The sequence below is a fragment of the Ictidomys tridecemlineatus genome, chromosome 6 (assembly GCF_052094955.1).
Source record: "Ictidomys tridecemlineatus isolate mIctTri1 chromosome 6, mIctTri1.hap1, whole genome shotgun sequence".
Taxonomy (NCBI): domain Eukaryota; kingdom Metazoa; phylum Chordata; class Mammalia; order Rodentia; family Sciuridae; genus Ictidomys; species Ictidomys tridecemlineatus.
In genome coordinates, this window is record NC_135482.1 from 46,290,362 (window position 1) to 46,434,540 (window position 144,179).

At 36.1% G+C, this 144,179-nt stretch overlaps 4 protein-coding genes, 3 long non-coding RNA genes and 1 other non-coding gene across 14 annotated transcripts in view; 2 read left to right on the forward strand and 6 right to left on the reverse strand.

Annotated features, from left to right (window-relative positions):
• Window positions 1–892: 892 nt before the first annotated feature.
• Slc35e3 (solute carrier family 35 member E3) lies at window positions 893–26,602 on the reverse strand. Of its 3 annotated transcripts, none has more exons than XM_078053178.1 (5): window positions 26,030–26,601; window positions 25,028–25,138; window positions 20,984–21,142; window positions 13,712–13,794; window positions 893–971 (listed from the first exon to the last, which is right to left on the reverse strand). In XM_078053178.1, exons 1-5 carry the CDS (start codon window positions 26,429–26,431, stop codon window positions 908–910), a joined length of 819 nt encoding a protein of 272 aa, XP_077909304.1. In that variant the 5' UTR covers window positions 26,432–26,601; the 3' UTR covers window positions 893–907. The 3 variants fall into 3 exon arrangements, with proteins under 3 accessions (XP_077909304.1, XP_005328780.1, XP_077909305.1); XM_005328723.5 differs by lacking the exon at window positions 893–971 and adding an exon at window positions 7,845–10,318; XM_078053179.1 differs by lacking the exon at window positions 893–971 and having other exon boundaries at window positions 13,712–20,369; window positions 26,030–26,602.
• Window positions 11,309–13,705, reverse strand: LOC144378617 (uncharacterized). Its single transcript, XR_013440483.1, has 2 exons — window positions 13,485–13,705; window positions 11,309–12,846 (listed from the first exon to the last, which is right to left on the reverse strand). It is a non-coding gene; the product is annotated as an uncharacterized LOC144378617 (long non-coding RNA).
• Window positions 26,603–26,766: 164 nt separating the features above from the next.
• LOC144378618 (uncharacterized) lies at window positions 26,767–62,267 on the forward strand. The gene is made up of 3 exons (XR_013440484.1): window positions 26,767–26,952; window positions 53,068–53,139; window positions 61,751–62,267. It is a non-coding gene; the product is annotated as an uncharacterized LOC144378618 (long non-coding RNA).
• Nup107 (nucleoporin 107) lies at window positions 34,072–76,833 on the reverse strand. The gene is made up of 28 exons (XM_005328722.5): window positions 76,715–76,833; window positions 75,056–75,147; window positions 74,485–74,571; window positions 73,777–73,892; window positions 71,753–71,897; window positions 69,491–69,594; window positions 68,218–68,345; window positions 67,487–67,535; window positions 62,687–62,758; window positions 62,190–62,278; window positions 59,375–59,453; window positions 56,559–56,672; window positions 55,086–55,176; window positions 54,859–54,935; window positions 52,550–52,609; window positions 51,770–51,915; window positions 51,618–51,666; window positions 48,748–48,817; window positions 48,344–48,462; window positions 46,830–46,868; window positions 46,066–46,216; window positions 45,303–45,415; window positions 43,729–43,831; window positions 42,957–43,117; window positions 41,818–41,943; window positions 41,148–41,261; window positions 34,914–35,081; window positions 34,072–34,527 (listed from the first exon to the last, which is right to left on the reverse strand). Exons 1-28 carry the CDS (start codon window positions 76,720–76,722, stop codon window positions 34,420–34,422), a joined length of 2,778 nt encoding a protein of 925 aa, XP_005328779.1. The 5' UTR covers window positions 76,723–76,833; the 3' UTR covers window positions 34,072–34,419.
• On the reverse strand, window positions 42,440–42,529 carry LOC120888789 (small nucleolar RNA SNORD105). The gene has a single exon (XR_005732475.1). It is a non-coding gene; the product is annotated as a small nucleolar RNA SNORD105 (small nucleolar RNA).
• Window positions 76,834–78,564: 1,731 nt separating the features above from the next.
• Window positions 78,565–79,610, reverse strand: LOC101969883 (glycerol-3-phosphate dehydrogenase, mitochondrial). The gene has a single exon (XM_005328759.5). It carries the CDS (start codon window positions 79,479–79,481, stop codon window positions 78,783–78,785), a length of 699 nt encoding a protein of 232 aa, XP_005328816.1. The 5' UTR covers window positions 79,482–79,610; the 3' UTR covers window positions 78,565–78,782.
• An 18,961-nt stretch (window positions 79,611–98,571) lies between these two features.
• On the reverse strand, window positions 98,572–142,960 carry Rap1b (RAP1B, member of RAS oncogene family). 5 transcript variants are annotated; one of them, XM_078053182.1, is made up of 9 exons: window positions 142,762–142,960; window positions 108,838–109,016; window positions 108,379–108,461; window positions 107,324–107,392; window positions 106,195–106,251; window positions 104,904–105,044; window positions 102,973–103,116; window positions 102,353–102,469; window positions 98,572–99,893 (listed from the first exon to the last, which is right to left on the reverse strand). In XM_078053182.1, exons 3-8 carry the CDS (start codon window positions 108,433–108,435, stop codon window positions 102,383–102,385), a joined length of 555 nt encoding a protein of 184 aa, XP_077909308.1. In that variant the 5' UTR covers window positions 108,436–108,461; window positions 108,838–109,016; window positions 142,762–142,960; the 3' UTR covers window positions 98,572–99,893; window positions 102,353–102,382. The 5 variants fall into 5 exon arrangements, with proteins under 5 accessions (XP_077909308.1, XP_077909310.1, XP_077909309.1 ...); XM_078053184.1 differs by lacking the exon at window positions 108,838–109,016 and adding an exon at window positions 116,783–116,816; XM_078053183.1 differs by having other exon boundaries at window positions 142,753–142,960.
• LOC144378619 (uncharacterized) overlaps window positions 142,075–144,179 on the forward strand; it is a 9,476-nt gene continuing 7,371 nt past the window's right edge. The window contains exon 1 of the long non-coding RNA XR_013440487.1: window positions 142,075–142,256. This is a non-coding gene — a long non-coding RNA (uncharacterized LOC144378619). The remainder of the gene's footprint in view (window positions 142,257–144,179) is intronic.

Genomic DNA, 144,179 nt, shown 5'->3' on the forward strand with positions numbered 1-144,179 from the left:
AGTCACATGGGTGCACTGTTGTGAAAGGAGTGGATATAAGTTGTTGCTTATGGCTTCCTTAGTCAAATCTCTTGAATTTCAGGATATTATTGAGCTTTTGTGGGGTATGAGTACTAATACTGGATGTCCTCATAATGTTCTTTAAGATTTAAGAAGGGGGCTGGGGATATAGCTCAGTTGGTAGAGAGCTTGCCTCACATGTACAAGGCCCCTGGGTTCAATCCCCAGCACCACCAAGAAAAAAAAAAAAAAACGATTTAAGAAGAAGCCTGGGGGCTGGGGATGTGGCTCAAACGGTAGTGCGCTCGCCTGGCATGCATGCGGCCCGGGTTCGATCCTCAGCACCACATACAAACAAAGATGTTGTGTCCGCCGAAAACTAAAAAAATAAATATTAAAAAATTCTCTCTCTCTCTCTCCCCCCCTCTCTCACTCTCTCTTAAAAAGAAGAAGAAGAAGAAGAAGAAGAAGAAGAAGAAGCAGCAGCAGCCTGGTGCAGGGGTATAAGCCTATAGTCCCAGCAACTTGGGAGGCTGAGGCAGAAGGATTGAAAATTTGAGGTCAGCCTGGGCCACTTAGTGAGACAGTATCTCAAAATAAAAAATAAAAAAAAAATCTGAAGAAGTAGCTCAATGGTAAAGTTACCCCTGGGCCCTGGGTTCAATACCCAGTACCACACACACACACACAAAAAAAAAAAAAAATTCAAAAGAATGATCTCATATTTGGCTGAAGAGTTCTCCATTCACTCACTCCATGATAATAGTTTCTCACCCATGTCCATAGTCCTGTGATATGTGGGTATTCTAGAAGAACCTGGTCCCATTGTATGAGAGCCAGCCATAAGATACCATGAGACTAAAGAAAGACTCAGACAGACCCTTGTACAGAATGTACAGAATGCAATTTATTGGGGACTCACTGACAGAAGCATGGTCAAGGGTGGCAGTAAGACCAGTGGATCCTGCAATCTGGGTCAGAGAGTCAGGACAAAAGTGACTTTTATCCAAGCTGAAATTTAACTGGTTTATCTTAAGTTAACATCAAAGGCCTCAGGCACATTCCTGGTGCTGAAGGCATGAGGGTCCAGTCATAAAGTTCCACATACCACTGTGATGGTTTTGTTTATTTGAAGTATTCTGAGAAACTATGTGGGAGAAAAACAGGCCCAGGTTACTCAGGAGGAATCATGGCTGTCACAACTCCAGATGGCTGTGGTCAGGTCAAATTGGATCCCTACGGTGGGCACTGGGAGGCCTTCTAGTGCAGCTTTATCCTCCTGTGATTTTATGGAAGTCCCGGAATGTTATTAGAGTGGGGTTCTCCTCATGTTGAATATATGCAGAACTTCTATACTGAGGACCTCTTCCAAGACTTAAGTATGACCTTTCAGTCATTGTTGGTAGTGCTTTCTTGGTCTACCACTCAACCTGAAGCAAAACTAGGGAACTACCAGAGTGAGGTGGTGACTGAATAGGTGCAAGGCAATTGCTGGGAAAAGGGGAGTACTGGGTAATTCAGGATGACCCAAATCAGGGAGTACAAAGATGGTGGAGGATAAGTAAGCCACCTCCCACTTGGTTGGAAAGTTTCTCCTGGTTGGAACCCATCTGTTTACCCAAAGCCAGCAATAGTGCCAGGTTTAGATTATACCTCTGAGTCAGTGTCCACCAGACTGGTCTCTCTCCTATCCATCCCATCACCCAGAGTCTGATGCTCTATGAAATGTGAGAATGGCTGGGGTCAGGCTAGCCACTACTCTTGCTTTTAACCAGCTACATTTAGTTGTTGCTTCCTGGGTTCTCCAGTCGACCAGACCAGAGCAAGTCCTCCATGATCACCCTTTTATACCCCCAGGTGTTCATTGGCATGCCTGCAGCTGTAAGTAATGAAACACTAAAGTGCCTTAAACACTAAGTGCCTTAACTAAATAGGTTTTACTTTTCATCTAGAATAAGAATTTAGATGGGCATCAGATGGCACTGTTTTAATAGTCCAGCATGGTAAAACTGCTAATTAGGTTCTCTTCACCTCTCCTTCACCTCAATCAGCAAAATTCAAATCAGGAAAGAGGCAGGAATGGGCAGTGCCAGTCACATTCACTCCTTTATTCAGGAAAGTTTCCCCAGAAATCCTCACCAGATAATATTCCAATAATGTTCCACTTGTGAGATGTCACATGACCACCCTTAATTATGAAGCAACAATGTAAAATTATAATTTAGCATTTCTAGTCTCTAGAATGAACAAAGAATGGGGATGTGGAGCTGGGGCTGTAGCTCAGTGTAGAGCACTTGCCTTGCACATGTGAGGCGCTGGGTTCGAACTTCAGCACCACATAAAAATAAACAAATAGGGGCTGAGGTTGTAGCTCAGTGGTAGAGCACTCACCTAGCACTTGTGAGGATCCGCAGCATCACATAAAAATAAACTACAAAGTAAAGGTATTGTGTCCATCTACAACTAAAGTAAATAAATAAATAAAAGAATAAAATAAAGGCATTCTGTCCATCTACAACTACAAAAAATAAAAAATAAAAAAAAATAGGGATATACATTTGGCTGGGAAACTGTCTTATGATAACTGTGTTTTTTGGTATTCCTAAGTTGTATGAAATAATTTGATTCTAACAGGCTAATGAGTTCCTTCATAATTCTCTAACAATTTCAACTCAAGGGGTTGGTCTTTCTTTCAAACTCCAGGCAGAGAAAAGCTTGGAGAACCTGATCATTCCTATAGGAAGGCCTAGTAGTGGAGATTCCAGTAGATCTCCTTCTATTAGGGCCCACATATTCCTCTTGCACAAACTGATTTTAAACTGAGAAAAGAGGAACTGAGAAAACAGGAAACTGACCTGGGGGTGAGCAAGACAAACAGGAAAAGGGAAATGAAGACATATGGTTGATACAGATCGTTTGATTTTATTTCATTTTTTTAAAAATTTTTTTTTTATTTTTCAGATTTCGGCAGACACAACATCTTTGTTGGTATGTGGTGCTGAGGATCGAACCCCGGCCGCACACATGCCAGGCGAGCGCGCTACCACTTGAGCCACATCCCCAGCCCCAGATCGTTTGATTTTAAAAGGAAACTTTTTTTCTTTCTTTAGAAATCCATAGTTTGGGGCTAGAAGTGTGGCTCAGGCGTTAGCGCGCTCGTCTGGCATGTGTGTGGCCCGGGTTCGATCCTCAGCACCACATACAAACAAAGATGTTGTGTCTGCCAATAACTAAAAAATAAATATTAAAATTAAAAAAAAAAAAAAAAGAAATCCATAGTTGTCCCACTTCCTGACTTCCACGTCCTGGTCCTGACCGGTTTTCCTTTTCTACACCCTCTGCCATGAGGTTCCATTTCACTTCAGGCCCAGAGGAATGGAGTCAGTCATCCATTGACTAAGACCTCTGAAACGCTCTCAAACTTTCCTCCTCTAAAATTATTCTTGTCAGATCTCTTGGTCACAGCAGTGTAAAAACTTACTAAAACAAAAATTGTTACTGAGAAGTGGAGTCATTGCTGTGATTAACCTGACCATGTGATTCAGAATCTTTTGGAGCTGGTTTGCCAGAGGAAGAATTTTGAAGTGTTTAGAAATACAAGTTGGAAAAACTTTATAATATTGTAAGCAGAGATTAATAGGTGATTCTGGGCGTTCAAAAAGACCAGAATGCCAATAGGACTATGGACCGAAAAGAGTGGGCTCATGAGGTTTCAGAGGGCAAGGAAGACTCTATTGGAAGTTTGACTAGAGGTCATTCATATTATGTGCTGGCAAAGAAGTTGTCTACATTTTGCTCATATCCTGAGACTTTTGGGGAGGCTAAATTTGAAGATGATGGATTAATTCAGCAGAAGAAATTTCAAGACAGCATAGCATTCAAGCAGTGGCATGGATATTACTGGCAGCTTTTAGCTAAGTTTACTGTGGTAATCAGGAGCAGAAAGCAGATTGAAAGATTTGAAAAACTTAGTTTGGCTATAAAAGTGTGAGTAAAACTAATGTTAAGGAGGTTATAGTTGTTAAAGACATTATAGCCCCTAAAGAAATGATAAATTCTTTACCCAAAGACAAGAGGAAAGATGGCTAGAGGCAATCTCAGGAATTGGCAATCAATCTCATGTTAAAGGGTATAAAATTTTTCAAAGTAAAAATTCCTTTGAGAAGAGAACAGTGGGATCTCTGCTTGCCTCGAGGGGGTGGGGTTCAGCGGTGGTGTGGTCCCTAGAGATAGTTTGGCTACTGCTTGAGATGGTGACACACTGACCTTAGTGGCAACCACATGGTACTGTTTCTGCAGGTATGCAGGATACTAGTCAGTCATGGAGGTTTCCACCCAGATTTCAAAGGAAGGTGCCGCAGTCTGGCTGGGCACAAAATAAAGAGCCACCATGAGGCACTTGAGGTTCAAAATAGGAACTCCTTTATTATCTGTGATCGCCACCCATTCAGCCCTTCCAGGAACCACCAACCAGAAATCCCTCCTCTGGTACTCCCCCAACCAAGCCAACTCTCCAAAGTAGCCAAGAACTCCAAAGTAGTGGGCGCCAGAGGTGGACAGCAGGGGTCTAATATACAATTGAATACACAGCTTAACATAACCATCATCATCTCAATGGCTCCCTGGCGTCACCTCTCAACCACTCCCTTCAGGCAAAAATGCCATGCGTCATTCCTACTCAGCTGTGGCTCTCAGCAGGAAGGCCTGGAAAGACAGGCAAAGTGTAGCAGAATGCCTGAGGGCTGCCCATAAGAGGGCAAGGTGTGAAGATGTGAGAAGGAAGCCAAAGCCACAGTAGAGACCCCAAGATTCAACAGACGAATGGATAAAAAAAAAAATGTGGCATTTATACACAATGGAGTATTACTCTGCATTAAAAAATGACAAAATTATAGAATTTGGAGGGAAATGGATGGCATTAGAGCAGATTATGCTAAGTGAAGCTAACCAATCCCTAAAAAACAAATGCCAAATGTCTTCTTTGATATAAGGGGAGTAACTAAGAACAGAGTAGGGATGAAGAGCATGAGAAGAAGATTAACATTAAACAGGGATGAGAGGTGGGAGGGAAAGGGAGAGAGAAGGGAAATTGCATGGAAATGGAAGGAGACCCTCAGGGTTATACAAAATTACATACAAGAGGAAGTGAGGGGAAAGGGAAAAATAATACAAGTGGGAGAAATGAATTACAGTAGAGGGGGTAGAGAGAGAAGAGGGGAGGGGAGGGGAGGGGGGATAGTAGAGGATAGGAAAGGCAGCAGAATACAACAGACACTAGTATGGCAATATGTAAATCAATGGAAGTGTAACTGATGTGATTCTGCAATCTGTATGCGGGGTAAAAATGGGAGTTCATAACCCACTTGAATCAAAGTGTGAAATATGATATATCAAGAACTATGTAATGTTTTGAACAACCAACAATAAAAAAAAAAAGAAAAAAAAAAGATAAATCAAGGTTTAAAAAAAAAAAAAGAGAGGCCAGTTTTATGGGATGTCTACTGAGGAAAGCTTCAGGAATCAAGTAGAAACGAGCAAAGAGAGAGGCCATTTGGGCTGCAACCAGCATGCCCATACGGACAGAGCTTTACAAACCCTTCGGAGAGAACATCATGATGCATGTGCCCCAGATGCTGAATGTGGAACTATAGTTGCTCAGCTGAGTTTTGGTCTTGTTTTGGTCCCATCTCTTCTATGCCTCTATTTTTTCTTTATGCAATAGAAAAGTTTACTCGGTGCCTTTATATATTGAATACATGTAAATCACTTTTGATTTTCATAGGGGAAAATATTTAAGTTTGCCTTGAGTCTCAGATGAGATTTTGGACTTGGACTTTTGGGCAATCCTGGAACTGGTAAAACTACGAGAACTTTTTAAAATGGAGTAAATGTGTTTGTGCATTTTGAGATGGGCATGAGCATCTGGCAGTCAGGGGCAGAATGTTACGGTTTAGATATTAAATGTTCCCCAAAAGCTAATGTGTGAAACAATGCAAAAAAGTTGAGAGGTAAAATGATTAAGTTCTAATAATTTAAAACTATTCAGTGCATTAATCCACTGATAATTTATTAACTGGGCATTAACTGTAGGTAGGTGGGGAGTGGCTGAAGAAGGTAGGTCACTGGGATGTGCCTTTGGGATTTATATTATGTCCCTGGTGAATGGAGCTCGCTCTCTTTGCTTTCTTTTTGCTGTATCCTGAGCTGCTTTCCTCCATCATGCCCTTCTGCCATGATGTTTTGCCTAACCTCAAGCCAAAAGCAATGGAGTTGGCCATTTATGAACTGAGATCTCTGAAACTATGAGCCCCAAATAAATTATCCTCCTCTAAAAAGAAAAACAAATCCACAGTGCTAGCTGATTAAATAAATATGCATATTTGTTCTTGTGGAATGCATAGTATTTATGAGATATTTTTATTTAAATAGAAAAATGTAGATCAGTATGGTTTGGTTGATGTGTTGTTTTTTCTTTTTTAGTATTTATTTTTTAGTTTAAAGTGAAAACAATATCTTTATTTTACATTTATGGGTGCTAAGGATGAAACCCAGTGCCTCATGCATGGTAGGCGAGCACTCTACCACTGAGCCACAATCCCAGCCCCTGATGTGCTGTTTTCTAATTTAAAATAGCACAGCAAAAATATTCTCCAAATACCCATAAATAATCCATCAAGTAATAATTTCATATGAACTATAAAGCAACTTTGAAAAATCAAAAGAAATCATGTCTTCTAAAGAAATTAAATGACAAGTCACATTATTTTACATACTTTGTTTCTGTCACATACTTTCTTAAAATACAATCTATGAATAAAAAATGCACATAAAAATAGGTATTAAAAGATTCAAACAAAATTTTTCTAATTAATGTAATCTGCTCTTAAATAAACAATGGGAAATGGTAATTTCTTGCATATTCATCTACCCACCAACTATTTATTTATGGAATGAATGTGGGGTGCTTGATCAATGCTGTTCCTTTGAAATAAATTTTAAGGCTTCCATAATATAAATACTGTAAGATTTGAAAAGTACCTTAAGAACTGAAACAAGAAAGGACTAGGGATGCTGGGGTACATTTCAGTGGTAGAATGCTTACTGCTAAGCTGGGCTTGAAGCCCTGGGTTTGATCCCCACCACCACCATGAAAAACATTTTTTGTCTAAAAAGAAATGAAACATGTGAGAGTTTGCTTACACAAAGAAAGATTTGTCCTTCATGTTATTTTATAAGGGAGGTGAAATTTGACTTCACTGGCATCTGCACATCTGGAGGTTGAACAGACTGGCATTGCCCTATGTGTACAGGGATGTTAATCTTCAACTGACTCTAAAATCCAAGACAAATGTGAAAACGAGAGGCGTTCCTTATTTTTAACAGGTGAAACTTGAAGTTTAGGCATTTAACACAGGGTAAAAATTAAGTTCAGTAACACTGGTAACAAAAGGATAGCGGGCTGCAGCCAGGTACAGTGGTGTACGCCTGTAATCCCAGCAGTTTGGGAGGCTGAGACAGGAGGATTGCAAGTTCAAAGCCAGCCTCAACAAAAGTAAGGCACTTAGCAACTCAGTGAGACCCTGTCTCTAAATAAAATACAGAATAGGGCTGGGGATATTGCTCAGTGGTTGAGTGCCCCTGAGTTCAATCCCAGGTACCAAAAAAAAAAAAAGTATACACACACACACACATACACAAACATATATATATATATATATTAGCAGGCTTCCTCTTGTGTCTTTGGTCTGTCTCTGTGGTTGGCCTCTATCATTTAGAGCATTTTTCCCAGGATTTTTTTCAATATGACAATCATCTTCAGGGCAAACACGTATATCAGACTCTAGTTCTAGTGGTACATATTTTATTCATTTATATACACGTATCCTTCACCTTTCGTGCTCTTTGTCACTGCATTCCTACCAACACCATTTATTACAACCTCACACATTTACTCTGTTCCCAGTTTATTTGTAGATAAAAAACTTGTACATGGCACATATCAAAATTCAGTTGTTCTTAGTGCACAGAAATTAAATATTCCTCACCGTAATAAAATACTTTTCTTCATCTTTTGGAATATAATTTATGTTCATTTAAACCCACAATGAGAACACTTCTTAGACAAATATAATACCCAAGGTTCATGTGGTAATGATTGAAGTGCTCTGTACTTCTTAGCACAATAAAATATATCTGTAAAATGAGGAAAGCCAAAAAATATTTAAGACAAAAACAGAACACCACATATTCTAATCATACAACAGATCAACAGAAACTTTTCAAAATAGGTTTTTGGTGAGGTTTTTTATTCTGAATGGACCAGAAAAAATAATCCAAAAAATCTGTATTTTTTTGTTGTAGTAAAAACATTAACATAAAATTTATCATCTTACTGAAGGTATACTGTACATATGTATTCTTTGTCTTTAAGTTACCTTCTCACAGAAAATTTATAAATAATGTTTAGAAAAAGAATTATTTTTTATAAGAAGAATGATCTATCTCAATTTATTGTGAGATCATCGACAACTGCTTTTAATGCTCAAATGTCAAGACATTGGAAGGCAGGAATACACTTCATAATTAAGTATGTGGTACTATATTTGTTCAAGTGGAAATCATATATTTCCCCAATACCTGAATTTTAAAAAGTATTCCTTTAGAAAAAAGAACTAAATATTAACTATTTTTCTTTAAAATGTTTCCTCATATTTTTACTAGTTTGTGCCTAGTATTTAAACAGCATTTATCCTCACTTGCTGCATAAAAATGAAACTTGGTCATATTAGAGGCAGGACATAATTCACTCCAAATTTTCAATGAACAAAGTTCCATGGCTGCTGCTTATGTAGGAGATAGGGAGTGAGGTGGTGTTATGAAATTACCAATATGAAATAAATGCTCAATGAGGCCTCGGTAGCAGTTATCAGGAAAACTACTCAGTTTTGTGATTTTTTTTTTCCTGTGTGTGTGTGTGTGTGTGTGTGGATTGAACCCAGGGCTTTCTGCAGACTACAGGGAGCCTATGATCTTTTATTTGAGCCATTTAAATATGGGTTTTATTATTATTTTTTAAGTTCTCTTTAGTTATAGATGGACACAATATTTCTATAAAAATTATTCATTTTTATGTGGTGTTGAGGATCAAACCCAGTGTCTCACACATGCGAGGCAAGTGCTTGACCACCAAGCTAAAGCCCCAGTCCTACTATTAATTTTTTTAACTCCACAATAATTTCTAGAGTTTACTGAAAGTTCAAAAACTAGAGAAGATAAGTTTCCTTAATGTATGCCCTTTTTTCTTTTTATTTTTTTTAAAGATACAGTCTCCCAATGTTGTCATAGCTGGCCTCAAATTCCTGTGCTCAAATGACCCTCATGCTATAGCCTCTTGAGCAGCCATGCCTATAGGCACATATTTCTGGCCTGAAAATACATGACTTCTTTTATCAGTTTTCTACTAGAAAAGAAGTACTTTTATAACTTGATTTGGTTTTATTGTCATTTTCTCCATTATATTTTGCTTTCTATAAACACTTCATTTCCAGAAATGAAGTAATTAAAATGTTGCACTAAGTCAATTAAAACAGAAATGCTAGATTTAAGTTCTAATTTGAGGACTGGGCTGGGGATGTAGCTCAGTGGTGCAGCACTTGTCTAGCAAGTATGAGGCACTGAGTTTGATCCCCAGAACCCCTTAAGCCCTCTGACCAAAATTACAATAAATCTCACATTGGGAAAACATCTACTAGCAAGTAGAGGAGTCCCATGTGTCCTTCCTCAGAAGAACATGAACACTGAAAAGCTACAGAAGGTCTGCAGTGCTAGAATACAAATTCCTTTGTCATTATTACAGAAATTTTATTTTCATCTATTTGGTATAACCAAACCATTCTATATATTCCACATAATCATCTTTGAAAAGAAGCATAAGCCATTTTGGTTTTAGAAAATTAAGTTCAAAAGAAAGGTACTAAAAATAGTCATACCAATGAATAAAATTTGTATTGCTTTTTGTAAACCACTCCATGAATTTTGCACTGTAATTCTTTTTTTCTTTTTTGAAAGTAACTTCCACACTTTGAGTGTTCTTTGTCTTCTTGGGGGCGATTTTCTTTTCTCCACAAAATCTTAAGGACGTTGTACCAGTTTACTTTTACTTCCCTCCTGTTCACTGAGTTTAAAGTGGGTATAGGCAAGAATGCCAAATAATGTACATAAAATGCCAAGACCCTGATTAATTGATAGTGGATCTTTAAATAAAACATATCCTCCACATAATGTAATGCAGAATTTGAAGTGTCCAAACATGTTATAGCTGAGGTTTTTGGATAAGGATAAAAAGGAGTAATAAGCTAGATATTAGGCACATACACACAACAAAGGCGTCCGGTGGCTGGAAACAACGCCAGGAAACCCGGACTAAACAGCAGCACTTATCTAAGGAACTTTAGTGAAGGGCTGGGTCAGTTCTAGTTTCTTCAGGTAGGTTTTAGCAACTTAAAAATGACAAGATGGTGACACTGTGCTCTTCTGAGCAGGTCCTAAGCAACACACACACACACACACACACACACACACACACACACACAGAAGACTTTCTCATCTGTTCCTGTTGACCTTTTCAAAGAGCAAAGGGCTAAAATACAAAGTTAGGAATGAAATTTAGAACATGGTACAGAGAGGATCTTTGGTACAACATTTTACAGTTATGTTGCATAGTGGTATTTCTAATAAACTTTCCCTGGCAAATGAGGTGAGATGTGGAAGGTGCCAAGGAGCCAACTCCTTGTAAACACTTTCAGTATGCTTAAGGCTAGGAGGAAAAAGGGCGGGAGGGAGTGATACTATATGCCAACCATGCCACACTAGGCATTTTACGTTAACACCTATTGCGCACATTTCCCTTCACCGCACTCCCACTCCCCATTTTACAATTGCAGAGGTGCAGGGACTTTAAGTAACTTGCTTCAGATCAAAGAGCTTAAGTGGCAGAGTCAGCATCCAAACACAGATGAATCTCTTTAACTCCAAGTCTATGCTCTGATCTAGTATACTGCCAGTAACTCATAGTGGAATTAAGGTTTTTCCAAGTCATTCATATAAAATCCATGTGCTGGCTCCAACGCTTTAGTTTTAAATTTCTTTACTCCCCCAGCCTCTCTTAACCAGTTCATGATATGTTAAAAATATTTATAAAGGGAAGGCAAACTTAAACTCTTCAATGTTGCTCTTTATAAATTGGAAGAGACAGAGAGGGAGAAAAAGCACAAGCACACAGTCTATCTCTGGTATTTCTAATTCTTCCTTTCCTCTATCAATCCTCCACTCTGCTGCAGTCAGGCTTTGCACCCACTACCCAGAATGCCCCTGCCAGTGTCCTCCACCTCAGTAAGCCCACTGATCCATTATTAGCCTTCTGTGTACTTGACCTGTCAGTGACAACTGAACCAGTAGTTTACTCTTGTCCTTTGCCACTCTCCTTCCTTCCACCTAGTTCCTCTCATTAAACACTGAAGTGCCCTGGGATTCAATCTCTGGACATGTTTTTCTACTTGTTTGCTTAGTAGTCTCAACCAGGCACCTATGCACCCCAACTATGTGAAATACCCCTGGCTGAGACTTTTTCCTTGAACCCTCAGTTTATCCAAAATTAAGCACGTGACCATTTTCCTCATCTCAAGCATCCTCTGAGCTGTCCTGTCTCAGCCACCTTTATATCAGCCAAAACCATGTAAGTCAACCTTGTTTCCTCATTCTCCACATCCAACTGGTCAGCAAAACACACTGGCTCTACTTGGAAATACATCCCAAATCCAATCATTCCCACCATTCCACTGCTACCACCCTAGTAAGAAACTACAATTATTTCTAAATTAGAATACTGCAGTAGCCTCCTGTCAGTTTCCCTTCTCTCCTAGCTCTTTCAGTCCAGTGGTTCTTAACCAGGATGATTGTGCCACATGAGCCATGTCTGAAGACATTTTTGGTTGCCACAACTGAGGGCTGGGTGTACTACTGGCAGAGACTTGGCATGCTGCTAAACATCCTGCAACATACAAGACAGGCTTCCACAACAAAGCACTGTCCAGCCCACAATGTCAACAACCCTGATGTCATCTTCTCACTTCAAACTCCGTCGGCTTCCCAGCTCATTCAGAGTAATAGTCCTTATGTGGAGGCCCCATTCAGTCTGGTTCCGTTACCTCTCAGCCCACCATATCCCCTCCTCTGCACATGCTGCTCCATGCAGGTATCCCTGTTTCTCGGGCCTCTTACCTGCTATTGCTTCTGCCTGGAATGTTCTTCTCTCCCAGTCTGCATGGAGCAATCTCATTTCCTTCAGTTCTTTACTCAATCACCTTCCTGTAGAGGCCTTTTGACTACCCTTCCTAAAACTTCAACCCTGTCCCCAACATTTCACATCCACTTTCCTGCTTTCTTTTTTTTCTCCTTGGTACTTAACACTACCCAACACTGTGTATGCATATTTAAAAACTTTATAGTCTGTATATAGTCTGTATTCCTCACTAGAATTTAAGCCTGAGGAGGCAAAGATTTTCATCTGTTTGGTTCACTACTGTATCCCCAGTGGCTGGCATATAGTAGACCTTTGGTATGTAAGTATTTATTAAGTCAATGAGTGGTTTATAGTGGGTATTCAATAAATATTTGTTGAATGAAGGAATGTCTTTAATTAGGACACATTCTTGGGTACCTTGATTTGGCAACATGATCCACATGTCCACATCCGACTAGACTGTAGGAGTTCAAATCTGGACATCACACTTCTCATCTGTGTGGCCTTAAATGAGTTATTTAACCTCTCTGTGCCTACTCCCTTGTCTGTAAAATAAAATGATAGAATGCACTTTAAAGAGCTGCTGTGAGAATTAAATGGACCAATATACACAAAATGTATCCAATAGTATCTGGTATAAATTTATTTATTAAGGATTGTTTTTTTAAAAAAAGTGTAATTATTGTTATTTATTGATAGCAAATTTGCTATTTATTTTATTCTGTTGATATCTCAGTATTTATTCATTTGTATAAATCAGTATATTCTGATAAAACAATACTAAACTACCTCTATGATCTGGATTTGCATTTGCCTAAGTGGGGCAGAATGAAATACAAATACAAGAGAAACAGAATGACAAGCTGCATGGTGAAAATGGGCAGCTGAATTTGACCTTCAACAAATGACTTCATTTTTAAAATAAATTTTCAAAATAAAAATTTTAAATATTGAAAACAGTAGACACACCCATACAAAATAAGTACAAAGACACACTGCCAAATCAGCTGCCAGGAGTCTGAAATTAACATCTTTTGTTACATGGGTTAACCACACCTCTATTTTATTACTGAAAACTAATTGAAACTCAAGCCTCCACCCTGTTATTCATTCAACAAATATTTAAGTCCACTATCTGCAAGGAATGGTACTCTAAGTTAATTTTTGTAAGATAAACAGTCACCAATTATTATTCATGCTACAGCAAGTGAACTCATTTCCTCAGTTCTTATTTCTTTAAAGTTCTAAAGACTCTAGTGGGGGAAATAAACAGAAAAAGATTAAAAATAACCAATACTACTCAATTTAGGACATGCATATATAGTTAGTATAAGACTCAAATAAGGTAGTGAATGTGAATTTTGGAAACATAAAAGACTACGCATTTGTAAGTTATTGTTGAAAGGATACGTGACTGGTGAAGTGTTCCCAATGATCCAATAAATGGATAAGTTCACCATGAAAGCTATTACTCCAGATAGCAGCACCATAAGCTACAAATGAATCAAAAAAATCATTAGTGTGAAGCACTGCACTATAATCAAGTAAAAATACATTTCATTAGGCATTTTAAAAACTCAAGTATCAGGCTGGGAGAGAGCTCAGTGGTGGAGCACTTGCCTAGCATGCACAAGGCCCAGGTTCAATCCCCAGCACCAAAACAACAAACACCCCTCAAATATCAACCATTAAAAACAAAGATTAGAAAATGAGAATCAATTTGGGAGACCACAAAAATTGAGAGTAGCCAAACACAGAGCCTATAATTCCAGCGACTTGGAAGGCTAAAGCAGGAGGATTGCAGGTTCAAGCCAACGTCAATAACTTAGTCATGTTCTAGGCAATTCAGCAAGACACTGTTTCAAAATAAAAAATGAAAAGGGCACCAGGTACAGTGGTGCACGGGAGGCTGAGACAGGAGGATCATGAGTTCAAAGCCAGCCTCAGCAACATCAAGGTACTAAGCAACTCACTGAGACCCTGTCTCTAAATAAAATACAAAATGGGTCTGGGGATGTGGCTTAGTAGATGAGTGCCCCTGAGTTCAATCCCTGGTACCAAAAAAAAAAAAAGAAAGAAAGAAAGAAAAGGACTGGGGATGTGGTTTCAGTGGTAAAGTGATCCTGGCTCAAATTCCAAGTACCCAAAAATTTTATAAAATAAAAAAATTAAGAGTATAAGAGCACAATGAATGAATAGTATTCAAAAATATAACTGCCCACAAGAATCAACAGAAAAGTCTGTAATAAAGCCTGTCTCTGAATATGAATTTTAGGTTCATTTTTCTTATCCATCTAAGGAAGAAATATTTTGTAATAATTTTTTTTTGAAATAGTCTTGCTGTGTTGCCCAAACACCTGGATTCAAAGAATCCTCCTGGCTAGGTGTGGTGGCTCATGCCTGTAATCCCAGTGGCTTGGGAGGCTGAGGCAGGAGGATTGTGAGTTAAAAGCCAGCCTCAGCAATTTAGTGAGGTCCTAAACAACTTAGCGAGACCCTGTCTCAGAATAAAATATAAAAAGGGCTGAAGATGTAGCTCAGTAATTAAGCACCCATGGGTTCAATTCTTGGTACCAAAAACAAAAACTACTCCTGCCTCAGCTTCCCTAGCAGCTGGGACTATAGTCACATAGTCACACACCACCATGTCCAGGTGTAATAAATTCTTATTATAAAAATTATACATATGTATAGTAGAAAAATCAGGAAAAAAAAGGATAAGAAATTCTTACAATCTCAACTACCACACCTATAAATATTTTGGCATCTACCTTCTAGGTTTTTTTCTATTGAATTGCTCATTTTTAGTCTTCTTTTTTTTTTTTTAAACCTTAATTTATTTTCTTTTTGTTATCTAGCTCCTTTGTTCCCATGAACTTCTTCTTTTTTTTTTAAAGAGAGAATGAGAGAGAGAGAGAGAGAGAGAGAGAGAGAGAGAGAGAGAGAGAGAGAACTTTTAATATTTATTTTTTAGTTCTCGGCAGACACAACATCTTTGTTGGTATGTGGTGCTGAGGATCGAACCCGGGCCGCACGCATGCCAAGCAAGCACGCTACCACTTGAGCCACATCCCCAGCCCTCAATTTAAGTCTTATTCAAATAAAGATAATAAATATTTATTGGACATCAATAAAACTGGTTCAACCCTCCTGAAAAACATAATATATACAAAGTTCCTGCCCTCAAAGAGCTTGGAAACTAGAAGAGATGATATCAAAGTTTATGTTTATATGATACTTACGTAAACAGAATTGTTCTAAATATTTTACATGTATTAAATCATTTAATCCTCATAAACAACCATAAAATAGGCATGAAAAAAATATTATCCCTATTTACAGATGAGAGAGCAGAGTGCAGAAGTAATCATCCTAAGATCACAGAGCTAGTAAAGGGCAGCACTGAGATTTAAACGCAGGCAGACTGGTTCTAGAGTCCTGGCTTTTAACCCATTCTGCCATGATACCTCTTAATCACAGAATAATAGTGCAATAGAAGACTTGCAGCTCATGAGATGAAAAACAAGTCTTGAGTTCTAACTCACTAGCAGGCAAACAGACAATAAATCCTACATAAATTTCAAGGCAGGAGAGGTCCTTCTGGAATGGGACAGACAGAGAAGTCTTTGGATCTTAAAAGTATGTATAGATTAAAGAAAGAGAGGGTAGGGTTCAAGCACAGGGACAGCATAGGTCAAAGTGTAAGTATAGAGTATGCTTACAGGACAGGGAAGAAACCACCTTGGATGAGGATAGGGGACAAATGGGCTGTACCACAGTATACATATACAGTGCTTTGTTCAAACTTACCCTACTTTATTTTATGTTTTTGGTGGTGCTGGGGATTGAACGCAGGGCCTCGTGCATTTGAGGCAAGTACCCTATCAGCTGGGCTATATCCTCAGCTCCCCACTTTATTTATTTTTTATTATTTTTTTAATATTTATTTTTAGGGGCTGGGGAGGTGGCTCAAGCAGTAGCGCGCTCGCTTAGCATGCGTGCGGCCCGGGTTCGATCCTCAGCAGCACCATATACCAACAAAGATGTTGTGTCCGCCGAGAACTAAGAAAAAATAAATAAATGTTAAAATTCTGTCTCTCTCTCTCTGTCCCTCTCTCTCACTCTCTCTTTAAAAAAAAAAAAAAAAAAATATTTATTTTTAGTTGTAGTTGAACATAATATCTTTATTTTTATGTGGTGCTGCGGATCAAACCCAGGGCCTTGCATGGGCTAGGTGAGTGCTCTATTGCTGAGCCACAATCCCAGCACTCCCACTTTATTTTATTTTTTTTTTAAAGAGAGAGAATTTTAATATTTATTTTTTAGTTTTCGTCGGACATAACATCTTTGTTTGTATGTGGTGCTGAGGATGGAACCCAGGCCACACGCATGCCAGGCGAGCACACTACCGCTTGAGACACATCCCCAGCCCCCACTTTATTTTAAAAAGCATAAAATCAGGACTGGGGTTGTGGCTCAGTGACAGAGCACTTGCCTCACACATATGAGGCACTGAGTTCGATCCTCAGCACCACAAAAAGATAAATAAACAAAATAAAGATATTGTGTCCATGTATAACTAAAAAAAAAAATTTAAAGACGACATAAAATCATTTTCTATCTTTGAATTCAGATAAAATATTAGCTATGATTTAAATTATTAAGAAGCCTAAGTTCCAAGGGAAATGCTGTATATGAAGATACTTTCTGTCCCATATAAATTTTATCACTTTTAAAATCAGTATAGTTGTAAGAGGACCAGGAGTTGAATTTGTGTCCTATTTAGGTAAACACAGTAATACCTCATTTGATTTGATTTGTGATGTCTGCTAAAAAGTAAGAAAACGTGCATAAAATGCATCACTGTTAATTTTACTGGGTTCACAGAATGTCACATACCTATTTCTTGATGACTTGGCACACTGATTAAAAAGACCATTACATGTTTTACTTTGAATCAATGATGCCCCCTAGAGATATCAAGGAACCAAGGTGATTTTTCCTTACATTACATAGCCTCAGCTTGCTGTACTCTTAGTTTCTTTGTACATTTTATGGACTTCCTGCTGTTTTCCTCTTTCAAAACCTGTCAGAGGTCTACCACGAAAAACCTCTCTTCTAGTTTCAAGTGTCCAAGCTGCAATATTTGAAGACCAATTAATCCAAATGGTAGGACTTTTGCAAAATAAAAGGAATATTATTTGAGATGGTCCAATGATTTCTACTTTAGGAACAAGTATATACGCCAAAGTATAAATTTGACAATAGCAAAGCTATGAACCAACATAGGTGCCTTTCAAAAGATGAAGGGATAAAGAAAATGTTACGTACACACACACACAGGAATATTACTCAATCATAAGAAGAATGAAATTATGGCATTTGCTGGAAAAATTGATACAACTAGAGACAATTGTGCTAAATGAAATAAGCCAGTTCCAAAAAACCAAAGGCTCAATGTTTTCTCTGATATGTGGATGCTAACACATAAGGGGGGTTCAAGTGGGAAAAGAAGTTCATTGGATTAGACAAAGGGGAATGAAGGGAAGGGAGAAGGGATAGGAATAGGAAAGACGGTAGATGAATTGGTCATAACTTTCCTATGTTCACATATGAACACACTACCAGTGAAACTCCACATCATGTAAAACAATAAGAATGGGATCCTAATTAGAATAAGTCATACTCCATGTGTGTACAATATGTCAGAATACACTCTGTATGTATTCTGTATGTGAATGTGTATAACATATAATATATAATATTGTATGTGTATCTAAAAAGAACAATAACAAAAAATATACGAATTTGAAACAATTATTGGTCTCAGGGGCAGCACAGTAGAGTACTCAAAAATATGGTGATTGTGTGATGACTGCATATAGTCCCAGTTATGTGGGAGGCTGAAGCAGGAGCACTGCTTGAGCCCAGAAGTTGACAGCCTGGGCAACAGCAGACCCCAACCCCCAAAAAAAGGAAAAAAGGAGGGCGGGGAGGGATTCTGAGAGTGTAGCTCAGGGGTATAGCACTTGCTTGGTTGGGTTTAATCCCCAGAATTGTGAGTGGGGAGGAGGTGAAAAATAAGGACTTTGGAGTCAAGATGCATGGATTCAAATTCTGCCTCCACTAATTAACTGTGGGATTTCAGGTCAGTTACATAATAACTCTTTTGTCTCTAGTTTCCCGGAGTAAAAATAGTTAATACTAGTATTAACCTCACAAAGTTATGAAGCGTAAATAAGTTAACATTTGCAAAGTGCTTGAATAATGCCTGGAAAGGATGAAGGGTTAGTAAGTATTTGGTTAAGTTAACACCACCAACAAAAAAGACATTCCTACTGACTGTTTCAAAGGTTAAAGCTGTTAGAAGTGAAAGTTCCCGATAAGTAAGGTATTATGGACTGTTTGTTTCCTCCCAAACTTTGCATAATGAAATCTAAATTGTGATAGAATTAGGAAGTGACTAAGTCACCTCATTGATCCTCACAAAGGGGATTAATGCTCTTTGGAGAAGAGACAAAAGAGAGTTTGCTTCTCCTCTCTTTCCCTCTGGTGAGGATATAAGGAAAGACTGCCCTCTGTAAACAGAGGGCCTTATTATCAAGAACCCAACTGAACTGGTTGGTACTCTAACCCTCAGACTTCCAGGCTCCAGAACTGTGAGAAAAAAATGTTTGTTGGTTAAGCTACACAGTCCATGATATTTTGGTAATAGCAGCCTGAACTAAGACAATGGTGATTATATTTTCTAACTTAAATGTCCTCAAAGTACATACACTTTTGATCTACCAATTCTCCTCCTAAGACTTTATTCCATAGAGGGGAAATAAAAAGTATCAGGACACACAACGCATGTATAAGAATGTTTATTAAAATGTTGTTCATAGTGGTCAAGGACTAGGAAAAAAAATTGAATACCTAAAGGGATTATTTATACAGACACTAAAAAGTATAATTTGGAGAGATTTTCATGGTATTGTTAAGAAAAGCATGTGCAGGGGCTGGAGGTGTAGCTCATGCTTCAACTAGTTCAATCTCTGAAACCTGTATGATCCCACGTTTGTCAAAAACACAATCTGTGTGTATTATTATTATTTTTTTTAAAAAGAGAGAGTGAGAGAGGAGAGAGAAAGAGAGAGAGAGAATTTTTAATATTTATTTCTTAGTTCTCGGCGGACACAACATCTTTGTTGGTATGTGGTGCTGAGGATCGAACCCAGGACCTCACGCAAGCCAGGCAAGTGCTCTACCTCTGAGCCACAACTCCAGCCCCTGTACTGTATCTCTAAATGGGTATATGTAACAAGGAGAAAGATATTATAGAACACTAGGGGTACACATGGGGAATAGGATGCTGAAGTGTACATGGATAGGAGGGTCAGGGAAAAGAAATTCAGGATAAAAACAGCATATGATATGATTCTATTAGATAAAATCACACACACACACACACACACACACGCATGTGTAAATTAAGAGAGACAGACCGACAGATACAGAGAGACAGAGAGACAGACCTGTGAAATGGTCACTGTCAAAATGGTAACTAAATATCTTAGTGTGGCAGGACGTCAGGGAGCTTCCACTTTCTCCATATTTTTTTTTTGTAAGTTCAAAATCCACAACATAATCATGTACTTTTTACATATATGAAAAAATCTTTTTTTTTTTAAGAGAGAGTGAGAGAGGAGAGAGAGAGAGAGAGAGAGAGAGAGAGAGAGAGAGAGAGAGAGAGAGAATTTTTAATATTTATTTTTTAGTTTTTTAGTTCTTGGCGGACACAACATCTTTGTTGGTATGTGGTGCTGGGGATCGAACCCGGGCCGCACGCATGCCAGGTGAGTGCGCTACCGCTTGAGCCACATCCCCAGCCCCTATGAAAAAATCTTGGGGGGTGCTGGGGTTGTGGCTCAGTAGTAGAGTGCTTGCCTGGCACGAGTGAGGCACATTAAAAAAAAATAATATGGGCTGGGGATGTGGCTCAAGTGGTAGCGCGCTCACCTGGCATGTGTGCGGCCTGGGTTCGATCCTCAGCACCACATACAAACAAAGATGTGTCCGCCGATAACTAAAAAATAAATATTAAAAATTCTCTCTCTTCTCTCTCTCTCTCTCCCCCCCTTTAAAAAAAATAATATATATATATATATATATATTTTTTTTTTTAGTACTGAGGATTAAACCTAGGAGTGCTCTACCACTGAACTACATCACTAGCTCTTTTTTTTGAAACAGGGTCTCACTTAGTTGCCCAGGATGGCCTTGAACTTGCAATCCTCCTGCCTAAGCCTCCCGAGTTGCTGGGAATACAGGTGAGTAACACCATAATCAGCTAAGTACATACTATTTATATAAAAAGAAAGCCAATAAAATTAAATGCCCAAATTATTTGTTGGCTATAATCTGGCATGGTCAGAACAGTAACCAGGCATAAGATCTGTACTGTAGTTCTGGTTTTGCCATTGACTGGCTACTGGACCCTGGAAGGTCCCTTTACCTTTTCTGCCTCAATTCTGTTGTCTGGAAAATAATCCTTACCTTGCCTTCCTTAAAAAAGGGTAATTATGAAGATTAAACATGAGAATGGATTTGAGATAGTGCTCTGAAACTAAAAAAAATATATTAAAAACGAAGATATTATTATTACACTGTTTCTTAGGCACTGAAACAGCTAGAACTTACCAAAGCAGAAGGTGACCAGGGACCAAATATTCCTCCCTCTCCAAACACTGGCTCAAAGAAGGGCACAACAACCAGCAACATGGCAGATGACATTGGAGCCTGGTAGTACAGCAGCTGCATTGAATTTACTTGTAATTCATGCTGTTTGGCTCCTACCCACTGAAAATTAGGAGATAAACAGGTCAGGCACAAGAGAAAACCATCACTTAATCAACGATGCAACTCTAGCCACACAGACAGAAACATGGGGTACGGGCTGGGGGAGAGGAAATTCCTAATTACTCTACAAGATTTCTAAGATCAGTAGGATATCTGAATGCTCTTTAATTACCACAGATGAAAAGAGTTCTACAAATTCATTTTCTGATAAACTATTTTCCTCTCCATTCTTTACAAGGAAGAAAAACCCTTTCTATCTTCCTGATCCTATTAAATAGGGAGAAGTAAATGGATATAGGAAACCATATAAATCAGAGATTTTTTTCTAAGGCAGGAGTAGAAATTTAGGGGATAAACAGGAATACAGATGCAATGACAGACCTCATTTCCTCCTAAAAATGGCCCAAATAAAAAATTTTAAAAGGAAGATGGGGCACAGGGCAGTTCAGAGACTAGGAGATTAACCCTGGTTATTCCAGTTGGCTGCCAAAGTGTGTGGTCTTTTCAGTCACTTCAAAAAATTCAATCAATGGCAGAAGAAAGTTTCCTCTCTTTGGATGTCTTTTCTGTGGTAGTATCACCCCTGCCCCATTTGACCCAGGTACACTGGATAATCACAAACCCCAAAATACTGTCATTCAGTAGAAATAACACCTCAAAACCTCAAATCCCAACAGGCCTCAAAACGCTTCACAAATAGGACTAAAAAGGAGGCTTTGAAGAATGCTTAGTAAAACTGAATAAGATCTGGCAAGAACAGCAAGGCTTCTGAATGACTTCTACAAGCTTTTCTCCTGTAGGTCTGGGTATCTTGTTACATAACTTCTCAGTCTATAGAAATTCAGCAAGACAAAAAAAAAAAAAGAGCAGGAAATTTGAGCCATATTCCTGCTAGTTTTAACTAAGAGTCATCTGTGAATATGAAGGACAAAGAATTGATTCTTCTGCTGCCAGCTACTGGGGGCACAGCAGTGAGCAAACATGGAGGGATGAAGAGAATGCAACTTTCCTTTCCCAGCCTCACTAGGCTCACATCCAGCCTCCACCTCTGCCACAGGACTGCCTGGAATGGAGGGCCTTGCTGTCCCTCACTGCAGTGCAGCCTGGCTTCTGTCCACAACCCCTCTAATGGCCTCCCAAAGGGCACCATCTCCTTTGACTGCCTCATCCAAAGGATACCCTGGACTAATCTTTTTTCCTATCTGCTGACGTCTTTAGCTCTGACCTCCTTCCTCTCACCTCCCACTCCTCCCATTCACCCCACAGTGCTGGCGTGGAACCCAGGGCCTCACACATGATTGGTAAGTGCTCTACCACACCCAGAGCAAGAGTTACACTCCCGGCTTTCCTTGAGTATTTTTACCCTAGCACCTTCCACAACTTTCTAGCCATTTTTACTTAGCCTGCAAGAATTTCTTTAAAATCAAGTTGCTTCCTTCCTTCCTTCCACCAAGGAGCTCCTCTTGTGTCACCTCAATAATAAATGCCATCATCTCCCCCAAGGATCATACTCCTTACTTTCCTCACTTTCACATTTAATCAGACCCCACTGGTTCTTCCTCCCAAAGGTCTCTGGAGTATCTTTCAGCTTCCCATTGCCTAGTCCAGGCCATTCCTGCCTTCCCCTAGAAGCATGGATAGGTTCCTAACTGCTGTCACCCTTTCTCACTTCCCTTAAGTACCCTTCATTGCCACCAGTGATTTTTCTTAAACAAAGGGCATGATCAAGCCACTCCCCTACCTAAACTCCTTTATGTGGTGCCTGCAGAATGAAGACACTTTTTTAGCATGACAGGAGACTGCCATCTGGTATCACCCACTGCTTGGCTTCTTCTTTCCACAGTATACTTACAGTCTAACCTCACTAAACAAATCAGGTTCTCCAAAGGGCTCTGTATTTTCACACATACTTCAAGGAAAGACCTGTTATATTTCACTGCTGAGCAAACTCCTGTGCATCCTTCAATTTAAATTGTTAACTTTCCCTCAGGTCTTGCCTCATCACCCTGGATGGAGGGCTGCCATTTCTTCCTTGGTCTTCTTCAGGACTTGGCTCACACGCTGAAGTGACCAGCTGTCTACACATGTTTCTACAATGATGGATTATAGCTGATGCTCATCTCTGTATCCTTAAGGATGAACATAAAGCAGAAAAGATGTCTGCTGAGTGAATGAGTGAGTCAACTATTTTGTACAACTGAAGTTTACAGCTCATCACTCTTCTTTCAACTCCTTTTAATTACCCCAGCAGCAGAAGAAGAAATAACTTAGAACACACTGGGATACAATGGGCAGATACAGATTTCTTTAAAAGGGATTTTTTTTTAAAAAAAATCTTTATATTCCATTATATTACTTCTATTATTTACTGATAATAGAACATTTGCACATTTACAACCCCTCTTGGTCAATCTCATCTCAAATATCTACCTTAGAGATATAGAACCCTTGATTCTAATCTACAGTAGCTTTGAAACTTCTGTGAACAAAAATGGTCATACTGACATAATGAGTACTCTGTATTGAAATTATGTGTAAGTACAAGAAATTCTAATATTCAAGATACAACTTCTTGCTATTTTAGTGAATATTTAATCCATACATGTTGTTAAATGCAAAAAATGCATTTAATAAAAATAAATAGTAATATTCACTATGCCTAGTAACAAAATTTATACTCACTGAAGTGTACCAAATACGATTTTTTAATTAACAAAGCTAAATTTCCTTATTCTTTAGATCATTCTCTGTAGTAAAACATAGCATATCATGGAGCCAAGTAACAAAACTGAGTGAGTGCTTCATCCTTTCATGACACTGGTCTCATCTTTCGTTTAAACTGCTTCTCTGCTACTAAAAAATGTATTCGTGACTATACTATTTTTTCATGACAACGTTGCTGAAATGATCGTTACCAGAGAATTTAAGATGCTAGGGCTGCAATACTGAACTCCTAACATTCCCAACAAGAATGCCTCCGTTTATAACCAGTGGATGTCTGTGAAAAAAATAAAATTGGTTACACATTTTGGCTTTGATTCCCCATGCAGGCACACCCAGAAATTCCAAACCAAGGTTTTCAGTATAGAGAGAATACTGTTTCACTGCACCCTATACCATGTTCTTTTTCACCACTATATGAGAAACAAAATGACTGTGTTGGGATTTTATGGTAATAAAGTAAATGGATCCATGAACAATTTTTTAAGAATGCTGTCACAGGCATTCTTGAACAAGAAGTGAGATACCCATTTTTACAAAAAACTCAATTGATATAAATAAATTATTAAAAGCTAATATATAGCAACATATTTTTTGAGGCAAAAAAAAAAAAAAACCTATGAAAGCAAAAATTTCCTTTCCTGTTCAGATGTCTGGAAGTGCACTCACTTCTTCACAGAAACTTTAAAATTAAAGGGTAAATAATAACATAACTAATGAATTCAGAAAGTAAAGCCTTAAAAAAATTTTTTTGTAGTTGTAGATGGACAGAATGCCTTTGATTTGATAATTTTTATGTGGTGCTGAGGACTGAACTCAGTGCCTCATGCATGCTAGGAAAGCACTCTACCACTGAGCTACAGCCCCGGCCCATTAAAATAAAGTCTTCTAGTTTTGTAAAGATTTCCCAGAAAATAACATAACTTCATCCCAAACTCACACTCTTAAGCATGGATATTATACACTTACAAACAGGTATTTGGTGAGCATCACACACCCAAGTTTCTCTGTTTTCTTCTCTTCACCTTGAGTCAATTTATGCAATTATGGTTTCTTCCCAACAGTCTATTGTCTCTATACTGTATTTTCTAAACCTTGGGATACAGCTTCAAAACTTATGACATCTGCTAAAAAGGTACATAAAGGAAAAAAAAAATTACCAACCACTTGATAAAGGGATGTAACTAAAACACCAAGAGCAGCAAACACCATTCCAAGGAAATTAAACTTCACATCGTAATAAGAATTTAGGATTACACCTAATGTTATAGGAATCTGTAAAGAAAAAGAGGTAAAATTCTGTTCAGATTAAATTCAAGAAACAAATTTAATATTCCTTTCACAGTGTCTTACAAGGCTAATAATCATAAACACATATATCTGGGAAGTAACAAATCTATAATTTTTTTTCACTTGTGAAAATTGTTCATTCTTTCTCTTACATGTGAAATATTATAATTCCATATTGATGCTCACATTTTGTTCTATTTTGAATTTGGGGTAAAATAATGAGTCTATGCATTGTGCTTTGCAAGAAATTACCGCATGGATGCATACACACACAGGTAAGTAAATGTAACACAAAAGTAATGCCTAAACAACATGTAACTGTAACAATAAAAGCATTAAGATCTTAAATATTAAAAGTTACTAAGTGCTGATATTATTCTACTGAATCTCCTTTCATTTAAAGATGCAGATGCCTCTGCAGTATGTCCTTGCAGACATATTCTGAGACATTTTTTTCTAGACCTTTTCACATTCATCATCTGTGGTTTGATTCCCTTGGGGAGAAGGGCTGTTTCTCAGTTTGAGCTTGTACAGATATCCTGATACACTGAACTGCACTGCACCCCTCTTTACAGCTTTCTTTTCTTTCCAATCACAGAATTTGAAAATTCCATTAAACAGTAGTTGCTAAAACCCACACTAGCACACCCTTCTGGACTAAGAGCCCAACAAAGGCTTTCTTACCCCTGCATTCCCAAATAAACCCTAAGTTCACATGCTCATAGAACATGACTCATTTGATTCAAGAAGATGGGAAAGAGCGTGACGCAGGTTAAACAATGTACATTCAAATTTCCCAGAGAGAAAGACGTCCAGGAGGTGGGGTCCAGGAGGTAAGTGTTTAGGGATGTGCGTCAGGCAGCTGGAGTTACTCACCAGCGTGAGCTTTATCCTTGTGGAGAAGCTTTTCTGGTAGCAGAAGGTCTGGATGGCTATGATCACCGGCGTTGTCATGGCCTTGGCCAGCTGATAGGTGCCTATGGTGTTGTTCTGCAGAGAGAGGTTGGTGAAGACCACAAAGCCACAGAAGCTGAGGGCCAGGAGGAGGAGTTTGGTGGGAGGCAGAGTTTTGGGAGCAAAGATGTCCAGCTTCTGGCAGATGTACAAGCCCAGCCAAGTAACCATGAAGTGCACCAGGGTCAGGCTTATGTTGGGAAAGCCGTGATGCACATAGATCCATTTATTGAGGAACACGATGCAAATGGACACTAGCAGGTTGAACAGGAGCCCAGCAGCTATTCGCCCATTGCCCCGTACTCGGTCCGCCAGCGAAGCCATGATCCCCGCCGCTGGCCGAGAAGCGACACCCGCGAAGCCGGGACTGTCCAGCTTCCGAAAGGGGTGCCCAGCCGGTCTCCGGCTGCCGTTCCCCTCCACGCCGCGTCCTCGAAGACGCCGGCCTCACGATCCAGCCAGGCATACACTAGTCGAATTCCGAGCCAGTAGAAACCTCAGAGACTTACACAAGCTCCACCGCCGCCCAGTGAGCCAGCGAGGACGCGGCAGCACGTCCTCGGCCCGCCCCACCTCCGCCCATGGCCACGTGACTCGGGGCACCCGCGCTTCCACTGTGCCTGAGTAAGCAGCCAGTTCTACACTGCGCAGGCGCACTGAGCTCGGCGCGTGGAACGGCTGGTTTTTGGCTCCTATCTGTAGGTCCCGCATAATATGCCCAACCTGTCCAACCCTGACTGGTCAACTGGGACCCCTTTCTGATGGTTTCCGTGGGTCCACTGTCTAGATATGGTACGAGTGGGATGTGCAGATACTGTTGGCCAATATTACCTATGAGGCGGATGGTGAGCAATTTGGAGTCTTCGCTTGACTTTTCTACAAAGCATATTTTAAAACGTTTTTCTTAAAATATCTGAACATACTGAAAAGTAGAGTTTGATGGCCTGTCATATACTCAGGGTAGATATAACAATATTTTGGCACATTTGCTTCAATTTTTACTCATGTATCACATCTTTTTTACCCCTGAATACTTAGGTGAGCCTAAAAAGTAGGCACATTTCTCCGTATTACCACAATACTGTTTTCACTCCTGAGGCTTAACAGTAACCAGTATCAAATATCCAGTCCAAGTTTCTGGAGGTGGAAGGGATTTTAGACTTTGAGTGTATGCTACTTAATTGGTCTCTAGAATGTTTGTGCTAATTTATATTCATGCGGCTACAGTACGGTTGATTTTCCTTACTGTGAAAAACTAGGAGTGATTTTTCAGTAATTTGATAAAAAGAAAGAGTGAGAAATTGTGCTTTTAATTTGCAGGCTTTTTATTTCCAGTGACTTGAGTAGTCATAGGATTAGATGAGCTTTTGGTATATTTCCTGTTTCTATCTGCTCATTTTGTTTAGGGGTACTTGGCTTTTTCTGATTGATGTATAGAAGGACGTTTATGCTTTGGTAAGTTCTTTGCTGACTTCTCCAAAGTTATGGTTAATAAACAATTGAGAGTTTCTTCCACATTTTATTTTTTTATTTTTTTTATTTTTTTAATTTTTTTAAAGAGAGAATGAGAGAGGAGAGAGGGAGAGAGAGAGAATTTTTTTTAATATTTATTTTTTAGTTCTCGGTGGACACAACATCTTTGTTGGTATGTGGTGCTCAGGATCGAACCCGGGCCGCACGCATGCGAGGCGAGCGCGCTACCGCTTGAGCCACATCTCCAGCCCCCTCTTCCACATTTTAAATCAGTTTTTGTATTTTATTTTTCTCGAAAACTGTCATTTTACTTAAATATTCTACTTTTTATTTTTTTTATTTATATTTGATAGCGGAATGCATTACAATTCATATTACACATATAGAGCACACATTTTTCATATCTCTGGTTGTATACAAAGTATATTCACACCAATTCGTGTCTTCATACATGTACTTTGGATAATAATGTCCAACACATTCCACCATCATTTCTAATACCATACCCTCTCCCTTCCCCTCTCACTCTTCTGCACTATCTAGAGTTCATCTAATCCTCCCACACTCCCCCTCACTACCCCAAATAAATATTTTAATGTACTTAGAGTAGTATGTAGTATTTTACACTGTTTCACCTGTTGTCCTGTATCATTTTTATTATTATGCATTTGCATTTGTCCGATGATTAGCATTGCCAGTATGTTGTATATTTCATTGGCCTCTTCTACTGGTTTTGTTCCAAGTCATTGATTTTTTTTGGAGACTCAATAGTTTTTTTTTTGTTGTTGTTGTTTTGGTATTGGGGAGATTGAACCCAGGGATGCTTTACCACTGAGCCATATCCCCAACGGGTTTTTATGTTGATATAGGGTCTCACTAAGTTGCTGAGGCAGGCCTCAAAATTTGCAATCCTCTTGCCTCAGCCTCATAAGTCATTGGAATCACAATAGGATTACAAGTGTTATAGATTTAAAAAAAATTTTTTTTTGGTTGTTGTAGATGAGCAGAATGTCTGTATTTGTTAAGTGATGCTAAGGATTGAACCCAGTGCCTCACCATGCTAAGCAAGCATTCTGCCACTGAACCACACCCCATCCTGTAACAGATATTTTTATTTAAATGAGAAAAATTTAGAATAGCTTTGGCCACGTTCCTTAAGTCAGTGTAATATTTTCATTGTCCTTAATTTCTAAGTAGTTTGATGGAAAGTTTTAAATTTCTCCTTTGTTGTAAAAATTATTCAAATATTTATTGAACACTTGCTATGTATCAGGCAATACATCTGAACGAGACCAGACCCTCTTTCATAGAACTTAGAGAAGACTAGTATTAAACGATTAGAAATTATAATGAGTGTTCTAAAATAATAAAACATAATTCTGTGAGTGTATAAGAACTTACCCTAAACTTGGGGAAGAAAGGTAGTCAAAGACTTCTTTAAGGAAATGGTTCTAAAACTAAGAAAAGAATGAGTAAAAGTTGATTAAGCATTGTCTAAAGTCTAGCTCTCCTAATATGCTCTTCCTGATATATTGTGTATGTTCCTCTTTCTACATCATCAGACTTTACTAATTGTTACTGTACTTCATGCCTTTTCCATTATATATTTTATTTTCATCCTCCCTTCCAGTTTGGAACAATAGAAGCCTATCTGACTAATGATTTACAAGGCTTAACCTTACCTATTCCTTTAAGAGCACAGAGGAACTCTATTTAGTTGCTTCAATTCACTCTTTTTGTGATTATAGATTTGGGCGAATAATCTTAGCATGTCTGACAAATTATATATTATTTATTTATTTATTTTAGTTTTTGGCAGACACAACATCTTTGTGTGTATGTGGTACTGGGATCGAACCCGGGCCGCACGCATGCCTGGCGAGCGCGCTACTGCTTGAGCCACATCCCCAGCCCCCAAATTATATTTTTGTAATCCCTTATTTCTGATATTTGAAACTATACATTTATGATTTGGATATGAGATGTTCCCACAAAAACTCGTGTGTTAGGCAATGCAAGAATGTTTGAAGGTGAAATAACTAAAAGATTATGAGAGATATAACTTGAACAGTGGATAAAAGCCATTTGATAGATAAATAATTTGGATAACTGGTGGGAACTGCAGGCAGGTTGGATGTAACTGGAGGAAGTAGGCCTGGGGGCATACCTTGGGGATTATATTTTGTCCCTGGCTCCTTGAGTTCTCTCTCTCTCTCTCTCTCCTTCCTGGTTGCTATGAGTAGCTTTCCTCCACCCTGCCCTTCAGCCATGATATTCTGCTTTACCTCAGGCAGACAGCAGTGGAGTCAGCCAACTGAAATTCCAAGCCAAAATAACTTTTCCTCCTCTAGGTTGTTCTTACCAGGTATTTCAGTCACAGCAATAAAAAGCTGACTAACCTGCAGATGGTTCCTGGCTTTCAATGTAAATCATTTGACATTTGAAGATCCAGAAGTGGTAACACATTCAGTAGAAACTATACTTCAGATTTAATCTCTAGCAGTATGTGATACAATACTCTCCCATCATGCTGAGCAATAGCAGAGCTCTATAGCCCTCAGTCAGCCAGGCAGTCATAAGCTTGAATAACTGATATTCTGCAGTGTACCATGATGCTAAGCAATGATGTTCAGTAGCTGTGTATTAAATGCATTTTAAACTTCAGGTATTTTTAATTTATGAAACTTTATTGGGATGTAACCCCCTCCTAAATTAAGAAGAATCTGTAGTTAAAATATGCACTCTGAGGACTGGGGTTGTGGCTCAGTGGCAGAGTGCCTGCCTCGAACATGTGGGGCACTGGGTTCAATCCTCAGCACCACATAAAAATAAACAAACAAAATAAAGATATTGCATCCATCTGTAACTAAAAAATATTTTAAAAAATATGCACTCTGAAATTTGGGTTAAAGAATAAATATATTAGGACAGGATGCAGCTCTTAGCATGTGCCAGGTCCTGGGTTAGATTCCCAGCATCATAAAAAACAAAGAGCTAAACTATAGTGGATCTCAACTGACTTATATTTACCAATCTTGTTACTAAAAGCCTTCCTGAGTCTAACCCTATCTGTGTTAGTTTTGTCAACAGGACAAAAATACTTGAAGAAATAACTTATGAGTAGCAAAGATTTTGGTTCATAGTTTCAGACATTTCAGCCCATTGGTCACTTGTCCTTATGGTGGCACAGCACATTATAGCAGGAGCATGTTGCAGAGCAAAGGTTTCACGTCATGGTGGGCAGGAAGCAAAAGAAAGAGAGTAAGGGGTCAGGGTCCCAATACCCACTTTGTGTGCATGCTCCAGTGACCCAATTTCCTTCCACTAGGCCATACTTTCACCTTTTCCCCATAGTCCCACAAGCTGGCAACCAAGTCTTTAACACATGGCCTTTGGTTGGACATTTAAGATCCAAACCATAATGTTATTCTTTTTCTTTTTGGTGGTACTGGGGATTGAACCTAAGGACATTTTACCACTGAGCTATATCCCCTGCCCTTTTTTATCTTTTGAGATATGGTCTCACTAAGTTGCCCAGGCTTGCCTCCAACTTGGGATCTTCTTGCCTCAGCCTCCCAAACCACAGGGATTACTTGTACCACTGTACCCTGCACCTTAACACCATTTTTGACACCCACCTAGTTTTTCACTATTTCCAAGTCTATATTTCTTCAAGGCAATTTAGTTGGTTAATTGGCTTTATGTAAAGTGCAGGTGCCCTCATCCTAACCACAGTCCTGAAATGTGATTATTAGTCTCACTTGATATGTCAAAATAGAGTATAATCTCATAGCTAAAATGGGATGAGAGTAAAATAAAACCCAAATCTCTGGTTCTATGGCCCACTTGTGTGTGTGTATGTGGCGGGGGTGGGAGATAGGGATCTCATCATAGTTGCTTTGGCTGCCCTTGAACTCCTGAGCTCAAGCAATCCTCCTGTTTTACCCTCCCAAGTAGCTGGGACTGCAGATAGGCAGCACTGCACCCAGCTTTATTAGTTTTTGTTTTGTGTGTTGGGCTTGAACCCAGGTGCATTTTACCACTAATCTTCATTTCTAGTTCTCCCTTGCCCCTAGAGGCAAGATCTTGTGCTAATTTAATTAGCCTCCTGCTTCAATCTCCCAAGAAGCTGGGATTATAGGTGTATACTATCATGGCTAACTACATTTGAGTTGTCTTTCCATTTGATTTTTTAATTTTTTTTTTTTTTTAGTTGTAGATGGACACAATGTCTTTATTTTTATTTATTTTTATGTGGTGCTCAGGATCCAACCTAGGGCCTCACACGTGCAAGGCAAACGCTCTACCACTGAGCTACAACCCCTAGCTTGCCCATTTGATTGTTCAAAGATAAATTTACACTTAAATGTGTAAAGCATAATTGTATTGGGTTGGTGGGGTTCTGTGAACTAACCCCAGGATCTTTCACACTAAGCACATACTCTACTACTGAGTTAGACACCCAGCTTTCAATTGTATAATTTCTTGACAACTGATATACCTTTGTAATCCCTATCAAGATATAGAATATTTCCTTTACCCCCAATAGTTCCCTATGTTCCTTCTCAGAAAATAGGGTGTCCTTCCCCTGTAAAAGTCACTATTTTAATTTTTTTCACCATAGATTAGTTTTAACTGTTCAAGAACTTCATATAAATGAATGAAATAACATGTAATTTGACTTCTTCTGTTGAATTTAAGAATAGTTATTTCTTTTTTATATTACTGAGTATGAACATCACAAGTTGTTTAGCTGTTCTGATTAATGGGTATGTAGGTTAGATCATTCCTAGTTTGGAGCTTTTAAAATAATGCTGTTATGAATGTGTGTGTGTGTGTGTTGTTGTGATAGAACCAGCCCTTACACATGCTAAGCACTGCTATGATCATTTTTTTTAATTAGCTACAACTATGATAATTTTTTAACACACATTTTTGTGGAATTTATTTTCATTTCTCTTGGGTAAGTATGTAGGTTGAAATTTCTAGATAAATTACAGAAAATGTTTGAAAATTTCCCCAAATAGGCTGGTAAGATATGTCTATAATCCCAGCTACTGAGGAGGATGAGTTAGAAGGATCCCAATTTGAGGCCAGCCTGAACAATTTAGTGAGATCCTCTCTCAAAATAAAATATAAAAAAAGCTGGAAAGGTAACTCAATAGTAGAGGTCTCTTGAACTCAATTTCTGATTAGGGCAGGGCAGGACAAATTTTCCCAGAGACAGTATCGTTTTACATTCTTCCCTAACAATGTATCATAATTTATTCCACATCCTTGTGAAGATTTGGTGTTGTCTGTCTTTTGGGTTTTAGCCATTCTGATGAATATGTAATGATAGTAAGAGTCCATCTTTGAATCATTTTCACTGGCATAAATAAAACTTGAAGCAGAGTTCATTGCTTCACACATTTCTAATTGATTTCTATTGTGATCAACTAGTGTTATATGCCTTGGGTACAGGAAGAATGACAATACCTATCGCTGATTTAAGCCAGAATTCCCAAATAGTTAACTAGAATCACAAATGGAATACTGTATTTTAAAAATATAACTTCTGTGATCCATTCCCAGGCCTCTTAAGCCAGACATCCCCAGGTATCATCTGTAAGTAAATATTTAAGAAATTCCTTGGATGATTCAGATGATGATTAGCCAGATTTGGTACAACAGTATTTCTTTCAGTTATCTCCCGTTTATAAGCCATGTAGTATAGTTAACTTGGCCTGGTTGCTAGTTTATAAACATGCCTAGCCTTTACCATTGTTGGCCTTGCTAATACTGATTTCCTAATCTATAGTGCTTCACGATACTTGAATCTTATCTTTATACTTCTGCAAATTTAGTGCATTACTCAAACTTCAGCCCAAGTTGCTCAGAGCCTTTTTAACTGAAGACAGTTTCTTCCTGTTCAGACTTTTTTTTTTTACCTTTGAGACAGAGGACTGCTAAATTTCCCAGGCTGGTCTTAAACTCTTAATCCCACCTTAGTCTCCTAAGTAGTTGGGATTATAGGTGTCTACCACCACACTATTTGTATTTTTTAATGGCACCTTTTAAATATGAATATTTTCCCTATAAGAAGGATTGGATTAGATCTTATTTATTTTGAATTTCCCAATGTTTTCAATGCTTACTGTGTATCAGATATTGCATTTTTTTAATGTTCCAATTTCCTTGTATTCCCTAACTTACTTTAATAGCAGGTTTCTTAAGTGAGAGTTAATAAACTAAAAATGTTTTCAAAATAAAGAAAGTAATAATGTTATTATTATTGTTGTTGAAAACATTTTTTGCTATATTCATCTTAGTAACTAATACTTTTTAAAATTACTGAATTTATAATAAATGAAAAATTATATACTTGGCTTGAAAATGAATCTACTCTCCATCCTCTTTATAATTTTAAGATATTAGAGTGCTTACGATTACATAAAAAAATTAGAATAAACAATTTAATTTACTTTTATATAAAAGAGATAAACTTGAAATTTTTAAGAACAGAATATTTTAATTTTTACATATTTTATTAAAAAACACACTTAGAGAAATAACAATACATTAAATTTTCAAAGCGTCACCATACTATTCTGGTTTGGTTTGTTTTTATTTTTGTTTTTGTGGTGCTAGTATTTTTTTTTGCATATTAGTGCTCTACCACAGAGCTTATACCCTCAGCAATATTCTGAAAATGTACAAAATTCAAATGTCAAAATTTTACATTTCCCCCCAGAATAATGCAGAAGAAAAAAGGCCAGTAATTACAAATATGTATATTATATTAAAAAAAAACCCTCTGTTTATCATGGGAATTAGTAACAATACAAAGAGTGAATGAATTATGACTGAATTTCATACCCTAATGGGTCAAGTCCCTGGTCTAGAAGCATTAAAGAGGATTCTCTTAACTTCTGCAGCAATTTTCTTAGTTCTTCCTTAGAAAATACCTGGTATTAAAAAAGAAAAACAAAATTAAGAATGAGAAAAAAAGAATATGATCTTTTAGTTACCTAATTAATCTGATGATTTAAATTAATATAATAAGAAATTTCTTTGTATGATTTATATGTACAGAAGCTAGAAAATTAGAGCAGTTTAGGAACTTCAGGCTATTTCTCAGAGTCAGTCTATATATTTCTAACTGCTTATATGATCATATACATATTTGGAAAAAAAGCACATTTATTAAAACTAGACTGTTACTTTCAGAAAGTTCAAGAACAACTAAAATCCAAAAACAATAAAAAATGTAAGCATGTCTTCACAAAATTAAATATCATCATAAAGTATATCAAATCAATAAAATTTAAACAGCAAGCATTCTAGCACTTACCAGATAGAGTTTATGGCGCTCAGAGGATACCATATCTGCTAACTGCAGGCATTCCTGATACTGACCAGTACTATGCAATATGGTGTGAAGCAGAAAACACAACATTGGCAAACATAGCTTTCTCAATAAAACCATCTGATGTGTTCTTTCATGGTCTTCCTCAGCATCCTACAAACAGACATCAAGTCATCATTTTAACAACTTTAAGCTAACTATCCTTACAAATGGAAAAGGCATGCACAATTGGTCCTGTGCATAATTGGTTCCAAATCTCTAGATTCAACCAACCATAGAAAGTAAATAGATATTTGGGGTAAAAAGTTGCAACAGTACCAAACATATACAAACTTTTTGTTCTTGTCATTATTCCTTAAACAATATAAGAACTAATTACATAGCATTTACATTGTATTAGGCATTATAAATAATCTAGAGATGATTTAAAGGATATGGGAGGATAGGAGGAGGTTATATAAAATATTATGCCATTTTATATAACAGATTTGAATATATGTAATTTTATTATCCACAGGGATTTTCTAACCAAACCCTCATAGATGCTGAAGAATGACTGTGCTGAATCAAAATCAAAACAGATAGAAGCTAGGCCTGGGGTCGTGGCTCAGTGGTAGAGCGCTTGCCTAGCATGTGCGGGGGCCCTGGGTTCCATCCTCAGCACCACATAAAAATAAATAAATAAGAGTATTGTGTCCAACTACAAATAAAAAATAAATATTCAAACAAAACAAAACAAAACAAAAAACCAGGAAAAAGCTAAAGTTTTTCGGTTTTGGCAGTGCTGGGGATTGAACCCAGGGCCTCACACAAGCCAGGCAAGTGCTCAACCACTGAGACCTTTAAAAAAAAAAAAAAATTGTTTTAAGATAGGATCTCATTAAATTGCCCAAGTTAGGCTTGAATTTGTAGTGCTCCTCCCTCTACTTCCCTAAAAGCTGGGATTATAGGTATGTGCTAATTACTCTAAGGCTTATAATGCCTATTAAAAATAAAATGAGGCAAGGTTTTAATCATGTTATGTAGCAAACAAAATTTTATGCCAAAAAAGTATGAAGATGAACAAAGTATACTAGAGAGGGAAGAGAATAATGAAAATGCTATTGAGTGTATTTCTAATAAATTTAATGTCTATAATAACAACTGTATAAAAAGAATAAGAGAAACTGAATACCATCAGAACAAAAAGCAGAATAGAAAACATCACCACACTTTATTGGATATGTACAGATGTAATTACAAATAGATCTAAGGAGATGTGAAAACACACACCAAACTGACAGCAGTTATACTTGGGAAAAAATGGTTAGGATGCAGAGAAGGGTGCACAGGGGAAAGAACTATGTGGCAACTTTCTAGTTTTTTCAACAAGGAGAATGAATTTATGATTTTCTTGTATAATTTAGAAAAACTGACAAAACCTATAGATATGAATATAATCAACGAGAGAAGAAATATATGAGGACAATCTTAGAAAAAAAGTTAAGTATTTTTTTCTGGATTTTTCTAAAGCAAAACTGCAGAAATAAAAGAGTAGCCCTTTTATGCTCACTGCTTTCTCACTACACACTTGAAAATTAAAATAGTGAAAATAATAAAAACACACCCAAACACATTAAAATTTCTGAAATAATCTTTAAAACAAAATGGAATGGCTGGAGTATACCTCAGTGGTGGAGCATGTGTCTAGCATGAATGAGGCCCTGAGTTTGATTCCTAGCATAACAAAAAGAAAAATCAGAAGGAAACATATAGAACTCATCGTGTAAAACACAACAAAACAGAATAGCCAGGACAAAGTAAAGCAAATTAAAAAGCTTAATAAAATATCTCAAAATATTTCTTGGGAGAGGCTATAAAACTAAATTGCTAAAACATTTTCAAATGTAGATATAAATGGAGTAAAGCAACAAAATGTGGCTTGGTTATTCTACCAAGAAGTAACGTACTAACTTAGGCTAACCTACCTAACTTATGCCAGGTTTCCACACACAAGAAAAATACTGCCCATTAATCTTTTAGTCTTGTTTTGAGGTATAAATACATAAAAGCAAATATTAAAATATATGCCTCATATTTTCTTTTCTTTTTTTGTACTGGCAATTTAACTCGGGGGCACTCGACCACTGAGCCACATCCCCAGCCCTATTTTATATTTTATTTAGAGACAGGGTCTCACTGAGTTGCTTAGTGCCTCACTATTGCTGAGGCTGCCTTTGAACTCAAGATCCTCCTGCCTCAGCCTCCTGAGTTGCTGGGATTACAGACATGTGCCACAGCACCCAGCCATATTTTCTTAGCTTTAAAAATGAAAGCACTTTCATTTATTTTCTCAAGGTGAGGCACTCACTGGGGAAAAAGGAAGAGAGGGAAATAAAAGGTACTAAAGAATGAGAATGATCAAATATGTTTAAGTACAAATATGACATAATAAATCCTACTATTATATATAATTACAATGCACCAATAAAAAAAGATAAGGTACTCACTAGATTATCTAAATGTGTTAGATTTAAAATGCAAGTTAAAACACCTCAAATTTTTATTCATTATTCATATTACTGACCCCTCTAGAGGCAGAACCTATTATGAATGATAAGAGAACTGTTGCTTTCTGGGGCTTTCCATTTATGCTCTAGTATAGTCTTTCCCCTATGCTAAGGAGGTAAAGTACCCCTGGTTCTTGGATTGTTTGTTACCTAAAAGCTATAAAAGGTACCACAAGATGAATTGTGGTACCTGCTTCTCCTAAATTCTATTGTTGCTGCCACAGTATCAGGGAGTGGTGCAAGTGATCTCTTTTCCTATGATTCCCATGGCAGTGGACAGCTTACTATCAACCATTCAGAATCACACCGGATGGACCTAGACATTTGCCACAAGGAAAAAGAAATAAACTACTCTGCCACAACCTATTTCTCTTGTATGAATAATTAAAAGCTTTAAAATATACTAAAACATTTAAAACAAAAAATTCTTTTCACCAAGGGCATACAGTGCCTTCTATGTGAGAAAAACTCATTGACTGACATGTCGACAGCAGAAGTCTACCTCTATTGACATTATGGAAATAACTAATCTGAAAAAAGTGCATTCACTCCAATAATGTAGTGCCATTTATTTACCAAATGCCTTGTATGTGCTAGACATTAATTTAAGTGTCAGGGTCAAAGAAGTGAAGAATACAAGGTTGCTCCCTTTATAAAGGTTATACTGTACTGGGAGTAGACTCAAAAAACAAAACAAAACAAAACACATATTGGAATGTGGTAGAAAGAAATCTAATATAAGATAAGGATTCAGTGACAGATGTGTATTATATATGCTATTTAATAAGCGTGGTTGGCTGGGATTGTAGTTCAGTGGTAAAGTGTTTGTCTACTACATTTGAAGTACTGAGTTCCATCCTCATTCACACCACATAAAAAATAAATAAAATAAAGGTATTGTGTCCATCTACAATATTTAAAAATAAATACACAAATATAGAATGGTTAGGCTGGGGCTATACAGCTCAGTGGTAGAACATTAGGCTAGCATGACAAGTTTGATTCCCAGCATTGCAAAAAACAAACAAGGGTGACTTGATGGGGGGCAGAGATTCTCTAAGGAAACTATTTGAGGAGACTGTTGAGAGAATTAAGAAGCTACCTAGGCAGATATCTTGGGGAAAGAGCATTCTAGGCAGAGGGAGAGTTGCAAAGCGATCCAGAAATCAAGAACATAATGAGGAGCAGGAGGATATAAGACTGGCAGGTAGTTCAAACAAACAAACAAACAAAAAACGGCAAATGTACAGTCTTGTATGTTAAGAAGAGAACTAAGGATTTATTCAAGTTATGATGAGAAACTATCAGAAAGTTCTTGGTGAGAGAGTGACATTTCATTTTTAAATGATCACTAATTGATAAACAAGGAAATAATAATATAAAGAAGAATGGGGCGGGTAGAGTAGTGGCTAGACGGTAGAGAGTTTGCCTAGCACGTTTGAGGCCCTGGGTTTGATCCTCAGCACCACATAAAACAATAAATAAAATAAAGGTATTGTGTCCAACTACAATTAAAAATAAATACAAAAAAAAAAAAAAAGAAAGAGAACGGGAAGCAAAGGAGACACAGTAGAAGCTTAGACTAGAATGTAGCAGAAGTAGAAGTAGAGGTAGTTGTAGTAGTAAAAAGTAGGTATAGATGAAATGCCTACTCTACTTCTGCTGCCAGCCTTCTGTGCCACCTGCCTTCAATACTAATAGGAACATTCTACAGCTACTTAAAAACTTGAGATGTTCCTATACTAAACTGTGTGTAATGCCAGGAATATCATGTATAGTTGAGTACTATACAAGGGCACCTGGTCAAGTGAGTGAGTGAAGCTGAAATCCAGCTTATGCTTCATTCTACAGATCATGTGTACCTAGCATGGAACCTATCTGTGTAAGGGAAGGGGTTCAATTTTCTAATTTATACACAAATAATATATGTGCTAGCAGGAACCCTAGATAATTCCCTACTTTGTTGAATATTAAATATCTAGGAGTATTAAACTAAACTCAATAGAGTAATTAAAATACCATTATCATTGACTGTTAAAGGAATCTCCTTTTCTGGATTAGTTTTAAAGAAATGACTAAGACCAAATACTGATTTATAAAATGCTCCATAAAACAATACAATATCATTTGTTGTCTGCCAATCCAACATCATTTTTATGAGACTATTTTGTGGCTTTCATTATTTAATCTACTAAGATTAATTAATCAGAATAAATAATAAAGACTTATTCATCAACAAGACACTCAAGTTGTTTCATAATTCAAGTAACAATTAGCATTTTGTAACAGGAAAATTTTATTTTCACTAACACCAGCATGAATCAGAAGATAGGTTTATCCTAAGGAAACTGCTGAAGGTTTAAAACTAGTCAGGGGAGTTCTATTATGAACTTTAGGATTAAAAGTTCAAGATCATTAATCTATGTTTCAAGATCATTAACCTAAGCAAGGCACCCTGTGCACGCCTATAATCCCAAAACTCACAAGGTTGAGGAGGATCTTGAGTTCAAGAGCAGCCTCGGCAACTTAGCAAGATTCTAAGCAACTCAGTGAAACCCTGTCTAAAAATAAAAAAAGAGCTGAGGATGTAGCTCAGCATAAAGTGCCCCCAGGTTCAATCCCCAGTAAAACAAAAACAAAACATTAATCTATCAGTAATAACAGCAAACAGAGGTTCCAATCTAGTTTCTACGGAAACTAAAAGAGGTAGATATCTATAGTAGCTAAAATTAATTAAAGAATAAGTGATAAAATAAAAGAGGATATTAGGAGTGGCAGAAGAAAAAGTATCAAGAACACTGTTGTTCTCCATTCAAAATAAATATCCAATAATCTAAGATTTCCAGTTTTTCTTGATTATCTGTCTGCAGAGGGAAAACTGAGCTACCATTCTGTCATGTCCCTGGATAAGGCCTTAGTGTTTCTCTCTGATATTATCATTGTAGTATCCTTCCATTCCCCATTTTACCTCATCCAAATTCTACCCATTTGTTCAAGATTCAATCGAATGCTATAGCTTTCAAGCTTCCTGTCCATAGTCCTTCCAGGTTAAAAAACAATCCTGTTTTCCTCCTCCTTTTTTTCCTCTAGTGTGGGCCTCACTCATGCTAGGGAAGCTTTCTATCTTCTGAGTTATATTCCCAGCCCAAAACAATCTCTTCTTTTCTTGAACTTAAAAAAAGAAAATACTTACTTTGTACTGTTCTTATGGCATTTAATACTTTTCTAACTGGTTCTCAATCTAGGTCACACATTAAAGTTTCTAGGTGATTATAAAACAAACAGTGTAGCCCTTCCTCAAACTAATTAAACCATAATTTCTGGGGATGGAACCTTGTACTTTTAAAAAAGCTTGTCAAGTCATTTAAATGGACACCTTAGAAGTGAAAGTCACTGATGTATGTATGTCTTGTGCTGCTAGAATTATCTATCTATAAATTAAGTCAAATACATGTATAATTAAAATTTTAGGTCCAGAATTTTAAAAATGAAATTCTACTATCCTGTGTGAACATATTAAATGTGAAGTAATAGTTTATCCAAAATACATGTGATATTTAGTTATAACTACAAAGGTTATCTAAAATCTGTAGATTCTTCTATTCAGAAAGAGCACATCTGACAAAATATAATGTATTTTTTTCAGCTATATGCAATACACACAGCTTACCTCTCTGACATCTACCATCCAACCTCCATCAACAAACAATAAGACATTGTACATTTTTTCCTTCACATCAGCAGTTAGTGCATCCAAATGCCCTTTCCAAATACCGTAATCCATCTGCAAGACAAACACGAGGCAGACATAATGAACAAAAATCAATAAATAATGTATTTTTAATATAGAGGCAGAAATATACACGTGGAACATGATTCAAGAGTTGGTGTTTCAGTAGCCAAATATCAACAGACAGCAGTTGAATAAAATGATTAAATGTTAACTTCGTAAATAAATGCTAATGATACCTGAAGGTATTTTTCAAGATTAATTACCCACAGAGAAGTAAACAGCTGGGTGCAATGGTGCAAGCCTGTAATCCCAGCTACTCGAGAAGCAGGAGTTTGATCAGGTTTGAGGCTAGCCTTGGCAACTTAGTGAGACTGTCTCAAAATACAAAGTAAAAAGGGCTAGGGAGGTAGTTCAGAGGTACCTGAGCAATCCCCAGTCACAGTGTAGGGGAAGGGAGGTAACAAAACAAGTGGCTTTTTTCAAAGCAGAACATTAACACAAAGATTACCTGTTATAGTAACATAGCTGCTGAAAAAATGACCTTTATAAATGCTAACATACATTTTTAAGATGCAACAGACTCATCCTAGATCCATATTCAACTTACTTCGTACTTCTTTTCTTTATGTTCATAAGCCACTTTCTCAGTAAAAGTTGGCTGGGGTATCAGAGTAGGTTTTTGTGGAGTTGAATTCATATGCTTAAACCATTCATTAAACGTTTCATGGGCTTCCTAAAACGTAAATTGGAAAAAAATGTTTTCCACATTTATTATTCAACAAAGCTTTTAAAAATTTTGGTTCTTAGAAATAATTCTGCAGCACCAAAATACAAAATTGTTCAATATTTATTTTTTTACACACAACAAAAATGACTGGAATATATTGTTTTATCAAATGACAAATACCACCAAAATATATAGCATCTACTTCTATCTCAGCATCCTGATTATTTATGTATCTTGACATTTATCACTCTATGAAGTAGCATGTGATCTTATCTACCTTCTTTATTGGCCTACTGGCTTTAAGAGGGCAAAGAGAAGAGTACTATCCACAAATTTAGCTCTGTGACCTTGCCCACTATAATCACTTGATTACTTGTTTAATAAAATTTGAATGAATATGCTGTTATTTTAGTCCCAACAAATATAGAATATTTTGCTATCCTCAGTTATTGCCAAAAGCAAAAATATTAAAAGTTGAGACAAGCAATCACAGAATCTTTTTTCTTTTCCCCAACTCTTCAGAGCATTTACTTTGAAGCCAGAATCATGGCAGCTCAGAAGCACATGGTTTCATCATAAAAGCATTCATGAATCTTAAAAAAAAAAAAAATCAGTTTCTGGGGCTGGGGCTGTAGCTCAGTGGTAGAGCACTTGCCTTGAACGTGTGAGGCCCTGGGTTCGATCCCCAGCACCATATAAAAAAAGAATAAATAAATAAAAATGAAGATATTTTGTCCATCTATAACTAAATTTTTTTTAAAAACTCCTTCTTTAAAAAAAAAAAAGAAGAAAGAAAACATCAGTTCTGGATATCATATATGCTATCTGATCTTGGCTGGTTAACAATGAATAGAGAATCATGATAATGAAGGTAAGGTCATGATTTCAATTCTCTGTAGAATAGTCATTACTATAGTCACAAGAGAGATAAAATTGATCAATCATTACTTTAAAATTTAAACTCTGAAAGTGAATCAGAAAAGTTGCTACTAAAATTGTGGTTTTCTTTTCAATCTCACCAAATAAGCTCTAATGCACAAATGTTCTCTGATAGCATTATCGTCTTCAGCAGGAAGTGGACTTTCCATTCCTTGTTCCTCCCACTGATTATAGATTTCTGCTATAGAATCCTGAGGAATTTTCACAAATACTTCTTTTGCAGCTTCATGCTTTTTAGATGCTGTGAAAAAAGAACATAAATTTTCACTAAACTTCTTTGTAATGTTTCTCAAAGAGTCAAATAATTGGTTTAACTTTTATAGTGAACTGCAACCATTTCAGGACCCAAGGTATTTCTATTAAAGGTCTTAATGATATTCCTACCCAATGGGCTGGCTCTTTTCATATCTCCATGGAATGATAACATAAAAGGAGATATTAAATGCAGTTATATTTTTCAAAGTCTGTCAGCCATGACAGTATATGCAAAATTGGCTAGGATAACAAAAATCCACCTTTATAAGTTTTTGCATAACAAATTGGATATGTAAAAGAATAGGTAGGCTATGCACAGTGGTACACACCTGTAATCTTAGCAACCTGGCAGAAGCAGGAGGACTGCAAGTTCAAGGACAGCCTCAACAACTTGCAAGACCCTCAGCAATTTAGTGAGATCCTGCCTCAAAGTAAAAAATAAAAAGGGATGGAGACATGACTCAGTGGTAAAGTGTTCCTGGTTCAACCACCTAGTACCAAAAAAGGAATAGCTGGGTTTTCTCACCCTTAATAGAAAGATTAACGAAACAAAATTCAAAGGTATGTGGATCTGACCAAAGAATAAAAACAAAATACCTAAGAATTTTCTCATTATTGCATTGCCTTGTTTCAGTGCTTCTGCCCTCTGTGCTGGGTCAAATACCAACCAGTCAATTACATCAATCTTTAAACGGTCCTCCTATTCATTTAAAGAGAGAAAAAAGGGAAAAAGAAACATCAATTTTACTTCTAGGATAATCTGCAAATTAGTAAAACTAACTTATATCTGTGCTTCTAATAAACATCATTTTCCCTTGAATTATTTAAAATTATGAAAAAAAAATCTAACTTTCCTTAATTTATTTTCCTACTTAACAGCTCTCTATCAAATTATAGAAAAAAATTCACTGGACTATATTATTGGAATTATATGTTGTATGCCCCACCAATTTAAGCATATGAATTTTGGGGGAGGGGGTGCCAGGAATTGAACTCAGGGGCACTTGGCCTCTGAGCCAAATCCCCAGCCCTATTTTGTGTTTTATTTAGAGACAGGGTCTCACTGAATTACTCAGCACTTCACTTTTGCTGAGACTAGCTTTGAACTTTTGCTGAGGCTGGCTTTGAACTTGAGATCCATGGGCTGGGAATGTGGCATACGTGCGGCCCGGGTTCGATCCTCAGCACCACATGCAAATAGGGATGTTGTGTCCGCCAAAAGCTAAAAAAATAAATATTAAAATTCTCCCTCCCTTCCTCCTCCCCCCCCTCTCTCTTTAGGAAAAAAAAAAAAAAAGAGATCCTCCTGTCTGCGCCTCCAGAGGTGATGGGATTATAGGCATGCACCAACATGTCTGGCAACCATATGATTTTTTTAAAGAGCTACTTTAAAATTATTTTCTTTTCGGGCAAGATGGTGCACACCTATAATCCCAGTAATGTGGGAGATTGAGTTAGGAGGATCACAGTTCAAAGTCAGCTTCAGAGATCTAGTAAGGCCCTAAGCAATTCAGCATGACCCCCGCCTCAAAATAAATAAATAAATAAATAAATAAATAAATAAATAAATAAATAAATAAATAAATAAATAAATAAGGGCTGGGGATGTGGCTCAGTGGTAAAGTGCCCCTGGGCGGGGTTAATCATCAGTACCAAAGAAATAAATACAATAAAACTGTTTTTTTACTTAGATATAACTTTTCTCCTGAAAATAAAAGAGTTAGTGATTTATAAAAGAATCATCTAGAAAAATCTCAGGAACGAAAAGCCAATGCTCAGACTTGTTTTATTAGAGAAACTTCTTTTCACATACTACTAATATAAATAATCCCTTATGTAAGACCTTAAATTTGTAAAAAGCCTGGGTTGACAAAAGAAACATTCTTATTTAAGAACAACTATTTTGGGCTGGGGTTATGGCTCAGTGGTAGAGTGCTTGCCTAGCATATGTGAGGCACTGGGTTCAGATCTCAGCACTACATAAAAATAAATAAACAAAAAGGCAGTGTGTCTATGTGCAACAACAAAACAATTAAAACAAAACAATTATTTCTGGGGGACAGGGGTGACAAGCAGAAACTATATATTTTAAGATAGAAATTCACCAAGAAACAAGATGAAGGATTAGAAGTTACAATACCCCTCAGCCCCTACCCCATGCCCCAAATTACCTCTGTAGTGGCAGTATCTAGGGATGGAGCCAGGTCATGATGACTAAATTCACCATCATCTTTCTTTCGAATATTCTCAACTACAGTTTTTGTTATTGTCGCAACATCCAAATCTAAAAAGAGTTTTTTAAAGTAACAAAAAACAAAGAATAATCATTGATTCTAATATTCTCTAAACAGCTACAACAGTTTGGTAAATTCAAAGCATTTTTTTTTTTTTCAGTGCTGCAGACTGAAGTCTTGCATGCCGGGCAAGTGCTCTACCACTGAGCTACACTCCCAATCCCTGGAACAATTTTTTAAAAACTGGTGGCACATTGTGGCACACGCTTATAACCCCGGTGACTCAGGAGGCTGAGGTAGGATGATGTCAAGTTCAAGACCAGTCTGGGCAATTTAGCAAGACCCTATTAAAAACTAATTCAAAAAGAGCTTGGAAATGTGACTTAGTGGTAGAGTACCTTGGGTTAAATTTCCAGTATTGAAGGGGGATATTGATATACACACACACACACACACACAAGTATATTTACATAAAATCTGTAAAATCTAAAAGACATTATAAAAGAAAATGCCAAAATTTAAAAAATATACACATTACGGTGTAAGTTATTTTATACATAAAAGAGAACGTCATTAAAATTTTTATTCCTCCTGCTCTCCAAGAGAAATAAGATTCAAAACTTAAAGGACAAATGTTATAAGAAATAACATGAAAATTTGACTATGAAGACCAATGGATGACTTACTCAACCATTTTTACCTGCTTCCTTAGCCAGCTCTAGGCAATGATGGCGTTGTTCAAATTCTGTAACACCTTCCAAAAATAAAGCATATTGGGCAACGGCAAGATCTTGAGGCAAATGACAGGTATAAAAGGCTATAAGATTTGTATGTTTCTCATTTATTAAAAGCTGAAAATAAGAAAAAGAGCAAACTAGGTTAATAATAAAGTTCTAGGATCAATAGTGCTTTTATAAAAGTTTACTTCAAAATTTCAAATATATTTAGGAGAGATTCAAGAGATATGGATTTGTACTACTAATCAGAATAATTTTAAACTCCAAGAATGTATTCAGGAGCAGAGTGGAGGAGGGGGGAAGGGGGAAGGGAGGAGAGGAAGAAAGGGGAAGAAGTGAGGAATGAAGTTGACCAAATTATGCTATGTGTATATATGAACATATCCCAATGCATTCTACTTTCATATATAACTATGTACCAATTAAAAGTGAATAAACAGAAGGAAGAGCAATAGAGAAGAGGAAGGTGAGCAGGGGGAGGGAAAGGGAAAATACTGGAGACTGAAATGGAGCAAACTATGTTATATGCAGTAATGGCTATGTTGAACCCCACTATCATGTGAAACTAAAATGTACTAATAAAGACAAACACATTCAGGATAATTCAAAGATTTCTTAGGGATTCTGATGACTTTCCTACTACTGGGTATTAAAATAACATCATCTGATTTTTGTTTTCATTACAACATTAAAAAAAAGAATCAAGATGTGGATTCTCATAGTTTACCTGTATATATGTCTTCAAAATTTCAATAGAAACTTCTTCCTTCATAGGAAAAAAGACATAATTCAATTATGAATACAAATGTTTACAGGTACCAGTAATAAAGTCTCCAATAAAAATTCTGCTGTTAAGTGATTTAAGAATTTAAACATTTATCAATGAGGATAATTATACACCAGGCTAAGTCCTAGGCAAGGGTCATATGTTGCCTAATTTTATGTTATAACTTTTTGTGGGTAGTTACCATTATCGTTCACATTTTTTAAAAAAATATTTACCTTCTAGTTGTAGTTGGACACAATACCTTTGTTTTGTTTACTTTTATGTGGTGCTGAGGATCAAACCCAGGGCTTCGAATGTGCTTGACAAGTGCTCTATTACTAAGTCACAACCTCAGCCCCATCATTCACATTTTTACAGAGGAAGAAACAAAGACCCAGGGAATTTTTATTTACACAGAATAATAAAGATAGAAGTTGCTGAGTAAGGAGGTAAACTTCATATTCTTACTCCATTGTTTTGCTTCTACATGTTCTTCCCCAAATATTATCAAACATTCTGAAAAAAGGAAATAAGCCAGACATGGTCATGGAATCTAAGCAACTGGTGATGGAGTGGCAAAGGGTACTGAGGCAGGAGGACTGCCAAATTGAAGGAGTCTTGGCAAGAGAAGAGACCCTGTCTCAAAATAAAATGAAAATCAGGGGCTGGGGTTGTGGCTCAGTGATAGAGCACTTGCCCAGCATGTGTGAAGCACTGAGTTTGATCCTCAGCACCACATAAAAATAAAATAAAGGTATTGTGTCCACCTACAACTAAAAAATATATATTAAAAAAAAAGAAAAGAAAATCACGGCTGGGGATATAGCTCAGTGGTTGAGTGCTTTCCCAGCATGTGTGAGGCCCTAAACTCAATCCTTAATACTATCTTTCTCTCTCTCTCTCTCTCACACACACACACACACACACACAATGAAAGAGAGAAGAAAGGTTTAAAATCTCATATAGAACTTAGACTGGTTCAGTCAGATCAAATGGTTGATTTAAAGATGTATACAAGAGCATAGTAGCACATGCCTATAATCCTAGCAACTTGTGAAGCTGAGGCAAGAGGATCACAAGTTCAAGACCAGTTTCAGAAATTTAGTGAGGCCCTAAATAAGTGACTTAGTGAGACCCTGTCTCAAAATAAAAAATAAAAAGGGCTGGGGATGTAAAGCTTCCCTGGGTTCAAGCCCTAGTACCAAAAAATTAAATTAAAAAGTAAAGTTGGATACCAGTAAGGATGAAGTTCTTAAAAATCAGTTAACCATCAGCATTGTGTGGCCACAAACCAGAACTCTAAGCATCACTCACAGTGAATTATCATTGAATGGCCACGTGAAACTATATGGAAGACTTCTGCACACTTATCACCATTTCTAGAAAAGAGTGACAAAAATATAATGTGTTTTCCCAATAATAGACAAATAGCCATCAACTCTGCACTGAAGGATAAATTGTTCACTTTTATTTACTTTGGTCTGTAGTCCCAGAGTGCGGAAGAACAAAATGAGGTGAGTCATAAAGCGGAGGAGGTGTCCAGGTAGATTGCTTCTGCTTTTGGAAAGCCATTTGCTAAACTCATCCATTAAACCTATAAGCCATGAAAGCAAAGATTCAACAACAGAATTAAAATCAAGGGAGAAATAAACATTACCAAGAATATTTTATCTCACTAATAAAGTGCTATTAAGTCACTGTCTCATTGTTAGAAGCCATCATATAACTCTCTATATCCTCTTAAACAAGTAAAAAGTTGCATTAAAATAGGTGAATATTTAAAAAGATTAAACGATGTCATGAATAGTATGCATTGTTTTGGTAACTTTTATACTATAAAAAAGTGAAGAACTCAAAGTAAAATAAGATTATATCTTACCATCAATGTCTCCCAGGATAAGGAACTTTTGAACTATATGATAATGTTCTTGATTCTCTTCCAGAACTCTCTGAAAAATTTTTTTACATTTTCCATTAATCTTCTAATGGTCATTTTTGAGTATGTATTTATTGTTAAAACTAAAAATGTCAAACTTTTGAAGGAATGCATATAAAGTTGGAAATGAAGGGCCTCCAGAAGATCAAAATAAAACAAAACATGGGAAAGATACTCCCTTTGGAATATATTCATAGCTTACAAGTCTAGAACTGAACAACACCTTTTAAGGTAGAGAACTATGACATAACAATTTAATCTTTGGGAATATTATTATGATTGTTCTTAATATTTTATTCCTATTTACCTTTGCACTTCATGTGAATCAGAAAGAAAGGACACATGTGACTTAAGCAAAATAAACTACAAGATTTCTTTCACTATGAGTAGTAGTATTTAAAACCATTATTTAGGTGTTTTCTTGTGCACATGTCATCAAGAGTAATGACAAAATAATGATCAGGTACAATATCTTACATACTTATATGCTACATGCAGCTTGGCTTTTTGAAAATGGGTCATTTACTTTTGTTGAACATATTTTAATTTTTACTTGGCAGTCAATTTTTCTTTCAGCATTGGTTCTTTTTTTTTTTTTTTAACGTCCACAACCTTTGCTCTATCAGAATTTATTTTGATTACATGGCATGAGGTAGAAATCTAGCTTTGTTTTCTTTCAGATGGAAAGTCAACTATACCAAGACCATTTACCTTAAATAAACTATTCTATTCCCTCTGAAACAAAAGGTCACCTATGACATTAAGTTCTCAAAACTACTTGACTCTAATTTGCACTTGGTGTTCCACTGATCTATTTGTTTCCCAGGCTAATTCTATATTATTTTGTTGTGTCATATATTCAGTCAGACAAGTAACATAACAATTGTTCATTTTCAAAATCTTCTGCCATTCTCACTTATCCCACTCAGGAAACTTCTGTGCAGAAATAATCTCTAAAGCATTAGGTTTATATGTTTATTTTAAAATGACTGACATTTACATCAGTCCTCCTATCCAAGAATGTGTTTTATCTCTTTATTCATGTCTTATTTTGTCTTCCAATAAGATTGTGTGTTTTTCTTTATGTAGGTCTTGAAACCCTTGATTGCTTTTATTCCTAGATACCTTTGGTTTTGGTCATTAATTTAAGTGGGACTTTTGGAGGATGGGGAGCTGTATTCTATTCTAACTAGTTATAACAAGTACAGAATAGCTATGTTTTTTGGTAACATGGTCTTATATTTAGCTATTTTAAAAAACTATTTTATTAATTCCAGTAACTTTTCAGTCTTAAGTTGATAGACTTACACTTCTATCATATTATGTAAATTGTTCACTACCTTTCTGATATTTATATCTATTTCTTGATTTATCTTATTAGCTATAATCTCCAAAACAATAGACCAGTAATAAACACTTGCCAGAAAAAAACATGAATTTCCTTACAATACAAAGTATGCCCATACAATAATAAGGAAAAATTAAATCCCAACAGAAAAACAGCTAAAAGATATAGAATATATAACTAGAACAGTGAACCCCTATTTCCCACTTACTCTAATAGATTGGCAAAAAACAAAAGGTATGACATTTGGGACTGGTAAAAATACATAATTTAATAAATTACTTGCACAAAAATAAATAAATAAATAACTTGTAGGAGTATAAACTAATTGCTATAATCTGGTAATTAATTATTTTTCCATTAAAATATTTTCTTTTTATTGAATGCATTTAAGGTGTACAACATGATTATTATTAATCATTAATTATTAATTTAGAAACACTGTATATATGTATGTACATGTATAAGAAGTATATTTATACTCTTTAACCCAGCAACCCTGCTTTTAGGGAAATTATCCCAAAGAAATAGGACTAGTAGATAAGTTTACACATGTACACAAAGTCACACACATATGAACATTCATTATAGTACTAGAAATTCTACAACCTAAATATCACCCAAAGAGGAATGATTAAAAAAACTATACATCATTCTTCAGAATAGTATGTACCTATTAAACAGAATGAAAGGGCTAGGGGTGTAGCTCAGTGGTGAAACACTTGCCTAAAATCATTTTTTTTTTAAATTCTTTTAGTTGTAGATGGACACAATACCTTTATTTTATTTATTTTTATGAGGTGCTGAGGATCGAACCCAGTGCCTCTCACATGTGCTAGGCAAGCGCCCTACCACTGAGTCACAACCCCAGCCCCACTGCCTAACATTGTTGATGTCCTGGGTTTGAGCCCCAGAGGGAGGGGCGGGAGGAAGACAGGGAAAGACTTTAAGAGAGAGAGAAACACACAAAGGAAGAAAGAAAAGAAAATGGGAGAAAAAGAAATCTATAACTAACTTAAGAGAGATTACCATTACATGGAAAAAAAAATTGTAGAGTAATGCAATGTAAAGAAAATCCCAAAATACTATATTGGAATACCTGCATTATTTACACATATTTGAAAGATCAGGGATTACTAGTTATTTTTAAATATTAGATTTTTGGGGATCTGGGAAAAGAAAGCGTTATTAGTTCTCCATTGTGTATTTCAAGTTTTGAAAAAAGGTGATAAATGTAGCTTCTATGCGTATATTTGGATGAAACTAATTCTAAACCAAAGAAATGATGTATTCACTCACATAGTTAAGCTTGTCCCTTTTAAAGAATCTTCTCTTATTTAGATAACAGGCAAGGAAAAGAAGGGAAAGAAGAACAAAGCTCCACATATTTTCTTCCTTTTAGTTATAGTGCACAACAATATAACATCTTCTATTCCACATTTGCTATCAAGTTCATATTAACATTTACCTTTTTATCAGTAGCTTGAAGTTCTTCAAAAACCTTTTCTAAGGTCCAACTTCAAAAGAAAAAAAAAGACAAGGGATAGAATAATATTAGCAATATGAAAAAATTCCATAAAATAAAACTTACCATGATTAGAAACTAACCAACACACTCACTTTGCTTCTAAATATTCTCTAGGGAGTTCTTCAGTTATATCCAGTGTCATTACTGATGTCCGGATCTCCTGTTCCACCAGACTGTCTACCATCACACGGAAGTAGGCCCATACTGTGTCTTCCCAGGTATCACAGACAGGAAGAAGCTTTTTCCCACCATTCCAAAAGAGAAACACACAGAAATATTTGACAACAACAACAAAAAAGAAGAGCAATTACACCATTAATATGGACTAGAAATAACCACTGTATAATGATATAAAACATTGTGAATTTAAAAAAAATTATCCCAAAGATCCTTTCTCTACCAAACTATATCTTAAAATCTGAACTTCTAAGACTTTTTGCATACCAAATTCACAGTAGCATCAATTTTGCATGCTTATATAAGATGATATTTCAATTGATTATTATAGCATCCCTCAAAATAGCTGTAAATGGGGTTATGAAAAACACACACAAATATGTAGGAGAAACCAAATAGTCACTGCACTTTAGTTGTACATTTCTGGATATAGCTTTGGGTATTAGAAGTCATCAATATATGTGTTGCAGCTGACAATTATTAGTTATAAATTATAGTTTGGTTTCACTCATTAAAATATTGTGCATGTTATGGGGTACATCAAATTAAGCAATACAAGTAACTATTCTATTTTATGATTGTCTCTATTATTGCTGCTTTTAGAAAGCAGCTTAAGTTTAGAAGGTTTGTTATATATAATTATTAGTATCTGGATTTATTCCATAGAAAAAATTAAATATCAAAGAATTGCATACCTGCTTGAGATTCCCACTTAAAGCTGCATAAATTGCTCTCTCATATTTATTGAAGAGCTCCTAAAATACAGAAAAGAAATGGGAGAAAAAGAAATTTGAGATAACTGTTTTTCTTAGTATGTTAGTTTTTCTCATTACCTGGAGTTTTGCAATTTCTTCTAGACGGAACTTATTTACTTGATGGTTTCTAAATTTTAGTGAAAGATTGAGTAGTATAATTAAGAAGGAATGACTTTTAATTTGTTGAACTAATACTGAAATCCTCAGGGGGAAAAAGTCAAACATTTAAATTTCAAATACAGGGTGAAAGCAGAGACAATTCTACTGGATGTTTTGATTATTTATAAACAAATTTTCTTCTGTAGAACCTGGGTAGGTGTTTTCTCCTAGAATGTTTCTAAGTACCTGATACTTCCCTGATGCTGATCTAGGAATGATATCAAACAAACCATGCAGTTTGCATCTAATTCCTAAGTGGAATTACCTATATTCATCAGATTATCCCATTATGTTTTTAGATTACAGTTAATGGCAGTTCCAGTTTTCTTGCCATTCAAACAAGAGATTCTTCAGAGGCTGTTACTAAACAGGTGAGTCCACCTGTTTCTATTCAATGGTCCTGAACAGGTACGCTCCCTTCGTTTCATTTCCCATCCATACTATCTTAGGACAGCCTTTATTACTTAGAGGGTAAATAATTCTGATCCCTTCGTCCTTTCAATTTTAAGTCTATTTTCCACTGCCATGTTACTTTTTTTTTTTTTTTTTTGTACTGGGGATTGAACCCAGGGTCACTTAGTCTCTGAGCCACATCCCCAGTCCTTTTTTTATGTTTTATTTGAAAAGGATCTTGCTAAGTCCTTAAGACCTCACCAAGTTGCTAAGGTTGGTTGTGAACTTGCAATCTTCCTACCTCAGCCTCCTGGGATTACAGACATGTGCCACCATTCCTGGCTTGTCAAATTTAATCTTAAAACACAGCTATCAGTGCTCTCAAAGTTCTGTAACCCTTCTATTCTACAAGCAAATTTCAGGTCTTTTCAGGATGAAGTTCCAAACTGATGGTAGTATTAATTTCTTAACCATTTAACAGATGTAAACTATGCTAACATTTTATTGATTTTTTATCTTTTTATGTTTCACAGATGCAGTTTTTAAAAAATTATCTATTTATTTATTCTAATCAGTTATACATGACAGTAGAAAGCGCTTTCTTTTCTACCCCTTTACCCCTACCCCATCCCCTTTGCCCCATTCAAAGTTCCTCCACTTATCATAGAATACATTTGGCTCTTGTTTGAGATTGGCTTATTTCATTTAGCATGATAGTCTCCAACTCCATTCATTTACCTGCAAATGCCATAATTTTATTCTCTTTTAATGCTAAGTAATATTCTGTTGTGTGTATGTACCACAGTTTCTTTAACCACTCATTTGCTGAAGGGCATCTACGTTGCTTCCAGTTTAGCAATTGTGATTTGTGCTGCTATAAACACTGAAGTTGCTGCATTACTATAGTTATGTTGTTTTTATGTCTTTAGGGTATAGACCAAGCTGAGTCAAATGGTGGTTCCATTCCCAGTTTTCTAAGGAATCTCCATACTGCTTTCCAGATTGGTTGTACCAATTTGCAGTCCCACTATCAATGTCTGAGTGTGCCTTTTCCCCCACATCCTCACCAACACTTACTATTGCTTCACAAATGCTGTTTTAAGGTATTGTTCTTTTAACTCCATTTGCCCATAGCCCTGTGGGTTTATGCACAATTTTGCATGTTGTAGTGATTTTTTGGAATGCATAGGCCATGTCCTAACAGAACTGACTATAGTTCCTTTTCTAAGCCTTCTACTCCAATCTAGTAGACCTTGAGTTTCCCAACTTATGCATCCTACCTAGAATTCCTTCCTCTTGTTTTCATTCCCAACAACCCAAATCCTACTGATGTTAAATAGTTCAATTCAGGCCTGGGGATATATCTCAGTGGTAGAACATTTGCCAACAAGTATAAGACCCTGAGACTGATCAATACAACAATACACACATACACAAAAAAGTTCAATTAAATTGTCTCTCCTAAAAAGCCAACTTTATTCAGCCCAGTGTTTTTTTTCTCTAAATTCATTTGGTATCCTTGTATTTGTGTTATAGCAGTGTTTTGTTCTTAGTACATGGTATGTGATAAATATGTAAGCCTATTCCTCAAAGTTAGTAGAACTTATTTGAAAATAGGAACTTAGTCCAATGCTACTCAGAATGTTTACTTAATAAAACTGAAGCAAAAATCAGTGTCAGTGAATATTTTATCTTACATCTTCTGCCATTCTCCAACAACTAATTTTCCAAATGCGTCTATATGGATTCCCTTCAACAGGTTCTAATTCTGTTCCTATAAAACAGTAAAAGAAATATAATTTGTAGTTTAAAATAAGATCTTATTTCAATAATTTCTAAAAAGAAAATCAGTAGTTCACAAAGATTGGTATTTAGAGCTAAATACATTTATCCCCAACTCTCAGAATAAAATCTACTAACATACCTCCATTAACATTAGGGTCATGATACAGTTTCCAGCCTTCCAGTGTTGCAGCTCTCCATGCTTGACCACAACGTTTACAGAGTCGTTGTGCCTTTAGGAACAAGAAAGAGCAGTCGATGGACATCAGTAGTATAATACTTGTACCTTATAGATGTATAACCAATATACAACAATATATTAATGGCATAAATGTTATAGACGATGATTAAGAAATAAGTAATGGGGCTGGGGATGTGGCTCAAGCGGTAGCGCGCTCGCCTGGCTTGCGTGCGGCCCGGGTTCGATCCTCAGCACCACATACCAACAAAAGATGTTGTGTCCGCCGAGAACTAAAAAATAAATATTAAAAATTCTCTAAAAAAAAAAAAGAAATAAGTAATGGCATTTCACTTTACCAACATGTGTATCTTTTTATTTTCTCTTCCTTTGTTTTGGTTTTTATAGTACTTGCCTTTCTCTTTGATTTTAGGCTTGTCAATATGTTCCCATGGCACCCATTGGCATTTAATTCTACTAGAAACAAATGGGGCTAAAAAGCTGATGTCCCTTAATTCATGTAAAATTATTACAAAAAAAGGGGCTGGGGTTGTAGCTTAGTGGTTGAGTGCTTGCTTCTCATGTGTGAGGCACTGGGTTTGATCCTCAGCACCACATAAAATACATAAATAAAACGAAGATATTAAAAAAAAGAAGAAAAAAAGTATTACAAAAATACTGTTAGTCTCTATAATGATAAGAATGCTGTTGTTCATTTAGTTCACTCATGATATTTCTCAGGTTCAACAAAATCAAGAATAAATTTGAGAGCCAACATAACCTAAATAGCATCACCTTGGGTTAGATTTATTTTGAACTCTTAAAAATCAGAAGTAGAGTTGGGCGTAGAGGCGCACACTCGAAATCCCAGCGACTTGGGAGGCTGAAGCAGGAGGACTTAGAGTTTAAAGCCAGCCTCAGCAACTTAGCTAGGCCCTAAGCAACTTAGCGAGACTCTATCTCTAAGGAAAAAGAAGGGCTGAGGTTGTAACTCTGTGGCAGAGCACTTGCCTAGCTTGTATGAGGCACTGGGTTCGATCCTTAGCACTACATAAAAATAAACAAATAAAATAAAGGCATGCCATCCATCTACAACTACAAAAAATTATAAAAAATAAATACATAACAATGAAAAGTGGGTGGAGATATACTTCATGGTTACGTGCTCTTGGGTTCAATCCCTGGTACCAAAAAAATTTAGATTTAGAAGCCAGGCATAGTGGCAGATGCCTATAATCCCAGCAGGTTGGGAGGCAAAGCAGGAGGACTGCAAATTCAAGGCTCAAGGTCAGCCTCAAAAATTAGCAAGACCCTGTCTCAAAATTTAAAAAAAATGTAAAAAAGGATGGGATGTGGCTCAGTGGTCAAGCACCCTTAGGTTCAATCTCTAGTACAAAAAAAAAAAAAAAAGAGCAAGCAAGGTATTACATGATTTACCTCTTCTGTCATTCCAGCCCGAATTAGAGTGAAAAGATACTTGAGTAATCTAACTTCATCTTCTCTATCCAGATCATCAAGTGGCATTTTCTGTCTTATGGGAGCATCAGGATCCTGTAAAAATACAAATCATCATCAACTACAGATCATTCATTCATTCATTTATTTTTGAGGTGTTAGGGATCAAACCCAAGGCACTATACATGCTAGGCAAGCGCTCTACCATTGAGTTATACCCCTAACCTATACCTACATACTTTACAAACATCATAATGAGACAATAAATGTATTCTGAGTTTATATACTGAATTTAATTCCTTTATAGTCTAGTTAAGTACTAAGGAAAATAAAAGTGTCACAAGAGTTAAAAATAGTCACACAATTGTCTGAGCCTCACTTAAAACAATCCTGGGCTGGGCACAATGGTGCACACTGTAATCCAGGCAGCCTGGGAGGCTGAGGCAGGAGAATGGCAAATTTGAGGCCAGACTCAGCAACTTAGCAAGGCCCTAAGCAACTAAGTGAGTCTCTTGTTTTAAAAAATAAAAAGCTTTGGGGATATAGCTCAGTGTGATAAAGTGTCTCTGGATTCAATCCCCAGTACCCAAACAAACAAACAAAAAATGATCTTGGCTTACAATTACAAGTAAGTGTACATGTTTAGATCAGTTAGTTTAGGAAGACTACTAGCATAGCCCAACTTAGCCTAGGTTAACACTGGATGACACTGGATGTTAACAGAGCTTCATTCTATCATTGCACTTACATAGCCAAGATACTTAGAACACAGGAAAAACTGAAGGAATCTACCCTGTCACTAGTGTTTATTGGTACTTTCTGAGTACATGAAAAGAGAACCTATTAAGTACCCATTTTAGTATTAATGTCATGTAGAACACAATAATGTCCAATTAAAAATTAATCAGGTTTCTAATAGGTTAACATCCCCTAAAATGGTTATTCCTATTTACTACCTTTTGTATGCCTTTAAACATTGAGTATAATACACTGTACTCATTTTAGCAGCAAACACCACATTATCTACATGGTGAATGTGGGAGGCCATCCTCGCACGTGATTTGAGTTACCTTCCTGGCTGGGTGAGAGGCGCTTAGACACAACTGTGTCAGAGCCTTCCCCACCCTGTCCCAGGTACGAAGGCTTGTCCATGTGGAGATATGCCTGGCCACTGACCCGAAGACCCAATAGTTGGCCCTGACCTTGGGATGATGCCCCCTTCAACCTTCATTGGATGGATTTTCCCTTGAATTTTTTGTTCCCCAATAAAAGCTCACTTCCTGGCATGCTCTCCCTCTCTCTTTGGCCTCTTCTGTAAACCTCGCCACCACATTAAGTGGCTGGAGGCGGGAGCTAGGAGAAGCCGTCTCCGGAGCTGGGAATTAAAGGTAATGAGAGTATGACTCTTTAATTTTAAAACTCACTAGTAAATTTCTATACTTCAAACCTTCTTTTATGAAGCTCGTGCGCTGGTTGCACGGCAGGGTGAATTTCAAACAAAAACATAGTTTAATGTGACCTGAAATAATTCTTATTTTAAATGTTACTAGTGTATTGTACTATGAAGATCAATTCAGAAAATGGAATCCATAATAGGTCAATTCACAAATATTTTGAGGACACAATCATTCAATTTTGGATCACGGTCTCTCTCTAGCAAAAGGAAATCACCACTTTCTAGTTATGAAGAGTAAATGAGCCAGTAAGATGAGCCAGTGGTACATGCCTGTAATCCCAGTGGCTCAGGAAGCTAAGCCAGAAGAACTGGAAGTTCAAAGCCAGCCTCTGAACTTAGAGAGACCTTAAACAACTCAGTGAAACCCTGTCTAAATATAATTTTAAAAAAAAGGGCTGAGGATGTGACTCAGTGGTTAAGCACCCCAATTTCAATCCCTGTACCAAAAAAAAAAAAAAAAGAAAACAATAAATGATTTTCAGCTGTTGCTTGCTGCAAAGTAACTTAGTAACAATTTATTATTTGGGTAATTTCTAGACAATTTCCTCAAAACCCACCTCTGTTACCAAACAGAATTTTATAAATTTTTCCAACTACTGCTTATTTCTCTCACTTATCATATAAACATTTCACATATCATTGTCAGCCACAAAGCTCTATTTTTTTAAAATTTTTTTTTGGTTGTTGATGGACCTTTATTTTATTCATTTATTTATATGTGGTGCTGAGAGTCGAACCCAGGGCTTCACACAAGGCAAGTGCTCTACCACTAAGCCACAACCCCAGCACAATAAAGCTCTATTTCTGAAATAGTTCAGCTCCTGTTCTTTCCAAATCCAGTGTTATTTCTATCACTCATATCTTAAAATAATCTTTCTAACCTCAAGCTAATGTTCAAGGATTTGTTCTTTCCCCCTACTTTCTATAGAGAAGAGCCACTTCCTCCCAAGAAGAGCCTCTTCTTAGTTGAAGTGTCAAACTGGTGAGATCAAAATTAATTTGTTTCTAATACGGGGTATATCAGGTATTATCAGGTATACTTTCTGTATCTTCTTTTACAACTTACAGGCCTGCATATGTTCAAATACATTCCATCAAATTAAAATGAAACTTAGTTATTTCAGAGTAAAATGTTAGTGCATACAAGCCTTCTGGAGACTAAAACAAGGGTCCAGGAGAAAATTTTCAGCTCTTAAAATTTTTAAAACTATCACTAAAGACATCCTTCATTTCAAGAATACATACCAGGGCTGGGGAAATAGCTCAGTGGGTTGAGTGTCTGCCTCACATGCAAAGCACAAAGTCCTGGGTTCAATCCACACACCAAAAAAAGAATACATACCAATTCAGTGACAAGTGGACGGACACTTCCCATGTAAGAGGCTAGTTGTCGTTGTTTTAAGGTATGGAGAGTATTTTCCCTGAAAGAAAAAAAAATATTTTTAAAGAGGCCATTTAAAATAGGCCTACTTCTTTTGGTACTGGGGATTGAACTCAGGGGTACTCAACCACTAAGCCACATGCCTAGTCCTATTTTGTATTTTTTTAGAGACAGGATCTCACTGAGTTGCTTAGTGCCTTGATTTGCTGAGGCTGGCTTTGACCTCACGATCCTCCTCCCTCAGCTTCCTGAGCCACTAGGATTACAAGTGTGCATCAGCTTAAAATAGGCTATTATCTTAAAAAACAAACAAAAAAAATCAAATCAAGTCAAAGTAATCAGACTATAAACCTAGGGGAAAAACGTGCAAGAGGCAGTTTGACTCAGATGACTAATGATATTGAACACTTTTTCATTCACCTGTTTTTTTGTTTTCCTTTTTTTGTCACTGGGAGATTGAACCGAGATGCTTTACTACCAGGCCACATTCCTAGCCTCTTTTTATGTTTTATTTTGAGTCAGTTATCACTAAGTTGTTTAGAGCCTCACTTAGTTGCTGAAGCTGGCCTTGTGAACTCGTGATCCTCGAGGCTCAGCCTCCCAAATTGCTAGGATTATAGGTGTGTGTCAACAAACCCAGCACTGACCTGTTTTTATGAGGTGCTTTTTACATTTCTGCCCTTTTTACTGGATTATCATTTTTTTTTTTTTTAAATGGGGCTGGGGATTGATCCAGGGCCTTATGCATGCAAGGCAAGCATTCTACCAATTGAGCTATATCCCCAGCCTGGGGTTATCCTTTTTAATAGGGTTGTATTCTTCTTGAACTAATGCTCTGTGTGTTTCTACTAGTCTGTGTCTTGTTCCCACTTATTTTCTTAATCGTGTCTTTAAGTGAGATTCTTTTAACTTTGATGAAGTCATTTTTTCCCTCTGATAACTGCTTTCTGTGACATAGAAAACATTTGCCTGTCCTCAAGTCACAAAGATATCTTCTTATGTTTCTATTTAAAGCATATGGGTTTAGTTTCTACATTTAGGATGATGATGCATTTTACATTAATTGTTGGATATAATTCGAGGAAACTTTTTTACAGATGTTTTTCTGCAGTTTGTTGAAAAGAGATTCCATTCCCACTGGATTGCTTTGATGCTTTAGCTAAAACCAAATTATCACTGGGTATGGTGGTGCATATAATCCCAACTATTCAGGAAGCTGGGGCAGGAGGATTACAAGTCTGAGGACAGCCTGGGGGAATTTAGCAAGATCCTGTCTCAGAAAAATAAAAAAAAAAAGCTCATTAGTAGAGCATGTAGAATGCTCCTAAGTTCAATTTCCAGTATTACAAACAAACAAAACCAAACACATAAGTGGGGATCTATATCACTGATCATTTTTTAGAAAAGACTAGCTCATGAAAAAGTCGCAAAAATCTTATCAGGAAAATTTAATCAAGAAAATTTTTTTTTTCCTGAAAATGAAACTTTCTCCTCCTTTCAGAAAAATCACTACTCAGGATTTAATTTTTAACAAACACTGAGTAGTTCTAATTTCCTAGTTAAGCAGAGAAAAGAGCTATAGACTCTATATAAACATATTACTGAATTCAAGGGCAATCTAAACATTTTTAAGTTCTGAAATAAATTGTTCTTTTAACCTAGGGGTGTTTTTGGCTTCAAGGTGCTATAATAATTTAGAAGCACTGAAGGATGTGGGGAAATTTTTAATAAACAAAATATAAGTGGAAACATAGAAGTGTCTTCCTGATGATCAAAATATGATTATTTTTAAAAAGCAGCAAGGTGATTATTTGAACACATAAGTTGGATCATGTCATTCTTTTATTCTCAAGGTCTTCCATTACATTTAGAATAAAGCCTAAAATCTTTATATTGGCCTAAGTGTAAGTCTCATCTGAGCTGGCTCTCTCCAATCTCATTTCCTTTTCTGATCACAGTGGCCTAACTGTGCAAATACTTTTCCTTTTCAGGATCTTTGAGGTTTCTATTCTACCTCAGAACATTTGTCATGCCAACTTTTGCACAACTTGCCTCCTTTCTTTTCTTTCTTCTTATCTTATTTTTTTGGTGATACTAGGGATTGAATCCAGAGCCCCATGTATCCTAGGCAAGTACTCTATCACTGAGCTATATCCCCTGCCTTTTTTGTGTGTGTGTGTGTGGCCGGATCTCATTAAATTGCCCAGGCTGGCCTCACACTTGTGATCCTTCTTTCTCAGCCTCCCAAGTAACTGGGACTCACGGGCATGTACCAATGCTCCCAGTCTCCTTTATTCCTTTAAAAGTCTCTTACTATCTTTTTTGTTTCTTCCCCAGGGGTGGTGGGGGTACTGGCGATTGAACCCAGGAATGCTTTACCACTCAGTTACATTTAAGGCTGGCCTCAAAACTTGCAAAACTCCTGCATTAGTCTCCCAAATCACTAGGATTACAGGTATGTGCTATTGTGCTCAGCTCTTACTATCTTTCACATTAGTAAACCTTTCCCTGACCATCTCTTCCACTTAAAATAAGACTCATTGCCATCCTCTATTAATTAACTAATTTACTTTTCTCCCAAAGTTCTTAACTCTCCAACAGGACATATATTTATTTGCTGTTTAACTCTCTTAAACAATTATAAACTGCATAAAGACAGAGCATTATCTGTTTTGCTCACAATTTAAACCAAGTAAAAACTGAATAAACATTTACTGAAAGATAAGTAAACAAAATAAACATTAACTGAATTCAGGAACAAAGCTCAGTGACTTACCAATATACTGATTTTGCATAAAACTCAATATTATCAGAAAAATCTCCAATTTCATCTTTGGCAATACTCTCCAACCAATCTACCACCAGCTAAGAAAAAAAAATATTAGTAATAATTATAAAATCTGGTGTTTCATTTGTAGTGGAACTCTTACCTTTCATTTAAGTAATTTCTGATTTTAAAAATGTCAAGTAACAATTTTTCCAAACACTATTCTACTTCTTTAAGACAAACAAATATTTTGAGAAAAGAATAAAATATTCCATAGGAACAATACAGTTTTTTAACAGGCTATTCCTGGAAATAGGATTGTTATTTTATGCAAAACATTGTTATTTAAAAATTAAAGAACAACTTTCCAAATTTCTTTGAGTTACCAATAAAAGGATCAAGTAGAAAGAAAAGGTTTTACATTTTTAAAACTTCAGTTTTAAATTGTATGTCATTTACATTTTCTCTATTTCTTTAGAAACAAAATTTAAAATTTCTAGACATACCTGACTTTGTCGAACAAGTGAATCTCTCTGAAATAAAGCTTCCACAACTGTTTTCTCACTGGCATTAATACCCTATTACAAGTACATAAAAAAAGAAAAGAAGATGCTGTAAGAATATTATTTCATCAGAAAAATAAAAGCCAACCAGAAGTAAGTATATTTAATCACCCACACATCTTACTATATAGTCAATATGCAAATTCATCTTTTCTTTTTCATTTTGGTAGTGCTAGGGATTGAATGCAGAGCCTTGCATGTACTAGGTAATCACTCAACCACAGAACTACACACCCAGTCCTGTATACTCATCTTTGAAAAATATCTATAAATAAATTTCAACCTGATTAGATTAATTTGTAGCTGCTCTTGCCTGATATTTCAATTTATTACAATTAGAATGTAAAAGTTATATTTCCCCAATGTGTTGTTTCAGTGAAAAATAAGCAAAATAAAATAGTTAAAAAAAAGAACTTTAAAAATCTTTTCATTAACATGGCAGAAGATAGTAAGTAGTAAAACCTAAATGTAATCCAAGGCTTTTAAGACTGACTTGAAGAGTTAATAACAAGAATCAACAAATGGGACTTAACTTAAACTAAAAAGTTTTTTCTCAGCAACAGAAACAATAAGAGAGGTAAATAGGGAGCCTATATCATGGGAACAAATTTTTACTCCTCACACTTCAGATAGAGCCCTGATATTCAGAGTATACAAAAAACTCAAAATATTAAACAATAAGATAACAAATAACCCAATCAACAAATGGGCCAAGGACCTGAACAGACACTTCTCAGAGGAGGACATACAATCAATCAACAAGTACATGAAAAAATGCTCACCATCTCCAGCAGTCAGAGAAATGCAAATCAAAACCACCCTAAGATACCATCTCACTCCAGTAAGATTGGCAGCCATTATAAAGTCAAACAACAACAAGTGCTGGCGAGGATGTGGGGAAAAGGGTACTCTTCTACATTGCTGGTGGGACTGCAAATTGGTGCGGCCAATTTGGAAAGCAGTATGGAGATTCCTGGGAAAGCTGGGAATGGAACCATCATTTGATCCAGCTATTGCCCTTCTTGGACTATTCCCTGAAGACCTTAAAAGAGCGTACTACAGGGATACTGCCACATGGATGTTCATAGCAGCACAATTCACAATAGCTAGACTGTGGAACCAGCCCAGATGCCCTTCAATAGATGAATGGATTAAAAAAAAAAATGTGGCATTTATACACAATGGAGCATTATACAGCACTAAAAAATGACAAAATCATGGAGTTTGCAGGGAAATGGATGGCATTAGAGCAGATTATGCTAAGTGAAGCTAGCCAATCCCTAAAAAACAAATGCCAAATGTCTTCTTTGATATAATGAGAGCAACTAAGAACAGAGCAGGGAGGAAGAGCAGGAGGAAAAGATTAACATTAAACAGAGACATGAGGTGGGAGGGAAAGGGAGAGAAAAGGGAAATTGCATGGAAATGGAAGGAGACCCTCATTGTTATACAAAATTACATATAAGACGTTGTGAGGAGAATGGGGAAAAAAAACAAGGAGAGAAATGAATTACAGTAGATGGAGTAGAGAGAGAAGATGGGAGGGAAGGGGAGGGGGGATAGTAAAGGATAGGAAAGATAGCAGAATACAACAGTTACTAATATGGCCTTATGTAAAAATGTGGATGTGTAACCGATGTGATTCTGCAATCTGTATTTGGGGTAAAAATGGGAGTTCATAAACCACTTGAATCTAATGTATTAAATATGATATGTCAAGAGCTTTGTAATGTTTTGAACAACCAATAAAAAAAAGAAAAAAAAAAGACTGACTTGAAATGACAACATTATAGAAACAGAAGCAAAGTAACCATAAACAGTATATGAAAAGGATAATATATTGTGACTAGTTCAAGCATGAGTCATATCTATTAATCTATTTTATTTATGGGTTAAAAGAGAAAAGCTGGGCTGGGGTTGTGGTTCAGAGAAAGAGTGCTCACCTAGCCTGCATGAAGCACTGGGTAGGTTCCATACTCAGCACCACATAAAAATAAAATAAAGGTATTGTGACCACCTACAACTAAAAAAAAAAATAAATGTTAAATAAAAAGAGAAAAGCTATATTAACTTCTATTTTTTTTTTTTTTAAAAACAGTTCTGGCCACTAAACCCAAGGCCTCACATGTGGTAGGCAACCAATCCACCACTGAACTGTATCTTCAGCCTACATGAACTTATTGATCAATGCCAAAATATCATTTGATTAAAAAAAAAAAAAAAAAAAAAAACTTCAAGTTGGACATGGTGGCAAATGCCTGTAATCCCAGCTACTAAGAAGGCTGAGGCATGAGAATCCTAAGTCCCAGGCTGGGTAACTTAGTGAGAATCTGTCTCAAAATAAAAAATAAAAAGGGGAGCTGAGGTTGTGACTCAGCAGTACAGCGCTCGCCTAGCATGTGTGAGGCCCTGAGTTTGATCCTCAGCACCACATAAAAATAAGTAAATAAAATAAAGATTAAAAAAATAAAAATAAAAAGGGATAGGGGTATAGCTCAGTGGGAGGGCACCTGACTAGAAAGTACAAGGCCCTGGATTCAATGCCTAGCAACACACAAACATGCAAACAATTAACAAATTAGAAGAATAGTGTAACTATCTGATTAAAATCTCTAGCAAGTACTATTTCTAACTGTAAAGTGAGACACTTCCTTTAAAATGCAGCAGACTAAAAGAAGAATCTCTATTATTCAACTTTACCTAAAAAATTCTAGCTACAACAATAAAATCAGAAAAAGAACTATATACTAATAAATATGGGAAAAAGAATCAAAGCCATTATTATGTATAGATAACAAAATTGCCTACTTGGAAAAATCAAATCCAAGGGTGGGGCCGGGGTTGTGGCTCATTAATAGAGCACTTGCCTAGCACATGCGAGGCCCTGGGTTCAATCCTCAGCACCACATAAAAACAAACAAACTAAAGGTATTTTTATATTATAAAAAATAAATATAAAAACAGTTACTAGGAAACTATGAAAACTAATAAATGAGTTCAATGAGTATGCAAATATAATTACCTTCCTTAAATGTGTATGTTACTTTTTTGGTATTTGTGGAATAAATAATTAAGAGATTGGAAAGATACTAAAAATATTTTAGGTTAAAATGCAGACTAATAAACATAGATAGCTTAAGTTATTTATTTTAAAAATACATATTATTCTCTTTTCCTTATATACTTCAAACATTAATTACTTTTTTTTTTTTTGTGGGGGTAGCGGTAGGGGAGTGTACTGGGGATTGAACTCAGGAGCATTCTGCCACTCAGCCCCATCCCTAGCCCTATTTTGTATTTTATTAAGAGACAGGGTCTGATGGTCTCACTGAATTGCTTAGCACCTCGCTTTTGCTGAGGCTGGTTTTGAACTTGAGATCCTCCTACCTCAGTCTCTGGAGCTGCTGGGATTGTTGGTGTGCACCACTGTGCTAGGCTCAATTACTTTTGAAATCAAAAGATAAATAATTAAACCCTCAGAAGGCATCTGGTCTCAATGTTTTGTTTTTGAGATGGGTTCTCACTAAACTGTTGCTTATGCTAGTCTGAACTCATGGGCTCAACTGATCCTCCTGCCTCAGCCCTGAGTGCTGGATACAGGCATGTTTTTTTAAGACTTCAAAGAACAAATAATTTTACATTCTTCAACAGGACACAAAAAAAGATGGAAGATTTCTGAAAATGTTCTGGAGGGGCAGCAGGACTCTAGACACCAAAAGGATGATAATGTTACCAAAAAGAAAGAAAGGAAGAAACCATACTTAGGGAAGTCCTAAATCAAATATTAGCTAACAGAATTTATTAGTATATTTAGGAATACAATATGACTGACAGCTTACCCTGATAATCTGATATTAGTGAAACTATTATTACAAGTTATTGCACTAAAAAAGTAAAGCAAGTATCTATAGAAGCTAAAACAAAACAAAACAAAACAAAAAAACATTTGATTGCATTCAATACCCATTCCGTCTTAGTAAATTAGGAGGAAAAAATATTCTTAATCTGTGGTGAGCCATCAAATGTAAGGATGAAACAGAAGCATTCTTTTCAGGAACAAGAAAACAATGTCTTCTATTAGTGATATAATTCGATGTTGTATGGGGATATAGCTCAGTGGTAAAGGCCCTCAGGTTCAATCCCCAGTACCAACAACAACAAAAATCTCAAATTTTGGCCCAAGGAATGTACTTCTGGAAATATAGGAAATACTGGAAAACACAAATAAGCATGAAAAAGAATTTTCAAATGCATTATTGACTACTATAGCAAAAATACTGGAAATATCCTAAATCTGTCCAGCAGGAAATATATGCTTATGGCATCTTTATATTCTGATTTACCATGAAAAAATAAGGTAAACTTATATGAACTAACACAATAATTAAGAAATATAACTTAAAAGTACTCAGTATAATATATAAATGAAATTATACTGTATGTTAAAAAAACAACTTATATGCGAGAAAATGTGTATGTATAAAGTTGCACAGAAAAATATCTGGTAGGATACAAACCAAATTGGTATGCTGAATAGTCAGGAGGATAAAGAAGGACTTTTACCTATAGTCTGTAATGTAAATCAGGATTTGATCATTTTACCAAGTTGTAATCTTTTATGTACTTGTATAATTTTTTAAATGCAGAAATTCATGATGGAGTATTGAAATATCACATCTTATGACTAAAAAACATTTTAATTTTTTAAGCATCTATAAAGGAAAAAACTAATATAAAACTTACAGCAATTGCAAACATATTTTCATCTTCTAATGAAGATTGTATTCTGTCCCTAAGGAAAAAATAACACAAAATGAAAAGGTCTTAATTTTACATGAATGAATGTATGAACTCACCTTTTAAGCTATTGCATGTGAACATATGCATTCTGTCACCAACAAATGAGTTTCCAATTTACTTAATCACTAAACTTTGAATACAAGACAAGAGTAGTAAATGCCTGTTGAATTTGACACCTGGACAAAACTGGTGTTTACTAAAAATACACACTACAAAAGGGTCTCTAATGACTACCTGCTAATGCATATACCTTTTCTATATGAAAAAATAAGAGTAATATGATTTTCTTTATTTTCTCATCAGCACGGAAAGCAACAGTAAAAAGCCAAAACCACTGAGCATGAGATAGAAAACTTGATTAACTTTTTTCAAACTTCCATTATATAAAGTATACTTTCAGTTCTTTTTCTAAATCTATCTTCATCTAAGTATTGCTCTATTTTTAGCACTTTCCTTAAATCTTTATACATAACCAATTTTTTTTTAGTCACCAGCTTTATGATCTGAAAGCCCTTTCTTTTCTTGTAATTCACCCGACAACTATATTAGAAATGATAAGCCTCAAAAATGGCAAAATTTATTCCCAAATTCATCTTACTCTAACTTACAAATTAATTTTCCTATTGGTTTGTTACCTTATGTTCATTTCATTTATAAAGTCTATACAATTTTACCTATACAAAGAAGCTAGCAGCCTCCATGTGACCATCTCCTGTTGAAGAAGCCACAGCATACTGGCTGTTTTTGAAAACTTTTGCAGTCCAGGGGTTGCTCGGCTCACTATTTTACTCAGTATATTCACCTGAATTAAAACCACAAAATTTAAAGAGGTTAATTTTCTAAAATTTTGAGTTTTTAAGTAACTTTGAGTTCTTTAAGTACACAATGTTAAATGTATATATACATATTATAAACCTTTCCTATTCTACATTTTTTTGTGGGGGGGGGGCATACTGAGGATTGAACCCAGGGGCACTCTACCACTGAGCCAAATCCTAGTTCATTTTATTTTTTACTTTGAGACAGTGTCTAAGATGCTGAGGCTGGCCTTAAATGTGCAATCCTCCTGACTCAGCCTCCCAAGTCGCTGGAATTGAAGGCACATACCAAGCATGAGGTCTAACCTATTTCTGTCTTTCTGAATTGAACATAATATAACATTCCCACTAGAAATGACCCAAATTTAGGGCAAGGTATATTTATGTGAGTATATACATATGAGTTTAACATACTTTTATAGCCAGGCATGGTTGTGCGTGCCTGTAATTCTAGCAACTCGAGAAGCTGAAGCAGAGGATCACAAGTTGGAGGCTAGCCTTAGCAATTTAGCAAGACCCTGTCACAAAATAAAAAATTTTTAAAAACAACTGGAAATGTAGTTCAGTGACATACTGCCCCTGGGTTCAACTCCCAGTACAGGGGTGGTGGGGATTAATTAACTTTAGATTTCAGATTCAACAACAGCAGCCAAGGTACATTTTTAAAACTTCAACTGTTTTCTTGTTGTTGAATATTGAATTCTCTGTACATTTTTTATTTTCTTTAAGCAGATTTCTTTTGTTCCTCCACAGAAATCTTATTATGGGCCTTCAATATATAAAAAGCAGAGATGCTCTGGCTGACCGCCCTATCTCTCCTGCCACTGCACCCCTAAAGCATTTGTTTGTGTTACTGAGGATTGAATCAAGGGCTCTTGTGCTGAGGTTTATCCCCATCTGTTTTTAAAATTTTATTTTGACACAGAGTTTTGCTAAGTTTTCCAGGTTGTCTTTGATCCTTCTGCCTGAGCCTCCAAAGTATGCCTACTTTTATGCCTCAATGCATGACCCACAGCACCTGGCTCCTAAGACATTTCTTTTAAAATTAGTATGGAAAGTAACAGGTTCATACTGTTCAATAAAACTAAAAGTCCAGAAATTTGACCTTGATGCAGTAAAATTAGTTTACCTGACTACCACAAATATTTTCATACTCTTCCACAAGGTCAAAAACTGTAGTTGAAGAGTGCTTCAAAAACGACTGCAGGAAATCAGAAAACATACTCATGGATGCTAAAACACATTAAAAAGAAAACAAAGAAAAAGGATATACTTTAGGTAATTCTGTTTGAATACACAAACAATAATTTTCTTTTCACTGCTGTTTATTTATTTATTTTGCGGTGCTGGGATCCAACCCAGGGCCTTCTACATGCTAGGCAAGTACTCTTCCACTCAGCTACATCCTAGTCCTAAAACATTTAATCAGTAAAATATACATTACAAATTTGCACTTAGCAAAAAAATATACATTACAAATGCCCATCCTGTATTTCTCAAGCCCCTGGCAACCATCATTCTATTCTGTGAAGTCTGACTACTCTAAGTACTTCTTTTAAGTATAATAATACAATATTTGTCTTTAAATATATATATATTTTTTGGTTGTTGATAGATCTTTATTTATTTATATGCAGTGCTGAGAATAGAACCCAATGCCTTGCACATGCTACCACTAAGCCACAACCCCAGCCCCAATATTTGTCTTTTTGAAACTGACTTATTGCACTTAGCATAACATCCTCAAGGTTCATCCATGCTGTAATACATGTCAGAATGTCTTTCATTTTTTGTTGAATACTATTCTATTTTATGTAAGTACTATATTTTATTCTTCCATTCATCTAAAAATGGATACTAGGTACTATGAATAATATTATTATTTTTAGTTTTTTGAGGTATTGCCAAACTGTTTTCCACAGAGGCTGTATCATTTTACATTCACACCAATACAACAGTACACGAGAGTTTTGATTTCTCTATACTTGTCAATAGTTGTTATTTTATGGTTTCAATTTACATTTCTATAATGATTATGATGATGTTGATTATATTTTCATGTGCTTAATGGCTATGTATATATATTCTCTTAAGAAATGTCTATTCAAGTTTTTTGCCTTTTTTGGGGGGAAGGGGGTGGTACCGGGGAATGAATCCAGGTCACATGCGCTAGAAGTGCTTACCACTAGGCCATGTCCCTAGACTTTTTTATGTTATTTTGGGACATTTTGATTTAACTAATCAAGAACCAGGCTGGTCTTGACTGCAATCCTTATGCCTCATCCTATAATTGGTGTGCACCACTGTGCCGCCTAGATTTGCCTATTTTTTTTTAACCAAATTAATGTTTTATTGTTAAGTTATGGGAGTTTTATATATGTATACATTTTAGATATGAACTCCTTATCAGACATATATTTAAAATATTTTTCATTACATCCTAGCTGCTTTTCGCTCTATTGATTATATCTTTTGATACATGAAAGATTAAACTTTTGATATAGTCCAGTTTATTTTTCTTTTGTTACGTGTAAGTCTTTTAAGATTCCAAAGATGTAGTAGTTATTAGTCTTTTCTGTGTTATTGACAATCATTACAAAAAAAACAGTATATGGTTCAAATTTTAGAACACCTGAATTGTATTTTAAGTTTTCCATATCAAAGTAGGTAAGAGTTGATACTGGACACTAATATGTTCTACTCAGGGGAAATACATACACTTTAGTATAGTATTGTACAATATTTAAGGTATTGCCTTTAAAATGGAATTCTTCTATTTTATAGATTAAGGAGAAAGTATTTTTAAGTCACTCTATACCTGGGTACATATTACTAGCAAATGCTACAAGAAAATAGTGGTTACCGAAGTATTAAGAGCAGGGCTCTGAAATCTAACTGCTTAGTTTCAAATCCAGTTGCCATTACTTCCTAGCCAGGTGATCTTAAGCAAGCTAATTTAACCCCTGTGAGTAGCAGTTTCCTTTCCTCTAAAATGGGAATGATTACCTCTTTAATAAGACTATGGAAAGGACCATGGTATTATATAAGATAATGCTTACTGATAAGCACATTGACAGCACTCATTTATGAGTGCTAGCTTATGATGCTAAAGTAATGAAAAACCTACATAATAATGTTATACATAGAAGGAAAACTATGTAAAAACATGGGAGGAAAATGGCCACCTGTAAGCCAAGGAGAGAAATCTTAAAAGAAAGTAACCCCTGCCAATATCTTTGACTTCTAGTCTTCAGTATTTTGGGAAAAAAAAAATTTATGGCACTCCCCCCAACCAAAAAAGTATTTAATAATGTTCAGGAACAGGAGATAGTTCCCTTGACCTTTGTAAAGTGAAAAGCTACTTTGTCACAAAACTTAAAAGCCATTTTACCAGCTTCTCCAGGATCATCTTCACGTAACATAACGGCACTGAGATTTACATCCTCTGTTACATTGTGCGGCTCTGTGTTTGTGAAGAGCCCTAAACGCTGTGATGAGAATGCAGCTGCCCAATTACTGTCATCCAGATTAGTTACCTTGAAAAGCAATGGAGCTATTGTTATTAGGTGAATAAATATTTTAATACTAAATAAAGTTAAAAAATACTGAAACCTTACAAATATGATTTTCATTTTTAAAAAGATAGCCAACAGGGTTTTTAAATTGTTTCTTTCCAATGTATTATTTCATGCCTTTAAAAAAAATCAATGAAGGGGCTGGAGTTGTGGCTCAGAGGTAGAGCGCTTGCCTAGTATGCGTGAGGCACTGGGTTTGATCCTCAGCACCACATAAAAATAAAATAAAAAATATTAAAAAAAAGCCAATGAAGATTACACTTTGTAAAATTTATGCTCTTATTAGTAGGTAAAATAAAGTCCTATATGTAAGTTCACCTCAATTTTTTACTTTTGGGGACCTGTACAGGACAAATAATGCAGTTTCTGTAACAAATTAATAGTAATTTTTAAAAAAAAAGATGAGGAACTACACATTAGAAAACTTAAAGATACATAAATGTCTAATGTGTTCACCTTGTCTGGATTCTGATTTAAACAACAAAAATTTTGATAGAACAGGAACTTCAAGCACTTACTGAAATATGTACTATAATGTCTACAGTCATTATATATATATTATGCTCCATAAACAATACATAAATGACTGTGTTGTACAAAATCATATCACCCAGTGACACTCTAGCATCTTAGTTTGATATGTACACTCTATGGTCATGACAACAAAATTACCCAACACTGCATTTCTCAGAAAGCATCCTTGTCATTAAGCAATAGTGATATAAAATGGATGTCTGAAATGATAACGAATTACTGTGTTAGTTACATGTGTTAACAGTAATATATGCCAAAAAAAGTATCCTTATATCTCAGAGACAGAAACTGAAGTATCTTTGTATGAAAAGGCTGTATCTGGAAATTCTGATGTAGAGGAAATGCAAGAAAGTATTTTGGTCTACAATCAAATCTTTGCAGTAGACATATGGTAAAAATATTAAAGCAAATAATTTTATTTTACTTAATTCAGAGAAACCTATACCCAGTACTATCTCTCATGACTGACATACAAATTGAGAAAAATCAGGAAAATACCTCTACTATAAAAGAGAAAAAATTTTACTACTAATCTTATAGATCTGAAGCAGTACACTGATAAAAAGACTTTTTCTTTTGCTTAAATCCAAAAGCAGGCAATTTATTCATGTTTTTAAGTGAAACAAAACAAAACAAAAATTGAAAAAAAAAACACTGTCAAAATAAATAAGTTTCATAAGGACAGTATATTTTTTTAATCCTTTCTTTTTTCCTTTGTAGTGCCAGGGAGGACAAACTCAAAACCTCGTGCAGGCTAAGCACACATTCTTCCACTGAGCTATATTTCCAGCCCCAATGCTATAATAAATATTAAAGATGGGTTTGGGGCTGAGAGTGTAGTTCATTGGTAGAGTGCCTGGTTATCATGCAAGAGGTCCTGAGTTTGATCCCTACCACCACACTTAAAAATAAATAAATAAATAGAATGATGGATTTTACCTTCAATAAGGAGAGGTTTAACAGGCAAAATTACTCTTCAGAATACACTTAGACAATTTCACGTGAAAATAAAAATCTCTGTGCCTGGCCAGGTATGGTGGCACTTGCCTATAATACTAGCAACTTGGGAGGCTGAGGAAGGAGGATTGCAAGTTCAAGTCCAGCCTTAGCAACCCAGTGAGACCAGTTTTCTATTTTACCCCTTGAATACAAAATACAAATTTAGTCAAATTCTCCTTATACTCCCACAACATAGATCACTTCTGTGACTGAATGTTTGTGGGGTTTTTCCCGGCCTCAGCCTTGTGAGTAGCTGGGATTATAAGAATGTGCCACTGTACCCAGTCAGCACTAATTTTATACATACCATGGACAGATTTCCCAAGAATCCTGAAGACTGTGTAAGCCGGGGAGACCTCCCTCCTGTTCCAAGAATGGAGGAAACATCTGGATGCCTTAGAAAATTTCGATTTGGTGGAGTAACTACAAACAAGAAGTTAATAAAAAGAACCCAAGTTGTGGGAGTAGTGGTCATCAAAACAAAGCAAGCAAACAGTAAAGAATAATTTTCCAATTTTCAATTATTTGGATCCTAGCCAAATAAATATTTTAAATATTAACACATCTATAAAGATTTAACTAAGATACTAAGTCTATCAGGAAAAATTTTATACAGTGGAGATGCTTTCATTATACTGTAACTGCTCAGTTAAAAATCCTTCATATTCCAATTTTATAAAGCATACTGAGGCAGCACAGTATAAGAGGGTGTGTGCTTTAAACAGATTAATGTTTTAATCTTTGTTCCATTACATATGGAATTTATTAATCATTTTAAATTCTCTAACTATCACTTCTAGTGATAGTTGTAAAATAGAGATAACACTGTCATAGTTACTGTGTATTTATGTGAAGAACAATGTCTTATTCATAGTAAGAGTTCGACAAATAACTGTAATCATTATTATTCATGCTTATATGATTAAAATCAAATGTTTATTATGTGCACAATAAATGATATTTGCTATTTTAACTATTGTTATTATTAAATGCTTTAAAACAAAAACAATCTTACAAGGCTGTCGAAATGAACTGGGAGTTCGTGGGATAATCTGGTTTCTTGGTGTAGTATTTCCAAAATTTTCATCTTGAGAAGCCCGGACTTCAGGAAGAGTTAAGAAAAGTTTGCCATGTGGAGAAAAGATCATTAACCATAAGAATTAACCATAGCTTTACCACATAAAACGTATAAATAAATTTTTCAAGAACATGTATTTTGTGGCTACCTTTTTTTTAAATCCAAGTTATAAGTAACTAATTTCCCCTGTCATTCAAATTCTGATATCTTAGATTATATAACGATCTTAAGAGTTTGCAGCCAAAACTTCAAATTAAAAAAAGAAATTCTAACTATAACATAGCAGTAAAAATAGAACATTTTATCAAGGAAACATAAATATTAATCTCATTGAATTTCAGTGAGAGCATTATGTTGACCAAATAAAATATCTATGGAGTGAACAAAACTAACTTCTAAAGTATTTTATTACAGATAATGTTTAATACCTCTCATAAAAAGAAAATCCTACAACATTGATTCAAAACATGCTGCGACTGTATACTGATCCTTAAAATGCAAAGGATACTTAAGGCTCTTTTTTGTGCACTCTGTTTCCGAGCAGTCCGTGTCACCTCTGCCTCTCGGATCACAGGGGATGACATCTCTGCAAAGCCACTCCTAAAACAGTATAATTAAATTCTTTTAATATAGTATTTGCTGCCAGGTGTAGGGGCACATTCCTATAATCCCAGCCACTCTGGAGGCTGAGGCAGGAGATTCCCAAGTTCAAGACTAGCTTCAGCAATTTTGCAAGACCCTCTCACAAAATAAAAAAAATAAATAAAAAGGGCTGGAGATGTGGCTCAGTGGGAGACTGAGACAGGAGGACTGTGGGTTTGGGTTCAAAGCCAATCTCAGAAACAGGGAGGCACTAAGCAACTCAGGGAGACCCTGTTTTTAAATAAAACACACACACACACAAAAATAGGACTGGGAATGTGGCTCAGTGGTTGAGTGCCCCTGAGTTCAATCCATGGTATCAAAATAAATAATTAAAATCCTCTCCTTCTCCAAATCCTTATTCTTTACAGTCTTAACTAAAAAAAGACTTTGAGTTTATAGCACTCAGTATATCACTTTGTCCTATTTCAACACTGGAATATATAACATTGTTTTATATAATTGCTTCATGAAAGTAAATCTTTCTTCCCCTGGTGGATCAAGAAGTTCCTTAATTGAAGAAATCTCTCTCTTTTGGGGGGTGAGGATTACTGGGGACTATACTCTAAAACTCACATATGCTAGGCAAGCGCTCTATCACTGAACTATATAACTCTAGCCCCTTTACTTTTATTTTGAGACAGGGTCTCGCTAAATTGGCCATGTGGTCTCCAATTTGTGTCATCCTGCCTCAGCCTCCAAGTAGCTAGGATTACAGGTATACACCACAGAGCCTGGCTTCAAGTTTTGGATCTTAACAATGCACCATTATTATTCAAAAACCGCTAGAAAATTACTTTCTTTGAGAAGTTTCCTAATACTTCCCGTGTCGGAGAGACTTACTGGCTCCTTCATTTCTTTTACCATAGTGCAGTACAAAACAACATTTTCACTGCTACACGATAAATTCCCTGAAGGTAAGAATCTTGAAACTTTGAGGCTACTAGCATAATCATCAGGTCATTAGAAGGCACTCTATCTCATGCTGACTTTAAAAATAATTTTTTTTGTAGTTTAGATGGGCAGAATGCCTTTACTTTATTTATTTATTTTTTTAATGTGGTGCTGAGTATCGAACCCAGTGCCTCACTTATACTAGGCAAGCGCTCTTTCAACAAGCACAGCCCCAGCCTCTGCTGGAACACTTTTTAATCATAAGGTCTAGGCTGAGATCTCAGTACTGTCACTGACTGGCTTTGTGATCTCGGGCTGATCACTTAGCATTCCCACTGCCCAGCTACCACATATCCCGCCCACCTCACGAGTGAACACAGTTGTGAGAAAGCGCCAAAAAGAACGCAGAGTAGCGGTAGAAATATAAGATTATCTTTATTGGTGTCCCTTGCTCCGCCCAAGCCAGGCGGCCTGTCCTTCATCAATTGCCAAATCTCCCGGCCCAGGAAGAGTCCTGTAAGCAGCCACCCGGACCTCCCGGCTTCCTCTGAAGCCTGGTTTTATTTATTTCGTTCCGCTAACAGGCAACAGGGACAAGACTTTGGGTCCAGTCGTCACCATCAGGACTGACCTGTCCATGGCTACTGTCTTCTGCACTCAAAAACTTGCAATCGGAGCTCCAGTTTAAACACCGCGTTTCAGCCTTCCCGCTCTCCGGAAGCAAACCCTTTGGCCCGGAAGCGCTCCCTAACTAACCCAGCCTGAAAGAAAAAGGTGTGGGACAGAAGAAACAAAGTTCCTACCTGACGCATGCGCGACTCCCACCAACAGTAGCAGGTCCGTGGGCGCAGGCGCGAAGTTTGCCAATGCGTGTCTCTGCGTAGCTGGGCCGGGGCGGGCCGCGGGCGGGATTTATTTCGGACGCTGGACTGCAGCTTTGCCTGACCCTGGCTTGTGGGAGTGGTTCACACCTTGGGGTGTTCTTGGGAAACATGAAATATACAGATGGTCTGGAAGAATGTCTAAGTCATTTCCTGATATTCTTCGGCAGAAAGAACTTGGACTTGGAATTTAGACATGAGAGGTCTGTCCCACACTTCAAATGTCCCTGTTTCAGAGCACTCGCCTCTGAATTGTGGTACAACCCCAATGTACAGTTTTAAAAATTGTTTTCCACAGTTGTTGTTTGTTTCTTACCTGGTATTTTTCCTCATTGAAAATAGGATCGCTTATCTTAAAACGTCTGAAAGCAAGCATAGAAGAAAGTGCTGTCTAGGCAGAAAGTAGTATATTCTGGTCCTGAAGGAATCAGTCAATATTTTCTTTTTCTTTCTTTCTTTTTTTTTTTTTTTTTGCCCAATTTGAAAGCAGTGACAGTTTATTAACTGACCAGATTACAAAAATAATGGTAGGTTTCTATCTACTAATAGTTAATCTAATAAACCTGATGTTATAGTGTAGTTGTAATTGTTAAATAAAAATTATAGGATGCCTTTGTTTTGGACTAAACTCCTGCATTGGGCTCCGACAGACCAAACTCATCAAAACAGAGTCACTCCTACTAAAGTTCCATCTCACTAGAACCAAAACTAAATGATCTAATTTTCTTTTCTTTTTTTTTTTTTTACAAGTAAAAGAAATATTTTTTAAAAGATGGCAAATTAAAAAAAAGAAAGCAAATATTTTATGTTGTTCCATCCAGTACCTATGACATTGCCTGACATAGAGATGGTACTAATATGTTATTACTGAATATATATAAATAAATAAATTGATAGTCATATAGAAAACTGAGAATTTTATCATCTGAAAATATATGAATCAACATTGTTTCAACTTGTAATGCAAAATGTTGCTCCCTTTATAGTCATTCTAAGCATTCCAAGACTAACATAGTAAAGACATTCTTGACAGAGTACAAAATTACACAAAAGAACATTTTAGAAAGTATTGATATAGAAAGTATTGATATTCATTCTTAAGAGAGTACACAGATGTATCAATGATATAAAGTTAGCCTAGACCTAAAGCAGGCACATTTCAATTCAGAAATATCACATGTCAACATTTGGTCAACAAATTCCCTAAAATCACACATCAAAAAGTTGAGCAGTATTCACATGAAAACCATTTTTTCCCCATCCTGTGATCTCACAAACTATTGGTAGTAACATCCAAACCTGAGGCTCTGCTGACAGAATCAAATTTTTAACAGACAAAGAGGGTAAACAGTGAGAAACAGGCTGGTTTAGAAGCCCTGCAACTTGAGTTGCCGCAGTTTCAGCAGCAAAATCATGAGACATATTCAAATACTGCTTTTAAGCTGTACAATATTTCTCCAGAAAGATTCACAGCTCATGACTTGATGAGGGAAAGACTGCTCAGCTTTCAAATTATTTTCCTTTAAGAGACTAAGCAAACATACACACAGAGATCATTGCAATCAAGCCAAGTGATCCTCAAGGATGCAATGGTACAGAATTTTCTACACATGGCTGTTTTATTCTGTACACAAAGAAAACTGAAAGCGATGAGAAAGGCCACATGCTGCTGAACAGGAGAGATGCTCTCCATGCTCAGTGGCTGCTGCTTCCTTCATTCTTTGGAAACTTCCATTCTTGTAGAGGGCAGGGATCAGTGTGAAGGTCTGAGGTAACATAATGCACTGCACTCTTTCTTAGCATGAGTTAGGAAAACCTTCATGGCAACTTGTTCCAATTTGTGGCTCCGTCCAATACATCATAGTAGACAATAGCTCCTACCAGTTTGTCCTTCTGAAGCATGGGGAAATGCTCAAGGGCTCTTGATTTGCTGAGGACATAACTGCTCTTCAGGCAATTACTTCCTGCAACCAGATCGTACAGCTTGATTCCTACCCAGTAGTAAGGTAACTGCCACCATTTGTAAATTGGAAGCATTATAGGTAATGGAGATGATAAATGGGGAGCAATTTCTAGTAGGTTGGCACGCTCATGAAGGGCTTCTTTTACCATCCTATACTGCTCAATATCCAACTTCATGATGGCCTTCTGAAGATATCTCACTCCACCATGGATCAATTTAGTGCTTCTGCTGCTGGTCCCTGATGAGAAATCATCTCTTTCTACAAGGGCTGTTTTTAGTCCTCTGGTGACGGCATCTAGTGCACAGCCACTGCCTGTTGCTCCTCCTCCGATAACAAGGATATCAAATTCAGGTGTGTTCTTCAAAGTTAGTATTTGAGCTTCCCTGGAAGGAGGTTCCCTGTTAACAGGTTCTGAAAAGTACTCTGCTGCTTCCACATAGGCCAGGTTCACTTGTTTCCTTCTGTAATGACTGAACTGAGAAAGTCCTAAGATGGTAGCAAGTGTACCCCCTCCAACAAGAACAGTCCCTTTCACGGCCTTTTGAAATGCCATTTCTTAACCTGAGATTAATCTTCACGCGCGAAGGGGCAGCGGGCAGGAGCACCTAGTTCCTCCAGCCAGGGCGGAGTCAGCCTCCCCCCCAGGATCTCAGGCTCGGCCCTAATGATCTAATTTTCAAAGAAATCAGGACAAAGAGAGAATCAAATTTTCCAAATAGGACACTTTCAATCTGCATGATAATTACCTTCCTTCTGCTTTAATCCTTACCATAATAGTAACCTGAAATTTTTTGGTTGTTTTGAATAACAAGTTATTTTTCTGTTGTCTCCCTGGCCCTTTTACCCAAGGAAAATAACTTTGAGATGCTCAATCCACTTTTCTTTTTCTTTTTCTTTCCTGCTTTCTTCAACCCTTTTCTGTCTGTAAAGCCAACCTCTTCTGCTCAGCTCACTGGAACACTTATCCCATCTTACAGTGTTGCCTGATTCTAGAATCACAACACCAATTAAGATCTTTAATCTAAATTTATTGTAATTTTGTCTTTTAATAAATCATCTTTACTTTCTACAAAATAGGTACTCTTTTTTTTTTTCATTCTACCTCATGGAGAAGATCCTTTGAAGGGTCACAAGAAGTTGGCTTGAGTTTGCTAACAGTATATAGATATCATGAATTAGATCCTTCAGTCAGATGATGCCATATTTATCAAGAGATCTAGCAGTCAAAAGAGTTATGAAGATAACTCTTTGCCATAATCACACCAGTAGATCAATTCATTTACACATTTTAGGTTTTGGTACCTCCATGCAAGATATGGTTCCAGAATCCTTGGAATGTTAACTGAAGTCTTGTTGAGTTTAATAAAGGTGTCACTGAAGAGCTAATGAAAATGAAGAAACTGCATTACCTTTCAGATCTTTGGGCTCTCACTACTAAAACCTTGGTACATAGAAGTTTGCCAGTTTTACTTGCTATCCTAGCCATTGAATCTCAGTTCTGTACTTCTATATTCCTTGTGATGGAAGATAGCTTTTTCATGTATGGCTTTCTCCTTGCTTTTCAAAGCATGTTTCTGGCAAGTTTCTTTTTCAGATATTTGATCAAGAGCAGCTTTGCAAAATTCCTTTGCTTTTTCTTTGGTCCAGCAGGAACCTTTTTTCTTTCTTCAGAACCCTCCTTGGTTTCAGTGGGAAAAGAGGAAATCAGTCATATTGTGCCTTATACATTTACATTCTGTTCTAATTTAGGAAAACAGTGTTTTCAGAAAGGCCTCTTCATACCTTATGCACTATGAGGCAACAAGACATTTTGAAAGAAACACAGCTTTGGGGGTGACCTAGGTTCAATCCCACTATGCATGTGCAGATCCTTCATCTGAAGAATGGAGATAAACAATTCTTTTCTTACAGAATTTTGAGGATTTAAAATGAGAGATCACATGAGTACTGTACAAAGTAAATCATCAAAATATTTTCTCCCCTTTTAATAGCCTTCTTGAAGAATCATGCCATGTTGTTCTCCTATTTTCCTCATTAATTTTTCTGTACAAAGTGCACTTGTTTTTATGGGAAGTGAAGTGTGGTTCTAATGAGTTTTGTCAGGCCTTGCAAATGTATTCAGAGTACAATCCAGTTCTTGCCATGTGTCCCTCAGCTATTGAATTCCAATGTGTTTTATACATAAGTACTTGAAGTGTGCTTAGTGATTGACAAGGAGGTACAAAATAAGAGCAGTTTGGGGCAAAGGATTAATCCTATATTCAGTCATGTGCAAAGAGAGACAAATTGTTAGTGCACTGGAATTCACCTTTGATACTAGTAGGCATGAACACCATAATATTCTAAAATATTTCATGATACATTCATTTGATTACTTTAAAATTATGTGGAATAAATCCCTTCTGTGTATGCATCCTAGCTTTATGTTTAGGGTCCCTGGCTGCAATCACAGAAATTCACCATGCCTAAAGAGAATTTGCTGAAGATATCAAGAGGTAATGGACTTGTTAAGAATTTGAGAAAAGGCCTGGAGAAGCACAGCTCCTTGGGAGCTGAAGAACAGGAAGCAGCCAAACCATTAACACTCAAACCTGAACTTTCTGACCTGGAGTACCTTTCACTTCCTCACCTCCAATAGTCAAGGATAGTGTGTGTGTATGTATTTGTATATGTGTGTGTATGTATTTGTATGTGAGTATGTGAGTATGTGTGCATATATGTCCATATATGTATATAAACACATTTTTCCCACAGAACCCAGGGGCACTATACAACGGAGCTATAAACCAAGTCCTTTTCTATTTTGAGATAGGATTTCACAAATTTCCCAGGCCAGCCTTGAACTTGTGACTTCCTGCCTCAGCCTGGGATTACAGGAGTGTGACACTATGCCCAGCAGGTATCATATATTATGACATTTCACTCCTGAAGACTTCAGCATGTATCTCCTGTTAAATATAATATATCCTTGTTTTGGATTGAGCTACTTCACTAAGCCCCAACAGACTGGACCAAACAAGAATGGAGTGATTCATGCTAGAGTCCACATAATCAAAATGAACTTTAACTTTAAAACAGGCAAATTTTCCAAAAATTTAAAGTTTTGCAATCAGAAGGGGCCCAGTCTACTTAAGACATCATGATAAGGAAGTCCCCTTTTAGGAAGTAACCCTTTAAAGGAAGTAATTTTGAACCTATCAATCACTTTCCCCCTTTTATTTCTACTTTCTTCAACCCCTTTCTACCTATGAATTCAACTTCTGCTCAACTCATTGAGGCACCCTTGAAATTTTTATTTTTTGAGGCTTCCCTTATTGTGTAGATGAGATGCTTCCCAATTCATAGATTTCTTTTTTTTTTTAAAGAGAGAGTGTGAGAGAATTTTAATATTTATTTTTTAGTTATCAGCAGACACAACATCTTTGTTTGTATGTGGTGCTGAGGATTGAATCCGGGCCGCACGCATGCCAGGCGAGCATGCTACTGCTTGAGCCACATCCCCAGCTCTCATAGATTTCTAACAAAATTCAATTATATCTTTAAAACTCATGTTGAAATTTTGTTGACATTTCTATGACAAGTACTAGACGTAGTGTCACACTCCTGTAATCCCAGGCTGAGGCAGGAAGTCACAAGTTCTCCTACCTAGTCATACTGAATAGAACATTTATTTATTATTGATAGAATATTATAATTAACAAATGCAAATTCCCCCAGGGGATGTTCTGATAAATGTCCTTTGTAACTGTCCCTCTCAGATATAGGACCCAGTATAAGACCATGCATTTTGTTGTCATGTTGCTTTGTTCTGTTTGATACAGAATAAGCCTCTTAGACTCTGTGTGTTTGTGTGTGTGTGTGTTGCTGGGGATCAACCTAGGGCCTTGGGCATGCTAAGCAAGTACTCTACTACTGAGACACATCCCCAATCCTATTGAAATTTCCAAGAAATTCAGATGAATTTGCAGAATGTCCCTGTTTCAGGTCAGGTTGAGCAACTTGGGGAGACCCTGACACCAAGAAAGCAAAAAGGCTTGGGTTGTGTTAGAATGTTCAGTGTTAGAATGCCCCTGGGTTCAATCCCTAGTACCAGCAGAGAGAGGGAAAAAAATCCCACAAACAAAAAAGAATCACCCATGGGGGAAAGCGTTGAGGAGTGATATTATATCTTGTGCAAATATGTAACAAATCCCACCATTATGTACAACTGTAATGCATCAATAAAAAATGTGGAAAAATAAACTCAATAATCAGAAAAGAATCACTCAGCTAAATACAGTTAACTTATAGCATTAATATAATATTGTTTTATGCCACTGCATTTTTTGGTGGCTTTTTATGTAGTGATAGATTATTGGAACAAGTGAGATTATATTATATACTTTTGCATAATCTATTTGATTAACAGTCTTTTCATATAAAATCATTAATCTATATCATTGGCAATTTAGTCAAATAGTTTGAGAAAACATTTCTTTTTGTTTCCATTTTCATTTTCAATATGGCATAATGCAGTTTGACTTCAGCCTTTAATGCTAAATGAAAATTGTTCTAAACAAAGTTACCAATGAGCTCTTCACCAGTAAAAGTTTATTACTATTTTTTCATTTCACATAATCTCTGGAACATTGGACACCATTGACAATTATCTTCCTCACTACTTTTCTCCCCCTATTTGGCGTGATTTTATTGGAGGACTAGGAGAAGCTAATCTCAGTGTGCTCTAGAAATCTGTCTTTAGCTTAAATAATAGATCTGTTCCTCAGTTCTAACTTAAGCCCTTGTTTCTTCAACTCTGCACTATCCTTAGGCTTCAAACTACCAACTATCTCCTAATAAATCCCTCAGTCTGTTGTCTAGCCCATACCTTGACTTCATATTCTAAACTCATACATCCAGTGGCTTACTGGACCCACTGGATACAAGGCGTAGAAATTTAACATATTTCAACTCTAAACCAGGTCTGTCTCTTCCTTTGATCCCCACCAAATAACACAATGACAACCCTACCTGTGTGTGTGTGTGTGTGTGTGTGTGTGTGTGTGTATGTGAGTGTGTATGCATGCATGCATGCAGGTGTGTTACTGAGGATTGAATCCAGGGGCTCATGCAAAGATAGACAAGTGCTCTACCACTGAGCTGCTTCTCCAGCCATTTTTTTTTTTCTTTTGAGACAGGGTTTCACTAAGTTGCCAAGGCTAGTCTTGTGAATTTGCAAGTCTCCTGCCTCAATTTCCTGAGTAGCTAAGATTACAGCTATGCACCACCGTGCTCGGCTCTCCTATATTTTTTTATCTTGGCAAATGGTCACATCCAGTTACAGAGCCAAAAATCTGAAATTTCATCTCAATAGGGCTGCAATTCCAGGAAGGCAGAGGGGTTTTTTGTTGTTGTTTTGTGCTATGTCCCTCTAAATATTTTTCAAGTGAATGATTCTCCTGTCATCCTCCAGAGCCACTTTATCACCTAATCTAAATGTTTTGCATTTCCATTGCTACTTCTTAGTACTAACTCATCTCTTCACTGTTTTAGGACTAGACCCCTTTCTTCATACTGCTAAGAGAATAATATAAAGATGCAAATCTGATCATCACATTTTTCAGTTTCCTTCAGATCTCAATTTTAACTCTAAGCTACTTGACTCAGTCTCAGGATTTGATTTATCTTTCTGGCATCATCTTTCCATTATTGCTGCCTCAAATTCCATATACAGCTATGTTCAACTATATTCATTCTGTGGCCATCTGGCATATTTTCCCACTCCTACCAAGCAGAGTGAGGAAATAAACCAATGCCCACATCATAGACTGCAGTCCATACAGTCATTAAAACAGTGTTGAGGAGGGGGGAGGTTGTAAAAACTTGAAAATGTTTGCTTTACTATAAATGAGGGAATCATATTGGCATCTTATGTATACCAGTATGCTCTGAAACAATATAAAATGAATTAAATAAGAACTAAATAAAGATTATATCAAAGTTGATAAGGTTATGTTTGGTACAACTTCTGATTTTGTTGATATTTCCTAGTTCTCTATGACTTGTTTTATTCAAGGCAATTTATTTGTATAGCATGCACCAGCTGAAATTCAAATAAATAGTTTGATAAATTCATTAAGAATTACAGTGAGTCAGATGAGAATCTAATGAGTTATAGGTGCTTCAATATTTTTGCTATGTCCAACAGTAGTTGGAAGACTTTTGAATACAATTTTTGGATAGATAGCAGTTTATATAAAACAAAAAGAAGTAGCCAAGTATGGTGGAACAAAGCTGTAATTGGAGCAACTTGGGAGGCTGAGGCAGATCGATAGCAAATTGGAGACCAGCCTGGGCAACTTAGCAAAGCCTTAAGCAACTTTGAGAGACTCCTCACTCCAAAATAGAAAACAAAAAAGTGTTGGGGATGTAGCTCAGTGATAAAGTGGCTCCCGTTTCAATCCCCAACACCAAAAACCAAAAACAAGTAAATTAAATAATTAAGCCTAGATAGATGGAGCATGGCTGCATTGAGAGAGCGGGAGCGAAGGAGGGAGAGCAGGAGCGAGAGCAAGAGAAAATGATTAAAAACTCAGACTTCAGGGCTGGGGATATAGCTTAGTTGGTAGAGTGCTTGCCTTGCATACACAAGGGCCTGGGTTCAATCTCCAGCACCATTAAGAAAAAAAAAAAAAGACTCAGACTTTAGGGCAGGTTTTCCTGGGGTCACATCCTGGCTCTACTACTTGCTAGCTAGGTCCCCTTATAGGCAAATGCATGCTTCAGTTTTTGCTTTTTGGATGTAATAATAGTACTAGATCATAGAGTTGCTATGAGGAGTTAATGATTTAATGAGTGGTATATTATGCATGTTCAGAAAAATCTTACTTTTACTTTTATAATTATTATCAGTTAATATGGAAACATTAGACTTGGGACATAGTGATAGATATGTTAGTAACACAGACTGAATTAAATCAACCCCATCCCTTTTTTCTGTGATGGGGCAATAATAGCAGAAATATTTTTTTTATCCATAAAGGATAATTAATAGTTTATGTTGATAAATATAAATATGATTAGACTCCTTTTGTTCTCCATATAAAATAGTTCAGTGAACATCATCCTGAAGAATCTTTTATTCATCTATCCACAAATGATTGTTTACTATAGCATTGTGTTCTGACCTGGAAGGTACAGATTGGAGGAAATAGGATGTTCACTCATTTTTTACTTTAATTTTATTTATTTTGTTACCGAGGATTAAACCCAGGAGTGCTTAACCACTTAGCCACGTCCCTACCCTTTAAAAAAATATTTCATTTTATTAAATATTTATTTTATTTAAATATTAACTTGTGGCTTTCAGTTCTCAATCCTGCTGCCTCAGGCTCTCGTCATTTTTTTTTTAAAATCAGGTAAACTTACCTATTCAAACATACACAACTAACATGAAATACATAAATATTTTAAATCACTATTACAGATACTGAGTAAAAACTGGCCATTGTTTTTTTAAAAGAGTATTACTTAAAACCTATTATTATGAGGTAAAAACTGTTAACATCTTGCAAATAGATATTAGTGCTTGGTTGGTAATGTTGTACTTTCTCCCCTCTGTGATGATCCAACTCTTATTTTCTTTGTAAATTTTATATACATATGTAAAATTTATATATATGCATATGTATATAAAGGCAATTTATTTGCATAGCATGCACCATGCTATGTCTTTTTATTTTGAGGTGCTGGGGATCAATCCTTGTACATGTTAGATATGTGATCTACCACTGATTTTTTAAAATTATTTTGAGACATGGTCTCTTTATGTTGCCCAGGCTGCCCTGGAACTTGATCCTTCTGTCTTAGGCTTCTTAGTAGCTGGGATTACAGGTGTGTGCCACCATGCCTGGCTCAAGCAGTTTAAAGTGTGCAAATCTGTGGCATTAAATACATTCACATTGTTGTTCAGAGTAATGTTGTTTCCTAAACATCAGTGATATGAAACAATACAGAATTGTGAATGAAGTTTTAGAAAAACCTGTAAAACAATGAGTTTGGTCTAGAGAGAAAAAAAATATAGAAAAAAAATGTTCAAGAGACAGGAAGAAAATTGAGCATGGAATAGAAATTGTGTGTGCCCTCAAATCTTCAGGTGTGTTGTCTGACTTTGTGTAGATGAGAAAAACCAAATGAAGGACTCAATGAGACATGATGGGATTCTACTATGGGATGTGGTTGTGGCAATCATAATGGGGAGATAGTGATTGAGTATAGTATGTCTTTTTTGGCAGGAAAGGTGTCTGATTTGAAGAAAAATGCATTACTCTGAGAAGAAATGAAGTCTAAGTTTAAATGCAGAGCCTGGTTGTAACTTTAGTGTCTTCCCAGGTAAGCAGTGTATCGTAGTGGGTAGGAACATTGTCATTTTATTTTTGGTGAGTTATTTTCTCTCTCTACACTTAAGTTTCATCTTCTACAAAAACTGAGAGAATAAGATACTGTCCTGGAGCTGGGGTTGTGCCTCAGTGGTAGAGCTCTTGCCTAGTATGTGTGAGGCACTGGGTTCGATTCTTAGCGCTGCACATAAATAAATGAATAAAATAAAGGTCCACCAGCATCTAAAAATATATATATATATATATATATAAAAGAATATTGTCCTGAAAAATTTGCACTGGGAATTAAATAATATTTATATAGCAGTTGGGAGATGGTACAGAACACAGACTTCTTGGGTTAGATCCTGGGCCCCCCCACTTACTCAGTAAACTTTGGACGAATCACTTCTCTATGCCTTTATATAACAGAAATAATAGTACCTACCTCATAAATTTACAGTGAGGATTAAATGACTTAATATACATAAATCACTTAGAATGTTCTTGGCATATAACAACAATTCAATAAACATTGGCTAATGTTATAATACACAACATAACAGTAAATATTCAAGACTCAATTCCTCAAACAATATTCTAGCAAGAGTATAATCTTATCATAACTTATGTTCATTTTCATTTTATCAACATTTATTTTTTTAGTTTTTGGTGGATACAATATCTTTATTTTATTTTTATGTGGTGCTGAGGATCAAACCTAGTGCCTCATGCATGCCAGGTGAATACTCCACCACTACGCCACAACTTCAGCCCTCATTTTATCTTATATATGGATATTTCACAATACTCTATACCACCTCAAATGATGTCTTTATCATCTCAATCTTGTGGTGCTTAAACATAGACAGAATTGAATAATTACATAATTCTTCTTTTAATTCTTTTGAATTGTGTTCAATTTGAAGAAGAAAGCAGAATGGTGAAATACAAAACTTTTAAATTTCAAATTATGCTATTTTTACTGAATTATGATTTAAACATTGATTTATGTTTAAATCAATTATGATTTAAACATCTCTCTGTGGGGCTGGGGATGTGGCTCAAGCGGTAGCGAGCTCGCTTGGCATGCGTGCGGCCTGGGTTCGATCCTCAGCACCACATACCAACAAAGATGTTGTGTTCGCTGAGAACTAAAAAATAAATATTAAAAATTATCTCTCTCTCTCTCTCTAAAAAAACAAACAAACAAACAAACAAAAAAATCTCTCTGTACAGGTAAATAGGAGCAAGAAATTTTAGTGGGCTATTTATTGCACAGTAGGGTGACTATAAATAAAAAAATGACACCATAATAGAAAATAATAACAATATAGATAAAATAATAATAATGTACTGTACATTTCAAAAATCTAGAAAAAGGATTTTTAAAATTTTAACCATAAAGAAGGGGCTGTGGTTGTAGCTCAGTGGTAGAGCGCTTGCCTGGCATGTGCAAAGCACTGGGTTCAAGTCTCAATGCCACATAAATAAATAAATAAATAAATAAATAAAATGAAAGTTTAAAGAAAGAAAGAAATAGTAAGTGCTTGCCAGGCATGTAATGCCAGCAACTCAGGAAGCTGAGGCAGGAGGAATGCAAGTTTCAGGTCAGCCTCAGCAACTTAAAAAAGGCCCTGTCTCAAAATAAAAAAGTAAAAAGGGCTAGGGATATATAGCTCAGTGGCGAAATGGCGAAGTGCCTGTGGGTTAAATCCCCAGTACCGCCCCCCCGCCCCCCCCCCAAAGTTCATAATCTGTTTAACCTCATTTACACTACACTATATATGCATTGAAACATCATATGACACTCTCCATTAATATGTACAAAACTATTAATGTTTTATGTATCAGCTAAAACATTTAAGTAAAAATTAAAAATGCTAATGTAAAAAACGAAAAGATTTTTAACAAAAACATAAGTATATTATTGCTTCTTGGAATTCTAACAGTAAAGTATTAGCTAAGTAATAGGTTTTCACTGTGACTGTGCTTCTACTGTCTTAAGCATAGTTAGTGACATTTTCAAGGCAGTGTGAGTTTGCTGACAAAGCTTTGGCAGACAAATAAATCAATTGTAATGACTCTTCTTAAGAGACAGCTCAGGCCTCATCAATAGTGGAAATGATCTTGGCAGCAACTGAAAAACTAAAATCATTATTCTCTTTTGATATAGGGCATTCTCCAGCTCAACCACAAAACTATTATTGCAAGTAAAGCATTTTGCTTTCCTGTTTTCACATAACTTCTCTGCTTAGCATAGAAATTCTTTAAATCTGACACATATCCACATTTCTGAACAGTGATTTATTAGGGTATTTGGAAGAGCTCTGTTTTTTTCTAAGTAGCACAATTTATATTGTTTAGATGTTATTATGCAAACAAGGTATCTAGCATGAATCTTGCCTTACCAATTTGGGAAAGAAGAGACACTTTTAAGATTTTTTCTTTTCTTTTTTTTTTTTTTTTCTGATATGGTCTTGGTTCTAACTGAGCCCTCATCCTGTTTGGTTTGATGGGTTGAGGGCAGGAAATTCAACCTCACACATCACAGGGGTTGTTTACTTTTTTCTAGGGTTTGCACCAGAATCTGGGGGAGGGTCAACTGTACTTTTAAGAACACAGTAAAAGGGGCTGAGGATGTGGCTCAGTGGTAGTGCCCTCGCCTGGCATGCGTGCGGCCTGGGTTCGATCCTCAGCACCACATACAGATAAAGAGGTTGTGTCCACAGAAAACTAAAAAATAAATAAATAAATTAAAAAAAAAAAAAAAAGAACACAGTAAAAGACTTTTAGCCTTAGAAGACTCTACCTAACACAGATCATTGCCCAGGTCTTGGGGTTTGTCTGAAGATGGGAGACCCATCTTTATGCATGCTGAGTGAGATGGAACAGGATGGGGAGTACCAGGGACAGAGTGAAAAACACAAAGGAATGAATAAATGATAACTTATTGAGAAACCATATAACAAGTAATTCAAAATGTGGACAATTAGTTATTACATATGTCTTTATCTTTGTCTATAAGCAAATACCTTCTAGAAGATCCATGAAAATAAGCCTTTATGGGTTAGAATGTAGCTTAGTGATAGAGTGCATGCAAGAGGCCCCGGGTTCAATTCCCAGTATCAAAACTACCAAAAAAAAAAAAAAAAAAGTCCTTAAGAGGATAAATCATGAATCCACAAAACTATGAATCTATTCTTTAAAAACAACAAAAAAGTTTCAAGGTGTTATTTCCATGATTGAGAAATGTAGTATATTTAGTTCATAAATCAAGAGCAGGAACTGACTTTTTAAATACTTTGAGTATATTTTGGGCTACAAACATATTGACATATCAGAGCAAACTATGCAGCTTCTAAATATAGAAGTGCATTGAAAAGCATAAAATGATGGACTGTAGGTATTGGCAGTGCAATATAATACTAAGCAAAAACTGGCATGAACATTGCATTGCCCTTGAAACTTGTTTGGAAGCTTGAATCTGTGCTGCAAAAGGACAGAAGGTAAATCTGTGCTTCAAAATCCACCTTGGCATCTTATTAGCAATTTAAAATGAGTTTAATCTTTAGGAAAAGCTTACCATCCTAGGGTAGTCCTTCTGCTTCTTTGTCCTTTATAAGCTCGACTAAGTCTTTCAACTGTGTAAAATGACCAAATTTCAGGTAATAAAAGTTAACTCCTTTGGCTTTTACACTGGTTTTTATTTTCTGGATTAAGTATTAAGTCATAATGGTGACTTCATTATTTAAAAAAAAATTTGAATTATTTTTACTTAAGGATAACATAAGAATATTAAGAAAGAATTCATTGAAAAGCCATCCCTCTAGCACAGTAATATTTATTATTGCACATTCCCCCCCCACATATTTACAATTATATTATACATATATTCATATGGCTTTTAAAATCTAAATTCCAGCAAATGTTTTTTTACTATTACTGAAAATGCTGACTTTCTATGTTCCTTTGCACTTTTTTTTTCTTCCTACTGCTGTACTTTGATTTTCTTCTTTCACTTTTGGATCCCCTTCACTTCCTCATACCTCCCTTCCTATAATACCACACCAGGTAATTCATAATGATCTGGTAAGTATAACTCCTTACCTTTTCCAGATTCATATATTTATATAACACACACATATACACACACAACCATCTTTCTCTGTATTTTGCTTTGTTCACTTAAGATACCTTGTGGGATTTCCTGTAAGTCAACCTTTAAACATCCAATGTTTTTAAGAACCACATAAGTTCTATGGTATGTAGGAATCATAATTTATTCAATTATTATTTCTATTGATGGAATTAATTTGATTTTTTGTTTTGTTTTAGTGTGGCAGTACGTAATCTTGGTACATAACATTTTATTTCTTTAGTGTAGATAGCAGGAGTAGGATTGCTGGGTCAAATACACATATTGTGAATTTTAATAGATATTAGCAGATAGCATATTAAATTTTGGCTTACCCAAATGCTCTACAATTTACACTTCCACCAGCAATATATGACCCATTTCTTGCCCCTTTACCTGCTTAATGGGACTGTGGAGTTCTCTCTAAAAATTTTTGTCTATGTATTCGGCTCTCAGGTATTTGGAATTGCATTTCTCTGGCTACTAAAGCATCCTTTAATGTTTATTGGCCACTTGAATTTGCTTTTTTTCTGAACTGCCTTGTGATATCCTTCATCTATTTTTCTTTTGGATTATTTCTTCCTACCTCCTAAGAATCCTTTATATTTTGTGGATATTAATCTCTTACCTTTTATCTGTTAAGATTTCCTCAAGTTTGACTTTGCAATATATTTTGCTAACCAACTTTTAAATTTGAATATTCCATTTTATTATAACTTAATCTAAATATATAAAACTTTAAATAGCTTGGGTTTTTAAAATTAGCTGTTTCCCATATTGCTAGGACTATACTTCCAATCTCTTTAAGATTTTCTTCTAAGATTTTTATTGTTTTACTTTATAACTTGAAGACTTTAAATATATATCTGGAAAGGGTTTTCTGCATGACAGAGGTACAATTTTTTTTTTTTTAAGATAGACAGCTAGTTGTGGCAGTATTTTGCCAAGTGACATTCTTTCCTATCAAAATATGTCATGTCATAAATTAACTTGTTATATACTAGAATCAACTTCTGGACTCAGTTCTATTTTAGTAATTAATATATTTATTTTCTTATTTCACTTGAATTTTAAAGATAATTTATTTCTCTAGGCAGTGTAATTTCTCCAGTACACACCTATAATCCTAGAGACTTGGGAGGCTGAGGCAGGAGAATTGCAAATTGGAGGCCAGCCCTGGCAATTTAGGGAGACCCTATCTCAACCCACATTTTAAAAATTTAAAGAGCTGGGGATGTAGCTCAATGAAAGATTATTAATTTCAATTTCAAAACTTCACCCAGTTGAAATTTAAACTGAAATATTACATTAACATGTTAATTTGGGGAGGCTAATATTTTTTACCTCTTCCCCTTCAAGAATTCAGTATTTCTTCAGATAATTGTTCAATAAGGTTTTACAATAAGTCTCATTAGCTTTATACCTTATGACATTTATAATTTTCATCTGTGATTTTATGCCCATAACAACTTCTAAGTCCTTATTATGAATATGGGAGAAAGCTATTGATTTTGGGCATATTTATGTTGTATCCAACCACCTTCACAAGTTTCTGAATAATTCTAATAGATTTTTTTTGAGTTTTTCCTTTAGAATTTGAAAATAATTTTGTTTTCCAGTATCTCTAATATTTAGTTATTAATGTATTCATAGCACTATTAGGGGACATTGATTATTAGCCCCTATCTCATATTGTGGTTAAATGACACATGTGAAGTACATAGAGAGTAGGTGGAGAATGTTAGGGTGTCTAAGAAATAATATTTCAGTTAAAGAGCCTATCAATTCTTCAAACTAGGAATATCTCTTTCATGGAAACATCAAGCCAAGAAGAATTAAACTATTATTTGCTGGCTTTTATTAGTTCTTTCAGCATTCCCCATTTTAATTGGTTTTGGGGAGCCTAGGTGACAGCTTTTTTTTAAAAAAAAAATCTTCTACTTGTGATTCTCTCACAGATGGAGAAAAGCTGAGAAAATCAATATATGAGGCTGATTCCAGATGGTTATTATGGCTATTGGCCTTTAGAAGAGAGAATTTAAAAGTCAAACCAGGGTTAAGGCTAGACATTTACTATATTTTGGCTTAAACTCACATACTGCTTTATTTTGTGCATGTCAAAGAGACCCATCAAAAGTCTTTTGGTTCCTGGAATTTGCCTTTTTTTTTTTTTTTTTTTAAAGAGAGAGTGAGAGAGGAGAGAGAGAGAGAATTTTTAATATTTGTTTTTTAGTTCTCGGCAGACACATCTTTGTTTGTATGTGGTGCTGAGGATCGAACCGGGCTGCACGCATGCCAGGCAAGCGTGCTACCGCTTGAGCCACATCCCCAGCCCAAATCTGCCTTTCTTTTAAAAAGTGAAGTAAAGCAGTTGAGCCAATTGTGTCTAATTCCATTGCTCCTCTGAGTTTTGTACTAAGAATAAAACACTAACCCAAAAAGCCTTGGGGAAACGGACAGTTTGCACCTGCCTCACTTTTAACAGTGGTAGAGGAGTTGGCACTGCAGAATGTTTTTCCAGGGCTGACATACTTGGCATTCTATACCCACCCTGTTTGGATGTCATCCTGATATATGTCCTGTTTACTCTCCCTTGAACAAGGGTCTAGAGCAACCAAATTGTTAATTCTGCTTTGTCATTAGCCACATCCTGTCAAGGTGAGAATGCTTTGACCATGATAGCATCCTACACTGGTTCAGAGTGAATGGGGGAAAGGGTAATGGATGCCACTTCCTCCCTTGGTGACATTCTCTCTGAAAGTATTGGCAGAATATAATTAGTGATGTGATAGTGGCTAATAATATTCTCTGTTTCCAAAAAATTATGTTTGCTAAATAGTAACTGCCAAATGATTCAGCTCAAGAATTTCAGGAAGCATTAGTGCCTTAATACAATACTCTAATAAAGTATCCAGTTGAAATCTTATGATCTAAGTCATGCTTTACTGAAGTCAAAATTAAAAGGAAAGAACAAAGAAGTGAGAACTTTTAAAATAATAGCTTCAATAGAGAATGACTGGATCAGCTTTTAGGATCTCTAAGACGACATCTTAAACATGTAAACCACATAGAAGGTTACAACCTTTCTATACCATTACTTAAAACAATTAATGGACAAACGGACTATCTGAGGAAGGTCACCATTTACATTTACAGCCATTTACAGCCCTAACCTTGGTTGTGTATAAATACTCTCAAACTCCTAACTTGTTCAAATATTCAATGTGTTCCATCCCAACCAGATTCGTTTTTATCATTTAATTCTGTCCATTTCTCTCAAAAGAATACTGAAACAGTAAATAAACCAATCAATTCAGTGCAGAGCAAAATCTTACAAACATCATTATTTGGTCTCAGAAGCACACGTTTTCTTCTAATATGGATCAGATATATCTGATTAAAGATGGAGGGAAGGTAAAGTGGAGGGTAAAACCCTCTGGACATGTCTGAAAATAAAAAGCAAAATGAAGCTTACAATTTATATTACTCCTTAAATCAAAATCAGTGGAAGGGAGGAGTTTGGCTATCAATGAAAATATGAAACATGGAGAGAATGTATACTAATACAAGTAAAAAGTAATTCCAAGGGGATGACAATGGTTAACAGCTCCATAGCTACTATACTGGTTCTGAAATTGTGGAACTAGCTCAGACTGGACCTCTTATAACTCCTTGAAATCTCATTTGATCCTAAATTTCCCTTAGAAAAATCTCTGAAGTTTACCCCTATGGCTTTGCCACATCCTCAAGGGCTCTCTAGGAGACTCCAAGTTCTTAAGCTAAATTTTAATTTAGTAAACACCATGTGAGTTGGCTGATAATGTGTCCCAAAGATTATGTCCACATCCCAGTCCCCTCTTGTAAAATGTTTCCATCATTTGAAAAGAGGGTCTTTGGAAGTATGCTAAGGGTCTTGAGGTGAGATTATCCTGAAGAATCAAGAAAGGCTCTAAACTGCCTTGTAAGAGAAAGGAAGAGGGGTATTAGACACATTAAAGAGATATGAGGATGGAGCAGAGACAGGAGCGAGTTGGTGTAATGCCAAGGAATGGTTCTTTCCTAGAATTCTAGGGGGAAGGCAACCATGACAACTTTCTGATTTTGAAATTTTGGCCTCCAGAACTGGGTACATTTCTGATGCTTTAAACCATCAAATTTGTTAGATCAGCTATAAGAAACTAACAAATACTGTTTAGGACACAAATACTTTTTCCCCCAGAAGATAATATGAAATAGAGCAATGTGAGAATCCAGTTAATAAGGATTTATCTTCCTAACATTTTGTGTAAAGTACCGAAATATCAGTTATGAAAAATGAGAGAAAAAATGTCTATATTATTAAGAAAGTAGGTGGAGACATACTGCAATGACATATATTTGAGATTACTTAAGGCTTTGGTGCAACTGAATCTGAATGGATTGCAGCACTGGCTGTGAAACTGATTTAGTTGCGGCATGAATATACAAAAACTTGGTACTAGAGAATGGCATTTTCTTTCTTTTTTTTTTTGGTGGTGGTGCTGAGTATTGAACCCAGGACCTTGTGTATGTGAGGCAAGCACTCTACCAACTGAGCTGTATCTCCAGCACCCTGGAATGGCATTTCTAAAATTGTCCTATTATCTCTTTAGAAGCCAATCCGCCACTAATAAGGTACATTGAGAGGTATAAATTATGACATGTATAGAGAATGAAATGGCTGCTGGCCTATAGTACATAATCGAGTAGAAAGGAACAATAGTATCTTGCTGCTTGCTAAAGATACAGAATTCTCAGTTACTACAGAGTTATTTGCTATCTTCTCTGCCCTTGTCTTTGTAATTGAATACCTTTAAAGTGTAACCTTTCTTCCCATTCAAGGCTTGCTTATGCCAGGTTTTCTCTTTTTTTATGCTTAATTCTTATAAAAATAATTTTATTCAGTTTCAGTTGCTTCCTGTTATATCAATAACTTCAAGGGACAACTGTTCAAATTTGGCTACCAATACAAATCAAAATATATTTTACTTAATCTAAACTTCATCCTACCCCAAACTTTTCTTGATGCACTCAAAACTACAATTCCTTGAGAGCCTCTTTATTTTAATTATATCCATTGATGGTAAACTCTTGTGTCTGCTATTATTAGACATCTCATTCCCCCGCCCCCCCCCAGCCCTGTATCTACGCCATCAACCAGTTCCCTAGTTATTCCTCTGCAGTTTCTTGGATTTCCACTCTCACCACAGCTTACGGACCAAATAGCTTCCAAACTGGGCCAACTCTTGCTCCACCATCAACCCTCCCTGGGCTATTATTCATAGAGCAGTCAAATTTGTTGCTTTAGTTATATTACTCCCATTTGGTACAGAAGAGTGTCCCTGTTAACTATCTACTCTGTACCATACCCTTCTGATTGCACTGCATTTTCTGCAGTCCTGTAGTTCTCCATTATTGGTTGATTTCCTCAGGGATTATACTGAATCAACATTGACCTCTTAATTAACTATTGTATCTAATAGTTGGGAATATAAATAAAATAGTTTTTGTATTTTAAAAATAAAATGTACAACTTTTTAATACTAGTCACTTTAGTATGAGTAATAGAGCATGAACTGTATGGTTAGAAGTTACTAAGATTTGATAATTTATTACTGGTTTGTCCTACCAATGACTCACTGAACATACCAGCAGAGACTAAGTTTATAAGTAATGGCACTTACTCCTTCCTACTTCTCTCTGCCCCTAGCCTTGTACACTGCACATTACAAAGTTTAGCAGTATTAGTTTCCTTTTCTGAAACTAATGCTCACAGGGATTCCAAACTATAACACTATAAATAGAAAAATAAAAATCCTATAAGATTTGTGATAGTTTTTAGAAAAAGCTCTTCATTTTGAACCAAAGGCTGAATTTGGATAATTCACATCTACGTCATTCTTGAAGAAAATCAGATAAAACTAGGTTCATAATAAGCTAGGTTCACAATAAAATCAAGTGGTAGTTGCCAGGTATGGTGGTGCATGCCTATAATTGATAGACAATAAACATTTGCTAATGATAACAGAAATAATGATGGTACCCTCATTGGATTTTTAGTGTTCCAGCCCTACTTTTGGGGGCTTAATCCACCCCCCCCAACCAGGTTATAAAAACACTCTCTCATAAGTAGGAGCTTCTGCAAAAACATGTTTTTTTCTTTAGGCCTTTCCATACATGAAACTCTATGAGTTAAATATGCAAGTTAAGACTTTGTCTCTTTGAAATGAAAGCCTTTACTGTCCCAGTCAAATAACATGTATTTAGGGGATTAGTGTATAAGAAGGTACTACTAATTAATTACTCCAGTGGCTGGTAAATACTATGAAAAAACTGAAAAGCCCTTTTACAAATTCCACAGAATTGACTTATAGCACAAAGATCTCTAAAAACAAAGTTGTACTCAAGTCCATATCATTCAAAGATTTTTATAATCATTCTTTGGGGGGGGGCTGTAGATGGACACAATAACTTTATATTATCTATTTATTTTTATGTATATTATAACTTCATTCTATATTTAAAAAATCCGGCTGGGCACTATGGCACACACCTGTAATCCTAGCAGCTCAGGAGGCTGAGGCGGAGGATCACAAGTTCAAAGCCAGTCTCATCAAAAGCAAGGCACTAAGCAACTCAGTGAAACCCTGCCTCTAAATAAAATACAAAATAGGGCTGGGGATGTGGCTCAATGGTTAGGTGCCCCTGAGTTCAATCCCCAGTACCAATAGCGGGGGAGAGGGGGGATCCACAGTTTAGCATGCAAAGTATTTTCAATCCTTCTTCACCCAAAAGCATTTATTCATAACTAATATTGTTTGATTTACAAAATTCTTTCTCAAAGAAAAGCTCAAAAGGTGGTTATGTGAATCTTCAAATACTAGAAAAAAACCCTGCCATCATTCACTAATTTTTAAAAAATATTTTTAGTTGTAGATGGACGTAATACCTTTTTTTTTTTTTTTTTTACGTGGTGCTGTGGATTGAACCCAGTGCCTCACATGTGCTAGGCAAGTGCTCTGCCATTGAGCACAACCCCAGTCCTTTCACACATTTTTTCTGGAATTAATTAGTCTAGTTTACTCACGTTAAATTATGAAATCACAATGTGTAAAATAACACCTATTACATTTAAAAAGAAGGTAAACCCATATTTATTTACTAGCACTGTTAAAACATTACACAAAACACATTCAAGTGGCAAGTAATTATAATGCAAGCCCTTGCATGGCAATCCAAATTTATTGAACTACTGATGCTAAGTTATACAAAATTGCACCACTTTAATTAAGGCTTTTAGTTTACATTTGGCCACCTCAAAGTAGTTGTAACATTAGGTTGGTCAATTTAAATACTGTGGCTCCCTGTTGGATAGACACACAATCTTTACACCCAAACGTTAATGCATACAAAGCAACAAGGCATTGTTAAATAAAACAGCAATAGTTACTGCAAATTAGGCCTTGTGACCAATTATACATGATTAAAATTACTTCCCACATTCACATCCACAGTACTCGTCCACCATTTAACATCTCAACCAAAACGTTACACATGTGAAACAATCACTAACAGGCAAAAATACTAAACCTGTATATTTGGTATTGCAAATACACATATGCATGAGCAAGCAAGGGATTCACAGTGAGAATCTACAGCTGCAGAAGCCTGAAAATGATTTACAAAAATTGTTAAATCATTAAAAAATTGTTGAAAATATACACTTCTTGTTGTAGACCCCCACTGTACACACAACTACAAACATTGTTCCCTATGTAAACAAAAAAGGGAAACACATAATAAGGAGATTTGAAAAGTCTGGACATTTCCTTCCCAACAGATATTAAAGGCAACGTCTTTAATCTAAGACATCATACTGAAAGGACTATATTTTAAAGACAAGATCACTGTCTCCACAGGTTTTTGAAAAATTAAAAAAAACTATATAGCTGTGTTAATCAAAGCGCTTATTTTATACAATACAATGATAATGACCTTGGATTTAAAAAAAATTACAATAAGCTACAAGTATCAAAGAAGCAAAGTTTATCTGGAGTAGTCTATATAGGAGCTCTTTGGACTTTCTTTTATTATGCTAAAATAGTGGTGCTTTCAGGATTTACATTATTGTACTCTCCAATACAAAGTATGGGGTGTGTTAAAGTATACAGTACACCATTTTCATACATGTACAACATTGGTGGATGAAGAATGTCTCTTAGCAGTAATACTGGATGTAGCCTCTGGTTTTACCAGCTGCATACTCTAGGACTATTATATAAGTAAAAATCTCTCTTGTGATACTGAAAAGTGATTAGAATGTGCAAACTGATATAGTAGCTTTCATCCGCCTCTTAAAGGGTACCACCACAGGAAAGTCCATATAAGATGTTGGTAGGTTTAACAAAGTTGGAATGCTGGCACTGTTGAATTGGGCAACAGTTCTTCAGACCTTTTAAAAGAAAGGAAAAAAAAAATTAATTGAACCCAGTGTATTAAAGATCCAAAGGAAACAGTAAAACAACATTAAAAAAAAAAAGAATTTTTTGTTGTTGTTGTAGATAGACACAATACCTTTACTTTATTTATTTTTATATGGTGCTAGGATTACCTCACACACGTGCTTGGCATACCACTGACCACAACCCCAGCCCCAACTTTTTTTTTAAACTTTCAGTTTAGTAACTTTATTTTATGTATTTATTTATTTTTAAAATATCTTTATTTTTTATTTAATTATTTTTTTAAATGTGGTGCTGAGGATCAAACTCAGGGCCTCATGCATGCGAGGCAAGCACTCTACCACTGAGCCACAACCCCAGCCCTTATTTATTTATTTTTTTATGTGATGCTGAGGATTGAACCCAGTGCCTCTTATGTGCTGGGCAAGTGCTCTACCACCAAACGACACCCCCAACCCCCAACATTTTTGTAATATTAGAAATACACTACAGACTCTTGTTTCAGTTATTACATGAATGACAACATACCATAACTCAGAGTAAAGACATTTTCACCTCTGCATTCCAAAAAGAAGTCTATTTTGCTACTCTCTTGAAAACCAGGGTTTCTAGTATGAGAAAAGTTAAGACTTTGCTTCCTTACTCTTAAAAAGTAGCTAAAATCTAGGTTCAGAGAGGCAATATTTAATACCTGTGGCTATTTCTTATGTTAAGTGGCCCCATGCTATTTCAGTACTTTGATTCGTACCTTTTTAGAATTTATCTCATGATGTTTTTTTACCACTTTGAGTTACATTACTTCCAAATTTTGTATTCATAGATTTTGGTAAATTTTAGATATCAAAAAAGTGGTACTGTACTGAAAATCACATTAATTTTTCCTTAGAGAAAACTAAAGTTTTAAAATAATATTTATAATGTAAAAGAAGTAAAATCTAAACTGTGGAATATTTATTTACTTCCGGTGACCTTCTACATATATGCCTAAGCTTTTAAAATAAATTTTTTTAAACTCCATTTTCTGGGGATCAGACTTGTTTCCAAGCACATGTAAATACACATGTGGCTGCTGAAACTATTTTCACAAATACCTAGAACCTTACGTCTTTATTCTAGTTTGAATGAGGATTGTAATGTAATTTTCTAAAACTTAGCAGACTGAAAGTAGCAAATTGGAAAGGACAGATGGGAGTATATAAGCTCAGGCACATATGTAATTCAAGTAAGAATGAACATTCAGTCAGGTATGAGAGATTATCATTATAAGAGGATCTATTACTAAACAGAGGACCCTAACTGCACAACAGGGGCATATACTGTAAAAAGATGATGACACTATGGGCCCATTTAACACTGGGGGAAACAGTCACAAAAGTTAAAAGTTCTCAGGAATAAGAGTACAGTGAAATAATGCCTTAGTAATAACTGAACAGGAAACCAGTTTCATTGGTAAAAAGTAGCAGCTAATGGTTTGAATGTTCATTATGTACCAGGAACTGATCTAACTGTTTACAAGTATCAATCCTATTTAATATGACTGTTTTCAAAAATATACATAAAAACATGTGTGCTCAGTTTTTTTTTTTCTCACATCTCTGGGTTATGTTAGTGCTTTTCTGTCTGGGAACCCTCCAGCCCAATACAGCTAACTTCCACTTGTCCTTCAGATCTCAGCTTAATGTCTCCTACTTTTGACTGACATTCCTGAATTCTTACACATTTGGTGCCCCAATTATATGCTCCCACAGTACCCATCATCACAGCACTCAGAAGTCAGACTGCCTATTCAAATTCTGGCTCTGCTATTCACTAACAGGGGTTTTTACAAGTGACAGTTCCCACCTCTGTAATGTGGGAATAATAACAATTAATCATCATCATCATCATCATTCCAGAGGATTGTTGTGAGAATTCAATTAATATACAGATAGGGATCCTTAAAAAGAGTGCTGGGCACATGGTAAATGTGTCAGGGTTTTTTAGTACTACATTGAATTTACTCTCATTGCATTTATGACATTTTGCAACTGTTTGTCTCTCTCTTCCATCACACTTAATTAAGAGGCAAGGAGATAAGGCAGGTCTCCTTTACCATTATACTGCCTGCACCAACCAGTGTCCTATCACTTATATAAATGGAATTTTTTTTTTGGTAGGGCTGGGTTCTAATCCCAAGGCCTCATAGGTGCCAGCGAGTGCTCTATCACTAAGGTACAACCCATTCCCTGAATAAACTTATTTAGAATATCTGGTCATTTACATAGAATACCTTATTTCTGATGATAAGTAAATGAAATAATTATTTTCATTAACAAGATATCAAACTAATTTATGAATGTAACCATCTACTTTTTGGAGCTAACAAAAACCAAAACTCCACTTGCTTTCCTGACAGTGTCCTTAATGAAGCTGAGGGATTAACAATTAGAGGAAAGATAAATCAACATACCTGGCTCAGAGCTACAATGCATTCAATATATTAAAGCAGCTGACACGATGACTTTTTGCGGGCCTTCCCAGGCACTGGAGTTTTTCTGTTAATTTGCCGCACTAGGTCATAAAAGATCTGCAAACATATTACAAAAACCCCAAAACTGAAAAAGTGAAATGAAAAAAAAAGGACACTTCCAAGGATATAAATGTACCACCAGGAAACAAGAAAGTAATATGAAGCATTCTTATAAGTGCCAAGTTCACTTGGAGGGGGTTAAAACTGTTCTCCTTAAATTAAGTTCATATAATCCAAGAATGCCTTTTTGAAGTTTTCTCTTTTACATAACATCCTTCATGATGAGTTAACCTGTCTTTCCCAGTTCTATATTCTATCTAACCTTCCTTTCTTGGGATAAAATTTAAGTGCACAAGCATTTAATAACTGAAATAGTACTGTTACTTATTTATATACATATATTTAACAAGAATTTTTCTTCCTATAAGATCAACATATCACCCTGAATACATATTAAGTTTGAGTTGTATTACACACACACACACACACACACACACACACACTTTTCCATTAATTTTAAATAATCAAAATAAAAAACTACTTTTAGTATCTGACCATACCTCATTAACATTTATTTTTGATTTTGCAGAAGATTCTAAGAATGCACAGTTGTTCCACTGTCTTGCTAGATTTTGACCTTGTTCCTTTCCTACAACTCTTTCATCTTCCAAGTCACACTTATTACCAACCAGAATCATGGGAACCTAAAAAGACATTTGTGAGAATAAAAATAAATAAGTATGTATATTAACAAATTCAAATAAAAAGAATTCTAAGAGTTAACCTTAAAGATTACTTTTCCTATGGTGTCAGATACAATATGTAATAAAATTTACACTTAAAATATGAAAGCCTTAACAACATTAATTTGTAAGACTGAATGAACTAGTATTGGCTTTCAGGTCAACTGCGCTGTCAATTATTTCCACTGCCTTCTCTTCTCATGGAGATGTTAAAGGATAATTCCAAAGGGAACTAAAATGGACATAACTTAGGCAATGTAGACACAAGTAAGAACCTTTAACAAAAAAATTTTAGAAAACAATGAATGTCATACTTACAAAAGAGGGTTAAAATGTATAACACAATGGATTTACAAATAATTATGGTAATCAAAAAAATACAACCTTTATAAAAGGAAATACAAAGGAGTTACTGTGAAAGTAAATAAAGGAGAAATTTGGCCCCCAAAGTAGAATTTTTAGTTTCTCATGTAATCTGATATTAAACAGTCATAAGGTTTAATCAACTTAATTTACTAAAAATCAAGGCCATTATTAATGGCACAGTGTGTTTGCATTATGTGATATTTGTAATTTTAAAAGAACACTATAGGCAAATATAATGCTTATTCTACCAAACCACTACCAATCATTTTCAAATCAGTTTTCTAAAGTATTTTGTGGAAAATAAATCCAAACAAAACCTCAAGAATTCTGGCTTTTTATGAGGTATTTAATAAATATTTGTTTAATGCAAGTGATAGGAAAATAAAAATGTAGACTTTCCCCAAACTTCCTTGTTTTAGATGTTCAGAAAATGGCAGCATTTACCATCAGTGTGTCTCAACTCTTATAATATTAGCTCTAATTAAAGTATAGTACAACATTTCTTATCATGTAGCATCAACATCACCTGGACATTTGTTGGAAATGCACAATTCAGGGTTCTATTATAGGTCTTCTGAGTCAAATTCTGAGGTGGTTGGGCCAGCAATTTATGTTTTAACCAGTCCTACAGGTAATTCTGATGCATGACTTATTTTAGGAATCACTATTACAGATAGTGAAGAATTAAAATAATTTCCTTTAGGTTTCTTATTAACTGCATTACAGTACGTTCTGAAGGGCTGCCTTCCTTTTATAATTATTATTATGCTGCTCCTCTGTCACTGCTGCTTGGTATGTTTACATTTATTTACATCAAATCCTTATTTCAAAGGCTCTTAAATCTATCAGAAATGTGACCAGAAGATTATTTGCTCTATTAGTAACATTTACATCCCATATTCCTCCCCACAAAATGCATTGTTTAAAAACAGAAGGGTTTATCTGGGTGTGGTGGTGTAGGCCTGTAATCCCAGCAGCTCAGGAGGCTGAGGCAGGAAGACTGTGAGTTCAAAACCAGTTTCAGCAAATTAGCCAGGCCCTAAGCAATTCAGTGAGATCCCGTCCTAAATTAAAACACAAAAAAGGGCTGGGGACATGACTCAGTGGTTAAGTGCCCCTGAGTTCAATCCCCAGTTCCAAAAAAAACAACAACACAACAACAAAAAAACCATAACATTTAATTTTCACAAGATAATGAGAAAATAGGGAATATAATGATATTTGAAAACATGTAAAGATACATTTGTGCCTTTTTTAAAGAAAAAGGTTCTGAACCCTTAACCCAATACACAAACTTCAAATTTGATTTAAATTTAAACTTTAAAATTGAATACACTATAGTAAGGGATATGAAATAAGTTATTACTAGGAAGTCAGCTTACATCATCAGTGTCTTTAACTCGAAGAATCTGTTCTCTCAGATCTTGTAAATCATTAAAGGTGGACTGTGCAGTGATGGAATAAACTAAAGCAAAGCCTTGTCCATTTTTCATGTACAAATCCCTCATTGCTGTAAATTGTTCCTATAGTACAAAGAAATGAACATTAAAAACCAGAATGTTTTGACAGTTAAAATCTATGATTATAACTCAATGAAGATTTTGTAGTTGTAACACTTCTTAAAATTAGTCCACAGCAAGTTATTATTTGAAAAGTTGGAAGCCTATTTAAAAATACTTATTGTGTGCAATAAATATTCAAATGGCACAGAAATATCCAACTCCAAAAGCTACTTAGAGGTAGCTTTTTAAATATATCATGAAGTGTAGCGCTTCCTAATTGTATCCCACAATTATAGCCAGCTCACAACACTCTTGTTAGGTGGGTCTATCAGAATGCTTACCTACATTTTGCCACGTCCTCACACTTCTCCTTCACTGACTATGAGCATTTGAGGGTAAGAACAGTGTCTGGCGAATCTCAGGTACTCAAACATTAGCTGAATGCATACCATACACCCAGAATAAATCTTCCCTTTATCTTTGGATACTTGCATGTCCCTTGTCTCTTGCTATGTGATGCTCTGGACTACCTCCAGACTGTCCAAAAGAAGGCATCATAATAATGTGATCCCTAGAACTTGTGCCTCCAGAATTGTGAGCCAAAATAAATCTCATTTCTTTATAAAGTAAGCCTGCCCTGGGTGTTTCACAATTGTAATGGAAGAACTAATATACTGGCCTATAAATAATTTGATGGAGGAAAGATATCAATGAAATCAGTACAGTGCCACTGAGGAACAATGCATGCCCAAGTATTTTACACATTATTTGAAATATGGTAATATATTGTCTTAAAAGTATTAATGAGGGCTGGGGATATAACTCAGTTGGCAGAGTGCTTGCCTCACATGTACAAGGCCCTAGGTTCAATCCCCAGCACCACACACATGCAAAAAGAAAAAAGTATTATATTTTCTATGAAAATTGTCATTCTAATAATTTTTCTAAATTCTTCAACAACTGATGCACTGCAATTAAAAATATTTTAATTTGGAACAATCAATTTAAAAAAAAATTTTTAAAAAGTAGAATCCAGACTATGAAAATAGTAGCTTTAAATATTGATTCAAGTAATACTTAAGTAAACTAATATTTGCATATAGAATAATAGCATTTACAAATCAATATTGTACAAACTGCATAAACTTTGGTAATTTGTTTACATACATACCGTTCCTGCAGTATCCAAGATTTCAAGCATACATTGTTGTGCATCTACTTCAACTTGCTAGAAAAAATTAAAATACCTTTATTTTTTTATATATATAAAAGACTACCTTAAATAAATGAAACACAAAAGCTAAAATTAGAAACAGGGAAATTATGGCAGTTTTACTAGGTAATTATTGAGCAATAACAAGCCTCGGTCTCAAAATCATTCAACTCAGCACTTAATTCTGGATAAGAAATGATATTAAAATAGTTCAAGTAAATGAAAGAATAAAACAACCAATAACTTCAATACTACCAATAGTGATTTTGTCTATCAACTCTCCCATTATTCTTTAGAGGTCCCTTTTCTTTAGATGTACCTCTTTTCACCTAATATTTTCTAAGGGGGAAAAGTTATTTAGAATCAAGTCAAAGACAAAGTAATTTCACAGTTGGGGAGCAGGAAGGAGTTTCCAGTGTTTTTGTAGACTTGAACATAGGTAGAAAAGGAAACACCATATTTGTGAAGCAGCAGGGGCCAAAGTGGCTGCTATCTAAAGGTAGGGAGACAATTACTAAATTAAAAATGTCTGCACATTGTTTTATTGTCATATGCTGTGTTATCGGATATAGGAATTCACCTACCTATTGCGAGCAGGAGTGCTTTCTCAAGGAGTATTAAGTAGGAAGGCTATGGAGACTTCTGTATTCCTATCTCTAGTTTAAAAGAAGAATAACTCATCTTTCTAGGAGTAGTGGTAGGGAACATGGGGCTGCAACTTGAAATGGGTTCTAAAGTCTGTGTCAAATTAACAATTCAGAGGTCAGGTTAAACTTAAAAGCTTTGTGAATATGTATGTATGTTTATGATTCTCTAAACTGTTAACATGCAATGCCAGGAAATACAGTTTTTCCCATTAATTTTTAAATTAACTGTCTCTTCATTCTACTGTGTATACAAACATCCAATAATTATAAAAACATTGGGCTGGGGTTGTAGCTCAATGCCATGTGTGAGGCCCTGGGTTCGATCCTCATCACCACATTAAAAAAAGAATAAATACAGGTATTGTGTCCAACTACAACTAAAAAATAATTATTAAAAAAACGTAATTATTATATTTCTACTAAAAATCAGAAGGACTTACCTTTCTATAAGAATCTTCTATCGTAGGATCATATTTTTCAACAAAAATTCCTTGAACAAATTGTACAGTCTGAAAAAAATTAACATACCATTATACATCTAAAGAACAAATCCAAATTTGCAAATTATATTCTACATTTGATCCTCTGTATCTGTGGGTTCCACATTCTCAGATTCAACCAATCGAGGATCAAAGATATCTAGGGAATGGGGTTGGGGTGAGGAGAACCAGATTGCATCTGTGCTGAGCACACTCAGACTTTCTTAGAATCAGGTACAAAGACAAAGTAATTTCACAGTTGGGGAGCAGGAAAGAGTTTTTGTAGACTGTGGACACAGGTAGAAAAGGAAACACCATATTTGTGAAGCAGCAGGGGCCAAAGTGGCTGCTATCTAAAGGTAGGGAGACAATTACTAAATTAAAAATGTCTGCACATTGTTTTATTGTCATATGCTGTGTTATGGGACATAGGAATTCACCTACCTATTGTAAGCAGATTTCCTGAACAATCCAGTATGAAAGCTATTTATGGCATTGGGTATTATAGTTTTATGTATAAACTTACATACAATCAATATACTTCTCCAGTACTTTAGATACAATTGAAAAAGTAGTTCATACCATATTATGTACACTTAATTGGATTCAAACATGAAATTCTTTGCTAGGTGGCCACCTGAAGTGGCCAAGTAAGATGGTTTATCTCACCAGGGAGAAAGAAAATGACTTTTTATAAGCTTTGACATTTTTAACACAATATATATAGTATAAGCTTACTCACAAGGAAAAATCCCCAAACCCCCATTCCTATCTGGTCCTCAAATGCAGACACATATTTATATGCTCTCACTCTCTGTACTTAGCCCAAACAATGTTCTGTCATACTTCAAATATAATCCAGCCAGATATAACTAAAAATTCACTAAACTATAAGAAAAATACAATATTGCATCATAAGTTATTATCACTTTAACAAATACAAATAATGAAACCTAAAACTCAATAGAAAAAGACAGCTTGGTGTGAAAAGGATAGGTTCCTTGAGAATAACTTACCAGAGCAGATTTTCCAACTCCTCCTGAGCCAAGAACGACTAGCTTATATTCACGCATGATGCAAACTTGTCAAAATTGAGTACCTTGTTGAAGAAGAAAAAATAATTTAAGCTTTATATAAATAAGACATTCAAACAAATAAATTCATTTTTAGTGCAACTAGTTCATACACATATAACACTCTAGAAAGATGAATGGGATAGGATAGGGACTACATACAAAGCAGTTTATCATCTGTTTTGTTATACAAAGTTTTTTTTTTGGATAGTGCTGAGGGGATTAAACCCAGGACCCCACTCAGGCCAGGCAAGCTGAACCTTCCAGTACTACATAAAGGGTTTTCTTTTTGTTTGTTTTGAGGTACTAGATACACCATCACTGAGCTACAACTCTAGCCCCAACCCACCTCCCGCTTGAGACAGGGTCTTACTAAGTTACTAAGGCTGCCCTGGAACTTACAATACTGCTGCCTCAGCTTCCTGAGTCGATGGGATTGATTACAGGTGTGAGCCACCATGCTCAGCCTACACTGGTTTTAACGAAACACAGTTACACGTTTGTGTACTGTCTGGAGAGTTATGTAGTTGCAGAAGAGGCCATCTGGTCCATAAAGCCTAAACTATTTACCTGGTCAATCCCTGGAATAGATAAATGGTAAATGTAAATAAGCTGGCAGAGAGAGCAAAAAACCCAAATACATATTCCTAAAATAAGGGAAAGGTACACAAAGGGAACCTGAAAATCATGTGGAATCAGAAGCAGAACTGAAGAATATGAGTTCCTAGTCTATAAAAAAGTTTACTGAGTATTCAGTATGATAAAAAGTGGAAACCAAAAGAAAATAAAATATGAAAATAAAAATGAAGTCAAGCAGAAACAACCCTTACAAAGGCTAATTATTATGAAATATTATACTAAAAAAGGATGATTCTCAAAATTTCCAGGAGGGGACATTACATGAAAATAAAAAGTTCTCACATTCCTGGAAAAAACTAAATGGTCAGTAGCCTCAGTATAAAAGCAGTCACCAGAACAGATTTTAAACCTTCTTAATCAAGAGATGACAGTTCTTCCATGGCAACAAGCCTAGAACTAGTTTAGACAAATTTAATCAACCAATAAAAATTTATCCCAGAATGCTTCTGTAAACAACCAAACAGTGATGATTCCTTACTCCTGAAAGTCAGCCAGACAAAAATTGACTCACTTCAATGAAAACATCTGAATGCCAACCATGTCTCACTTGAGTGACAGTGCTTCCTCAGCTGACATTCACGCCTAGTCTTTGAAAGTTTATGGATCTTTAAATTTCATAATTCCCCCAAACCCTATAAGACCAGTAGTCTGCTTTGCCCAGGATGATGTTTTGATTTAGTAATCAGGTTTTTGTATTATATCAGATACTGAATATTATATCATCATTTCAGTTTACTTAAGAACAAGATTTGGAATAATTTGAAACAGGTTACCAAAAAGCTCCTCCTGTCCAACTTGTTCTTTAACTTATCTCAACATTAATGGGCACTCCAATTTGGTTCCTTGAGCTTATATTCCTCAATTAGTTGTTGTATTAGGATTTGTAACCATGTAGGTCTTTGTATAAGGCAATGAAGCCTTTAGGTTTTGATGTGGAATTGTACTATATGGTAACTATTTTTTGTCATTAGTTTTAATTCTTCACCTACTTAGTTGACTTTTATTCATCTATTTATGAAAAAAAAATGTATCTCCATGTTTTATTTTGTCCTGCGTTGTTTTATTTCCATTTACTGAATAAGAAAGTGCTGCTCCACAGGGAACAAATGGCAACGCAAGCCCCAGAAAACTTCTAATCCAATGCAAGCTGGCCTGGAACACTCAAAGAGTTTTAAAACCGGTAACCAACTCGGGAAAAGGTTAAGTGACTGTTAAACTTGAAACATTGATAGCAACCACTATCCTATCAATTTATAATTATTCTGTTTAGCCCATTATCATAGTAATTGCAAGGCTGTTAATTTTTTTGAATACACTAATCAAAATTTTTAATTTGTGGGAACACTTTACATCCAGTGAAACAAACAGATCTTAAAAATTACTTATGCCAACATATGTGTAACCTATAGTCACACCCCTCGTTGAGATAAATAAATAAAATAAAGGTATTGTGTTCAACTACAACTAAAAAAAATAATAAATACTGGGGCTGGGGATGTGGCTCAAGCTGTAGTGCGCTTGCCTGGCATGTGTGCGGCTCAGGTTGTGTCCGCTGAAAACTAAAAATAAATATTAAAAAATTCTCTGTCTCTTTTCCAATGTGTGGAGCTGAGGATGTGGCTAAAGCAGTAGCGCTCTCACCTGGCATGCACAGGGTGCTGGGTTCGATCCTCAACACCACATAAAAATAAAATAAAGATACTGTGTCCACCTAAAACTAAAAAATAAATATTAAAAAAAATTCCAATGTGCCTTTCTCAACTATCTCAAGAAACTTTCTTTAGTAACCGCTTTCTTATTTATCATGAGTTACACTGTCAAAGCTATAATCAGCCCAGGCATGGTGGCACAAGCCTACAATCTCAGCAACCTGTGAGACTGAGGCAGGAGAATTGCAAGTTCAAAGTGAGCCTCAGCAACTTACCAAGAGCATGTCTCAAAATAAAAAGGACATGTAGCTCAGTGGTTTAAGCGTACCTGAGTTCAATCTCTGGTATAAAACAAAACCCCCAAATCATTGCCACTTCTTAGAAAAATTCCTTTCTTTTTTATACTTCCCTAAATAACCTTAACTTCTATATTTACATGGTCAATGATAAAAATCATTAACTGGAGTTAGGGCTGACTTTTCAAATATCATAATAGTTTAAGAATATAACTATTTAAAAATTATGAAACAAAGTGCCATTCAATAATCAACTTGGGTGTGTGTGTGGGGGGGAGGCGGATAGTGGGAATTATACCCGAGGTGCTCTACCTCTGAGCTATAACCCTGCCCACCCCCTTTTGAGAGAGAGAGAGAGAGGGGGGGGGATTTTTTAATATTTATTTTGTAGTTTTCGATGGACACATCTTTTTTTTTTTTTTTTAATTTTTATGTGATGCTGAGGATCGAACCCAGCGCCCCGCACATCCCGCACATGCCAGGCGAGCACGCTACCACTTGAGCCATATCCCCAGCCCCAACCCTGCCCCTTTTTGAGACAGGGTCTGCTAAGCCCCAGGACTTAAACTTGTGATCCTCCCACCTCAGCCCACAAAACAGCTGGGATTACAGGTGTATATCACTGTGCTCGTTTAGTAATCAACTTCAACTGGTATTCTGAGGCCTCAAACTAAAAATGACTAAGATACTTTCCTCTGCTCAAACCTTCAGAGATCTTGAATCATTCTTTTTATACTATGTACATATTCTTTCTATTCCTCCTCCTTCTGCTCCTTCTTCCCCTTATCTGTGAAATAAACTACCTTTCTTGTGGGTTTCTTAGAAAGAAACAATTATACAAAAGCCCCTCCAAACTGCTAGAATAGAAGGCATTATCTATAGAAACTGAATTTAAATTCTGGTCTAGAACTTAGTTGATCTCGATCGTCAAGAATTTCCACAAACCTCAAAAAGACTGAAAGAAATATGCTGTAGAATTCAGGAATCTGTTAGCTACTTATGTTCTGTAATGCCAGATCTACACCAACTAATTACTAAGTCCCTCAATACAAGGAAATGTTTAACAGTAGGATAGGAAAGACTATTTAAATAACCAATCCCATTTTAAAGACTGACCTTTAGAAAATAAGAATCTATTTAGGAAATACACTATTAGAGAAATTTTTTGTAGGGATGAATTAATTTAGAAAGCCTATAGTGGCTAAGATTTTCATAGAGCCTTACAAAATAAACTAGCTACCAAAAAAACCTAAACCCAAATGTCACTGTTTTCTGAGAAATGGAAGCCTATGGACGAGGACACTCACTCAAACTGCAAGAGTCAATGTTTCATGTTTACCAAGAAACTGAAGCACAATCTAAAAATCTGTCCAGTAATGGTGCTTCAAGGGAAACAGCACATAGTTCCCTATCCTTCCTGTCCTGGGAGTAGAGGTGGGATTGACCACCTTAGTCACAGGCAATCTTTTAGAGTGATGAAACCCCAAACATAACACAACTGACTGAACCAACATAAAATCACCATTTAAAAACATTAAATATTAAAAGGAAACATTTATGGGAATTGTCTTTTTTTTAAAGTAATTTTTATATTTCCTTATCTCACAAATAAGGATAATTGAATTGGTGGTGGAAGCTGCATTTCTTAATGATAGGTAGGACATTTCCCCATTTCTACCTTTATCCATGAATATTACTTGTTGCTAAAATGAGGCGCTAGAGATGTAGCTCAATGGTAGAGCACTTGCCTCACAAATGCAAAGCCCTGGGTTCAACCCCCAGTATCTATCTTTCTCTCTCACACACACACACACACACAATGAGTCAGGTTCTTCCATATTATTGTCTACTGGTAACTTGTTACTTTTATTACTGCTGATTAAAATGTCTATTTTATGGATGTATGACATTTTCTTTACCCATTCATACCAGTTGATAGGCATCTGGACTGCTTTCAGTTTGGTTCAAATAATGCTCATAAACTTGTTTTGATTTTAATAACTATACCACTAAGTTTTCTTTTTTCTTGTTTTCTATTTTAGTACAGTAGGTAACTGTGATTGACAACAATCAATTGAATTTCAAATAACTAGCAGAAAGGATTTTGAGTGCTGCCAACACACGGGAACCATAACATGTGAGGTGACAGATATGCCTATTGCCCTGACTGATCATTACATACTGTAAATAAATGTATTGAAATGTCACAGTACCCTATCAATATGTATAATTATTACATCTCAACTAAAAATAAAAAACATTATTATTTTCAAACAGTAAAATAAGGCCAAAATGAATATTTTCAAACACAAAAATATGACAAAATACAGCTGACTTGCTGATAAAGAACTTTCTTTTCTTGTGGTGCTGAGAATGGAACCCATGTGCATGCTTAGACAAGTACTCTATCACTTATATAACAGTCTATCAGCTATAACCCTCAGCCCCTCTAGTTTTAAAATCTGTACTTTCTAACACATCAGCCTTGAAAAGACTCTAATAATGAACTAATATTCACTAACATTGTGAATGCCAAATCTGAGTGGCAATGGCCATCAGTAGTTCTGTTTTCAAAGATGGTTGCATCTAGTTTTAGCAGAAAATACAAGTATGTTCAATAAGGAATACTATCACTGGTTGGCCTGTTTATTTGTGAGATGTAAGCAAGCCTTCCTGTTCAAATGTTGATTCAAAGTACTCAAAGAATGAGTACTTTGCAATGTGTGAATATCTTAAAATTTCACGCACAATTTTAAGACAAGTTACATAAAATTTTTCAATGGGATTTGTGATAACTACTATCTGAGACATTGAAATTAACCATTCTCTTTCATAGAGCCTCAATGGGGGACAATTTTGACAGCATAGCATAGCTATGACACTTGAGTTTTTTTTAAAAAAAAATATTTAGTTTTTCAGGTGGACACACCATCTTTATTTTACATTTATGTGGTGCTGAGAATCGAACCCAGTGCCTCACATATGCTAGGCGAGAGTACTACCACTTGAGCCACATCCCCAGCCCCTGACACCTGAGTTTTGAACCTAGTTTTATATAATCTTGGGGAAGTCATGAAACCTTTCAGAGCCTCATTTTCCTTACGTAAAATGGATTTAGTACTACCTACATGTTAAGATTGTAAAATGGGATTGCAAAAAATGGTAAACTAGTTGGGTGTAGTGGCGCACACCTGTAATCCCAGCAACTAGGAAGGCTGAGACAGGCGGATCACAAGTTTGAGGCCAGCTTCAGCAACTTAGTGAAACCCTGTCTCAAAATAAAAACAACTAGGGTATGTAACTCCTGGATTAAATCCCGAGTATCCCCCATAACCAAAAAAAAAAAAAAAAATCCAATAAAACAAACTCCATGAAGACAAAGATTTTGGTCTGTTTTACTTATGTTGATATATCCCCCAAACCTAGTGCCTAGAATATAACATGTGCTCAATAAAGGAAGAAATATAATTTCATAATAGTCACAGGCATGATACTTTGCACATGGTAAGTCAACGAAAGGTAACTTTTAGAAATGTAGTAGTGATAAATAGCAATGGTCTGAACTGACCAATAGAATGAAGCAGAAGGGATGTGCCCTCAGTTGGAATAACTGCTCTATCCTTTTATCTGCTAGCTCAAGAAAACATTAAAGAATGTAAATGAGGGCAAAAAAGACAGCTTCTATAATTATAGTTTTATTTGATGTAGAAAGTTTTCGCTTGATGAGCAAAGAGCTGCAATGCACAGGCTAAAACTATTTTAGGTAAACTATGCAGACTAATTTTGATGCCCAGTATTATTACTTCAAGGATACTGAGAAAACTTTGAGATTGTAATGTAGTATGGTACCGCCATTATTTGTGGCTTTGCTTTGCAAAATATCTGTAGTCCAAAAATACTTATTAGAAAATTCTAGAAATAAACAATTAATTAAGTCTTAAATTGCTAACTATTACAAGTAGCGTTATGAAATCTGCTGTCCCACTTTATCCCACTCTAGATGTCAATCATCCTTTGGGCCAGCATATATACACTGCATGTGCTACCTCTCCAGTTAGTCACTTGGTAGCCACTTAGTGGCCATCTTTGTTATCAGCTCAACTCTTATGATCTTTCAGTGTTTACGTTCAAATAACCCATACTTTACTTAAAAATGGCCCCAAAATGCCAAGAGTATGATACTGGCGACTGACATGCCAAAGATAAGCTGCAAAGTGCTTTCTTTAAATTTAGATGAAAATTCTGAACTTAACAAGGGGGAAAAATGTATGCTGAGGTTGCTATGACCTATGGTGAAAATGAACCTTCTAGCCACAAAACTGAAGAAAAAAGAAATTTGCGCTAGTTTTGCTCTGCAGTTCAAATCGAAAAAGTTATGGCCAATGAGTGACAGGTGCTTAGATAAGATGAAAACACAATAAATTTATAGCTGGAAGACGTGACCAGAAAATGTGTTTCAACTGACAGCAACGTGTAGTATGAGAAAGCATTGGGTTATAGTTAAATATAATTAAAAAAAAATTCAGTACTACCTTTGGAACATACCCCTCCCACAAAAAGTGATTACCATAAAATAAACTTCAAATTCCCTGAAATTTTAAAAACATACTAGTGGTGGGATGACTATTTTTCTTTTCTGTTTGCTTATGTTTTTCCAATAGTTCATTATTAGTAAACAAAAACTGTATAAAATACAAATGAAAATTTACACAAAACTGAAGGTAGAAGAGGAGTTACAGAGTTCTCTTATAATTACCCCCATGTTATTATAATTTAAGAGTGTTGCCACAGGCATTTTTTAAAAGTGGCTATTTGAAACCTGAAAAATACCAGCTAAGAGTGCTTGTCTTGCTTGCACAATTCTCTGGATTTGATCCTTCACACTACAAAAACAACAATAATATCAAACAAACAAACAAGCAGCTGGAAGTGGTAGCACACAACTGTAATTTCACCCACTGAGGAGACTGAGGTAGGAGGATATCACGTTTAAGGTTAGCATGAGTAACTTAGTGAGAACCTGTCACAAAATAAAAAAGAAGTCTGAGGTTGTGGCTTAGTGATAGAGCACTTACCCAGCACGTGAGGCACTGGGTTCGATCCTTGGCACCACATAAAAAAATAAGTAAATAAGGGGCTGGGATTGTGGCTCAGCGGTACAGCGCTCGCCTTGCACAGGTGAGACCTGGGTTCGATCCTCAACACCACATAAAAATAAAGGCATTGTGTTGTGTCCATCTACACCTAAAAAAAGATCAAACCAAACCATAATCTCAAAATACCAAGTTTAACTGTTCAACTCTCAAGGAATAATTAAAAAATACAGATGCTGGCAGAGAAAAGTATTTTTTAGATAAGTGATATACTAATGGTGATAATAGATGTTTAAAGAAACAGATAAGTGTTAAAGAATCAATTAGAAGGCTGAGGTTGTAGCTCAGTGATAGAGCTCTTGCCTTGCATGCGTGAGGCACTGGGTTTGATCCTCAGCACCACATAAAAATAAGTATATAAAATATTGTGTCCATCTACAATACAACTAATACTAAAAAAAAGAATCAATTAGATTTCCTTTAAGCCCCCCTTTTTAAAATAAAACCTTAATTACTAGTACACTTCTTCCCTAAAAGGCTAAGGAATATTTAATTACTGAAAATTACAAAATTAAACCTATTTTAAGTGCTTTATAGAAATGTACTCCATAAGCAACATAAATACTGACATTTTCAACATGTTTCTCTCTTACATCCAAGCAATATTTACCTTATTAATTCAATTAGCAAGCTGAAAATTTTACCTGGAAAGAAAAGACAAAACAGGGTGACAACTTCAATTCTAAGAGAACCTGAATTCTAAGTACTTTAACTAGCCTGCCACAAGTAGACAACTGTTTCGGAGACACCTGTTAATTTTTATCTCCTTGTACACTAGCAGAAAATAAAGGTCTGAAGAAAAAGGATGTAGAAAAATTAGGATACCTAAATATTAGAAATTATCAACAGAATTCTATTAGGAGGTATTACTTGGCAAAAATTTTCTGTAGTCTGGGCTGGAGTTGTGGCTCAGAGGTAGAGCACTTGCCTGGTATGTGGAGGCCCTGGGTTCAATACTCAGCACGGCATATAAATAAATAAATAAATAAAATTAAATAAAAGATCTATTGACAACTAAAAAATATCTGAAAAAAGTTTTAGAATTAACAACCTTCGAGAAGTTAAAGTCAACACCATCATAAAAGTTCAAAAATTATGGTGCTATTTTGTTGATTGTAAAATGTTCTAATTTGAACTTCCAATACATGTGGCAGGATTTTGTTGGCTTACATAGGCTGTCTTTATGTTGCTCCTTATAAACAATAATTATTTGTAAAAGCTGGATGTATTTACAAAGTAAACTTATAGGGCTGGGGATGTGGCTCGCCTGGCATGCGTGTGGCCCGGCCCAGGTTTTATCCTCAGCACTACATACAAAAAAACCCCAAAGATGTTGTGTCTGCCGAAAAACTAAAAAACAAACAAACAAACAAAAATGAACTTATAATGTTACCACTAATGCCACTATAAGACACATTCCTTCATCAGCAAAAAAGACAGCTTCTATAATTATAAATGTGAAGTATCGTTTACCTTGTTTGTCCAAGATTATAGATGAGGTAAATGAGTTACATTTTTAAAGAAAACTATCAAAACAAAGTTTCACTATTGTTAAATTTCAACATTTTTAATCTAATTTTCCAAATGTATAAATGTTTATAATGTCTGAAAAAATTATTTTTGTGCTCGGGGTATAGCTTAATAGTAGAGCACATGCATCGTGTGTGAGGTCCAGGGTTTGATCCCCCACATTAAAAAGGTCATTATCACTATCATTATTACTTTTGGTATTGGGGATTGAACCCAGGGCCACCTAACCACTGAGCCACATTCCTACCCCACCCCCCCCTTTTTTGAGACAAGGTCTCACTGAGTTACTTAGGGCCTCGTTAAGTTGCTGAGGTTGGCTCTGAACTGGCGATTCACCTGCCTCAGCTTCCCGAGCCACTGAGATTATAGGCCACTTGATTCATTCATTTAAAAGTTGTTTATTTATTATTTCTATATTTCCCCCACTTACTTATAGACTAGCTTTGCTCACATTCTTTTTACCAATTTAAGAAGTTGTTTAGTTCTAGTCCTAGAGCAAACCACAGCAAAAACATAAAAACAAAACCTCCTACAGCTACTTCCAGAGTCAGTTTTCAGTGGTTGTTTCATAACTGCTTAAAATGAAAAGTGGCAAAAAGACATAATCCTATTTTACACTAAGTTCAATAAATTTATCTAAGATATTATTTCATGAAATACTTGTGGTATTTTCACAAGAAGACAAAAATAATGAATGTCATAATGATTCTGATGTAGCAGAAAATCTTGGATATTTATAAGTCAAACAAAAAAGTTGAGAAATGGCTTTACTCTAAATATATTCTACTGTTATTAAAGTCATGTCAAAAAGCAAATAACTGATTCAATTATTTACCATTCTGTATTACCTATTAACATTCTTCATTAATAAGACCCAACTGTAGATCCAAATTATTGATCTAAATTATGAACAAGAATAATTCTAAAAATAATCAAGCAAATTAAAAATCCTAATAAAAGGCTTACATGTTAAAACAAACAAAAAAACCAACCAAAATTCTCGCTTAACTAGTTGGTGTGAACATTTACTAAAGCTGTAGTTCAATCAATTTACTAAAGCTGTACTACAATCTATGGATTGGAAAAGAAAATCTAGGAAATGACAGCTTCCATCAAGACTACTATAATTTACCATTCAATATTCTACATCAACAAATATATGCAAGTGTGCTTACTACATGCCTGACACTGTTCTAGACAATGGGACTAAGGCAGTGAACAAGAGTTTGTCCTCAGAATTTACTATCTAAAGGAAGAAAAACAAAGCCAATATAAAATATGTCAAGATGTGATTAGCAGTATAAAGAATGGGAAACAAACAAACAAACAAAAAAACAATCAAACAAGGCAAGTTAAAGAAGATGAACGGTATAGGAGTGAATGAATTGGGTTGTTATTAAGGACTTCAGATAAGGTAAAAGAACTACCTGAAGCTAAGTACCCAAGACTTCCTGTCAATGGATTAATATTAACATCCTGTTTTTACCAAAATATTCTATCACTAGACTTTGTTCTACTAGGTATTTATTAATCATCTTTGGTAGCATGTCAATTAATTTGTGGCTGAAGTTACATTTGGATTTGAGAGTTGAAGATTTATCCAGAATCCACTGGAGAGCTCCTGGCTTTAATGACCCTTCTTCCTCTGCTAATAATAGAGGTATAAATGATATTTTTGGAGGAATCTAGATGTAGTTGGCCTTATGAGGTACTGTTTTTCTGTATGTACAAAATGCTATTCACTGATTTCCTTTATCAGCTTTTATAGGAGTATATTCATGTCTTTCTTCCCCCTATATAGTAAGAACAATCACAGATCAGAATAAAGTCTTCCTGATTAGCATACACTGAGGATATAGTTCTCAGGAGGCTGTGATAAGGATGTCTCTGAAGTATTCTTTCATTAGTATCTAACCCACAGTGATCATTCCTCTTTCTGGCAGGCTATACCAAATATCTTAAGACTTGATTATATACTATACTGTATTGTTTCCTAAAAGGTAACATTAGGCTGTAGAAAGCAACACTATCTTGGGATTTAAGAGGCATGGCTCTACTTAAAAAGTTGTATATTTTGAGGTAAATAACTTAATTCTCAGTTGTCTGTTAACTTTGTAAAATGAGTGAATGAGAGAAGGGGAGAATACTGAACATTCAGATACATTCTTCTTGTCAGGAAGGCAAGAAAATGACTGAAGCAGCAAGGTGTATTATGAATTGGTGTGGACTGTGGTCAAATAATAGAAAATACTTATACAGGTAGAGTCATCTAAACTCAAAAAATATGGTAAATGTTGTAACAAAAAAAATCTATTTGAGGCATGAAAATTTGGACTTTGGGCTGGTAGTTTTTAACTTTTTGACTAGTTGATCCCTAAGATCCCTTTAAATTCTGAATTGTAATGTTACATGTATCAGGTTTTAAAGAATTAAATATGGGTGGAACTTCTAAATATATCATATTCTTTCTCCTTAACTAAAAAAGATATTATACTTTGCTGAACAACTCAGGAGACTGAGACAGGAGAATTGCCAGTTCTAAGCCAGCCTCAGCAACTTAGCAAGGCCCTAAGCTAGTGAGATCCCCTTTAAAAAAAAAAAAAATATATATATATATATGTGTATATATATATATATATTTAGTTGTAGATAAAGGTAAATAAGATACCTTTATTTTTATGTGGTGCTGAGGATTGAACCCAGTACCTCATACGTCCAAGGTACGCGCTCTACCACTCAGACACAACCCCAGCCCTGAAACCCTATCTTAAAATAAAAAATAAAAAGGGCCGAGGATGTAGCTCAGTGGAGAAGTGACCCTGGGTTCAATTCCTGGTACAAAAACAAACAAAATCCAAACCCAAACAAAACAAAAAACCCTCTGCTTTAAGTTTAATGACAGATTAATCTAAGTATTCCTTCTCTAACTTCATAACAGTAATGGTGGTCTAATATTACATATTTTAGAGTCATCTTTCAAATATCATATGGATTTTTATTTTATTTTTTGGTACTAGGAATTGAACCCAGGGGTGCCTTACAATTGAGCTACATCTCCAGGCCTTTTTTTTTTTTTAAACATACATACATCTATCTATCTATCTATCTATCTATCTATCTATCTATCTATCTATCTATCTATCTATCTAGTGCTGAGGATTGAACCTAGGGCCTTGCATGTGCTAGGCAAGTGCTCTACTTCTATCTATCTATCTATCTATCTATCTATCTATCTATCTATCTATCTATCTATCTATCTATATAGTGCTGAGGATTGAACCTAGGGCCTTGCATGTGCTAGGCAAGTGCTCTACTTCTGAGTCACAACCCCAGCCCTCCAGACCTTTTTGAAATTTTATTCTTTGAGAAAGAGTCTCACTAAGTTGCTGAGACTGGCCTTAAACTTGCAATCCCCTGCCTCAGCCTCCTAGTCCCTGGAATTATAGTCATTTGCCACCACCCTCTGGCTTATAATACAGAAAAGGGCTGAAAATAATATAAACAATCTGCCCATTCATAGGCTACCCCATACTGGGCAAGTCCATTAATACTACAGGGCATTCAACCAAGGAAAGTGGCAAAGGCCTTCTACATTTTCTTCCTCCTGGCTTGTTAGTCTTGAAGATACTTCATGCAGTGAAAATACTCTTTCTTACTAAAGATTAGGGCATGGGCATGAGGTGATCTCTCAGGAAAATACTTATTTTCAACTACCTACCCCAAAGAGACTGGTTCTATGTGAGATTATAAAAAAAGGTTATGAAGATTAACACTGGGAAGTAAAATATAAAAAGGCTATAAAGGAAAAGCCTAAATACCAAATATGCAAAAAATATGACTTAGGGAACCAAATATAAACCAGATTGTATAAAAGGTTAAAGTGAATAATAGAATATCTACAAATAATTCTATCCAGGATAAAATGCAGATCAAAATAAAACTTTTACTCTGAATCTAAGACTAGTTTGAAAAGCACATAATTTCATCTAGAAATTTTTTTTTTTAATGGTGCTGGGCCTCATATGCAAGGTAAGCACTCTACCACTGAGCCACATTCCCAGCCTATCAAACCTGTTGTAAATGACATAAAACAACCCTGTATTTTAAGGTAAAACCAAACAAATAACCTGATTTAAGAGACTTCCTTAACCAAATGAGCCCAGTTCATTATAAAGTCATTTGGCTGGTTTAAGAACAAAATTTAGTTTTTCCTTATGTCAATACAACACTATACCATCTTTGTTGCCCAGAGTGGTCAAACATGAAAATCTGAACATAAGAATACCAAGAACTGGTTATCTCTGTAATTTACTAGAGAGTAGTCACTTCTATGCTGGGGTCTTAATCTGTAAAATAGGGACAATGATGATAACCAATTTCACAGGGGATGGGCAGATTAAATAAATAATAATATACACTGTTTCTGAGTACTGTGCCATATACCTAAGCCCAGCTACTGGAGAGTCTAAGGTAGGAAGGCCACCAAGTTCAAGACCGGCCAATTTGACAAGACCTTGTTTTGAAACACAATTAAAAAGAGGGCTGAGATAGATCAGAGGGATAATGTTTCTGGGTTCAATCCCCTGTAATGTGGGGAGCCAAGGGGAGAAAGAATATGCAAAGAATACACATGGTTAAATATTAGTCATTACCAACATCAACCAGATAACAATAGATCTTAGAAGTGCTTATGAACAAAAGGCTAGCTAAAGACTAATAACTGATTTCCAGCAAGGAAAAGAACTATTTAGATTTTTTTTAAAGACTACTAACAACTTACCTTTTATAGGTAAACTATTTAAATTCACCTCAATTACCAATAGATGTCATGAATCCCAACTGAAGATAAAACTTCTACAAATCTTGGTGTTTAAAAAAAAAAAAGTTCTTATACTTCTCTTCTAGGAATTATAGTCCAGCAAAAAAAGAAAATACCTTGGAGCAGGAATAGCATTAAAACCAACTCGTATTCTAGAGGCATTGGCTCTTATCCTTATTTATATATTTATTTTTAGTTATCGGCAGACGCATGTGGTGCTGAGGATCGAACCCGGGCCGCAAGCATGCCAGGCGAGCACACTACCACTTGAGCCACATCATCAGCCCTCCTTATTTATTTTTTAAAAATATTTCTAGTTGTAGATGGATATAACCAACCTACCTACCTACCTATCTACCTACCTACCTACCTATCTATCTATCTATCTATCTATCTATCTATCTATCTATCTATCTATTATGTGGTGCTGAAGATAGAACCCAGTGCCTCATGCATGCTAGACAAGCGCTCTACCACTGAGCTAAAACCCCAGCCCAGCCTTATTTAGTTTTAAAATTTCAATAACAAATGTAAAAAAGTTAAAAATCAAATACTTGAAAAATTATAAACAACATTTTAAGCCTAATTTTGTTGCATTAAAATATGTGTGTGTGTGTGGAGGGCTGGGGTTGTAGCTCAGCAGTAGAGTGCTTGCCTAGCATGTGCGAGGTGCAGGGTTCGATCCCCAGCACCACATAAAATAAATGAATAAATAAATAAAGGTGTTGTATTTAACTACAACTAAAAAAAATACATATTAAAAAATATGTCAGGTGCTGCAGTTGTAGCTCAGTGTAGAGTACTTGCTTAGCATGTGTGAGGCACTGGTTTTAATCCTCAGCACCACATAAAAATATATAAATAAAACATGGTAGTATTGTCCATCTACAACTAAAAAATTTTTTAAAAATTGTGTCAAAGGGTCTCCAAATAAATATAATAGTCAAAAATTTCCTAAAATGTTGGTAATAAGCAGTTCTATCTTCAACTTGTTTAATTATAATACCCCCCCCATCCTGAAACTCTGATCTTAAATTATAAAGAAAGGGCTAAGTAAAAATACTTAACTACTAGTTCCTAAACTCAAGTGACATTACTTCTCCTACTGAACACTTACTGGAAGAAAAGACACTTGAGCTCTCCTTTCCGCCTCCAACTCCCAAAGCAGTATTTTAAGAGCTACAGAGGATTACTCTTTCTTCTCACTTTCAAATAAAATTAACTAATTCAAATGTCAGAAGGACTGGGTACTAATCTGGTGGGCACAAAAAACTGAATTTGGAACTCCTGAGCAGATATAAAAATTATTTCCGGAAGGCTGTCTCTGTGGTAGATAGAGCACTTGTCTGGCATGTTTTAGATCTTGGGCTTAATCCCCCAACACCATAAACAAAAAACAAAAACTTTCCTTTTTCTTTTTCTGGAGAGAGAGAAAAAGATGTTCAAATACTACTTCTCGAAAATTAAACTCTTTTAAGAATAAAACTTCTAATAGGTAACACAAAATAAACAAAGTTCTTTAAATGAATACTGCTTATAACATTTACTTTTTGACTTGTCTGCCTTTTAATAATGAGGACAAATGGAACATGCTTCCAATCTTAACTCATTCTACCAGGAAAGGTATTCTCTGTGAACCAGTTTTTTAAATCTAGTCAGAAAAGAATCTATAGGCTATCAAACTGCTTATAGTCTTTTCTCCGTTCTGTCCATATTTATAATACCTCAAGTAGGAAAAAATTCTTCCTGTGCCCTACTAATGGATTAATATTGCTAGTAAATAAGGCTTATTCCCATCAATCATGCCAACTCTTCCACAGAAATATTTACTAACATAATTTGACATGCAATTTAAGGTCATGTTTTCCAGGTTTATTACTGTAGTTAACCTTTTGGTTCAGTACTTGATCATGTATGAAAGAATATATTAACTAGAGAATAATGATTTATCAGTAATCTGACAAATGCAGAAGAACCAGTTTCCTAATAGACTTCTCAGCTGATTCAATAGATGAGCAAAGTAGTTAAATTACAAGCATGGAGAGAACAACATTTCAAACATAGGCAAGAAGAAATATTGTGGTCTCAAGATCCTTCCAAATACAGTGGATTTGTGCACAACTCTTCCCTGCTCCTAAGAATTCTCTGGACCTGCCAAATAACAACTTGTCAGTTTCTGCAACCCCCCCACTCCCCCTTATTAAATATCTAGCTGTAAATCCCACAGGCATGCATACTGAATCAAAGATCTGCTGTGTGTTCCAAAAATAATTTTAATAACTATAGTGTATGGTCTTTATTTTTATTATTTGCCATGTATCTTAGAATCACACACATAAAGGTTTTAGCTAACTGTATTTTAAATTGAGATAATGATAAAAGTAGGAAAATATAGCAACAATTCTGAATGACTTTAGTCATGTTATTTTAACATCTCTGGGCCTCATTTGTTTATCTGAAAATAGGAATAACAATCACCTTAAGAGCTTTTAAGATTCAAATGCAAAATGCGTAATATAGTAAGTAGCCAGTAAATGTTAATTTTCTAGTTTATCTGTTTATAGTGACTGAAACTAAAGGATTTCAAAAGCATACTATTTTTTTTAATCTTTATTTTATTATTATGTGGTGCTGAGGATAGAACCCAGGGCCTTGCACATGCTAGGTGAGTGCTCTACTGCTGAGCCATAACCCCAGCCCTCAAAGCATACTATTTTAAGAGCAAACTAATTTTCTTGGAGTTGTCTCTTCACCCCATTACCAATTCTGATTCATCCTACTTTGTTATCTTTGGAATCAATTCTAGTCTCTCCACTTCAACTACCTTATAAAGGTCTTCATTATTTCTCACGCAGGATAAGAAAAATAAAGGATACAAATATTAAATAAAAAATATTAATTTGCTAAGTACTTGAATTCCAATGACCAGATAAGAGCTATTAGTTTTTGTAGTACTGGGGATTGAACCCTGGGGGCATTTTGCCATTGAGCCTTGTCCCCGGCCCTTTATAATTTTAATATCGAGATAGGGACTAAGTTGCAAGGCTGACCTCAAACCTGCCATGCTCCTGACACAGCCTCCTGAGTTGCTGGAATTACAGGTGTATGCCACCACCCCTTAAGTATTAGTTTAAATTGTGGCAAAGAGGTGAGAATTATACAAATTTGAGGAAAAATAAATTCAGTAACTATATTTAGTGGCTTTTATGGATCAGAGGTCACTTTGTTAGTTCTATACATTAAAATGTCCATAATGTTTGCACTATGTAAGCTCAAACAAGATCTATAGAACAAAGTGCTTGCGGTGAGTGCAGAAAACAATTAAAGCAATGTCAGATAAAGCTTCATAAGTAGTTATTTAAACCAGACTAGTGGATATGTAAATCACTAAGTGGTTATTTTAAGGGAATGGGGGAATTCACTGCAAGATCAGGGCATTTGGGGGAAAAATATGGGCATGACTGAAGTGATGAGGGCTGGGGAGACAAGTGGAGGTACAAAGGAAGAAACTTGGTGATCACAAATCTCAATTCAGTTTCAAGGTTTTAGTTTATTTGTATATGAAGTATCTTGTAAGGTGATAGCAAATTAACTTTGATGGTCCCCCTCCACCACCGTTCGTGAGAAATGAAATATGAATTTCACAAAAAACCAAAACCTTTTTAGCTTAATGAGTTTCTCAATATAAAATAATCAGTGACTGCCTTGTATTGTACAATAAACCATAACAAAAAAATCATTTGCCTAAAAAGTGTCCATAATTTTTTGACTATTTTTTTTTATTGGAAGTCTTCTATAAAACGAGAAGCAAGCATCTTTCATTACACAGTCACAAGACTGCCAGTGTCCACACTCCACATTCTAGGATCTACTTTAAAAACAACAACAAACCCAACACTGTGCCTATTAAAAATTAAAACCACCACAAGCAAAGAAAGCAAAGAGTTCTTCCTTTTTGTGAAAAGAACACCATTCTTTATCAACTTTAATATAAATTTCCCCATTTTTGGTCTTCTCAAGTATTTTCATTAGTTGAATTTGATCTTTACATTTCCATATAGGAATACACTGTTGAATACATTTGTTTTAAAGGCACAGCAGTTTTTCTACAACAGTTCAGGATTTCATTGAAGAATCAACATACATTGCAAAAACTGGCAAAAAAGAAACATAAAAGAGCTAAAATAACATAAAAAGGGCTCTATTCACATTCTTACAAGAATGAGAAGTTAGTCAAGCAAACCATCCAGAATATGCTAGTAAACAACAAACGTTAAGAGTATGTACAGCACAGTGAAGTACATTAAATTTTTGAAGAAACTGGAACTTTAACGCTCTTTTCGGTATAAGATATCAATATTTTAATGTTGATTATGTTTTTAACAATATCACAAGGTAAAAATGTATATCCCAGAACAGTTTATGTCCTATTATGGCATATATGCTGATAAAACTCACAAGGATTTTTAGTAGCCACTTTATTCTAAGTTATATACCTGCTACTCGTTAAACAGATACTAGCCTCTACAATATTTAGAAGCAAAGGAATGACACTATTTTAGAAATATTCTTTCTATAAACCTATGATCCAAGATTATATCACTATAAAAGGAACAAACAGGAAATTATCAGGCTGTTTCTGACAGACTACACAATCTCTAAAATTCAAGAAGTACCACCTTCTTCTAGTAAGGCCACTAAGGTACTTCATATACAAATATATCCCTATACAGATGAATAAATTGGTGAAATGCACTTCATGTGAACATTAAAGAATGTCCACCAAAAATAATTACACCTGAAACTTAATAAACATAAAAAAGGTTCTTTTAGCAATAGAAAGTTAATGCTAAATTTCAAATGGAAAAATAACAATAAATAATGGAAAGAAAAATATAAAATAAATAAATATTCAAGTGCTACTCCCTCCTCAAATCCAACCACCTCTTACCCATATCTACTTTTTTTTTCTCAAAAGTGCACTAAAGAGGCTGGGGTTGTGGCTCAGAGGTAGAGCGCACACCTAGTAGCATGAAGCACTGGGTTCGATCCTTACCACATAAAAATAAAACAAAGGTACTGTGTCCACAGTAAAATAAATACTAAATAAAAAAAAATAAATACTAAATAAAAGTGCACTAAAGCAGTAATATGCAAAAGAGATAGCTTTATTATTAAGTGGAATTGTATCACCAATAGTACTAGTTTAAGCTTTGAAATTCAATATTTCTCAATCTCGAGCAAACCAGTTGGCCATTAAAAGTAAAATAAGTCTCTATTAGAATTTGCTTCCTCTAGCACAGCAAAGGAAACAAAGCAATTAAAAATGTGAAGAGAGAACCTACAGACTAGGAGAAAACCTTTGCTACCTACTGACAGAATAGATAAAGAATATTTCCAGGATATATAAAGAACTCAAAAATTTAACACCGAAAAAATTAATAAAAGATAGCAAAATGTGGAAACTAGCATAGTCTAACTGGATCATAGTACATAAAGGAATAAGAAAAACTGCACTGGAGTCTATAGTGAAGATAAAGGAGATCTGTTGGGGCTTTGACTCATTTATTAAGCAATAACATTGGGTAATTTGATGAGGAAAATACCAACATTGAGAAAACTAAAGGTACCTTTAAACCAACAAAAAGGGTTCTTACAATAGAAGAAATGTTAAATTAAGTATTTCATTAAAATGATTAATATTCAGCCTACTTTTAAAATGCATGAGTTGTTTTGCAACAAAATCTATACATACTACATATAATAAGATGTTGAAAACCAAAATTAGTAAGTTAAAAACAATGTACATAGAAAAAAGAAACTGATAATTTCAACATTATTCTACGTGCAGCTAGTATAGACCCCTATTTTTAATAACAGGATGTTAACTCTGATACCACAGCATCTGATCTAAAACATACTGAAGTTACTTTTAGTTATATCATTATCACAGAACATGGTACTTGTATGTGCCTAAGATCTCACATGTATCAGTAGATGTATGGGGTAGGTCTTATTTTTTTCCTTAAAATACAAAATACCAAACTTCGGTTAAGGCTTAAATACCTCATGGCCCAGCATCTTTGTGTAATGTTCATTTCTACATAATCCAATACTTAACAGTGTCTAGAATATAGAAGTTATTTGTTGAATGAATCAAAATCAATTTCTTACCCTAGAGCAGAAGCGGGCAAACTATATCCCTCAGGCCAGATCCCACTTGCTGCCTTTTTTCTTTCCTTTGGCAGTGCAGGGTATCAAGCCCAGGGCCTCAAGGCATGCTAGGCAAGTACTCAACACCAAACTACCCCTATTCCAGTCCTTGCTGCTTGTTTTTGTAAATAAAGTTTTGTTGGAACATAGCTATGATCATATGTTGTATATTGTCTATGACTGCCTTTAGACTGTAAGGGCAGAGCTGACTGGCTCTAGAAGATTGTATGGTCAACAAAGCTTAAAATATGTGGCTTGGGAGGCTGAGGCAGAAGGATGGAAGGTTTGAAGCCACCCTCAGAAATTTAGCAAGACTGTAAGCAACCTATTGAGACCCTGTCTTAAAAAAAAACAATTAAAATATTACCTGGCTCTTCACACACAAAAAAAGTTTGTTAACATGTGCCCTACAGGCTAGAGCATGGAGAGATAATAAATCTTGCCCACTAATTTAGTGGTAGCAAATGGGTTTTTAGCTCAAACACCAATACAAAATATTAATGGCTTCCTATAGTGAGTGCACTATTGAGAGTGATTTTAAGACCAACTCAAGACTGAAAGAGACTCAAAGGGAATATGTATTGTTCTTAATTATCAATGTCTGATGTGGTTTAAGTGAAAAAACAGGACTGTAACTCTTAAAAATACTTGAAATCTTGTGCAAAGATCAGGGTTTATCTAAACTATCTTATTCATCTTTTTGCTTACACATAGTTTCCCAATTTAGTAGAGAAAGGTCTCCTGTTGTTACTAAGATCTCATCATTCTTCAATAATTTAAATAAGCCACCCAGAATCTTCTTAAATTTTCTTAACAAAGAAAAAGAAAAAAGATATATAACATTTCAAAAAGAATGACCTTTACTGGGAGGAATGCTATCATTAAAGGTGCTTAATACTGTTTCCTGAGCCGACTGCAGAATTAGGTAACTACATCGACCACAGATATTCCCACTAGTTAGTCAAAGTATATGCTTTCACATATTTCAAGGAAATACTGAATACAGTTGATGATATGTTAGGATAGAGGCATAAGAAATCAGAAGCAAAGCACTTTAGAACTAGTAGATAAATTAGAATTTAAAGGTAAGGATTCCAGAAGCAAGCACATCCATTTTTATGAATGGAAGAAAACCAAAAAACACCACAAATATTTCTTGCTTTTATAATACACCCACCTCCCACAAGGATGAGTGAACTTTTTAGAAGCATAATTTTATAGACTCTTTCAACATAAGATTGAATTCATAAATAAAGAGAATGTCTTTCATAAGAGAAACAAATGGCTATAATATTTTCATTTACTACTAACCTCATCACTAGGATTAAATAACATGCTTAATATGACTATCACCAAACAAATTAAGAAGACATAGAATGTCCTCATTTAAAATTGTAGACTCATAATCTGCATGATTAAATTGCACATTCTGAACAAAACTTCAAGGCCAGGGTATTCCTAAATGAAAATTTCCTAGTAAACCTGCCAAAAGTTTGAAGGAGAAAAATTACTCAAGCAACAACAAACAGTGGCAGCACAAGCACTTTCCATAATTTCTCTAACAATTTTAATATCTCAACCTAAGCAGCAGTTTATGCTTACTGTCCCTGAGTTGAATCCCTGGTACCTCCTTTCCCCTGAAAAAAGGGTAGCTTTCCTACATGTCTGTCTGGAGAATTTTATTGAGAGAGAAAACTAATATCAGGGAAAAAAATTCATACATATACATGTTTCCATTTTTGAACATTAGTATATATACCAAATGAATGGATAAAAGCAAATGAAAACCAAAGTTTGGGTATTAATTATGCTGCTAGAATAAGCAGAATATATGGGGGGAAATAAAGCATATAGACACTTCCTGTAATCAATTTTAAGTTCCCAAGGAGCCTCTTCAGCTATTTACTTCTTCCTTGTCACTATTACAACAAGTGATTCCATCAACAATTTTTATCCTAAATAGAGACTGTTTTTGTTTTTTGTGGTGCTAGAGATTGAACCCACGGCCTTTTGCATGCAAGGCAAGCCAACTGAGCTATATGTTCCTAGTCTTCTAATGTATCCTATTTTATAATTATAGGCATTACATAATTCTTAGAAACCTTATCAACTGGGAGATGAACTACATGTTATAAGAATTTATGTGCCAGGTTCAAAAAGAATTACTTGGCAGACTGTTTCTAATTTAATTGCTTAAAAGTAATATTTTCAGGCCTTAACATTTCCCCCAAAATACATATTAATGAATAAAGCCTTTTCAAATGATTTCAGGATTGTTTCCCATAGACATCCTGAAGTTCCCAAATCTCTGAAAAACAAAAGTTTTATATCTAATTTGGTGGAAAAACATGATCTAATAAAAATTTAAACAGTAAAATTTCACCTGAGCACTGCTGTGCCTTACATTTTTTAAACCACTTAATCTATTTATGTTTCACATTAATAATGTCTCATTACAAATCTTACTCCAAAATCCTGAGTTCTTAAATAAATGGAAAGAAAGGTTCTAGATAAAGAACTAATGACCTAGAATCCATTTCACAAATTATCTGCTAAAGCAAAGTACTTTCTTGAATTTACTTCAATTTCTATATTGCTGCCCACCATGGTTCACTGTTAAGATTTACATATTCCTTTAATATCATGCAAAGACCCCACCTCATTTTTACTTCCTTTTCTGACTACTAGAGCTGTGACTTCTTCCTTTGTCTCTAGGAACACTCATCTATATCATTCATTTGGGCACTGTGAACTATTTACTTCTCTTATTGATTAACTTTCCATCTTTGCTAAAAACCTTTCGTGCATAATTACTCAATTTAACCCTAACATACAGTAACCGAGAACACTTTGCTCTCAATAACATGCAGCCAGATGAAGGAATCAGTCCTCAAGAGACAGATGTCCTAAATAAAAAATGACAAATTATACTTAGGTAGGTATAATACCTTAAGAAATTAGTTTAAATAGCCTATGAAGGGAATTCATAAGGACAAACTGTTGTATACCTTATACATTTCTTTCAACTAAAGCTTTTTGAGCACCTGCCAATTCCTGGGCTATCTGAAATAAGGTAGGAAAGTCAACATATTTCCATTTTCCTGATACAATTTAAGAGGCAAAGCAAGGTAAAAAACTACATAAAAATAATTACCCATAAGAATTATGAAGGCAATGTAGAGGATTGCTCTTTTATATAAGACGGTCTAGAAAAACTAAAAATAATGATATTTGAGCTGAGATCTATAGCTGAAAGTGAAGCATAACTGCAGAGAGCTGGGGGAAAGATCTCCACAGAAAGCAGGAAGCACTAAAACTGAAAGGGCTTGTTGGACCAAGAGCAGAAAGTAGTGTGTGGGGGGGTAGGTATGTAGCTCAGTGACAGACCACTTGCTTAGAATGCTCAAGACCCTGGGTTTAATTCCAGATACTCCAAGACCACAAGTACAGTGTAACTAGAGCTTGGTGGAACAATGGAAAGGAGATAAAGTTGTGAAGTAAGCCAGAACTGGATTATGCAGGACTTTGTAGGCCCTGATAAGGGACTGGTTTTTATTTTAAGCCACTGGGGGTAAAACTGGGACTAGAGGGTAACACATGATCCAATTTACATTTTTAAGAGATCAGCTGGTCTTCTGGGTAGAGGCAGACAAGGGGCAGGACAAAAATGGAAACATTAGAAAGCCACAGAAGAGATGACTGGCATAAACAAAGATGCTATCACCAAGACATAAGACCTGGCAGCTCAAAAAGCATTAACAGTCATTCAGTCAAACTTTCTCTACATAAAGATAAGTTCCTAAAGAGGTGTTAACTTGTTGGAGGTTTCATGGAGCGTGTGACAGAGAGAGTGCATATACATGTGTGGACACTGAAATTTAAGGCACCTATGTCAAATGTTATTACCACCAAACTACACTACTTAAAAGACTACAGGGTGGAATCAAAGGTTTTTAACCACATAAAACAAGTACATAATTTCTCAGATCTATTCTCATGCCTAAGTCAGTTAAAATGTAGAAGGGTAATGAAATAAAGAGTCTAATTTGGGCACCTAAATATTTATTTTCAAGAAAAAGTGCATAAGGGCCAGGTGCAGTGGCACACCCTGTAATCTCAATGGTTCAGGATGCTGAGGCAGGAGGCTTGCGAGTTCAAAGCCAGCCTCAGCAAAAGTGAGGTGCTAAGCAACTCATTTGAGACCCTGTCTCTAAATAAAATACAAAATAGGTCTGGGAATGTGGCTCAGTGGTCAAGTGTCCCTGAGTTCAATCCTTGATATCCCCCCTCAAAAAAAAAAAAGTGCAAAAAGTTTTTGCTGCTAGGGAGCAAAAACAGCAAAAGCACCTGCAACTCAAAATGCTTAGTGACAACACTTTAAGACCACAATTTCTAACTGGTAGATAATCTAACTGGTAGATAATGTCAATTTATCCTCTACTTAGGATCCTTCAGTGGATAAGATCTATCAATCACTAAAGCATCACAAATGTTTTTCGAAGTAGGGGTTAGCCTTCCAGTTGAACTAGATTTGTCAAGTGAATGACAGTAATAGTAGTTCTGTTCATTCAAACAAGAATCTCTTAATCACAATCCTCACCTTTCTGTCCCATTTCTTGCCCTCCCACCTATTCATTGCTTATAATCACCATCATCATTTTTATCTAAACAGAAGTTATAAATGCCTTGTGTCCCACCCAGGCCCCCCCTTTTTTGGTACTAGGGATTGAATCCAGGGATACTTTCCCACTGGGCTACATCTCAAGTCCTTTAAATTTTTACATTTGAGACAGAGCCTTGCCAAGTTGCTGAGTTTGGCCTCAAACTTGAGATCCTAATGCCTCAGCCTCCTGAGTTGCTAGAACTACAGATGTGTGCTACCATGCCAGATGTTTTTCTGTCCTTAAAAAGATTGCACAGTCTAACTTCTCTTTGTTTAATGATGAAATACAGGTGACTGGCTTACAGAAGGAAAAAAAAAAAAAAGCACAAATATAAAAAAGCTAAAGCAAAAGAAATTTCTATTTTTCATCTAGTAACTAAAACAATAGCCAGTGACAATCTTGTGACTAATTTGGATGTCCTGGATATGACCTCAGTATGTTTCCCAATTCAGAACTGCTAGAACAGCTGAGCAGTTAATTATTTAATATAGGGAACACTAAAGTTTCCCTTTAACTTCCCTCTCTCATTCAGTTCATGTAGGAAGAAGTTCTGTAATGATTGAAGCTACCCTGAAATGAGCATTTCATACCTATACTTTCTTTAAGCCACTCCACTCCCTTTCTCTTCCTCATGTCAACCCTGTTCTTTCAAATTATGGTTTTAAACTCAATACTCTTTCTTCATGAAACACATCCACTTGATCTCCAGTGAAAATAACTGGCACTAAATTTCCAAGAAACTGAGCACAGTGTAAGCTGTGCTTCATTCTTACTATTTTCATAATCTGATATTGAATACTTGACCCAAACACAGGTAAGCCTGAAAAGTCCTTTGTCCCATGAGATGAGGTTTATAAAAAATAGTTGTTTAACAGGGTTTGTTAAGACTGTTTTTAAATCAAGCCTGTCAACACAGAATAAATCACTGTGATCAAAGGTTGAATGGACTGCTCAGAAAAGGCTGCTTAGAAATTAAATTTAAGGGGCTAGGGTTGGCTAGGTTGTGGCTCAGTGGTAGAGCACTTGCCTAGCATGTATGAGGCCCTGGGTTCGAGCCTTAGCACCGCATATAAATAAAATAAAGGTCCATTTACAACTAAAATAAATATATTTAAAAAAAGAAATTAAATTTAAAACTACATATTAATAAGGGATTCCAAGATAAAGCATTTGAAAATACTGTTTCACATTTATCTTTGATTCCCATTCCTTACCCATACCCCTTCCACTAACAATAAAAACCCACAATAAGTCAAAGACAACATTCAATAGAGAGCAAGGCATATGAAATAAAAAATGAAAAAATGTAAGATACATAGGAATATAACATTTTCAGATAAATGTGGATATCCTTCTTTGATGCGACACCAAAACTTTGCATTTGTTTGCAATATGAAACTGGAAACTTCCCTAATCAATTTCATTGTGGTACTAGGAAATGAACCCAGCGTGCTTTTTGAGCTACAGTCCCAGCTTTTTTATTTTGAGACAAGGTCTCACTAAGTTGCTAAGGCTGGCCTTAGCATCCTCCTTGCCTCAGCCTCTGGAGTTGCTGGGAATTAAGGCATTGTGTCATGGTGCCCAGCCATCACGTTCTTTGTACCATTAAAATCCATTGTTCCAGATAGCACTTTGGAAAAATTTCTTACCTGTGCATGATTCTGTAATACCATGCATTGGTCTTTTGGAAAATACCAGCTCATAATTTTGCAGATCTCCAAATGATGATTCATTTCATTATACATTATTTTAAAATGTCTTTAATATCATCAGAAAAATATTTTTAAGTATTGGGAAGCTATCAAAAGCCCAGGGGCTGATATAAACTTTCAAAACTCCTAATTTTTGCTTAAAAGCCAAGTTTATCATTAGTCATAAATATTGTCACTATTCTACTTAAAGTAGTAGGTTCACTGTTTTCAAGAAAATGTCAGCCTATGTCCAATTCTGGGTAGCCAGTTTGTCAGGTATTCTTTCTAATATAAAAATGGTGTTTCATAAAAAAGCAGCTGGTGTGACTTGCAAGACTTCGCCCTGGACTTGTCTTCTAGAGACAACTACTATATTTCTGAATGCAGCTAAAATGTTTTATGCATACTTCCTGTTTTGTCACAGTGTATTAAAAAGATGTGTATGGTGGGAGAGATTAAATTAAAAAAATTTTTTTTTAACTTCTTCAAGCATGTTTAGGTGAAAAGTGACCCCCCTCCCCCTTAAACTGTGAAAGCAAGACAGTGAAGAAGACAATAATTACTATAGTATATACGGTAAGGTACTGTAATCTGATTCATTCTGAAGTGCCAGAAATTTTAACTCACCATTGTTTCTGTACATAGGCATAAATGTCAATACCGTGAAAAGGGTGAAGAACATCTTAGTATTACTATAAAAATAGTTTTGCACTTGGGGACTCCCTGAAAATGTCTACAGGATCTGTAGGATTCCTTGGATCTACTTTGCAAACTGCTAGGCCAGACATTTCATTTTTAAAGTTGTTCAAAAATCGCAGTTATTCTTAGTTATAATTCATACTTTAATGAGAATCTTGGGGCTGGGGATGTGGCTCAAGCGGTAGCGCGCTTGCCTGGCATGCGTGTGGCCCGGGTTCGATCCTCAGCACCACATACAAACAAAGATGTTGTGTCCACCGAAAACTAAAAAAATAAATATTAAAAAAAAATGAGAATCTTAAGCATTGCTATAGAAGAAAAACTTTAAAAAATAATATATTAATATATTATTTTAAGGTTTATGAATCATTTACAAATCCTCTATTTAATCCTCAACAACTCCAAGATATGTTATCATTCCTACTGAGGGAGTAAAGAGGTAGAAAAGCTTTAAGGAAAAGATGTTTCGCCTAAAAAGATCATTGTAGTGGGGGGTGGGAGGTGACACTAATTTGAAAACTTGGTCAATTTATCAATACAAATTCTGTGAACTATCTCAAGTTCAATAATTTCAAGAGCAGTAAAAGAACATACATACATATTATATACCTCATTTATCCCTCATTTTTTTTCTGGACAATACAGAATTCAAGCCTCCAGAGGATTCCTGAGTTTTGCTACTGTTAACTGAGAGGTTTATCTATAACTTATAAATCTTAAAAGCTGTAGCTATAAATATTAGCATAATGTACTAATAGGATTCCATGTGTGCTGTTAACTTTTAACAAAAAGTAATGAAGAGTTAGATGAATGCATTATCATTTGACACCTAAAAACTACTAAATGAAAATACTTTGTGAGAAGGATAAATTTTAGAAGATAAATCAATTTTATTTTGCCTAACATTTTTCATTTCCTATCTAGAAGGTTTCCCCCCAAACTGCTACTTAGTGGACCAAACAGGGTAGAGGATATAACTCAGTGATACAAAACTTGACTAGCATCTGTGTGGTTCTGAGTTTGATTTTCAGCACAACAAACCGCCACAAACTGAGGACAAAACCTTGTTTCCCTGATTTTTTTCTTCTTTCAAGACAAAGAGGAGGAAACAACATATTGTGGAAATAATTCACCAATGGGATAATCAGTTCCCTGCATATTTTCAAAATAAAGTTACTTATTAAAAACGACGAAGCTCTAATGCTTTTATTAGATGTTCTCTTCCTTTAGAGCCTCTATTCAATTATCTATACAATAGTTAAAAACATTCAAAACCCCACCAATGGAAAATATCACCTACCAAGTTATCTAATGATACTCTAAAATAGTAATAACTATTAAAAGTAAGCATAACTATTAAGAGTAAACTTAGGAACTGGTTTAATAACTCAGAACATTAATTAGTCCCTAATGGTTAGAGATACTAATATTCTTAATTTTAAAGTAAACCTTTTTCTAGTATTCAAGCACTTCATATACAATCAATTTTAAGGAGTTATATCCCAGAATTTTGCTCTTCTCTATAATAAAAGCCAGATATTCTGCAATTCATGTTGCAAATATTTTTACTTTAGAAAAGTAATTTAAATGTTATTTTAAAAACTGGTGCTGGGCAGGGGTTGGGTTGTGGCTCAGCAGTAGAGTCTTCGCCTAGCATGTGAGAGGCCCTGGGTTTGATCCTCAGTACCACAAAAAAGAAATAAAATAAAGGTATGTTGTTCAACTAAAAAATAAAAAAACTGGTGCCAGGCATAGTTGTTTACGCCTATAATCCCAGCAACTTGGGAGGATGAGGCAGGAGGATTGCAAGCCAGCCGCAGCAATTGGATGAGACCCTGTCTCAAAATAAAATATAAAAAAGGTCGGAAGATATGGCCCAGGGGATAAGCACTCTGGGTTCAATCCCAAGTACCAAACACACACACATACACACACACACACACACACACACACAAAAAAAAAAAAAAAAAAAAAAAAAAAACCATGGTACCTCTACCCTAAATTTCCACTTCTTAATTTTGTAAGTTAAAGCTGCTGAGAAAGTTTTAAAAATTTTGATTCTCTACTGACAGGAAGGGAAATAAAAGTTTCTAAATTAATACCAAAATATCAGTTGCTGTGTAACCTTAATTTGACCAACATTAGGAATAAACAGCAGTGTTATTATAGAAAATAAATGATATTTTTTATTGGTGGTAAATTTTTTTTTAAAAGAGAGAGTGAGAGAGGAGGAGAGAGAGAGAGAGAGAGAGAGAGAGAGAGAGAGAATTTTTAATATTTATTTTTTAGTTCTCGGCGGACACAACATCTTTGTTGGTATGTGGTGCTGAGGATCGAACCCGGGCCGCACGCATGCCAGGTGAGCGTGCTACCACTTGAGCCACATCCCCAGCCCCAATGGTGGTAAATTCTTTAAAGTGATTTTTTAAAAGGCAGCACAAAACTTCCTGACAGCTTTTTTGTTTAAAATAAAACTAGCTGTTGTGTGACCCACACCTATAATCCAGCAGTGCAGGAGGCTAAAATAGGAGGATCAGAGAATCACAAGTTGAAGGCCAGCCTCAGCAACTCAGCAAGGTGCTCAGCAACTTAGACCCTATCTCAAAAAAAAAAAAAAAAAAAGTGGAAGAGGGGTTGAGGATAGAGCTCAGTGGTAAAGTTCCAGTACCAAAAATTAAATAAATAAAATAGAAACTATCACTAAAGGAAATGGTCTTAGAATCCTATGCTCAACTGGGTTTCAAGTATAACATATTAGGAAAGTCCTTACTACAAATGGATACATTCATTCTATTCTAAATATACTGATTTCGTTATGTTCATGAGATTTCCAAATAACTAGTAAAATAAAAGATTTTAGTCCTCAATGATAATTAGCATCTTCCAACACCATTGCAAAACACCTATAAACACTGGAAAACATTAGTTTTCATTCAGCACAAGACAAGGCACAGTTCTTGTTGTATATTGTTCTCTCCCCCTTTTGTACTGGGAATTGACCCAAGTATGCTTGGCCACTGAACCACATCCCCAGCTCTTTTCAGAGAGTTGCTGAGGCTGGCCTCAAACTTATAGTCCTCCTGCTTCAGTCTTTTCAAGTCACTGGGATTTACAGACATGTGCCACTGAATCCAGCAGTACTTCTGTTTAGAGAGAGCCAAAGTAAAAATTCTGTCCAATCCAGATTATGGCAAGGGCTAAGATGTTTGCTACTTAACTTGTTCTAAAATATCAGTTTTGAGCAAAACTTTCTACAGAGTGAATATGTGATACCAAATATTTGGTTCATGAACACTAAACTATCCTTACTCTTATCAAATTTAGACACTACATATCAATACCCTTCCCCCCTTTACAACAGAGACACAACAGCGACACATTACTTTATATCTTCATGGAAATGGCATGCAAATCAGTAAGATCAGGAGAGATTATTGAATATCTCCTTTATATTAAATAAGAAAATTGCCTATGTAGACTATGCTTTTCAGGGGACTTGGGGGAAATGATACTCTGGGTAAAGTCAAATTCTGTATCAGATCCAAGTTCACAGATTAATATCAACCCAACAGCCCCTCCACCCAGCAAGAAAAACATCAAGTGCTTAAACAAAAGGCAAAGAAACCTCTACATGAGCTTTTGGTTCATTTAGACTTTACATTTAAAACATAGTTACTATGTTAACAATCTCTGCATTAGCAGTTCTTCAATCTCAATTTACAAAGATCCACTTGAAAGATTATATACATAGATCAATTTTTTAAAAAGATTTTTAGTTGTAGATGGACATAATACCTTTATTTATTTTTAGGTAGTGCTAAGGATCGAACCCAGTGCCTCACACATGCTAGGCAAGCACTGTCTACCACTAAGCTACAACCCCAGCCCTCAATTTTGTTTTAAAAGTAAGCTCTGATAAAGTTTTTATTAAAGAAAAATTCTGCATGTTTTACTTTTTACCACTCTGTTCTGGCATGCTTCTGTTATCAGAATCACCTGGATCAATGACAATGTGCCTACTCTAGTATTTTCTGCATGCTGTGCCCAAGTCAATATTATTGCCACTGCAGGGATAGACATCAGTCTGGGCAAGCATAACACAGTACTCTTCCTCAAAGCTGGGAAGTTGTTGGGGAAGATGATCAATTTCATTTTGCCTGGCACATACTTTTTTCCTTTTCATAACAAGTTGGAGCCTAGAGCTGATCCATTTCAGAGACTTTTTTTTTTCTTTTCCTTTGTAGCCACCATTTTTTCTGCCTTTAAGGCCGGACAGCCCCCAACCAAAAGCAGCTGCCAAGATGGCTGGGGAGTAAGAAAGGCAGATCAACTTTGATTCTTTAACTCATCTTCCTGGACCCTTGGTATGTACATGGTAATTCTTCACTATGGGGACTTATTATCCCCTTATAGTTAAGAGAAAATATTTGAACTCTATTGTAAAGGATTGAGGATAAAAAGATAATTTGTAAAGTAAGAGATTCCAAAAGCAATGTGGAGTCATTTCTTTTTGAAAGATTACACTGTTCTGTTCAAATATCCTGTATGAATGTTCATTATCATTAATGCCTAAATTTTAATACCATACATTACTGTGGGCCCAGACATTGCATTTTATGGTATTTTCATTTAACTAGTATTGAGAGTCTATGTGCAAGGCACCATATGCCAGTGATTTGGGGCATAAACAAACACACACCCTGTTTGAAATTTAGTATAATATATACTACATTACAATAACACAAGATAGGACATGATATTTTTCATAGAAAGTAAGAGAGGCTGGGTATAGTGGCACATGCCTGTAATCCCAGCAACTTGGGAGATGGAGACAGGATCTCAAGTTCGAAGCCAGACTCAGCAATTTAATGAGACCCTGTCTCAAAAGAAAAAAAGGGTGGAGGGCTGGAGATGTGGTTCAGAGGTCAAGTGCCTCTGGGTTTAATTCCCAGTACCAAAAAAAAAAAAAAAAAAGAAAAGAAAGAAAGAAAGTATAAGAGAGATGACTTTCACAGGGTTGGGTTGGAGAATGTGAAAAGACAGAGCAACCATTTTCATGCCATATTTTAAAATTAAGCCAGTTTAGTAGTGAGTTCTTCAGCTGTATTTTGATATTTGGCACATTAAAACCAAACAGGCTATATGTGTTTCAATAATTTACTTTGCAGCTTACTCAGATAAGTCTGCTTCACAATTTACTGGGAATGTCATACAAGAAAGTGCAAATGAATACAATTATAGTGCAGAGATTAAAAGCATGGATTTGAGACTACATTCAGGGTTCTGTGTCCTTAAAATTATTTAGTCTGAGTATTCTCCTAAAACCTGGAGATAAAACATTTCAAGTGATCATTTGACTAAAGTACCCACTTTTTGGGGTATGATAGGGCCAATAATCCCTTTAAGACATAATTTACTGTAAAAATGCCATTTTTCTTCCTTCAAGTTGTCTATTATGCATAGACTACTGTTCTAAGCAGACCTACTAACTGGTTATCTTATCTATTCTAGGCCTCAGTTTCCTCCTCCATAAAATGACAGGGCGGGACTGGATGATCTAAATAGTCCCTTCCGGCTCTTAAAAAGTCCCATGACTCCATAATGACTCAATAAATACTATTGCAAGAGTCAGCTTTTAAGAGTGATAAGAGTTTGAAGCTAAATGAAAGTTTCTTTTCCATAAGTTATTTCTTGAGCAAGTTCATACAACATTTTAATTACAAAAAAGAGGTCTGCAAGATGAATTTACAAGTTAGAGGCACTCAATATATCTATATATTATAGATATATATATACTATTAGCAAACAAAAATCCAACCAGACTGAATTAACTTTAAAATACTAAAGTCACAATATTCGCTTTACTGTCAACTTTCTACTCTGTAAAAAAATGCAATTTTCCCTTACTGTAATAGATAAGTGTTTCTATTGGTGCCAATCAGGAGTTTCAGGAGCAAAATGTTTTTCCGAACTATTAATGAGGGTGGGAGAGGGACAAGCGAAGGAGAAGCAAACCATCTGCTCAAACTTGCAAGGACAATCTTTTCTCCAAAAGGCATCGTTTTTTGTTTGTTTGTTTTCCAGAAGAAAAATCCGAAGGGCCCGGTAAATACCGGAGTAGTTTCAAATAAAATTCATGGCGCTGGTAAGTCAGTTTTAGTATCAGACAAATGGAGATGGCGAAAAAGAGAAGAGGACAAACTTCCTGGATTCTCTCTCTGCGAGAGAAAGAGATTTCCTCTTGCTGACGAAGGGAAAGGCCCCTTTAACAATTTTTCTCTGCACGGTGGCTGCTGCCAGACTAGGTGGGGCTCCCTCCGCTGCCTTCCTCCTGCCACTTCCCGCAACAAATGGAGCAAGCCAGCCCCGTTTCAGGCAAACTTTTTTCCCTGTCAGGCTCGAGCCCGCAGGGCGCCGGGGAGTGGTTTCCCCCGAACGCTCCTCGCCCAGGCTCCGGGCTGGGGGAAGGTGGGTCTACGCAAAGGACAACTTTCTGGTTTCCGTTCTAACTTCCACCCACACCCGGGAGGGAACGCGGGCGGCCAGTAAGGGGGCTCCCGGGCGGGGAGTAAGTCTTCGGGGAAGCCGGCGGGGGAGGCGGGCAGCGGGAGAGGCTGCGACGGCCGCGGGCAGGAGGGAGCGGGCGGGGGGGGGGTCCTCGGGCTCTCACTTCCTCCGCCATATTTCAGACATTTGACCCCTTCCGCAAAGCGCGCCTTTCCCCCGCGGCTGTGGCGGCGGCGGCGGCGGATCCTTCTCGCTCACCCGGGAGGCAGCGCGCTGGCTGACCGAACGCCGAGCCCTCGCGCCACCTGCCGCGCGCTGAAGAGACGCCGTGGCTGTCGCGGGGCCCCCGACCGCCCCGCCCGGCCCGCGCCGCACCCCACCCGCTCCCCTCAGCCGGCGCCGGGTCCCCGCCCCGCGCGGCCGCTGCGGCCGCTCCCCTCAGCGGCCACGCACGTACTCTGCGAACCTCTCACGCTGTCACCGGGTTCCCGTAGCCAGCGTCGCCCCGCGCTCCCTCCGGGTCGCTGCTCTGGGCGCCACGGCGGTCCTGTCGCTGCCGCCGCCGCTCCGGCTGGTTTACACGCCTGACTCTGGGCGAGGTTTGGCGGTGTCGCCTTGACGTCAGGCGTTCAGCCTCGCTCTCGCTTCCGCCCGCGGGCGGGGCGCGCGGGTGCGCGGCCCGGGAAGGGGCGGGACTGGGGGGCGGGTCCATTGAACAGAGGGGCGGGGTCTCCGAGTGCCGGTTCTCGCCCTTGGCGTGGAGCCGGCCTTTGGCCTCCGGGGAAAACAGGCCCGGCACTTGGACACCCTTAGCGGCTGGCTCTCAGTCTTGCTGTCTCTTCAACCTCGCCTCTGCCGGAGGGCTGGTGGGTGGAATCACGCGTCAGTTTCCCCTGAGCGCACCCTTCCCAGCCCCAGCGAAAGCTCATGGCTTAGAAAACCTCCCAGACCCTAAAGGTGCCTTAAACTAAAAACCAGTTACCAACGCCTTCAAACCGTTGGTTTTCACTAAGTTCTTTCTGCTGAGGACAGTAGCTTGAGAAGTAATCCGGGCTGTACAATTTCTACGCCTAGAGCTCCCTTGAAGGAGCCTAGGCCAGGACACAATCTTTTTTCTTGAAAAGGCCTTTCTCCTGAACTGACAAATATCTCATCCACTGGTGACTTAACCGTGGTGAACTCTTAACTTGCCAAACGCAGTTAACAAAGCCATGATCTCCAAACTTGTACCCTGTGCCTAAATCAACAGTGCATGTGGAAATGCTTTGAGACTTTACGGATTTCCCATAGGTACGCCTATAATGTGACTTCAGGACACAAGAAAACACTTTCTGTTCCAAAAATGTCTCTTTCCAAACAGCACAGGAACTTACCAAGGGAACTTAGCCATATTTAGAGAAGAGATGAAGTAACTTATTGGAGGTGGTTTTTTTTTTTTTAAGGCTTTGATGGACAAAAAGATTCTGAGAATAAAATGCAGGGAAAAGTTGAAGATCATTGAAACCTAACTTTTGCTTAAATTATGGTTTGCCTGCACATGCCTGTATTCCCAGCAACTAGAGGCTGAGGCAGGAGGATCACAAATTTGAGGTCAGCCTCAGCAACTTAGCAAGTCCCTGTCTCAAAATTTAGAAAAATTAAAAAAGGATGAGGAATATAGCTCAGTGGTAGAGTGCTCCAGGGTTCAATCCCCAATACTGAGAAAGAAAAAAAAAAGATGTATATTTCTTATCTTTGTCACTGTTGTTGGTACCTGACTTGATGCTTTTCACACAAACAGGCATTTAAGATATATTTGCTGAATTTCTGATCCCAATGTAGTGTGTAATGTTGGAGAACATAGAGCCATCCTTTAGCTCCACTACTTGTTAGCTGGTAATTCTT

Bases quoted from the DNA above. Each gene is read 5' to 3' on its own strand.
- Slc35e3 (XM_005328723.5), bottom strand. From the start codon at position 26,431: ATGGCTTCGCTGGCGGACCGAGTACGGGGCAATGGGCGAATAGCTGCT. The intron at 13,795-20,983 runs GTAAGTTCTAGC...ATTCATTTGTAG, and splicing joins CCTGGTCACCTTCTGCTTTG to CTTATGGTGCTGCTATCTGG. The intron at 10,319-13,711 runs GTATCCTTTCAA...CAAAAACCTCAG, and splicing joins GGGAACACTTCACCAGTCAC to CTATAACATGTTTGGACACT.
- Rap1b (XM_078053182.1), bottom strand. From the start codon at position 108,435: ATGCGTGAATATAAGCTAGTCGTTCTTGGCTCAGGAGGAGTTGGAAAA. The intron at 103,117-104,903 runs GTAAGCTGACTT...ATGTCTTTTTAG, and splicing joins GAGTTAAAGACACTGATGAT to GTTCCCATGATTCTGGTTGG. The intron at 102,470-102,972 runs GTATGGTCAGAT...ATATGTTTGCAG, and splicing joins CAAAAATAAATGTTAATGAG to ATCTTTTATGACCTAGTGCG.
- LOC101969883 (XM_005328759.5), bottom strand. From the start codon at position 79,481: ATGGCATTTCAAAAGGCCGTGAAAGGGACTGTTCTTGTTGGAGGGGGT.
- Nup107 (XM_005328722.5), bottom strand. The intron at 52,610-54,858 runs GTAAGATAAAAT...TCTGTATTTTAG, and splicing joins GTTGGAGAATGGCAGAAGAT to GAGCTCTTCAATAAATATGA. The intron at 51,667-51,769 runs GTGAGTGTGTTG...TTTCTTTTGAAG, and splicing joins AGAGAATATTTAGAAGCAAA to TTGGACCTTAGAAAAGGTTT.